Genomic DNA, 120,223 nt, shown 5'->3' on the forward strand with positions numbered 1-120,223 from the left:
TGAAACAATATCTGCGTGCTTACACTGAGAAAGCACTTTATTCTTGGAAATCAATGCTTTGGTTAGCTGAACTGGCCTACAATAACTCGTATCATACTGTCACTGGCGCAAGGCCCTTTTTTAGACTATTTGGCTGTCACTCTGATACTTTGCCAATCACAATTCCACAAGAAAGTTCACTTACACCATTGGTGTCAGAAACAATACCACAACTCCATCAAACCCAGAAACAAATCCAGCAACATCTAGATAAAGCAAAACAAACGTATAAAAAACATTATGACAAAAAATATAGTGAAGGACCACAATATAAGCCAGGAGACAGAGTGTGGCTTTCCACATGCCATATTGGTTTCAAGAAAAAATATATGTTCAATCCCAAATTGTAGGAGGCTGGACTGGCTTGTAGTGAGTACCTAGGGGTACTTGCACCTTGCACCAGGCCCAGTTATCCCTTATTAGTGTATAGGGTGTCTAGCAGCTTAGGCTGATAGATAATGGTAGCTTAGCAGAGCAGCTTAGGCTGAACTAGGAGACGTGTGAAGCTACTACAGTAACCACTTAGTGTCATATGCACAATATCATAAGAAAACACAATACACAGTTATACTAAAAATAAAGGTACTTTATTTTTATGACAATATGCCAAAGTATCTTAGAGTGTACCCTCAGTGAGAGGATAGGAAATATACACAAGATATATATACACAATAGCAAAAATATGCAGTATAGTCTTAGAAAACAGTGCAAACAATGAATAGTTACAATAGGATGCAATGGGGACACATAGGGATAGGGGCAACACAAACCATATACTCCAAAAGTGGAATGTGAACCACGAACCCTCCCCAAGACCCCGAAAAGTGAGTGCAAAGTGCACTAAAGTTCCCCTAAGGATAAAGAAGTCGTGTTAGAGGAATAATGCAGGAAAGACACAAACCAACAATGCAACAACGATGGATTTCCAATCTAGGGTACCTGTGGAACAAGGGGACCAAGTCCAAAAGTCACAAGCAAGTCGGAGATGGGCATATGCCCAGGAAATGCCAGCTGTGGATGCAAAGAAGCTTCTACTGGACAGAAGAAGCTGAGGTTTCTGCAGGAACGAAAAGGGCTAGAGACTTCCCCTTTGGTGGACGGATCCCCCTCGCCGTGGAGAGTCGTGCAGAAGTGTTTTCCCGACGAAAGAACGCCAACAAGCCTTGCTAGCTGCAAATCGTGCGGTTAGTGTTTTTGGACGCTGCTGTGGCCCAGGAGGGACCGGGAGGTCGCAAATTGGACCAGGAGGTAGAGGGGACGTCGAGCAAGACAAGGAGCCCTCTTAGCAGCAGGTAGCACCCGGAGAAGTGCCAGAAACAGGCACTACGAGGATGCGTGAAACGGTGCTCACCCGAAGTCGCACAAAGAAGTCCCACGTCGCCGGAGAACAACTTAGGAGGTCGTGCAATGCAGGTTAGAGTGCCGTGGACCCAGGCTAGACTGTGCACAAAGGATTTCCGCCGGAAGTGCACGGAGGCCGGAGTAGCTGCAAAATGTCGCGGTTCCCAGCAATGCAGTCTAGCGAGGTGAGGCAAGGACTTACCTCCACCAAACTTGGACTGAAGAGTCACTGGACTGTGGGAGTCACTTGGACAGAGTTGCTGGATTCGAGGGACCTCGCTCGTCGTGCTGAGAGGAGACCCAAGGGACCGGTAATGCAGCTTTTTGGTGCCTGCGGTTGCAGGGGGAAGATTCCGTCGACCCACGGGAGATTTCTTCGGAGCTTCTAGTGCAGAGAGGAGGCAGACTACCCCCACAGCATGCACCACCAGGAAAACAGTCGAGAAGGCGGCAGGATCAGCGTTACAGAGTTGCAGTAGTCGTCTTTGCTACTATGTTGCAGGTTTGCAGGCTTCCAGCGCGGTCAGCAGTCGATTCCTTGGCAGAAGGTGAAGAGAGAGATGCAGAGGAACTCGGATGAGCTCTTGCATTCGTTATCTAAAGTTTCCCCAGAGACAGAGACCCTAAATAGCCAGAAAAGAGGGTTTGGCTACCTAGGAGAGAGGATAGGCTACTAACACCTGAAGGAGCCTATCAGAAGGAGTCTCTGACGTCACCTGGTGGCACTGGCCACTCAGAGCAGTCCAGTGTGCCAGCAGCACCTCTGTTTCCAAGATGGCAGAGGTCTGGAGCACACTGGAGGAGCTCTGGACACCTCCCAGGGGAGGTGCAGGTCAGGGGAGTGGTCACTCCTCTTTCCTTTGTCCAGTTTCGCGCCAGAGCAGGGCTAAGGGGTCCCCTGAACCGGTGTAGACTGGCTTATGCAGAATTGGGCACATCTGTGCCCAAGAAAGCATTTCCAGAGGCTGGGGGAGGCTACTCCTCCCCTGCCTTCACACCATTTTCCAAAGGGAGAGGGTGTAACACCCTCTCTCAGAGGAAGTCCTTTGTTCTGCCATCCTGGGCCAGGCCTGGCTGGACCCCAGGAGGGCAGCTGCCTGTCTGAGGGGTTGGCAGCAGCAGCAGCTGCAGTGAAACCCCAGGAAGGGCAGTCTGGCAGTACCAGGGTCTGTGCTACAGACCACTGGGATCATGGGATTGTGCCAACTATGCCAGGATGGCATAGAGGGGGCAATTCCATGATCATAGACATGTTACATGGCCATATTCGGAGTTACCATGGTGAAGCTACATATAGGTAGTGACCTATATGTAGTGCACGCGTTTAATGGTGTCCCCGCACTCACAAAGTCCGGGGAATTGGCCCTGAACAATGTGGGGGCACCTTGGCTAGTGCCAGGGTGCCCTCACACTAAGTAACTTTGCACCTAACCTTTACCAGGTAAAGGTTAGACATATAGGTGACTTATAAGTTACTTAAGTGCAGTGTAAAATGGCTGTGAAATAACGTGGACGTTATTTCACTCAGGCTGCAGTGGCAGGCCTGTGTAAGAATTGTCAGAGCTCCCTATGGGTGGCAAAAGAAATGCTGCAGCCCATAGGGATCTCCTGGAACCCCAATACCCTGGGTACCTCAGTACCATATACTAGGGAATTATAAGGGTGTTCCAGTAAGCCAATGTAAATTGGTAAAATTGGTCACTAGCCTGTTAGTGACAATTTGTAAAGAAATGAGAGAGCATAACCACTGAGGTTCTGGTTAGCAGAGCCTCAGTGAGACAGTTAGGCACCACACAGGGAACACATACATATAGGCCACAAACTTATGAGCACTGGGGTCCTGACTAGCAGGGTCCCAGTGACACATAACAAACATACTGAAAACATAGGGTTTTCACTATGAGCACTGGGGCCCTGGCTAGCAGGATCCCAGTGAGACAGTGAAAACACCCTGACATACACTCACAAACAGGCCAAAAGTGGGGGTAACAAGGCTAGAAAGAGGCTACTTTCTCACACAACCCCCCCCCCCCCAAACGAAGGACAATAAGGCTAACCTTGGCCAGTTGAGACTTTATTGTCTAAGTGGTGATAAGTAGAGAGTAGCTCTGCAATAGACTGGTTACTCCCTTTATCATCCACTATATGGTTACTTCCCTGTGGGGATGTAAACCACCCTGTTTGAAGTTTTTTAGCTAAGCAACAATGTGAAGATGTATTTTCAGAGTTTCTATCAGTAAGTTTTAGTTTAGAGCAGTAGGAATTATCCACTGAACCTATTTGTAGTGATGGAAATGCCAGACAGGGATGCTGTCTCAGTAAAGCCATAGCTGGGCAAATGCTTTGTCCATATGGCTGGAAGAGAGAACAGGGATGCTGTTTCTCTTGCTTTGGAGCAGGGCAGGGATGCTGTCCTATGAGCTCCACACTAGGGCAGGGATGCTGTCCTAAGTGTTGTGAGGCAGTGCAGGGTTTCTGCACTAAAGTTTCTCTGGGAGGGTTGGAGGGATGCTCCATGTTAACTAAAATGGTCTTTTTGTCACCAATGTTAGTTATCCCACAGAGAGGTACTTCCACCTCAGGGAGTACAGATTTGCCAGCTGATGCTTCCCTTGGAACAGGTGCCACCCCAGGAGAGGTTTCTCCCACCACAGGATTGGTATCCTGAATGGCAGGGTGGTTAGGGGATACTGTGATACCCTTTTTACCTGTTGATGGAGAGGGATCCTGAGTTTTCAGGCCTTCTCTCCTTTGCTTTTTCATTTCAGTAGAAATGAGAGGGAACAATTCCTCAGGGATGCCCAGCATGGCTGCATGGGCATAAAACTCTACATCAGCCCAACCTGAGGCCTCTAGGTCATTACCTAAGAGACAGTCTACAGGTAAGCTAGGTGATACCACCACCTGCTTAGAGCCAGTAACTCCACCCCAACTAAACTGAATTATAGCTAAGGGAAGAAACTTAGTGGAGTTATGGACATCAATAATCTTATACTGTTGTCCAATGATGTGTTGATCAGGGTGCACTAGGTTTTCAGTCACCAAAGTGATACTGGCACCTGTGTCCCTGTAGGCCAAGGCCTCAACACCATTTATTGAAACTGTCTGCCTGTACTTATCCATTGTAAGGGGACAAGCAGCCAGTGTGGCAAGGCCAATGCCACTAGGTGTGACAGAAACTGTCTTGGGACTGACTACCCCAGTTTCTACTATGGACCCATAAGTGAACCCAACTACACACTTAACTTGACTGTTGCCAGCAGTCCCACCACTAGTACCACTACTGCTAGGGGCACTAGAGCTTGATGTATTAGTGGTGGTAGGCTCAGGGGGTTTACCTGGACAGGACTTATCCCCTGGCCTATGGCCTCTGTTTTTACACACAAAGCACCAACGCTTTTTAATGTGTGCAGGTTGAGAAGAAGAGGAAGAATTAGTTTTATCCCCACCCTCTGAAGAGTGTTTAAGATTTGAAGTGGGATCTTTGGTCTTACCCTTATCCCCATGCTTATCTTGAGATTTTTCACCATCTTTCTTCTTGTTGCCATCTTTGTCACCCCCTGTATGAACTTTTCTGTTCACCCTTGTTCTGACCCATTTGTCTGCCTTCTTTCCCAATTCTTGGGGAGAGGTCAGATCAGAGTCCACCAAGTACTGGTGCAACAAATCAGACACACAATTATTAAGAATATGCTCTCTCAGGATCAAGTTATACAGGCTGTCATAATCAGTAACTTTACTGCCATGTAACCACCTCTAAAAGGCCTTCACTGAATGGTCAATGAAATCAACCCAGTCTTGTGAAGACTCCTTTTTGGTCTCTCTGAACTTTATCCTGTATTGTTCAGTGGTTAAGCCATAACCATCCAGGAGTGCATTCTTAAGAACTGTAAAATTATTGGCATCACTTTCTTTCACAGTAAGGAGCCTATCCCTACCTTTTCCACTAAATGATAGCCATAGGATAGCAGCCCACTGCCTTTGAGGGACATCCTGTACAACACAGGCCCTCTCAAGTGCAGCAAACCACTTGTTAATGTCATCCCCCTCCTTATAAGGGGGAACTATCTTATGCAGATTCCTGGAATCATGCTATTTTGCAGGATGACTATGGGGAATACTGCTGCTGCCACCATGGGTTTCTAAACCCAGTTTCTGTCTCTCCTTCTCTACTTCTAAAGTCTGTCTATCCAAATCCAGCTGTTGCTTCTTGAGCTTCAGTCTGGTTTGTTCCACTCTCAATCTATTGAGCTCCCTTTCTAACAATCTGTCATCAGGGTGGGTGGGAGGGTCATGCCTTGAAACAGAAGTATGGTGAGAATGGACAGAAGGAGACCTGTCCCTTACAGAGGGCACCCTAACAGCTTGGCTAACAGAAACATCAGTACCACTGTGGTGTGAATAAATGCTTTTGCTATGATGTGAGACAACACTATTTGTATGGTGTGGCTCTTCATCATTACCAACTATGCTAGACGGTCTAGTAATGGGCAGGCTAGGAAGTTTCTTTCCTGAATCTTTTCCTGGGGGAGTCCCTGGATCAGATTGGGAACCATTAGCTACTTTTTCAACAGATGGGGCACTTCTAGCCTTATCCTGTTCTCTAAGCCTGTTAAGTAACAATTCCAAGGAAGGATTCTTCCCTACACTCAAACCTCTCTCTATGCAGAGACTCCTTGCTCCTTTCCAGCTAAGGTGATCATATGCAAGTTTGGACAGATCAACATTTTGGCCTGTGCCAGACATTTTTAGAGAGAGTTAAAGTGATAGAAAAAGAGAAAAAAGTTTGTCAGAGCTTTTAGAAAGACAGAGAAAAAAACTTTTAAAACTTTTTAGAACTTTTTAGAAAGTTTTAGAAGTACTTTTCAGCACTTAGAAAAGAGTAAAAAGAGGAAATGCAAAACTTTTTGGCTATGTGTATATACACTGAACTTGTTTTGTATATTTTTCTCTTATGAAAAGTACAATGACAAGAGTGGTAAGTAGTCTCAAAGCACTTATCCCACCGCTGCACAACCAATGTAGGAGGCTGGACTGGCTTGTAGTGAGTACCTAGGGGTACTTGCACCTTGCACCAGGCCCAGTTATCCCGTATTAGTGTATAGGGTGTCTAGCAGCTTAGGCTGATAGATAATGGTAGCTTAGCAGAGCAGCTTAGGCTGAACTAGGAGACGTGTGAAGCTACTACAGTACCACTTAGGGGGTCATTACGACTCCCGCCGGACGTGGTGACCGCGCGCCTGGCGGGAGCCGCCAAAATACCGTACCGCGGTCGCAAGACCGCGGCGGGTATTTTGAGTTTTCCCCTGGGCTGGCGGGCGGCTGCCAAAAGGCCGCCCGCCAGCCCAGGGGAAAACGACCTTCCCACGATGAAGCCGGCTCGTAATCGAGCCGGCGGAGTGGGAAGGTGCGACGGGTGCAGTAGCACCCGTCGCGTATTTCACTGTCTGCAATGCAGACAGTGAAATACTGAGCGGGGCCCTCTTACGGGGGCCCCTGCAGTGCCCATGCCATTGGCATGGGCACTGCAGGGGCCCCCAGGGGCCCCGCGACACCCCCTACCGCCATCCTGTTCCTGGCGGGCGAACCGCCAGGAACAGGATGGCGGTAGGGGGTGTCAGAATCCCCTCGGCGGCGCAGCAAGCTGCGCCGCCTTGGAGGATTCAATGGGGCAGCGGGAAACTGGCGGGAGACCACCAGTTTCCCTCTTCTGACCGCGGCCAAAGCGCCGCGGTCAGAATGCCCTGCGGGGCACCGCCAGGCTGTCGGCGGTGCTCCCGCCGACCGCGGGCCTGGCGGTCATAGACCGCCAGGCTCGTAATGATGGCCTTAGTGTCATATGCACAATATCATAAGAAAACACAATACACAGTTATACTAAAAATAAAGGTACTTTATTTTTATGACAATATGCCAAAGTATCTTAGAGTGTACCCTCAGTGAGAGGATAGGAAATATACACAAGATATATATACACAATAGCAAAAATATGCAGGATAGTCTTAGAAAACAGTGCAAACAATGTATAGTTACAATAGGATGCAATGGGGACACATAGGGATAGGGGCAACACAAACCATATACTCCAAAAGTGGAATGTGAACCACGAATGGACCCAAACCTATGTGATCTTGTAGAGGGTCGCTGGGACTATTAGAAAATAGTGAGAGTTAGAAAAATAACCCTCCCCAAGACCCTGAAAAGTGAGTGCAAAGTGCACTAAAGTTCCCCTAAGGATAAAGAAGTCGTGTTAGAGGAATAATGCAGGAAAGACACAAACCAACAATGCAACAACGATGGATTTCCAATCTAGGGTACCTGTGGAACAAGGGGACCAAGTCCAAAAGTCACAAGCAAGTCGGAGATGGGCATATGCCCAGGAAATGCCAGCTGTGGATGCAAAGAAGCTTCTACTGGACAGAAGAAGCTGAGGTTTCTGCAGGAACGAAAAGGGCTAGAGACTTCCCCTTTGGTGGACGGATCCCTCTTGCCGTGGAGAGTCGTGCAGAAGTGTTTTCCCGCCGAAAGAACGCCAACAAGCCTTGCTAGCTGCAAATCATGCGGTTAGCGTTTTTGGACGCTGCTGTGGCCCAGGAGGGACCGGGAGGTCGCAAATTGGACCAGTAGGTAGAGGGGACGTCGAGCAAGACAAGGAGCCCTCTTAGCAGCAGGTAGCACCCGGAGAAGTGCCAGAAACAGGCACTACGAGGATGCGTGAAACAGTGCTCACCCGAAGTCGCACAAAGAAGTCCCACGTCGCCGGAGAACAACTTAGGAGGTCGTGCAATGCAGGTTAGAGTGCCGTGGATCCAGGCTGGACTGTGCACAAAGGATTTCCGCCGGAAGTGCACGGAGGCCGGAGTAGCTGCAAAAGTCGCGGTTCCAAGCAATGCAGTCTAGCGAGGTGAGGCAAGGACTTACCTCCACCAAACTTGGACTGAAGAGTCACTGGACTGTGGGAGTCACTTGGACAGAGTTGCTGGATTCGAGGGACCTCACTCGTTGTGCTGAGAGGAGACCCAAGGGACCGGTAATGCAGCTTTTTGGTGCCTGCGGTTGCAGGGGGAAGATTCCGTCGACCCACGGGAGATTTCTTCGGAGCTTCTAGTGCAGAGAGGAGGCAGACTACCCCCACAGCATGCACCACCAGGAAAACAGTCGAGAAGGCGGCAGGATCAGCGTTACAGAGTTGCAGTAGTCGTCTTTGCTACTATGTTGCAGGTTTGCAGGCTTCCAGCGCGGTCAGCAGTCGATTCCTTGGCAGAAGGTGAAGAGAGAGATGCAGAGGAACTCGGATGAGCTCTTGCATTCGTTATCTAAAGGGTTTGGCTACCTAGGAGAGAGGATAGGCTACTAACACCTGAAGGAGCCTATCAGAAGGAGTCTCTGACGTCACCTGGTGGCACTGGCCACTCAGAGCAGTCCAGTGTGCCAGCAGCACCTCTGTTTCCAAGATGGCAGAGGTCTGGAGCACACTGGAGGAGCTCTGGACACCTCCCAGGGGAGGTGCAGGTCAGGGGAGTGGTCACTCCCCTTTCCTTTGTCCAGTTTCGCGCCAGAGCAGGGCTAAGGGGTCCCCTGAACCGGTGTAGACTGGTTTATGCAGAATTGGGCACATCTGTGCCCAAGAAAGCATTTCCAGAGGCTGGGGAAGGCTACTCCTCCCCTGCCTTCACACCATTTTCCAAAGGGAGAGGGTGTAACACCCTCTCTCAGAGGAAGTCCTTTGTTCTGCCATCCTGGGCCAGGCCTGGCTGGACCCCAGGAGGGCAGCTGCCTGTCTGAGGGGTTGGCAGCAGCAGCAGCTGCAGTGAAACCCCAGGAAGGGCAGTCTGGCAGTATCAGGGTCTGTGCTACAGACCACTGGGATCATGGGATTGTGCCAACTATGCCAGGATGGCATAGAGGGGCAATTCCATGATCATAGACATGTTACATGGCCATATTCGGAGTTACCATGGTGAAGCTACATATAGGTAGTGACCTATATGTAGTGCACGCGTGTAATGGTGTCCCCGCACTCACAAAGTCCGGGGAATTGGCCCTGAACAATGTGGGGGCACCTTGGCTAGTGCCAGGGTGCCCTCACACTAAGTAACTTTGCACCTAACCTTTACCAGGTAAAGGTTAGACATATAGGTGACTTATAAGTTACTTAAGTGCAATGTAAAATGGCTGTGAAATAACGTGGACGTTATTTCACTCAGGCTGCAGTGGCAGGCCTGTGTAAGAATTGTCAGAGCTCCCTATGGGTGGCAAAAGAAATGCTGCAGCCCATAGGGATCTCCTGGAACCCCAATACCCTGGGTACCTCAGTACCATATACTAGGGAATTATAAGGGTGTTCCAGTAAGCCAATGTAAATTGGTAAAATTGGTCACTAGCCTGTTAGTGACAATTTGTAAAGAAATGAGAGAGCATAACCACTGAGGTTCTGGTTAGCAGAGCCTCAGTGAGACAGTTAGGCACCACACAGGGAACACATACATATAGGCCACAAACTTATGAGCACTGGGGTCCTGACTAGCAGGGTCCCAGTGACACATAACAAACATACTGAAAACATAGGGTTTTCACTATGAGCACTGGGCCCTGGCTGGCAGGATCCCAGTGAGACAGTGAAAACACCCTGACATACACTCACAAACAGGCCAAAAGTGGGGGTAACAAGGCTAGAAAGAGGCTACTTTCTCACACAAATATATAGCTCCTGACACAGTCCTTCAGCAGATCAATCCAGTAACCTATAAGCTGCAGTTACCAAAATCACTACATATTCATCCAGTGTTTCATACTTCTCTCCTGAAAAGAGCAGTCCAAAAAAAAACGCTCTCAACCAGCTCCAGTTCTAGTACAGGGAGAATTGGAATACGAAGTAAAACAGGTTCTGGATTCAAAATTTAAAGGTCATAATCTCTGGTATCTAATATCTTGGAAAGGTTACGGTCCAGAGAACAACTCATGGATCTCCGCATCTGACATTCATGCTCCACAACTAGTGCGGCGTTTTCATCGCCTAAACCCTGATAAGCCAGGCCCCAGAGCGTGTTCGGGAGGGGGGAGTAATGTCAACATCAGGACAGTGCGCACTCTACGAACAACATAATGCAAAAAGCCAATCCTTATGTAATGTAATAATTCATGCATTGTGTGTTGATGCAATAGGTTAACCTTTTGCATTGCAGAGATTTATCCTGAAATGTCTTTAATACTGCTTGCAATGTATTGCTCATTTTCAAGGCTTTGCTGCAGGACTGCAGGGTGTGGTCCTTATTCTGAGCCCTTCTAGAATCCATTCCTGCAGTCAGACTGGGTGTGTCACGTGGGCGGGGCTTGTGTCTATTTAAGGGACCCAGCCCAGCTCCATGTGCTCACTATTCAGAGGTCCCGGTGCAGAGAAGCAGCATTTTCCTGAGCTCCTGTGCCAAAGGCCTACCTAGACTTTTCCAGGCCCTGCCTTCATTATCTTAGTGATCCTCCAGCAGGGCGGTAAGACGGAGGTCGGGTTAGGCCCCCGACTCCGTTATCAGGCATATTCGAATTTTGAGCCTTTTGAGTTGATCGCGTGCACGATCGTAATTTTGGCATTTAAACTTTGATGTTCGAATCGGCAGCAGTGTGCGCAATTCATTCCTGGCATTTAACTCTTGCAGTTCAGATCGGCAGTGTGCGCGAATGTATCTTGGCATTTAAACCTTGATGGCTGAACCGGCAGCAGTGTGCGCGATTCATTCTTGGCAATTAACCCTTGCAGCTCAGATCGGCAGAGTGCGCAATCGAATCTTGGCACTTAAACCTTGATGGTTGAATCGGGAGCAGTGTGCACGATTCATTCTTGGCAATTAACCCTTGAAGCTCAGATCGGCAGAGTGCGCGATCGTATCTTGGCATTTAAACCTTGATGGTTGAATCAGCAGCAGTGTGCGCGATTCATTCTTGGCAATTAACCCTTGCAGCTCAGATCGGCAGAATGCGCGATCGTATCTTGGCATTTAAACCTTGATGGTCTAATCGGCAACAGTGTGCGCGATTCATTCATGGCATTTAACTCTTGCAGTACAGATCGGCAGAGTGCGCGATCCTTTCATGGCATTTAATCCTTGCAGTACTGATCGGCAGAGTGCATGATCATTTCAGGCTTTTTCACCTAGCTGCACAATCTGGCAATAAGGTGTGCAAAAGTTTCTAGACAATTGACTCTTGAAACCCAAAACCAAAAAGAGTGATATTCCATGTTCAGAGTATTCTTGAAACTCAGATCGAACAGAGTGTTATTCCATGTTCAGAGTATTCTTGAAACCTAGATCAAACGGAGTTTTAATCAATGTTCAGAGTATTATTGAAACCCAGGCTCAACTGAGTGTTATTCAATGTTCATAGTATTCTTGAAACCCATATTCAATAGAGTGTTATTCAATGTTCATAGTATTCTTGAAACCCAGATCCAACAGAGTGTTATTCAATGTTCAGAGCATAAGATGTTATTCTAAAAAACACTCATATGAAAGTTTGCATAATCCTTCTTTATTTTCCAGGTACCCAACGCTAATAAGGTCATGTTATAGAAAAGCTCTTGATCATTCATGTTATCAGTATATAAATATTTGGAACAAAGTTTATGAAAGTCAACGTGAATAATCTTACTATTGTGTTCTTAACTCTTGCTTCCACAGGTCTCCTTCCCTGCTGTTCCCAACCTAAAACCCCATCCTCCGCTTGGCCATTCTTTAACTCTGTGCTGTAATAGCTAGTAGAGTTTGGAGCTGCCAAGAGGTGGACATATTGGGAACAGCTGCAAACCCCGAGGATCCGGTCTCCCTGACAAGGAAGACCATTAATCACCGGAATTATCTTGAGATTTTTATTGTTGCCTGAAAGCTGTTGGTGGCAAGGAACACCCAGCAGGTGCTTTTAAAGCCACAATATACTTGCAAACACGGCACCCTAATCCTAAGTAAGCACCTGCTGCGGTGGTACTGGTTGCATCACCCTACAGCCGGCCCTGCTGCCTTACCTGGCCCTGTCAATTTCTCAGGCCATCTGGTCCTTCCTGGGACCCATGCTATGTGCTCGTCTCTCTGCTGTCTATCCAGCAGTGTTAGGCTCTGTTCCACCGCAGCCTGTGAAGTCCTTTAAAGCCTGTGAGTTGTCACAGTGCTGGCTTTGCATCTACAGGCCATTGGCAGAAAATGAGATTTACAGACAGCCCTTGGCCTTCAGAGTGGGCTGTCACAAATGCCAGGATGGCCGAGTGAGAGACAGGAGACCGGAATGTTGAGGGGGCAGTATGTCAACTTAGGGGATAATAATTAGCACTGGGGAAGGCAAGCTGGAGACAGAGGAGAAAAGGGAGTGAGAGAGAGGCGACGGAAACAGGGGCCCTAACAAACATTGTCACACAGGGTGCCACCAGCGCACTAAAGCCTGCCCTGCTCATATCTCACAGTAACTCAACAATACTGAATTTTAAAAGGGAGGTACTCGGCAACACAATACTGTATTTAAAAAGAAAGGGAGATACTTGGAAATACTTTATCTAATTACCCAAACCTCCTTACCTTCTCAATTCTTGCTGCTGTCTTCAAGGTTCGATCTTCAAGGGACAGGAAGGGTCAGGGTCAGGAGGGACGGGATGCAGACAACAATCAACAAAGGGCCTCTCTCATCTCCCTTTTTTCTCAGAAGCTGCTGATGTTGGCAAGGTGAGGAAGAATCCCTTGTGTGCTGCAGCACATCAAAAGGGCAGAGGGCGAGTGTCCTGGAGGCAGGTCACAGGTCAAGTGCAGGGCCAGTATAGGTAGCGCTTTCGTGCGCTAATGGCCCTGCGAATTACAGAAGAGAAGGGAAATTCTTCTGTCCCCTCGTCCCCCCCACCCTTGTCCCCTGTGTCCCCCCACTCCAAAATCTGGGGGGGACATATCCCCGCGTCCCCCACACTTCCTAAGACCATGTATATATACATATATATATATATATATATATATATATATATATATACACACACACACACATTTAGAAGACAACACAGATAAAATTAGCTTCAGATTTCTTTTTTGCCTACTTAGCAGCCTATTTTGGAGGCACTTGTTGGCTGCAAATTATTAGTGGTGTACAGGTGCAGTGGGTGCCAGAAGGGGCCAACCCTACCTCTGGTTGTCCAGAAAAGTTATTAAGGATTGAACCTGACATCTAGCCCTTGAAATTGGGGATCTTCAAATCTTGGTTGGCTCTTGGAGCACACAATCCCTCTGGAACAGTAGAAGTTCAATTTTTATTGTAGAAATGCATTTTAGTTAACCTCAACTCTCCGTGACCATCTAATATTGACCTAAATTTGACCAAATGTTGAACAATATTAATTGCTCAGTGGTCATTAAAAACAACAATTTGCTGTAAATGTTTCAAAGAGTGCTGATGGTTCTGTGTGCCTGTAAACGTGGGGGAAGGTATGTGACTCTTTCCCTTTTGTAGGCCATGCGATGACTGAGCAGTCTCTACTCTTCTGCTTTCCTATATTCTTTGGTCAAAGTCTGTGCCATAGTATATAATACCAAAAGGCCACTTGTTAATAGACACTGTGCTTAAGAAATTTAACATAATTAAGACTTATCTATAGCCACCACTTGCTATGTTTGCTACCTCAAACTAGAGGTACGGGGGTTGACACCTACCAATGTGGGCACGAAGTACCCCAAAATTGACCTCAATCTGAATGCCCACTTTTGACTGAGTTTGAGACTGTGTTAAACCTCAATTTCATGAGGTAATGTGTCCTAGTATAATTGGAAATACAGGCAATTAAGTAAATGATTGGCCCACTTAATAACTGAGTTCTAGATCAATAGAAAGTGAAAGGGGTTTATTACAAAGTTCAAAAGTAAAACCATACAGAGTCAATGCCACAAAGGCACTCATTGAAAAGGGTAATACAGAGAAATGCTAAATCAGAAATTAGTCTAAGTCCCAAGTGGGCAGCAGAATTGAGAGAGTAATGGACAACATCCCTAGTAGAATGGAAAGTCTTCTGGATCACTCTCAAAGTGCAGGTTTTTTCTACATTTTTTTTGCGCATATGACATTAACAGAACTATAGAATAACTGTGGTGCAAGCAGGCCAACCATTTCCTCAGCAAATCAGAGCAAAGTAAATTTGAACATCAAATTACCTTAACACCCAAACAATGCCCGCCTACTTGAATAATTAATTATTCATTCCTCTCTATGCTAACGTCTTCTGAAGATGCTAGAACAAACTAGTTATATGAACAACACCATATTGTATGAATGAATAGGCCATAGTGATCTAGTGGAAAGACCTTGAAGAAATAGTTACAGTTTCATAACTAAACTGGGGAAGGTCATCAAAGTCAACAAGATTAGCAGCAATGAAAATATATAAATGACAATAATCTCCGTGACTACATGCTACAGAAACAACAGAAAGTGAGACATGCAAGGGAGATATGAGCGACACGGATGACTTCCATTCTGGACAAGATGAAGTTTGTGTCTAAATTGAGTCCGAATTCACAATGATTAAAACACACACTTTGACAAATAATAGAGAATTTGTTTCAAAGGCAGTCCTATAGAAGTGTGAATGTGTAATCGAGTGTGAACATACATTCTGCACATTGTTAATGATGCACAAAAATATATAAACACACAAAAAAAACTAACACCAACGATGCATTGATTTGTTAATAAATAGCCCAGGACTGGGAGAAAGCTCCCATGTGACTTGCAACCGTCTGTTAACTCTCCTGGGGAGGTGATGTAACTTAGCAGCTACAGTTATTATTTTTGACAATTGTTTCAAATGCACTGCTACCCAATAAAGGGCATTGTGGCACTGCTCACAGACACAAATACTATCAAAGCCTGAGAATTAAGAAAGTTGAAAAAAAACTGGATATTCTTGTCTTCCTGAAAATGGTTAGGCACTCAAATCAAATCAAAATCAGCTTTATTTGATTTTTTTGTTAAAACCATAAAAGCACAGAATAAAAGACTGTAATAACTAGTTAAGAAAGAAAGAAAAAAAAGAAAAAAACACCAAATCATTTGCAGCTAGAATATAAGCTAACTCTCGCTCTCCTAAAACTTTATAATCTTTCTATGCCTTAAAATAGCCCATAAAAACTAAGACATAACATTGCAGATATAAATAGTTGGCAAAGATTGTAAAAGCACATATGCTGGGCGACATAGTACCAAATCCATGGATCTCAACAATGGTAGCAGGCACTCAATGGATCTCAATTCAAGAGGAAGGGAATTCCACCACTTTGCAGCAAAATAAGAGAAATATTGTCCTCCCATCCTGCATCTCTTAACCCCTTTGCTGCTAGGCCTTTTCCTCCCCAATGCTGAGCCCTTTGTTTGTTATTTAGGGTAGTTTGCACTTTGGGCTCCATAACTTTTTTCCACATAAGGTATCCACGCCAAATTTCTGGCCTTTTTTCCAACATCCAGGGATTCAAAAGATACCCAAGATTTGTAGATTCCCCTGATGGGGACGGAAAAAATAGGCACAATATAGCAAAGACATGAGAAAAAAAACAAATAGGGAAAAAGTGATCCAAAAAAGTGTCAGTTTTTCCCTGAAAAATGGCATCCACAAACGGTTTACTGTACTAAAGTCACCATCTTCCCAGCTTTCAGAAACATGCTGAGCTTGATCAAAAAAACTAAGGTCCTCATTACAAGTTTGGCGGGTGGCAGAGGCTGCCTGCCAAACTCATACCGCCAACTGACCGCCAGTGTGACCAGAACATCCTCAGCCCTATTACGAGTTCACTGCAGGGCCAGCGGGCGGAAACAGCGTCACCCATCGCGCCGTAATTCAGGCAGTGGAAAGCGCGACGGAGCTGTCCATGGGGGCCCCTGCACTGCCCATGCCAAGTGCATGGGCAGTGCAAGGGCCCCCACGGGGCCCCCAAAATCCCCTTTCTGCCAGCCGTTGCATGGCAGGGCAACCCCCATGGTGATCCCCAGGGCGGCGCTGCAAGCAGCACTGCCCTGCGGATTGAGACCGTCAGGCTATCGGCAACCTGGCGGTGTCGGTGGTCCGACCGTGGTAGCTCCGCCACAGTCGTAATGTGGAGGCCTGATCGCTGCTTTGGCTGCGGTCCGACCTCCACCACAGCCCTGGCTCATGACAGCCAGGGTCGTAATGAGGCCCTAATTTTCTACTACATTTATGGCACTTTTCTAAGAGGTAGCCTATTTTCCTTATCTTTTGTGCTTTCAACCTACTTTCAGTTTGTGGTGGAAATCAGTGTGAAACCTATAGATGATCTAGAAAAGTTAAAGATTTCCAAAAAGTCGACAAAATTCCAAATTCAGCAAGGGGTCATATATAGATCCCTCAAGGTTTTCCCAAGGAAAATAACTGTTGAAATAAAGAAACATAAAAAATTAGTAGGAAACAGGGGCATTTGTGATAACATTTTCAACTGTAACTTTTTGATTTACAAAAGCAATATATACGTTACATCCACTAGACCTCTCTAGTTGCAGGGATATATAGGTTTTTTAAACCCAAGGTACCCAGGGCCAACAACTGAACTGCACCATACAATGCCTTTTCATTGAGTACAGAGTATAGACCACTTCATACAGCGAAATAAGCAAATTTAAAAATGGGTAGCAAGGAACCTTATGCGATTCTGAAATGGGCATAAGAGATAGAGTTTAGGACTACTATTTCGACATTTCTGGATTTGTTGGTACCCGTACTAGCTTATGGTGTGGAGGGTATTTTTCAAAATATCATCTTTCTTAAGCAATGACTAAAATGGTAACTCCCTTGTATGGGTAGACCTAGTGCCCGCAACAAAAAATGACCCAGAACGCCACATGGACGCAACACATTTTACCACTGAACACGGACCTTTTTTCCGAATGTGGGTAGCTCTAGATTTTGGACACAAGCTCAGCCAGCACATAGGGAAACCCAGCCAAGTTGCACATTTTTAAAAACTAGACACCTAGAGGTATCCAGAGTGGGCTGACTTGTGTGCTTGTCACCACATTTTTTATGCAAGCCTCAAACCTTGACTAAAGGAGCACATTTTCCTCACATTTCCGTGATGGCAAGTTCTGGAATCTGTGGGGAGCCACAGACTTCCTTCCGCCCAGCATTCCCCCAAGTCTTCAGATAAAAATGGTACCTCACTGGGTAGAACTAATGCCCGTGAGAGGAAACGGCCCAAAACGCAACATGGACGCAGCACATTTTTACTCTGAAAACGGACCCTTTTTTTCCAATGTGGGTAGCTCTACGTTTTGGATCCTGGCTCGGCTGGCACCTAGGGAAACCCAGCCAACCTGTACATTTTTTAAAACTAGACACCTAGGGTTAATCAGGGTGGGCTGACTTGCATGGTTTTCATCACGTTTTATTACCCAGAATCTGTTTCAAACCTTAAAATTTGACTAAAAATACACATTTTCCTCATATTTCTGTGATGAAAAGTTCTGGAATCTGCAGGGAACCACAAACATCCTACCACCCAGAATTCCCCCTGGTCTCCAGATAAAAATGGTACCTCACTTGTGTGGGTAGACCTACTGTCCACAACAGGAAACGGCCCAAAAAGCAACATGGACACATCACATTTTTGCTTTGAAAACGGACCCTTTTTTCCACCAAGAATCCCTTGCAAACCTCAAACTTTAACTAAAAAAAACACATTTTCCTCACATTTCTGTGATGGAAAGTTCTGGAAGTTTTGGGGAGCCACAAACTTCCTTCCACCCAGCATTTTCTCAAGTCTCCCTATAAAAATGGTACCTCACTTGTGTGGGTAGACCTAGTGCCCGCGACAGCTATCGTCCCAAAACACAACATGGACCCAGCACATTTATCTTCTGAAAACTGACCCTTTTTTTCCAATGTGAGTAGCTCTAGATTTTGGACCCTAGCTCAGCCGGCACCTACAGAAACCTAGCCAACCTGTACATTTGTGAAAACTTGACACCTAGGGGTATACAGGGTGGGCTGACTTGCATGGTTTTCATCACGTTTTATTACCCAGAATCTGTTTCAAACCTTACAATTTGACTAAAAATACACATTTTCCTCACATTTCTGTGATGAAAAGTTCTGGAATCTGCAGGGAACCACAAACATCCTACCACCCAGAATTCCCCCAGGTCTCCAGATAAAAATGGTACCTCACTTGTGTGGGTAGACCTACTGTCCACAACAGGAAACGGCCCAAAAAGCAACATGGACACATCAAATTTTTGCTTTGAAAACTGACCCTTTGTTTTCAATCTGATGATTAGCTCTAGATTTTGGACACTAGCTCAGCTCGATCCTAGGGAAACCTAGGCAACTTGTACATGTTTTAAAACTAGATACATAGGGGTATCCATGGGCAGCTAACCTGCATGGCTTCCACTATGTTTTTTATCCCAGAATCCCTTGCAAACCTCAACTTTGACAAAAAATGCATTTTCCTCAAATTTCTGTGATGAAAGTTCTGGAATCTGCAGGGAGCCACAAACTTCCATCCACCCAGCATTCCTCTAAGTCTCCCAGTAAAAATGGTTCCTCACCTGTGTGGGTAGACCTACTGCCTGCAACAGGAAACAACCCAAAACGCAACATTAACACAGACCATTTTTCCACTGAAAACTGACCCTCTTTTTCCAATGTGGAGAGCCCTGGAAATTGGACCCTAGCTCAGCCGGCACCAAGGGAAACCCAGCCAAGCTGATCATTTTTGCAAACTAATTACCTAGGAGTATCCAGGGTGGGTGTTTTGCTTCACTACAGACCAAGAGGAAATACACAACTACTGAAAGAAATTTATTAAATACAACACTCTTAGTCTGAGAATTGCATTTATTAAAACACTCTGCAAGGTCCACAGAAAAAGAAGGTTGAAAGTGTACAACCAAAAGTGCACATTCAGAAATAATCACTGCAATGAAATCATAATAATCTTGACAACATGCGCTAAGGATATTCTACTTCAATCTATAAACAGCAATTATATATATATATATATATATATATATATATATATATATACATATATATATATATATATATATTCATGAACAATGCAAAGCTGAAAGTAAGTAAAAAATTCATCACCATAAATTTCTCTTCATCTCTTTGCCAGCAACAACAGGTCACCCCTCAAGGGAAAACAGAAGGCACCAGCGTCCCAGTTCTGCTCGAGTTCAATCCGCTCTGATCAATTAGGTTTCAGTCTCTTATATACCTTGAACAAGCCAGAGAGGAGAATTTTAGAAAACCCCTCCCGTTGTGTGACTTGTTGTTCAAAATGATGGCTACATCAGGTCAGTTTAGAAAGAAACAGGCTGGAACTGGCCAAGATCCCAAGGCGCTCTCTCAAAACTAAGCGATTCCCTGCCGTCCCCTAAACATCATCCTAGTACATCCTTATCTCTCTGACTCCCCTATATAATGTCCTAGCCCGTGATGAGAAAGAGCATGCAGAGTGAAAACATGAGCGAAAAACACATTGCATAATATGTGCTCGGAACACTACCTGCATGGTGTCGAAAGCTACGTTAAGGACAAAATGGAGTCTGTAATCAAAATGGAGCTGGTGGTCACCAATGTGATGGTGTGCAGTTAGGCTAAGTACAAAGTGGAGTCAGTGGTCAAGATGGAGCAGTACAGATATCATTACACTCCACCCTTTGACCAAGGACTTGCATAACATACAGGTCTAAAATCAACTTTTTGGGGTTTAAACATTGCAAGCAAATTGGGTATGCATTGTACACAAAAACATAATGAAATGACAAGAGCAACCACCACAAACATTCTACCCAAATGTTTGTGCAGTTGTCCAAAATCAGGTAACCTCTGAAAAAGCCAGTCCCACCACCCTTGATCCACATCCTGTTTTACTCCTTTCACTAATTCATGTAAGGTGTCAATATGGGACTGGATAGATTTGGTGTGGTCTGAGAGATTGAAGCAACACATGACTTTAAACTCCGAGCACCTGTGATCATGCTTTAATAAAAGATAGTCAATAGCAGCCCTATTCTGCAAAGCAGCTTTTCTAGTACCACATAAGTCTAGCGAAAATTCAGACAAAGCAACAGAAGTGTGATTAATATTTTTAACTATTAGGCATGACAACTTATTGATCATTCGAGAATTATCAACAGCTAAACCAGGCAGGCCTACAATAGAAAGACTCAAGCTAATATATTCTGATTGGGATAACAATCGAATGTCCGAATCGCAGTCCTCACTTAATTGAACTGAGTCCCTAGAATAACGATTATGTACAGAGTTAAATGGAAACATCATAAGTCCTAATCATGTAAAGGTACACAGTCCACCTGTTATGTTAGCAGGAATCTAGAAGTAGGTAATGTTCCCACAAGAGAACAACCAACCAACTGGCAATTTAACGTGTTTGATGTGACTGGCAGCAGTCACCAGGTGATGACAAGCCATGTGATTGGTCACATTTTCGCAATGTTGATCCGTCCCGTAGGAGTAAAGTGTTCAGTGTTCCCAAGGTATTTCTTGAGAAGACAATATTTTTCCTTCTCGATGCAGTTGAATAAATTTTCCAACATCACGAGGATTACACAACATCCAATCGGAGTGAGATTGTCCCACTTCTTATCATTTTCTTCTTGACAGGCCGTACAATACTCGTATGGATTAAAATGGGTTTTCACGTCATGTTATTGAACATCTACATCCTGGTTAGTGGTAGTGAAAATTTGTAACAAGACACTTGCTGGCGTAGGTATGGCAATTAAACAGGTTGATAGGAAATCCACAGTATTCTGCATAGTTCCCATGCAGAAGTCTGATCTGTTGAGCACAATTTGGGCTAAGTGGATCCAAATATTCTCAGTCAAGTGCAGCAGTGGCGTCGCTCGACGTGGTCGATCAATCAGGTTGGAGTTGGGGGTGTTGGGTCCCTCCCGACCCCACACGCACATGCCCAAAAGGAGACCACACATCACACTCAGAGCATAGACACCGTGGAGTATGATCTGTAAATGAAACAAGTATGATCATTCTCACAAATAACATTTGTCAGCTTGGATGTGCTCCCATTTTTCCTTTTTTTGGTTTCATAATCAACAAAACATTATCAGGGCCCTTGGCTATGATTTCTGCAGGTTCTGGAAAGCGATTTGGGGATTCCACCCACACTTTGGCACCAGGGTTTTTGTCAGTTGAACCAAAACCTCCCTCCCCACATACTGTAAAAAGTGCTGGGGCAGATCCTTTCTCAATTATTCCTCCATACACTGGGATAATCACCATTTGGGCAATCCTATGTCCAGAATGTATTATCAAATCAGTATCTCCACTATTCAAAAGAATAGTTTGAATTTCTCCTTGGTAGTCTGCATCAATCACTCCCCCCAAGACCTGAATACCTTTGAGGGATAACCCAGACCTGGGAGCAATCAATCCAAAATGTATCTGTATTCCAGCACCTGTCTCAAAGAGTGCCATGTCTCTTACTTTCAATCTGTACGCTTTTAAAGCATGTAGGTCAAGACCTGAAGATTCTGATGTGGCTCTGTAAGGAGCTAAAGCTCCAGGTTTTATTTCCCAGTACATGATGGTGTTGGTGGCCGCATGTGGTTGTATTTGTAAAGCTGGCGTTAGCATTCGCATCGGGGGGTTTCAGCATTTGTTAACGGTCTGTTATTCAGAATCTGGAGGGCTTCATTTAAATGCTCTCTCCAGTTTTTCAGAGTCCCATCAGATATTTTCCCCAACTGAGCTTTCAACAAGCCTCCCATTCTCTTAAGTCCTGAAGCTTCTGGATAGTAAGGGATGTAAAATATCCACTCAATATTGTGCTGCGAACAGTAGTCTTGCACCAGTTTCCCTTTAAAGTGTGACACATTGTCACTCTGGACCTGGAGTGGTACGCCATAATATAACATTAACAAGTCCAGAGTTCTGATGGTGCTATGCTGAGTGGCATGTTTACAAGGGACAGCAATCACGTAACCAGAGTAAGTGTCCACTACTGTGCAGGCTTATTGACACCCGTGACTAATCAGTAGTGGCCCAATGTAATCAATTTGCCATATCTGTTCTGGTAACTTTCCTCTCCCCAATTGACCTTTGACAGTTTGCGGGACAGATCTCTGTTGTGTGTGCTGACAAATAGGACATTGCAAAAACACAGTTTTTATCAAATCTAGGGCAATGTGCATCCCCTCTAATCTCTTCCCACCTGTAAGTTGCTTTTTCTCCGGTGTCCACAGTTTTGGTGCACCCATTTAGCCATCCCCACCTAGTCAGAATCATGTGGTGCCATCTCTGCCTCTGAGACTTTGGCTTTGTTGTCTTCAAGGGAATTAAACCAGCGTTCTATTGAATCAATGGGACAGTGAGCATTTACATGATGCACAGTAACGCTACTTTGCTCCAGCATTTCCCAAATTTCTTGCCATAACTCTTTGCCCCACACCTCCTTCAAATGTATAAACCAGTTATGAGCATGCCATGTGGGAACCCAGGTGGCTAACCCATTGGCAGTGGACAAAGAATCAGTGTAAATATGGCAAGTTCCAGGCAGCGCTTGTTTCAGCGCCTCATACACAGCATATATAGCTGCATATAGGCTACTTTTCCCTTCTCTGGTGGTATTTAAAAACTTTTTGGTGACTGGATTATATGACACTGCTTTTCAATGTGTTTAGCTCCCACATATTTGGCTGAACCAAAGGTGAACCATACACGCTTCCTATCCTCAAGGAACAAGGATTCAAATGGGGTACCCCATCTCACTGGTGACTCTTCTACCTGTGGTACCTCCTGCACCCTCTCCTCATCCTGCACTGGTGCTTGTGACACCTGTTCTTGTAGAGCAGTGGTGCCTGTATGTCCCACTCAAGCTCTATCTTGAATGTACCAGTTCCAATGCATGATACTAGCTTCTTATGCGGTGTGTTTTGGGTGAACTCATCACCCACTGCATTATCGGAATATCAGGTCTTAGAATCACATTATGACCTAGAATTATTTGCTCAGGATCCACTAGAGACCAATAACATGCCAGTAGCTATTTTTTAAAGGGTGTGTATCACTCCCCAGCCTCAGGTAATTTTTTAGTCCAGAACCCCATGGGCCCCCTTGTTCTTCCCTGCTGTTGCCACATGCTCCAATTTGCATATTGCCCCTAAATGGTTACATGCAACTCAATGTCTCCATCCTGTACTGGCCACAAATCTAGAGCTTGTTGAATTGCCTCCTTTGCCAAATCAAATGTACAGTGCTGCTCTTCACCTCGTTCAAACTAATGTTTCTTTCTGGTCACTTTGTAAAAAGGGGCCAAGATCTGACTCAAATGAGAGATATGCTGTCTCCAAAAACCAAACAATGCTATGAATCGCAGTGTCTCTTGCTTAGTGCGGGGAGTGGCAAACTCTAAGATCTTTTATTTCACTTGCTGCAACACCTCTCTGTGTCCCTGATTCCACTGAATCCCTAGAAACTTCACATTTTGAGAGGGTCCTTGTGTCTTGTTTGAATTAATCATCCACCCTTTACTCTGCAAGAGTTCCACAAGCCGTTCCAACCAAGTCTGCACCTGTTCTTCTGCCTCTCCCTGAATCATCACATCATCAATGTAATGGGTCAATTGCACGCCTGGGATGATAGATACTTCATCCAGATGTTCTGCCACTGGCCGGTGACAGATGGTGGGGCTATGTATGTACCCCATTGGCAAAGATAGCATCCCGAATTGTCTGCCGTTCCAAGAGAAGCTTAATTGATCTTGACACTCTGGGGCCGATGGAATAGAAAATAGCGCTTTGGCTATGTTAATAGTTGCATACCATGTCCCTTTATGTTTCTGTATTTGTTCAATCAAAGTGATGGTGTCCGGGACCGCGGCTGTCAAAGGGGGCATATGTTTATTTAGCTCACGGTAATCGACCGTCATTCTATACCACCCATCAGAATCCCTTGCAAACCTTAAACTTTGACTAAACAACCACTTTGTCCTCACATTTCTGTGATGGAAAGTTCTGCAATCTGTGGGGAGCCACAAACTTCTTTCCACCCGGTACTCCCCGAACTCTCCCGCTAAAAATGTTACCTCTCTTGTGTGGATGGGCCTAGTGCCTACAACAGAACAAATCAAACCAAGGTCAATGAGGGCCCCTTTGTGAGGATTCCCATTGAAATAAGTTTGATCTGTTCCTGTCGCGGGCACTAGACCCATCCACACAAGTGGGGAAGAATTTTTATTGGGACAAGTGGGGAAACGCTGTGTGGTAGGAATTTTGGGGTTTCCTTCCGATTCTGGAACAATATGGCACAAAAATGCAAGGAAAATATGTGATTTTAGTCACATTCTGAGGTTTGCAGTGCATTGTTAGTAAGAAATCCTGTTGGGAACTATGAGAGGCACACCACCCTGTACTCCCCTGGGTGTTCAGTTTAGGAAAATATCTAGGATTGAAAAATTTGCCCTAGAGACAATGTACACCCTGGCAGAGAAAGACAGAAAAGACAAATATTACTTCACAACCATCTATTCCCCAACTACATGCACATACCTGTTGGATTTGGCATGAGGGTGAGTAAAAGGTTCAAAATGTACATTTTATTAACAGGAGATTTCACAAAAATAAAATAAATTGTTAATATTAGAAAGGGCAAAAAACTGAACCAATGGCTCACAGTTCAGGGGTTGTAAACCTGTGATAAGGCACCAACCGCTTTACAGGCCATCCACACACCTTCCATACGTGACACACAGAAGACCAGTGACACCGCCAGCCTCAGTCCCAGTAATTTACAATACTCACATCAACAGACAGCAGCATTCAGGGGCCCATCAGTTTCATACACCCACATGACTGACACAGCAATCACACAGGCTGGTGGCTGTCGGAGTGTGTGGGCTGGCATTCGGATAGCAGTGTGTGTGGTGACCAGCAACAAGTCACTACTCACACACCACCAGCTAAACGCCAAACTATGCACACCACTAACCAAGTGCCAGCCCACGCACACCGCTAGCCAAGCGCTAGTCCACGCACATCGCCAGCCAAGCACCACTCCATGCACACTGCCAGCCAAGACCAAGTTCAGGCACACCAATAGCCAAATGCCATTCCACGCACACTGTCTGCCAAGTGCCAGTTCATGCACACCGCCAGCCAAGCACCAGTTCACGTACAACGATAGTCAAGCATCAGTCCACTCACACTGCCAGCCAAGCACCAGTTCACACAAAGCACCAGCCAAATGCCAGTCCACACACACCACCATCACATTTTTTTTAACAAAAAAGAAAACATAAACCAATTGGAAGAAGATGCAAAACTATAACTACAAACACAGCAGCTCTAACTAAATACATCACACTAATGCCAACTGTGAAATCATTTTTACGCTCACGGTTGTTCAGAATAATTCCTTTACGTGTGGTACAATTTAAAACATGCGGTCAGACATAACCCAGGGTTAGAAAGACACTCAGGGCAGTATATATGACTTTCCTTCCACCTGCTTCTTTGGACACAGACTCTACATCTCATCTACATATCAATACACCAGTTATTGTAGAAACAACAGTGATCTTTTGATTGTGTTTTGTTTTGTGGTGTTTTTTCACTTGGGGTGCACTTTTTTCACTATTATGTCTTTGTTACTACCATTGTTTTTTATTTTATGATAGTGATTTACAAAAATAAAAGTATTTTTTGGATTATATGGCATAATTTAGTACTGGTTACACTTTATATCATTGACATATTCTTGGCAGATTGTTACCTGTCCAGATATAAGCAATGTTTACTGATTAACTCAGTAGAAGGATGTCCTGCTTGATTACATCCTGTCTACAAGTGAGTTTCAAATGAGTGTATGCTTCTTCAGTTTTAAAAAGCCAGGTTCACAAGAACATTGGGTCGCTCTTGTGCTTTATTAGTTTAACTGAGCATGTAATATACTCTGCACACCCTTCTTCTTGCCCTCGGTGCGCTTAGCTACACACAGATTTTCTGCACATGCTGTGGGGCTGCCTAAGTCTGGACAGGTCTAGGGTGACAGTACTTGAGGCCCTGAACAGGACCACAGGTTGGTCCATATCCAGGGAGATTGGAAATTAAGTAGGACATTTGTTAGATTGGGAAATCATACTGGCCAAACACAGAATTGCCATTAGGTGGTTATCCCCTGCAGCCCCTACCTCTAAGAAATGGATGTGGGATATGGCTTATTGAGCAAAGGCTGAGAAATGCCACATGCGCAAGACATGCAGGGACAATAAATTAGCAGATGATTTGCAGGCAAGGGCAGCGATGCTACCAGAACCGCTGGACCACCTGTATGCTAGACCTCACTGAAATGGTCAGCACAACTGGACAAAGGAAGATATTGTACAAATTGCATATCTGAGTGACACATGAATAGAACAACATCACAATTAAATACTAGAATATGATGCAATATCTGCTGATAAGTGTTTTTAACCAAGAAAGAGAAAGTGTATTTGTAGGAGGGGGAATGCTATCAGCTTGTACGATCTAGCACCTCATCATGTGCAGATACAAAAGTATGTCAATATTGTTTTGTGTATTATACAAATGCTAATAAAAACCTATATACAAAAAAATAAAATAAATGGTGACTTTTATTAAAAAGTCATCTAACAAGTTTCCACACAATTTTCTAATATAGGGGGTCATTACAACATTGGCGGTAAAAGGCGCTTACTGCCGTTTAGAAGACCGCCAACACACCGCCGCGACCGCGGAATCCCGCCACAGCTATTATGACCCACATCTCGGAATCTGCCGAAATTCAGACACCCACACAAGTCCACCACAACAAAGGTCAGTGTTAAACTGGCGAAAACAAAACCTCCACCTCCTCGCCAACAGAAACACGCCCATGCTATTACGACCCACGAATCCACGCGGCGGTCTTTCAGCCGCGGTATTCCATTGTCGGTACACACCGCCGCGCTCAAAATACACACACATCTCCAAAACACCGCCACATTGGACAATTCGAAATACACACACCTGATACACATACAAACAACACTCCCACACACCCAACACAATATAAAACACACACCCACATCACCCACAAACCCCTACGACCAAAAAATAGAGACAAAGGCCAGAGAGAGAGCACAGACTAGACAACCCCACCACACAGAGGCACTCAACACCATCACCCACACAACATCCACGCACAAAACACCACACACCACTACACATCACCACACTCATCAACACATACACCACCCCACACATCACCTACACCACCCCATGTCACGCCAAAGACACCCCCAGTTTTCCGAGGAGGAGCTCAGGGTCATGGTGGAGGAAATCCTACGGGTAGAGCCACAGCTATTTGGCTCACAGGTGCAGTACACATCCATAGCCAGGAAGATGGAGCTATGGCGCAGAATCGTGGACAGGGTCAACGCTGTGAGACAGCATCCAAGAAATCGGGAGGACATCAGGAAGAGGTGGAACGACCTACGGGGAAAGGTGCGTTCAGCGGTCTCCAGGCACAACATCGCGGTTCAGCTCCTCCCCCACAACTAACAACATGGGAGGAGCAAGTCTTGACCATCATGCATCCAGAGGGCCTCGGAGGAGTCGGTGGAGGAATGGACACTGGTAAGTCAATTCTTAACTATCATATCCCCCACCCTACCTGCATGCTATCACACACCCCCACCCTCACACCCTCCCCTATCACTCCAACTCCTCACTAATGTACTAATAACACAAACCACACATCCCAACACCAAGCCCTCAATGACACAACTAAGCATGGTCACCCCTCACCAAAGCATGCTCACTGCACATACCCATAACACCCCCCCCAACCATCATCACACAAGCCCCCCCACAGGAATGATTGCACTGGTGTACACAGTGAGCCACCCATTGCACACCATGACACACACACATGCAATAATCATGCACTTATGCCACTGCAGGATCACGAAGGACCGTCACCACACCGGAGGGTCCAGACAACTCAACTCCCCCCACAGAAGAGGCCCACAGTGACGATAGCAGCTCTGCCCTACTGGATCCTGATGACCAGCCCGGACCATCGTGGGCCTCGGGACAGTCGGTTCCCCTTGCACAGGCACAGCCCAACACTGACTTTCCACCCTCTGGTAACACCAGCACAGCACCCACCCAGCGGGCCCATACCTCCCTACCCAGGACACGTCAATCAGCGGTGTGTCCACCACTACAGGGAACCCAAGATAACCCACCACCCCAACAACAACAGGGACCTGGGGGCTGTGGTAGTGGGCACACGGTCCAGGGGACGGAGGCACAGGAACACAAGGGAACTGGGAGGGATGCTGTGCGACAGGGGGCGGACAGGCCAAGGGAACCCACTCTCCACGAGGCCCTATCCTCCATCATGGGAGCATACCACCACTCCCAGGAGACGATGGCGACGGTCCTGGCCGAGTTTCAGGACACCCAGCGCCTGCAGGAGGAGCAGTATTTGGGGTTCAGGGAGGAGCTCAGGACCATCAGCTCCGCCCTGGGCACCATCGTAGGGGTGCTGAAGGACATACAGCAGACCTTGAGGGACACCGTGGCACTCCAAGGGGCCCCTGACACTAGCATGGACAATGAACTGACCACCACCTCCGCCGGCGCTAGTGGACAGGACGCCCCGCCACAGGACCACCACACCAGCACCCCACCCCCTGCAGACGGACAACCACCACGCAAGCGGTCCCTGAGATCCAGGAACAGGACAGAGCAAGATGGAAAGACCCCCACCAGGAAATGAGACCACCTGATTGTCCTCCCACTGTCCCACTTTGTTACCCTGTCCATACTTTAACTGCCCCAGCTCCACTTCCTTTGCCCATATGGCCAGTGTACCTGTGTGACCAATGGACTGGACTCTGCCATGGACATTCCTCCACCGTCCCCCATCACCATAGTGCAACCCCCCTCCATTTTTTAGCACTTCAATAAACATCCTTGAACCACAAAAAAATCTGGAGTCAGTCTGTGATTTGGTAAAATGTATTATCAATGACAGTGTCAAAATGCATTTCTAGTTGTAAAGCCAACATACCTATGTCACACATCACAAGTCCTTGAAGGATGCAAGCAGATAACACACGTTGGTAACCACACCTGTGAAACCGTAATGGAAAGGTACAACTCAGTTACCATATAATGCTATGAAATTACACACAGGATAGAGGAAGACGTGTGACAGTGAATGTAATGGTAAAAATGAAAATGTTCTCACCTGTGTGTCACTGGAAATATTGCTGTATGACTGACTCCCTGTTTGCGTTGTCTTCTTCCTCAGCTTCCTCCTCATCACTGTCCACAGGCTCCACAGGCTCCACAGCTGCCACAACACCGTCATCTGGACCATCCTCCTGCAGAAAAGGCACCTGTCGTCGCAAAGCAAGATTGTGAAGCATCGAGCAGGCGATGATGATCTGGCACACCTTCTTCGGTGAGTAGAATAGGGAACCACCTGTCATATGGAGGCACCTGAACCTGGCCTTCAGGAGGCCGAAAGTGCATTTGATCACCCTCCTAGTCCGCCCATGGGCCTCATTGTAGCGTTCCTCTGCCCTGGTCCTGGGTTTCCTCACTGGGGTCAATAGCCAGGACAGGTTGGGGTAACCAGAGTCCCCTAAATAGCCACACACGGTGCCTCTGGAGTTGACCCATCATATAAGGGACGCTGCTATTGCGCAGGATGTAGGCGTCATGCACTGAGCCAGGGAACATAGCATTTACCTGGGAGATGTACTGGTCTGCCAAACATACCATCTGTACATTCATGGAATGATAACTCTTCCGGTTCCTGTACACCTGTTCACTCCTGTGGGGGGGGACCAGAGCTACATGGGTCCCATCAATAGCATCTATGATGTTGGGGATATGTCCAAGGGCATAGAAGTCACCTTTCACTGTAGCCAAATCCTCCACCTCAGGGAAAATGATGTATCTCCTTACGTGTTTCAGCAGGGCAGCCAGCACTCTGGACAACACGTTGGAAAACATAGGCTGGGACATCCCTGATGCCATGGCCACTGTTGTCTGAAAAGACCCACTTGCAAGGAAATGGAGCACTGACAGCACCTGAACGTCAGGGGGGATTCCAGTGGGATGACGGATTGGTGACATCAGGTCTGGCTCCAACTGGGTACATAGTTCCTGGATAGTGGCACGGTCAAACCTGTAGGTGATGATTAAATGTCGCTCCTCCATTGTCAACAGGTCCACCAGTGGTCGGTACACCGGAGGATTCCGCCATCTTCTCAATTGTCCCAGCTGACGGTGCCTAGGAAGGACAACAGTGACCACAGAGTCAACAAATTTCCAGGTATGTACCCACAGATACACAGAACACGACACCAAAAAACAAAACCATTCCTGTATGTGTGTTGAGTGTAGGCCTAGCTATGTGTGATGCAGAAGTAAATGAAGCCATGTGGGCCCCTGAATTGGCGGCTGCCTGACCTCTAAACTGGGACAATGGTATTGTGAGGTAACTGCGCTGGCGTTGTACACCGTCGCGGTAGGCGGTGGTAGACCGCGGCGTAATGCAGCATTGGTTAACATTGGACCCTATGGGTCCCAGGAGGCAATGAACAAGTGCGCCGGCGTTGATGATACGCACCGCCGCGGCGCGTCACCGCCATTTTCTATCTATTCAATCACTCGATACCTGACCTTTGACAGGAGAGGACCTACACTGCAAGTGCTGCTGTGACCTCGGTCTGAAAGCGACGATGGCTGCTGCGTCTGGGGAAAGGGCCCCTGCCTTCACCGCTCAGGAGTTGGAGAAACTAGTAGACGGGGTCCTCCCCCAGTACACGCTACTCTACGGTCCTCCAGACCAACAGGTAAGTACACAGGGAGCACGTTGTATGGGCTAGGCCTGGGTGGAGAGGGCTGGTTGTAAGAGGGAAGGGGGCAGAGTTAAGGGAACATGAATGCATGTGAATGCATGTGCCACATGGCAAGGGTAGGGAGGGGGGACACTTACATCGACGGTGCAGTTGGTAATGACTTCTCTTCTTCCCTTGTGCATGTCATGTAGGTCAGCGCCCACCAGAAGAAGGACATTTGGCGTGCCATCGCCAAGGAAGTCCGGACCCTGGGGGCCCACCAGAGACGGGGCACCCACTGCCGGAAAAGATGGGAGGACATTCGCCGCTGTAGCAAGAAACGGTGGAGGCTCAGCTGGGGATGGCCTCCCAACGTGGGAGGGGTGCCCGTCGCACCATGACCCCCCTGATGTTCCGGATCCTGGCGGTGGCCTACAATGAGTTGGATGGGCGCTTGAGGGCATCACAGCAGACACAAGGGGGTGAGTACACTATCATTCTGGGGACTTTGCGCGCAGTTGTGGGGTCTAGGTGTGGGAGGAGGGCTGTGGGTTTCCCTAGGCCATGGCGTCTTCTATAGGCTAGGCTCCTCCGTAATGCATGCCATGTGGCACTCCACCCCACCGCTGTAGAGTGCCAAGTACAGGGATACATGCCCCTGTGGCATCCATGTGTGAGGATGTCCACCATAGCCATGTAGTCCAGATCCCAGGAATTGCATCTGTAGAGGCCAGGAGCACTGCGTAGTGCAGGGGGCTGCTGTGTCTGTATTGTCCACCAACGGTAGCGGTATGCCATGCACTCAACCTGTCTTTCTTCTGTCGTCCCCCCCCCCTTTTTGTGCTCTCCCTGTTCTTTTGTGCATCAGCATCATCAGGCGGAGGTAAAGTGGCACCAGAGCACGAGGGAGCTGCATCCCACATTGCCATGCAGGGCCACACCACGGACTCAGAATGCACCAGTGGGACGGAGGGCGAGGGGAGCTTCACGTCGGGCACCGGATCACCAACCAGCGACACGGACTCGTCCGCCGATGGGAGCTCCGTTGTGGTGGCGGCACCATCTGTGCCCCCCACTTCTGCAGGTACAGCCGCCGCCTCCCCTACCAGCACCGCCCTCCCAGCAGCCCCTCAGCGTTCGCCCCGTGCCCGCTCACCCAGGAGGGTGGGCATCACCTTTGCCCCAGGCACCTCAGGCCCTGCCCCAGTCACCCCTGCTGCCCTCAGTGAGGAGGCCATTGACCTCCTCAGGTCACTCACTGTTGGGCAGTCTACCATTGTGAATGCCATCCAGGGTGTAGAAAGGGAGTTGCAACACGGTAATGCATTCCTGGAGGGCATTCATTCTGGTCAGGCTGCCCTTCAGCGAACCCTGCAATCTCTGGCCTCAGCACTGATGGCAGCCATTGTCCCTGTGTCTAGCCTCCCCCCTCCAACTTCCTCCACCCAGACCCAATCCCCTGTACCCCAGCCCATCCCAAGCACACCATCAGACCAGCATGCACACACCTCAACACACAAAAGTAGCTCAGGCAAACATAGGCACCACACATCCCACAGGCACTCACACAAGCATCACACACATACAGACACAGCAACATCCACTGCCTCCACTGTTTCCCCCTCCTCATCGTCTCCCTCCCCCTCCCAGTGTCGTCTACACCCTCACCTGCATGCACTACATCTACAGGCACTAGGACTCGCACCAGAACACCCAGCACCACACCCCGCTCACCTGCACTCACCACCCCCACTCCCATTTACATGTCCCCTGTGTCCTCTACCAGTGTGTCTGTGACACCCCCTCCCAAAATACACAAACGCGGGCACCCACACACCCAACATCCATCCACCTCACGACAGCCTCCAGTACCTGCACCTGCACCCAAAACACCTAAAGTGACACCTCCTACAACCACCTCCTCTTCCTCCACTCCCAGACCCCCTCCAGCTACCCATCCCAGTGTTCGTCAGAAACTGTCCCTCTGCAAAGTTGACCTTTTTGCCCCCACCCCTCCAATTCATCAGTCCCGTCGTAGCGCCTCAGCCAAAAAGCCTCCAGTACCAGTGGTGCGTGTTCAAGGTGTGTGGAGTGCACCAGCCACCAGGGCAGGCAGTGTGACACGGAGCCAAGGCACTGCCAGTCCACCCCCTGTAAAGGCTCTGAAGTTGGAAAGTGGCCGACGGGACCGGCTGAAGACTCCTGGAGGCAAAACAACTCACAGGGGTCCCAGGGGGATTGCAGAGTCAGCTGTGACTCCTCCAAAGGTGGGGAAGGGCCAGAAGAAGTCTGCACAGCCTGGTGTGAGCATCACGGCGGAGAAGGGCGGCATCCTTCCCGGCGGCCGGGACGCCACCGCCAGCACCGTCATCACTGGTCAGGAGACCACCGCCATAGGCATTGCCCAGGAGGGCACAAGTATTGTCACTGGTCATGAGACCACCGCCAGAGTCATTGCCCAGGAGGGCACAAGTATCGTCACTTGTCATGAGACCACAGCCAGAGTCATTGCCCAGGAGGGCCCAAGTATCGTCACTGGTCATGAGACCACCGCCAGAGTCATTGCCCAGGAGGGCCCAAGTATTGTCACTGGTCATGAGACCACCGCCAGAGTCATTGCCCAGGAGGGCCCAAGTATCGTCACTGGTCATGAGACCACCGCCATAGGCATTGCCCAGGAGGGCCCAAGTATCGTCACTGGTCTTGAGACCACCGCCAGAGTCATTGCCCAGGAGGGCCCAAGTATCGTCACTGGTCATGAGACCACTGCCATAGGCATTGCCCAGGAGGGCCCCGGCAACCACAGCCCCGCTGGGCAATGAGGGACCGTCGTGCCACACACCAATGCCCAGTCCAGAGACCGCCATGGCAAGGCACCGCTGAACAGGGCATGTACCGCTGAACAGGGCAAGCACCGCTGAACAGTCCAGAGACCACCATGGCAAAGCTCCGCTGAACAGGGCATGCACCGCTGAACAGGGCAAGCACCGCTGAACAGTCCAGAGACCGCCATGGCAAAGCACCGCTGAACAGTCCAGAGACCGCCATGGCAAAGCACCGCTGAACAGGGCAAGCACCGCTGAACAGTCCAGAGACTGCCATGGCAAAGCACCGCTGAACAGTCCAGAGACCGTCATGGCAAAGCACCGCTGAACAGGGCATGCACCGCTGAACAGGGCAAGCACCACTGAACAGTCCAGAGACCACCATGGCAAAGCACCGCTGAACAGTCCAGAGACCGCCATGGCAAAGCACCGCTGAACAGTCCAGAGACCGCCATGGCAAAGCACCGCTGAACAGGGCAAGCACCGCTGAACAGTCCACAGACCGCCATGGCAAAGCACCGCTGAACAGTCCACAGACCGTCATGGCAAAGCACCGCTGAACAGGGCATGCACCGCTGAACAGGGCAAGCACCGCTGAACAGTCCAGAGACCACCATGGCAAAGCACCGCTGAACAGTCTAAAGACCGCCATGGCAAAGCACCGCTGAACAGTCCAGAGACCGCCATGGCATAGCATCGCTGAACAGGGCATGCACCGCGGAAGAAGGAAAAGACCGCCACATCAAGCATCGTTATCCCATGTGCAGCTGGGACTGTGACGGGACAGGAACTGTCACGGGGAGACTAATCCAGTCTGGGCACCATTCCCCCTCCAGAACCAGTGGAGAGATCCATCCACTACCTCTGTCCTTCACAGGATGAAACACTCTGGGCACCAGTCCCCCTCCAGAACCAGTGGAGACATACATCCACTACCTCAGTCCTTCACAGGATGAAGCACTCTGGGCACCAGTCCCCCTCCAGAACCAGTGGAGACATGCATCCACTACCTCAGGCCTTCACAGGATGAAGCACTCTGGGCACCAGTCCCCCTCCAGACCCAGTGGAGGCTGTTATGTACTTGTGAGACTGTGGCTTTGCACTCCCCAGGATGGAACAGTGGGCAAACCACCCACTGTAGAGACTTGTGAGACTGTGGCTTTGCACTCCCCAGGATGGAACAGTGGGCAAACCACCCACTGTAGAGACTTGTGAGACTGTGGCTTTGCGCTCCCCAGGATACATCAATGGTCATGGAGCCCCATCGGGGATGTGGCGTGGTGCTGTAATCCGGCTGAGGTGCCCCCCCCTTCCCTTCCCCCTGAGGTGCCTGTTGTTTTTCTCTCTGACGCCCCAGCAGTGTTCTCTCCGTTTGTGGACAGGTATCTTGTGTGGGCCTCGCCCATGCATTTTTGGCCTAGTGGTGCACGGACATTGAGCTGTGCATATCTGCACTACTTCTCGTACTGTATATACCTTTGTATGAGTTTATATATATCTGTATATAATTGACACATGTATATTGATACATTACAATGTTTGAACTGATTTTGTTTTGTCTTTGCATTCTTCCGGGGGGGTTGGGGGTTGTTACTGTGATGTTTGTAAATACATTGGTGTGTGTGTTGTAATATGCAAGGGTGGGGGTGGGGGTGGGGGTGTTGCGTGTGTGTCCCCCTGACTTTTGCCTCCCTCTTCCCTATGTCGTAGATGCAGTACTCACCGTTGTCTTCGCCGCCGCCGGCGCTGGTGTTCGTAGATGAGTAGGAAGAGAAGGGCAGGTAGGATTTGTAATTCCGGCTCCATGGTGTCCTCCTTCCTCGTGGGATGTGTTAAGGTGAGCGTTTTTCCCATTGCAAAAGTAGTTTCCGCTGTGTTTTTATCCACGGTGAATCCGCCCTGGAAAAGGTGGCGGATTGGCGGGTTGTGATACTATGGGCGGTACATTGTCTTCCGCCTGTCTGTTGACGGTGACCGCCGCGCTGCTTGTCTGTACCGCAGTGGCGGTCGGAGTGTTAAAGTGGCTGTCTTTGTTGGCGGTTTCCCCCACGGTCATAATTCCCTATTTTTGTCCGCCGGCCTGTTTGCGGTATTACCCCACCTTTAACACCGTCCACCAGGGTTGTAATGACCACCTAACTCTGAAAAAGGACACACAACAAGGGGGGTCAATAGAACAGTCCCTACCAGTGTACACCCTGAAATTATAGCAATATCCAGTACTACTCTTAGACAGCATATACAGCTTAATTCCATAACATGCCCTCTTGCTAGGAATGTACTGGCTAAAAACCAAATGGCCCATGAACGGGACCAAAGACTTCTCCGCAGCAATTTTTTTACCTCGAACATAGATCTATGAAAACTGATTTACAAATAGATCAAGGGCAGGCTAACTCTTTAAAAGACTATCACAATCAGGGTAATCTTGTGGCAATGCTGAAACATTATCACCAATATCATAGCAGTATCTGAAGCAGAAGCAAATAGTGATCATGATTCATGGTTGCAGGAAATATAGCCTTTGCCATCAAGGACTAGTAGACCAATATGAAGACAGCGACAGCTTGCTTTTCAAGCCAATCAAAAATATTAAACCCAAGAACTTCTTCAACTCATCCAGATTTGTGGGAGTCCATCGGCTAACTCAAGAGTGGAGCTTAAGTCTGGCACTGTTGTCCCTCAAATACTATTCATCATACAAATTAGCGTGGTCAACAATCTAATCCAAAAATACATTGTCCATAAACAACTGAAAAGAAGGTATAAGCAAAAAGTTTTCAGTATTCTCTCTACACCCTGCAACACCAGTAAAGGCAGGTAACTGAGGCTGCACCATGTTTGGGGCAACCCAGAGTTCAGTACTTCCAATGAGAAGCCTTTTAGCCTCAGTCTGCAATTGAGATGCCTCTTGCTGCACTATCAGCACACCAGTGTCCTTCTCTAAAAGAGGCACTTCCTCTTCACTGAGAGTGGCTTCATCATCAGAAGACTCCTCTCAGAAAGAAAATTCACTGCCAGAATCTTGGACTTCCTCCTCTGCCACAGATGCAGAGTCAGTCTCAGAACCATAGTCAGAGGAAGATTTGAAAAGCATACCAACAACATGCTGAGTGGTAATCCTGTGCCTAGCCATAATCCTTATGAACAAAAGTAACTTGACAAATAAGCTGTCCTCAGCATGGAAGGGGTTAACCATCTGTAAAACCAGCAGATCAGAACTTGCTGATATAAGGGGTGCATTTAAGCTAGTAATAGGAAGACTTACTCAAAGAGAGAGGACCAGAATTATTGAGAGCACAAAAAGTCAGAGCCAGAGCCAGAGCTTAAACAGGACACATTTTCTAGTTGGAATCCAATACAGGGTTTTTTAAAGAAAGGAGCCACTGACTGGTGAGGAGTTAGTCTGAGCATCTGAGCCTCTCCATTCTGAACAATCTAAAGGCACTTATTAAGAAAATCAGCTATCCAAATAAGGTTTCCATTGTGAGATCAATTTAGACTGCTTAATTTATTCTAGCCAAGTCTGGAAGAGAAAAAAAAATTCCTACGGTCTTAAGAATGGAAAAGCAGGTAGAAGCTGTCAGACTTACCAAGGAGAAGGAAAGTTTATGATAAAAAATAATCCCGATGTTCTTCACCTGAGTGAAAGGTAACAGGGTTGAGCCAAGCTCAGAGGTCATCAAATACCAGACCAGACAGAAGTTTGGCCTCCAAAAAGAAAAAAATTGGTTTTGTCCCTGTTTTGCTCTAGCACACATTCACCCATCAATCACTGATATGCAAGAGCTAAAACGCTCCTGGATAGAGGCAATGCAATCAAAAAATGACACTACAATTTGCATGTCATCAGGATACGACACTGCCTTGAAACTGAATGACCAGATAGGCACTGCTAAAGGGGAAACATATAGATATAACAAGATAGGGGTTACCACTGAGCACTGGGATACTTCATGTGTTAAACTTTTCTCAGGGAAGTATGGAGGCTTCATGATTGAGTACAATTGGTAAGGAAAGCTTTCAATCAATACAAAGCCGGACTGCAGAAACCAATATCTGTCAGCTGGTTAATTAAGCACATTGCAGAGAGATCAAACATGATCTGGGCGGCAGAGCCTCTCTGATCTAAGATGGTAGGAAGATCATCCTCAACAGCAAGTGTCGCTGATTCTGTGCTATGTAAAGAACTGAAATCTGACTGAGAGGTGTCCAGCAAAGAGTGAGTTTCCAAAAATAAAGACAATTAGACATAAACACACTTTTACAGGGTCTTAGCAGGAAGAGGCAACAAAGAAATGGATCATTAGCTGCTCAAGGCATTTAGGTCAGAGCCTGATTTATTAAGCCAATGGAAACGTCTAGAATGTTTTGATCTGGATTGAACCCCAGCAGAGGAGGGAGAGAGTTTACAAAAATCACAATGTATTGTGCAATGAGTTCTGATCCTAATGCAAGAGTATGAGGCAGACAAATCCCAAGTGATGGCACAGATTTAATAGTAGACAGAGAAGAAGAGATTGCCTGAGGTGTATTAGTGAGATAAATGTGAAGGGGAAAGACCAGTCTCCATACTGGAAAAAGTGGTGTATTAACAGAATCCAGAGAGGGCTGTGTATTAAAATTAGATTTGGTAAATTTGAAAAAAAGAAACAGTATTGCAAAGTACCTGAGAAGCCTTAGAGAGCATATTACATGACTCCGGCATAAGCATATGTTTAACAATCGAGAAGATTTCCCTAGATACATTTTTAGCCTGTTCAGTTTTAGAAATGAAGCATGAAGTACAAGACTGATAAATTTGTTTGTGGTAGCCTTTTAAAACTTTTATAAAGATACCTTTTTCTTCCAGTCTATAGTTTTTTCCACAATCTTTCAAGAATTTTGCACTTTTCCTAAGCTGCCATAGCTGTTCATAAATCCAAGGAGTAGAAAGAGATTTCCTGTTCCATCTAAAGCTCCTAATAGGAGCAATTTGATCTAAGACAGAAGAAATCAAATTATTATAAGATTCTGCAGCTAACATTATTTGAGAAAGATCTTTGTGTGATGATACTGCAGAGGGTAAGCTAGACTGAGAACTGAGAAAATAACCCTAAATCACCCTAGACCAGCCCGGCCAGTATTCAAAGTCTGTGAGGTTACTGAAGTTTGAGAGTACAGAGAAATATTATATGAAAAAGGAATAGCAGAATGGTCTGAAAACGAAAGAGGAATAGGAATACTGCTATTGATATTTGTAAGAACATGATCAAGGTGGGGGGGAATCATTTATGAAAGACCTAGAACTTTAAATGAGCCAATTAATGCAAAGAATTATGATCAGCTGTAGCCTCAAAAGGAAAATTGAGATCCCTTAGAACTGTGAAGTTATTGTATTTCAAGACCAAGGGTGAAAGAAATCATGAAGCCCATAACAGAAATATGTCCTGGAACCTGACAGGCTGTAGATTGAATCGCCACACCTGGAAGAGATTGCATTGAATATAGTGCAAAAAGCAGCAAAATAGTTGCTAACTGTGGAACCAGGTTCAAATCTGTGAACTGAGCTCAACCTCTTTTCATTCTCAGCAAATCACTTACTTTCCCTGTAGCCAAAACCTCACAAAGCCACCTCAGAAAATCAATCGCTTCACCCCAATATTCCATGGAACATACCAACAGGTAAGTCTGGAAGGGGGATAAGGGAAAGGTGGGAAGAGGGAAAGAACAAGGGCTAGATAGGAGTAAGGTAATACAGAGAGAACTGAGATATAACATATCTCCCTCCCAATGTGAAGAAAGAAATAGATTCAAGCATAACAAACAATCAAACGTTGATGCCACAAGTGAAAGATCCAGCTGACCTATGAAAATGTCTTGATGCCATCTCAAAGGTTTGAGGTTGGTTGGTACTGTCCACTTCTTCACTCTGCTGTCCTCCTCAGCACCACAGAGAGCTGCTGTGGCATTCTCAGCTTTTCCTTCACCCCCTAAGACACACTTGATTATTCTGTCTCCACCTCAAGCTTGGCCATTTATCAAGGTAACAACATCACGTCCAACACACTGACCTTCTAGGGTTTAGGGAGAACACTAGAATCCCCCTTCTCTGCTCTGAGATTCTTAACTAGGCCCCAATCACCTGGTTTCACAAAGGGTGGGGCATCCTTATGTGAGCTATCTACCTCTGTTTATAATTCAATTGATAGTTCTTGATTTTATGGCATGACACAGAGGCTAAAATCATCCATCTTTGTTTGACAGCATTCTTTATGAGGATTTGTCAATGAACGCTTATACTGTTTTGGGTTATGGTCTAACACTGTTGTGGTTGTGTGCCTGATCTTGTTCTCATTGTACCTACAGATTTTCGCCTAAATACTAGGGTGGTCATTATGAACATGGCGGGGAACACCGCACCGCCGGCGGTGGCAGTAACTACCGCCAACAGGCTGCCGGTTTGGCCCGCCAAATAGTGAAGCGAATGAGAAACAAGTAGCGGGCCATCCATACACTGCTATTTTTGTATTCCCGACGACGACGGAGGAGACCGTCCTCAGGCCGGCAGAAAGGCCCTACCGGTACACCAAATAATGAAACACCACACCGCCATCAGTTCCGGGGAGGGAACCACGGCCAGGCAAAGTGTGGTGGAAACGACCCATATAAAGGGAAACACTTTTCGGGGGCACACAGAACACGCAGACACAGGCCTGGAGCGAGAGTTGGAAATAATCCCAGTGCTCCTCCTTGCCACATTCCTCCAGGACCGTGATCGACGGTGAAGACGACGACGGTAAGTACCGCAGCCTAGTCACATGCGAAGAAAGGGCACAGTTACATACCCACCCCACAATGCACTCCCAACCCCTCTCACCATCCCAAGCCACACATACTATAAAAAGATGTACTTACCAGATACAAGCCAACAAATACCTGCACCAATGCACACACCTGTGCACACCACACCCCCACAGTGAAACGCTGCACAACGTCTCTATATTGTGCCAGCAGCACTGCTGGGCACTCAAATTTAATTGTAACAAAGAACATGAATGTCCAAATAAGGAAATTGGCCAGTCCATTGCAAAGTCCTGGAAGGGCAAATTTAGCCCACACTTGACCCCTATGATGGTAAAGGAAACTCCACTGGGAAGGGGCATTAATGGGGCAGCCGGGCACCTCAGGGAACAGGGGCAGCGGGTTGCAGGGGTGGTGAGTCAGGTCTTGAAGGGGGGGGTTGGTTTTATGTTCAGGAGGTGGAGAGGGTATGGGCTTGCCTTTGGAAGGAGAGGGAGTGGGCCTGGACCGGGAGGTGGCAGAGGGACCTGGGGCAACACGAGGCTTCTTCCTCCCTGGGAATGAGAAGGGCGGACTGGGGCAGACTTCGATGAGGAAGGAGTGGACTGGGCTAGGGCATGGGAACGTTTAGGGACAAGATGGGGTGGGCCAGTGGGTTCAAACAGGTCAACACGGGAGAGGAAAAACATCTTAGGTGCAGTTGGAGGGGATTTGGAGCCAGGTGTGGGAGTGGAAGTTGATGGAGTGGTCGTACGAGGTGTAGGTGTGCTAGACGTGGATGCAGGTGCCTGTTTAGTCTGCTTATGTATGGTGGATGTGTGTGAATGTTTGAGTGTTTTGGGAGGAAGGGGGTGGACACAGTAGGAGAAGAAGGCTACCAGTGTAGAAGGATGTTGTGTGGCTGTCTGCAGGTCTGGTGAGTGTGCTGCAAGTGTATGTGAATGTAGTTGTGGTGAGTGCAGGTGTGGTGTCTGGGGTGCATGACTGGATGTCAGCTTGTGTGGTGACTGCAAGAATGGGGCAGCATCAGTGACTGAGGGTGCAGTGCATGTGGGTGTGCATGGTGAGGTGACAGACATGAAGGAGGGGGAGGCTGACACAGTGGGGGAGGTGGATGTTGTTGGGTGTGTGCCTGCCTGTGGTGGGAAGTGTGGTGCTTGTGTTTCTCAGTGTGCTTCTTGTGTGTTGATCTGTGTGCATGGCTTCTCTGTATGTGTCTTGGGATGGCTGGAGGGAGTGGGTTGCTGGAAGGGGTAGAGGTGGTAGGAGGCGGTACGGAAAGACCAGGGACACTGGCTGCCTGAAAAGATCTCTGTAGGCCAGACATGGCACTGTGAACGCCTTCTAGGTATGCATTGCATTGCTGCATCTGGGATGCTAGCCCCTGGATGGCATTCACGATGGTTGTCTGCCCTACAGAGATGGTTCTCAGGAGGTCAAAAGCCTCCTCCGTGAGGCTGCAGGGCTGACTGGGGCAGGGGTTGAGGTGCCTGGGGCGAAGGAGACGCCCACCCTCCTGGGTGAGCGGGCACGGGCAATTCGGTGGGGAGCAACTGGGAAGGCGGTGATGGTATAGGGTGGCAAAAGATGACAAAGAATGGGTGGGCCCAAGAGGGTCCGCCACCACCAGGGAGCTGCAATCGGAGGAGATATCAGAGGCACTACCTCCAGTGGTAGTTGCCTCCCCGTGGTACTCCCCTGGCCCTCCAACCCACTGGTCCCCTTGTCGTCGGTCGACTCTGCCTCCTTGGAAGGCAGAGGGCTGCTGCATCCCTACTCGCTGGTGCCTCAGCTCCTTCGCCAGATGATGCTAATGTACACAAGGACAAAAGAGCACAGGGAAGGGGAAACAAAACAAGACAGAAGTATATTAATTCCTGGATATATGTACATTTTGGGACACATACACTCCCACCCAGCTCAGGCACAAACCCTCAGCAGACACAAAACATGTTATGAGTGTGCCCCTGACTAGTAGGCATGACCCCAGAATACACAACATTCCCATCCTGAACCACTACTCTGATACACTTTGTGAAGTGAACCCATGAGAGACTATGCCAAGCCAACACATCTACCAGTTCATGAGGCTACAGTTAATACAATATTACAAAAAGGGGACCCCCTCACAGGCCTACAGAACCTGCCAAAACTAGCAATGACACTATCCCATGGACGTGGAGGGGGGCAGAACTGCAGGGACACAACTGTCTATGTGCCTGCCACTACAATGCATGCAACCCTTAGCATCTAACTACTCTCATCATAGTGGCATCTCAACTGTGTTGGTACTCAACCCCTTGTGGCTGCTGTGCTGTCTTCAATTGCCCATCCAAATCCGGATAGGCCACCGGCAGAATGTGGGCCATTAGGGAGGTCAGGGTCTGACGGGAACCCCTCCCTCCTTGGGAGGCCTTCCTCAGCTGGGCCTCTCCGGTCTTCCTGGCCCAGTGCCTCAGGTCCTGCCACCGCTTCCTTCAGTGGGTGCTCTGCCGGTTGTAGACCCCCAGGGCCCACACTTCCTTGGTGATGGCTTGCCACAGTCCCCTCTTCTGATGGGCGCTGACCAGCATGGGATACACAGAGTAAAGAAAGAGACGTCAGTGTGGGTGCACCATACACAAATGCCATGCCCGTTCATACTGACATGGCCCATGGAGACTTGCAAATGAACAAATAACAAGCAGAAACTGCCAGATACACTACGGGTGAGCATTCACACAGCTAACAAAAACGCATACAGGCATCTGCCACAATCATACACGTCTAAGGAGGACAGATAGCAACTCACCTGCTCCTCTGGTCGCCCATACAACTTGGCATAGAGGGGTTGGACCCCGTTCACCAGCCTCTCAAGCTCCTCCACAGAGAAGGCCGGGGCCCGTTCCTCTGTGACATGCGCCATCTCAGGGACCAGAGTCAGGACACAGCAGCACACGCAGTGGAGTTTTTCCCGTCACGCAATGCAGGAGTCAAGTGTCAAGTGTCTGTCAAAATGGCGGTAAATACCGTGGCGGTGTGCACCGTCATGATTGGCCCAGGTTCCCCATTGACAACCATGTAATCCAGTGATCAGGTGCACGGTGGTGAACATAGCCTACTACCGTGATGACTAACACCAGCGGAATTAAGTCACTTCCACACTACAATACCTGGATGGCAGGAGGCTGCCATTTGGCTTCCTCCACATCTCCATAGCCTGGCTGGGGGCCTCCTACATGGCTCCATTCTCTCTCCCCTTCGTCAATTTCTGACATGAGTACTGGTTCCCCACATGTACTCATGGTTGGAAGTGTGTCTACACTGTGATGCCATTATGACTGAGAAACCTCACCACACAATAGCTTGACGGACTACCTCATTCTTTGTGTGTGTGTGTTACCTATGTGTCGCATTGTAGAAATTTATAGTGACACCATGTGTTGCAAGTGTATGTCCAAGCTTAAAATGTGTTCCTTCATCACCCATAGGTACAGACCTGTGTGGCGAGGGAGAGCCCCATTTGTTTACAGACCCCTAGTAGATCTGGCCACCATGGAGGAACATCACATCATCATTGCTTACCGACTTAATCGAGCTACAATCCTTGACCTCTGTGCAGTAATGAATCCTGTTCTGAAGCCGGGCGATCGGAATCAGCATGCCATGTCTACAATAGTGCAGGTGCTATCTGTACTCCATTTTTTGGCCACAGGCTCATTTCAAGTGACAGTGGGCATGGCTGCAGGGGTATCTCAGCCAATGTTCAGCCACATCCTGTACACTTTTCTGGATGCATTCGTTCAACACTTACAAAGTTATGTCCAGTTTCCCCAAAGGGCTGATATCACCACCATCAAATCAGGATTCTATGCCTTTGCTATTATCCCCCATGTGATAGGTGCCATTGATGGAACCCACATAGCCCTCATACCCCCAAGAGTGAAGGAACAGGTGTATTGGAATCGTTAGAACTATCACTCCATAAATGTCCAATTGGTGTGTACTGCTGATCAGTACATTTCACATGTCAATGCAAGGTTCCCAGGATCAGCCCATGATTCATTTGTCCTGAGAAACAGCAGTATGTCACACATGATGGGACAACTACAGGGGGGAAGAGCTTGGCTCATAGGTGAGTGTGTATGACACTGGATCAATTACATACCTGACAGCCAGGCTGTATACAGGTAAAATGTGTGTGTTTAAACCCTCTTTTGCCCACTTTTGCAGGGGATTCTGGGTACCCCAACATGCAATGGCTCCTGACACCTGTGAGGAATCCCAGAACAGATGCAGAGAGGAATTATAATGAGGCCCATGGTCATACTAGGAGGGTGACAGAGCATATCATAGGACTCCTGAAAGCAAGATTTTGTTGCCTCTATCTCTCTGGAGGATCCCTGTGCTATGTCCCTGACAAGGTGTTTAAGATAGTGGTGGCCTGCTGCATGCAGCACAACTTGGCTGTGAGAAAAGCTATCCCACTTCTGGAAGAGGGTGCTCTCCAACCAGCCCTGCAACCTCAAAGGAGGAATGAGAGTGATGGTGAAGAGGGGAAAGATATCAACTCCAGGACCCAGCTAATCCGCCTATACTTCCAGTGTCTCTCAGGTACTGTTCTATGATGCTGATGGCTTCACTGCATTGTTTCAGTCTGACTCATGTAATACGTACTGTGGTGTCCTTACCAGTGAAAATGCAAAATCATGACTGAAGACACAGATGCCAATCCACGCAATGGGATGTACAGTTACTTCAGACACCACAGTGTGTTGGATCCCCTCCTGCAATAACGGTGGCATTATGATGGTAACTGGCTAATGCATTCACACTCACAATTGATCTCTCATATTGATTAAGGACCGATATATTGAGTGCACAGGTGTATTTATTCAAAGTCAAAACATACATGAGTGTTGGGACAGTGAAAGGGAGTGGGCACATGGTGAGCAACATACTCTAGTACATATGATCAGCTGTTGGTTGCACAGGGGTATCGTCCATGGGGCCATTGGAAGATGGTGAGATGGCAGTGGCATGTCAACGAGGTAGCTCAGTGGCACACAAGGGAGACAGTTCAAGGTAGAGTCACTGCCTGGTGCTGGGCTTGGTCATGGCTGGTGTTTCAGTGGGATGTCTGGGTCTGAGGGCATGTTTGCGAAGGTGCAGCTGGGATGCATGGGTAGGGTACTGGAGTCCTGTGAGCCCTCTGGCAGTGCCACTGGTCCAGTGGATGCTGCAGATGTAGATGGCAGGGCAGTATCCTGGCTAGTGGTAGGGGCCTGCAGGTGGGTGAAGGACTCACGCTGGCTGTGGTACTGGTGCTTCAGCATCCCTGCAATGGAAGCCAAGGTGGCACTGAGCTGTTTCCATTGCTCCATGGCCTCCTGGTGGTGTGCTACCTGCAGCCTCTGAATCTGCTCCAAGGTGGCCCATCCTGTCCTGGGAATGGTGGTATGCTCCAAGGGCCTCAGATATTACCTCCTGGACTGCTGCATCCATCCTTTGGCCACACCCTGGGCCACTGATGCCCTCCCACTGGCCCTAGCCTCCTGTGCCTGTGTCCCCTGCACAGGTCTGGCAGTCCCACTTGCAGTTGGCCCTTCATCATCCTGCCTGTTGGTGTGTGGAGACTCTGGCCTCTGTACATGTGGGCAGCAAGTCCGTGGCCTAGTGACACTGGTGTGGGGTTGTTTGGCCAGGGCTGATGGTGGTGGCTGAGTGGTAGTAGTGTCAATGGTGTCCTGGGTGGTGCTTCTGGGGGGTGACTGTCCAGGGGTGTGGGATGGGTCAGGGATTCCTCTGTGTCCAGACATCCCTCTGCACTCTCCTGAGTGGGGCCTCAGTCTTCAGGTGGAGGACTGGCACTCCTTAACGTCTCCGTCTGGGTGGCATGGGTGGTGGTGCCTGTGTGTGAGAGAATAGAGATGTGGGTGTCCTGAACTTTTTTGTCACTTGAAGCACTGGTCAGCACTAATTGATGGTGGAATTCCATGTAGTGGCCTGCAAGGTCCCTTCGTGTACATTTAGATGCATTTATTGAGAGGGGTGGTGGTGCATTGTGGGTGCTGTAGTGCCGCTGGGATTCCTTGCAGGGGTTGGTGACTGTGCACAGGGGGCTGGATGGTGATTTGTTTGGGGGATTATGGGCATGCAGGTGACTTGGATGTGAGTGTGTGGGTGTTGTAGACTGGGTAGGGGATGGGGTCCTGATGGTAGTGAGAGGGATGGGGTGATCCATGCATTTTAGGTGAGGTGACTGTTAAGGTATTGTAGTTGACTTACCTGAGTCCAGTCCTCCAGTGAGGCCCTCCGGGTGCAGGATAGCCAGGACCTTCTTGTCCCAGTCAGTGTATTCGGGAGGAAGAGGTGGGGGACCACCACCAGTCTGTACGGCGATGTTGTGTCTGGATGCCATGGAACGAACCTTCCCGCGCAGGTTGTTCCATCTCTTCCTGATGTCCTCCCTTGTGTGTGGATGGTTTCCCACTGCTTTGACGTTGTTGACAATCGTCTGCCATAGCTCCATCTTCCTGGCCACGGGTGTCTGCTGCACCTGTGCCCCAAATAGGTGTGGCTCGACGCTGAGTATTTCATCCACCATGATCCTTAGCTCCCTGTCTGTGAAGCGGGGGTGCTCAGGGTGTGACATGGTGTGTGTTGTGGGTGGTGTGTTGTAGGTGTATTGGTGAGGGTGCTGTTGTGTGGTTGGGTGTGTGGCTTGTGATGGTGGTTGTACTATGTATATGTTTTGGTGGTATATTAATGTGTGACTTGTGTGATGGTTATTTCAGTGTATGCGTGTTGTGTTGTCAATAGCGTTGGTGCTGTTGGCATTGCAAAGGATTGTGGGGTGTGTATGTGTGTGTTTTATAGTGTTGTAGATGTGTGTCAGTTGTGTGGTTTTCGAACTTGCCAATGTGGGCATTTGTTGTTGGCGGGTTACATTGCTGGCCGTGGCGGTCCGTACCGCCAATGGTCGTTCGACATTCACTGTCCACCGAGCTGATTTGTGCATCATTATTTGGTTGGCGGGGGATTTGTCTGCATGGCAGGGTGGGGTGTACTGCCTTTCCGCCGTCGTTGGCCCTGGCGGTGGGTCTGAGGTTGCAAGATGTTTGGAGATTTGTCTTTTTGGCATCATTATACGGCGGTGTGCAGTTCACCGTCACTGGCAGTCTTTTGTTCACCGTCAGCACAGCGGTCAACGGTGATTGCTGCCAAGTCCATAATGAGGGCCTAGGTCTCCTCTGCCTTTCTTAATGCCTGCGGGCTCTTTCATTGACTTCTACTTTCCCTTGCTGGCATTTTGCCCCCTCACTTCGTTTGCGTTTTGATCTTTGACTTCCCTTTACTTTATTACTTCTTTCATTTCCTTTGAAATGATTTCTGCTATCTGTTTCTATGCGACCTCCTAGTGTTCAGTCGCTTCACTTTGAGTAATGCCCCGGGAAACCGGCGCATCTTGGGGCCCTCAAGGTGTCCCTCGTGAGAAGGACGCATTGGCGAGCAACTGCATGCCTTCCCTCACCGCCCTCTTTCATTTCTAATGGTGCGGCGTGGTGCTCGAAGGAGTACGACTGCATTTTTACTGACACAGGGGCATGTTGCAGACCCACGCCGCTTACCTTAGCTGTAGTTTTCCTCCTGTTTCTCTAGCGCGGCGCTGCCTTTCTTCGGCTCCCCGACTGCTTCCTTTTTCCTCCTGTTAGAGGAAAGTACATAGTAAACAATTATAACAGCAGATCTCCCCTTACGCATGTCGGCTGCCATTTTTTAGAGAAAATTTCCTTCAAAACTTTCTCATCCAATTGTACTGTAATGTTTTCAAACACCCTAAGGGATATTGGCAGTTGTAGTTCATTTCGAGTTTTACTGCCTGGAGTTACTTTCTCATCTTTTATGTGGGACTAAACATATTTTCAAATGTATACATTATTTTAACTTATCTCTAAGCCCAATTTATTACCCTTTGTTACTAAACATTCTTTGTTATGATCTTACCTTTGTGCTCTAATTGGCTCTCAGCCATCCTTACTAAGGATATTCCGGAGGATGCCAAAGAGTTATGCCAGTGGGTGCAGATAACCATTTGCCTCCTGGGCAATGTTAATGCTACTTTGTCTAACAAAAGAAGGAAGAGTATTCTCCTTAAAAACGACCCAAAACTGATTGAATTGGCAATAAGGAAGAGGGTCCCTCCTCTCAACCTCTTTGGGGATGATTTCATTAAGGACACAGCAAAGTATGTTGGGTTGTTTATCTCCATTCAAAAGCCTCAAAAAGACATAAAGAAGAACGTTTTTCAATATAAGAGTTTTTGTTAGGGCTGGGAGACTGCAGCCTCGGCCGAGGACAATCCACCTCAAGACCCTATTTGAGACGTGCTAGATTCAACCAGACATCTTCTGGACCATACCAGGGTTTCTACCCCCAAAGACAAACATTTCGTAAGAAGCCCTTCAGAGGGGATAGAAGACAATGAGGATTATCAACAGGTAAGAGTTTCACAAGACCTTTCAGATATCCCTATAAAGGTGGGAGGCAGATTATCCCAGTTTTGTGGAAATTGGGGAGCAATAACGCAAGACCCCTAGGTTTTAGGGACTGTCAGAGGATACAAACTGGAATTTGTAGATACCCCAATTCAGACAAAGACTTCTTGAGAAATTAAATTTTCAGAGAAAGATTTGAAGTTGGTGACTCAAGAGGTGCAGGAGTTGCTAGCAAAAGGGGCCTTTCGGAAAGCCGCAGATAGTAGTCTAGGTTTCATCAGCAATATTCTTGGTCGAAAAGAAGGACAAGGGTATGCGGCCAGTAATAAACCTAAGAGATTTGAATGAGTGTGTGGTGTATCACCGCTTCAAAATGGAGGGAACGTATCTGTTAAGAAATGTGTTAAGGAAAGGGGACTGGCTAAGAAGACTAGACCTCAAGTATGCATACTTGACCATACCCATTAGACCTCCTCACCAAAGATGCCTCCAGTTCAGATGGATGGGAAAAGTGGGGCAATTCCGCAGTCTCCCGTTCGGCCTTTCTTCAGCACCTTGGTGCTTTACCAATGTTCTCCGCCCAGTAGCAGCCTGGCTACAGACAAGAGGAGTGAGACTAATAATCTACCTAGACGACATTCTATTTATGGGCCAGCACAAGGATGTTGTCTTACGACATACACAAATGACTGTAGGCTTACTGGAATATCTGGGCTTTGTGTTAAATAAAAATAAATTGTCTTTGACCCCAAGTTGAGAAACTCAGTTTCTGGGTTTTGTTGTGGACATGATTCAAGTGGAGTTGAGAATACCAAGGGAAAAACTAAAGAGGTTAAGAAAGGAGTTGAGGAGGGTGTTAGGGACGAAGGTTATACCATTAAGTGTTTTGGCAACAATTCTGGGCCTGTTGTCCTCGACGATTCAACTGATATTCCTGGGTCCTTTGTATTACTGGGCCCTTCAGGGACTGAAAACCAAGTCCTTAAGAACCAGCTGGTCATACTCTCAGATCATATCTCTAGATCAGGTATCAATGGAAGAGTTGGAGTGGTGGCTCAAGATTTTGGAGGCGTGGAATGGCAAGGCAATTTTCGGGGATGAACCCAAAATGGTAGTAGAGTCAGATGAAAGTTTGGAAGGATGGTGAGCGAGATGTGGGAATTCATCCACAGGTGGATGCTGGGTAGTTCAAGAGAGGAAAATACACATCAGTTCCTTAGAATTGTTGGCAGGTTAATTTGCAATACGTTGCTTTATCAGTGGAACTATTAAATATTGCATGATGTTCCGTATGGACAATGTGTCTCCTGTGAGTTATGTCAACAAGATGGGTGGACCTCATTTGAAGGGTCTAGCAGATCAGGCAAAATACTTTTGGGGATATTGTTTGAGCAAGGGAATTTCTGTAGCGGTTGAACATATTCCTTGTCTAGGAATTTCAAAGTTTCGAGCAATTGGAGGTTGAACAGGGAGATATTCCTGAGTATTCACGAAAGATGGGGCCCTTTTGATGTAGATCTCTTTGCAGACAGACAGCTCACAAATTTCAAAGTTTTTCAGGAGGAGACCAGACCCAGATGCTTGGGGAATACATGTTTTTCTACAAAACTATAGGGGTCTAGCTCCTTATGATCTCCCTTCATTTGCTATGATACCAAGAGTTTGTCTCCAAATAGGCAAATGCGGGTAAACACCTTTGATAGTAACCCCAATTTGGAGGTCACAGGTGTGGTTCTCAATCTTGATGGAAATGGTAATAGACTTTCCCCTTCTAATACCAACTTTCAGGGAGGTAAACCTAGGACAAGAAGGAGAGTAACATCCTCTAATGGAACAGGGACTTGTGGGCTTGATGGCCTGGAGGATTGCAGGAGACAGTGGGAAATCCCAGGTCTTTTGGCAGAAGCTTTCAGACTTCTGGGTGTCAGAAACCAGGAAGGCTTATAGACTGGCTTGGAAGAAATGGGTTTGTTGATGTGTTTGACAGAATTATGATCCCGTTTCAACTGATATAGCCCATGTGACTAATTGCTTGACTGAGTTGTTTGGATCCAGATTGTCATATAGAAGAGTGAATGTCTATTGATCAGCAATAGCAGCTGGCCATTGCTTAGTAGATGGTGTGTCTGTAGGACAGAATACACTCACCAGAAAGATTATGCATAGTATGCAAGTCATCAGTCCTCCTACTCCAAAATTGTCTTCATTATGTAATGTCGGTGACAACTTCTAAAACATATTTCTTGTAAACCAACGGTTTTGCTTTATCTGGTATCCGTCAGGAGAACTTCAGATGTAAGGGGTTTGGATGTTATAAGCAGAGTTTATCAACAAGAATGTGTTTGTTTCTACACTAGGAGGAGAACGAAAACTTTATCTACATCTATTTTCTACCCTTATTTTGTATTGATTGAGAGATTTTGCATGGTTAAATGTTTGAAAGAGTATGAGAAGAGAACTGAAAGTTTGAGAAACAATGTTGCTCAACTCATTTCTTGCAGATGCCCTCATAAAGTGGTCTCACTTCGGACTTTGGCAAGATGGGTGAAAGAGGTCATGAAAGAAGGAAGTGTGGATGTTAGTAAGTTTGGAGTGCATTCAGTTAGGGGTGCATCAGCTTCTAAAGCTTTTGTCCTAGGTGGCAGCCTGCAAGATATCTTAAGAGCTGCAGATTGCTCAAATGAGAACATGTTAAAAGCTTGCTATTTTAGACCTGTTGTGAATATTATTGATAATGTTTTAACAGCACTTTAAACTTGCATTATATGAGCCTCCATGTCATGCCATAAATTGTAGATTTTCCACAGCCTGGTAGACAGAAAATCTGGATTTTATTAAAGACACGGAGGCTAAGATTATCCCACCACTTTTAACCCACCCTAATGAAGTATGAATTTTCTTTCAGACTTAGAAGGCTCCTGAAATTGTATTCTGGATTGGCGGGGATGGTGTGTTTGGAACAATTGACTCTGGATTCCTAATTCTTTGTTTCAGATTTTATCTTGTTCACAGCATTTGAAGAAGGAAGATGGCTGTGTGTTGTTGAACTTTATTGAAATGTTCACAATGTTCTAAGTTCTCTATATTGTTGTTGCTGTGAGCGGGCAAAAAGGGAGATTGCATAATATTAGCCCTGTGTCTTTAACAAAATCTAGATTTTCTGCCCACTAGGCTGTAGAAAATCTAATTGACTGGGCCCCTCTCCCATTAACCAGATTGGAGCTAGTTTACTATTTGTTTCCTTACCCCAAAGGGGAACAAAAAGGTGGGATCCCTATGATACTGTGAGGGATTGCTCTTTAGAACCACAGTAATTCTTGAAAGCCTTTCTCACAGCATGGCCACTCACATATGCTCTATGTATACTCTACTTGATCTGCATGAGTTCAGAAGTGAATTGTATCTTGTTATCTGTAATAAGGACCATAGAGAAGCCTTCACTACATAATCTCTCTCCTAGGAAAACAATTAATCATTAGTAGCGGTGTTACACACATATTTAGCATTGATCCATTGAGAGTGATACTCAATAAGTACAAGGATGTTCTTCATTGGAAAACCTCATTAGTCAGAAGTCCAAGTGCTAGTTGAGCCCATGGTTCTTTGGGAGCCTCTACAGGTGATTGGAGAACATTTCTGCTTGGGTTTGTAACTTGAAGCACAGCTGTAGCACAACTTCCTTTGTTCTCCATCTGGGAATCAAGACTGGGCCAACATAACTCGACCTGATTTTACTTTTGACCGGCTCCTGCCTAGATGCCCTTCAGGAGCTAGGCTGATTATTCTCTTCCTGAGTCATGAAGGGCTAACCAACATATTCCCGCTGTAAATCTTTCCAGAATTTACACTTAGCTCATTCCTGATGTTCCAGTATCCAGTATCCAGTTATGTCCCTAGAAGACCTTTACATCTTATAGGCCACTCTGACACAAACGTAGATGAAAGTTCCTTAACTTCCTCATCCTCATTCATGCACTCCTCCAATTCCCCTTCATTCAAACCTGGCAGTTCAACTGCCAATATGGGTTTTTCAGTCACATCCTCATCTTCCAAGCCTTGTTCAAGAGGAATGCAAGACAAACAATCTGACACATTGTTTTCCTTTCCTGGTAACTACTCTAGGCCTGATTTAGAGTTTGACAGGCAGGTTACTCTAAAACAAGTGTGGCAGATATGTTTTTCGCCTTACTCCAAGTGCCCTGGGATATAATGCACTTGTAAAAAGGCAGACAGGATATCTACTGCATCATAGGCACTGGAGTGTGTTACAGTACCATCAAAATAACCATGCTGGAGTTCAGACGATGAATGAGCAATAAGGATGCCTTTAAGTTTTGATTTTATCTTTTACATTTGCTGTGAGTTCAAAGACAGAAGCCAAATATCAAGCTATGTCTTCTAATTGCTGCTTATTTTTGTAATGTGACGACTGGAGTTTACTTTTCTTTCTCTGACTGCAAAGTGAAGAGATTTTGTAAATTGAGCTGTGCTACAATCATGCAAGTAAACAGGGAGTGTGAATGAAAATGCTGTAGGATGTCATATTTTGTCTAACACACAAAATTTTAATTCCTGTAAATGAACAATGCACATATTTCAAAATATACAAGCAGTTAGGAAAGCATAAAGAAAGCACATTTTTATGTAATTCTGAAGTGTGATAAAACAAGGATTTTAGACAGTTTACTTGGTAATGCACAAATGATAGGCATTCACTGAAACATGATTACCACACATCATCCTTTGCGTACTCCATAGTTTTATCACTAAAACTATATATCTGTGTAAATTTCAAAGACAAATGTGTTGTCTATGATTAACTGTTTGCTACCACACTGTGCTTCAGTCAGGGTCAACCCTAGGCATGGGCAGTGTGGGCAGCTGCCTAGGGCCCTGCGGCCTTCTCACTACCACGGGCCCCCCAACACCAGTCCATCACCTTTTTAAAAAGGTGTCATTGTGCGAGTTCCAGAGGCAGCACCCTCCCTCGGGTCTTGCAGCCATGAAGCAGCATGCGAGGCCCACGGCAGGCTCCTCCTCTCCTGGGCCCTGCAGCCATGGATTCAAAGGGCAAAATGACCCCCACAATCCTTTCAGTTGCAGCAGACTGGACTGGGTTTTGTTTGATGCCGCCATTTTCAGCTGAACATATTTACATATATTTTCTATTGGCTTTCCTTTGCTGGCACCTCTTTCTCTTTGCGTAATCGCTGCATCTGCATGATACCAGTGATTAGAGGGGTGCTTGAAATGGCCTGAGGTGTGAAGTGAGTCCTGCCTCTGCGTGAATGAAAAGCAGGGCATCCTGCAGGGCTCACAAAAAACGAAAAACATTTGCAATGCAATAGGTCTTGCATTAGAGAGAGTTAGAGCTGCTGGCGTTGTAAATGATAATGACAACTTCACATTTGGAACCTTATAAATATTTAGCTATGCAGCATAATAAACCTTTATCAGAAATAAACTGTGTTTGTGCATTCCTTCATAAACTTGGTATTAGACTGTAATGGCCTGAACAGCCCCTACAGAGCGCCACAGTAACAATAGCATTTGGAAGAAACATGGTCATGTAACCATATATTCAGCCCCTAAAGGGCATAAGCACATAAAAAAGACTGATAAAGAACATTGCAGTGTAACCATATTATCAGCCCCTTGAAGGCATAGTGTATTACTCATTATCGGGCCTAGCAGGCCTTTTAAATATCATTTAACTGTGGAGTCAGTGGCACAAGGGTGCAGTGCTGCAAGTCGTTACTAAATGTCCCTGTAGAGTCAACAGCATAAGGTGCAGTACCACTGGTTGTGAGTAGATGTCCCTGTAGAGTCAACAGCAAAATGTGCAGTACCATTGGCCATGGCTAGATGTCCCTGTGGAGCCAAAAGCACTCAGAGTACAGTGTCACAGAACGCTGCCCGAACTTCTTCTAACATTATAAGCTCAGAATGTCCCCCAAACCAGGAAAAGGCTGAAGAAGTAACAGGTGCTCAGTGAAATGGCTGGACTATTTAGCCATGCCGCACATTAAACCTTTATCAGAAATAAACTGTGTTTGTGCATTCCTTCATACACTTGGGATTAGACTGTAATGGTCATTTGGAAGAAACATGGTCAAGTATCCATATAGTCAGCTCGTAGCGGGCATAATCACATGAAAAAAGAATGACAAAGAACATTGCAGTGTAATCATATAATCAGCTCCCTGAGAACATAGGGCCAGATTTAACAACATTTTGCGAGTCGCAAATGGCCCGAATCGCAATTTGCGACCCCGCAAAATCGGAAATGGGATGCAAAAACCCCATTTCCGAATCGCAAATTGCGACGCAAGCCATTACGACTCGCAAAAATTGCGACCCCATTTTGCGACCCGCAAATAGGAAGTCGCAATTTGTGAGTCGCAAACCATATGAAATAGCCACTCGCAAATTTGGACTAGTCGCAAAAAGCCCATTTTGCACTTCCAATTTACCACTAACTCAGAGCAGGTGGTAACCAGAACCAAAGTATAAAAGGAGACCCAGAAGGCACCTGGGTCACTCAAGATGGCGGAGATATATGTGATAGCAAGGAGGAGGAGAGCCCACGCCGCACAGCAGAAGAGGAGGAGGAGCCAGAGACAGGAGAAGATATACAGAACCAGACAGATACTTTTCCAACAAACTGAGGAGGAGATATATGATAAATACCGACTCAGCAGTGCAGCAATATTAGAATTAATATATCTACTCAATCTGCAGCTTCAACGCCAGACTGTGCGCGGCAGCGCCATCCCCACACATGTGCAAGTGCTATGCTCACTGCACCTCTTGGCCTCGGGTAGCTATCAGGGGGTCATTGCTGTGGCAGGTGGGGTATCTCAAAGTGCACTCTCACGGTTCTTCAGAGCATTCCGAGATGCCATACTTACACACATGTCCAGATACATATACCTACCCAGGAATGAGGCAGAAATCAACAGCACAAAGTTGGAATTCTACAGGATTGCCAACTTCCCGCATGTAATAGGGTGTGTAGACGGGACACATATACAAATATGCCCTCCTGCAAATCTGGAATATCTGTTCCGCAACCGGAAGTGTACCCACTCACTGAACATCCAGGTGGTATGTGACGCCCATTATGTTATAACTGACATGGTAGCCAAATTTCCAGGGAGTACACATGACTCCTACATTTTCAGGCACAGTGGGATACACCAACGCCTAGAACGTGGGGAGTTTGGAGATGGATATCTCCTAGGTATAGCTGAATACACCTTGCAGACATACACACAGGTCAATGTGGAACCCATCTATGCCCAGCTAACATTGTTCATTTTGTGCCATACAGATGACAGTGCATATGCACTACGACCATGGATACTTACCCCGTACTTAACACCCAGCAATGAGACAGAGAGGCGATACAACAGTGCACATAGGAGGACTCAAAATATTATAGAGAGGACCTTTGGACTGTTGAAGGCAAGATTCAGATGCCTCCACAGAAGTGGAGGTGCCCTCCAGTATGCCCCAATAACAGCATTCAAGATCGTTGGCGCATGCGCTATACTGCACAACATTGCCACCAGACGTGGTCTACATCTCACCCAAGAAGACCCAGATTCGGAGGATGACGAGCAAGAGCTACCACATCGCCATCATGGGGATAGAAGCATTGCAAATCAAGGCAGACAGAGACGGGACCACATTGCAAACCAATACTTTGGAAGGTACGTGGTAACTGTCACCACACACACGAATGTCACACACAAAGAGCCCAGGTGTGAAGTGGAACAAACAAGAACTTTAATGATGTGAACCAATAAACTATTGAAATGAACTATTGATCAGGGGCTGTAAAAGTCCACCTGCTATGAGGACACATTAACCTCATGTGCCTCCATTGTTTGTCAGTGCGTAGCTCACATCCTACGCCTGGGACGCCCAGCATGGCTGGTGCCGGGAGCGTCTGCAGTTCCCTGCCGTGCACTTCCACTACGCAACACCCTGGTGTCTGTGGCAGATGCACTACTTATAGTAGAGCCCACCTCACTGTTTTGCGGCCCCTAGCCACCTGTCGTGCCTCCATCATGTCCCCAGCGTGGCTTATGCATCCCAGCCCGCGAGCCACATCGCTGGCAAAGTGGCCCATGTCCACCTGTAGGCTGACTGTGCGGTGTGACAGCCATGTCGTATTTACAGCCAGGCGGACGATGGAGGCAGCCATGCGGTCTAGTCGGTGGATTAGTTGCCGGTCACGGCACCTTGCACCCTCTCTATCCGTGACAAGTTCAGCCACTAGTTGTCTGATGGAGAGCGCAAGGTCACCTACATTACTGTTCAGGTGTTGTAGCTCTGTGTGGACCTGTGCCAGCCCTGTTGTCTGATTCCTTTCCATTCGCCGAAATCAGTCTCATTTGCCTTGTCTGCAGGCGCTGACCTTCGATGAGTGCAGCCTCGGCGGCGGACATGGAGGCGTCCCCTACATCTCCCTGTGACACTGTAGGGACAAGGACACGTCACCTGCGACGCAGTGGTGGATCGGTGTCCTGTTGGCTGGCACTGTGGCTGGGACCGGGTGCTGGCTCTATCTCCACTATGGCCACTGGTGCATCTGGAGGGGACTGTGGTTGGGTGGTGCAGGTCCCTGTGGTGGCTGCTCCTGGGTCCTGTGCTGCCTGGTGGCTGACCTCTGACCCCTGGACGGTGTGGCTGGAGGTGGTGTCTTGTGGGAGACCTGTGGGACATAGGGAACACACTGTCAGTATCTACCATTTGTTGTATGCTTCCTAATAAACTGTTGCCTATCAGCTGCCTACTTGACTACATTGCCTATAATGCACAATTCTGGTGGTTGCTACTCTGAAATGGAGCTATTTTGGTTGTGCATGCTGCTGTGTACTAGGTGGGTGGGGGTATGGCAGATATGGGTGTACATGCATGTTTCATTGTACTCACTGGTTGATGGTCCTGGCGCTGACGTGTCCAGCTCTCCTATTCCAGACACTGCCTCTGGCTCCAGGGTCTCTTCCACTCTTTCCTCCAAGGGTGTGGGTGGTGGTACGGTAGATGGGCCTCCTCCCGTGCCCTTCACCTTTTTTTAAGTTCATCAATGCTCCTGTGGCTCACCCCCATTGAATTCACCTTGTCTTGGATTTCAGTCCAAATCCTCCTTTTCTCCAGCTCTGGCACACTGAGGGCTGCTCTTCCAAAGAGTTGATCATGGTGCTGGCAGCATTCATCCGTCAGCACCTCCAGTTCTTTTTCTGAAAATGTGATCTTCCTCTTTCTGTCTGATTCCTCCATTGTTGCTGCTGTTCCTCCTGTTGGCTGTTCAGCAATTGGAAATGGGTGTGGTCCTCCCTCCTCCCAGGTGTATTTGTAAACTTCCTGGCTGTGATGTCATCAGCAAGAGCCAGGAAGTGTTTTCCAGACTGTTCTGCTGCACATGCATGCAATTTGCGGCACAGTCGCAATTTGCGACACCCACTCGCAATTTACGTGTTTGTTTTTAGCGAGGTCGCAAAAAGCGACCTCGCAAACAGCGGACTCGCAATCTGCGGTGCGACTTCATTTGCGAGTCGCAAAATGAAGTCGCTTTTTCTTGTTGGATACCATTTTGCGAGTCGGAAATTGCGAGTCGCACCGACTCGCAATTTTTTAGCTACCTACATCTGGCCCATAGTGTTTTACACATTTTCAGAAGGTGCAGTACCACTGGCCATGGGTAAATGTCCCTGTAGAGTCAACAGCAGAAGATGCAGTGCCACTGGCTGTGGCTAGATGCCCCTGTAGCGTCAACAGCAGAAGGTATAGTGTCACAAAACACTGCCAGAACTTCTTCTGATGTCAGAATGTCCCCCAAGGTTGGAGAAGTACCAGGTCAACAGTAAAGTGGCTGAAATATTTAGCTATGCTGTACATTAACCCTTTATCAGAAATAAACTGTGTTTGTGCATGCATTTAACCTTGCTCAGAAAAAAACTCTGTTTCTGCATTAGCAGAAGGTGCAATACCGCTGGTGGTGGCTACATGTCCCTGTGGAGCCTACTGAATTAGTAGTGCCTTGGGGCAATTATCACCCTTCAGCCCTTGGAGAGCATAGTGCATTACACATTTGCAGGCTGAGGAAGGCTTTCGGTATAAACTGTAAAAACAAAAGGTCCAGCAATAATAAGGGCACATCTTTCTGAATGTTTGGGTGGTGGTCCAATTGCCCCAGGACCACCACAGGCTGAGTTATGGGCAAAAATGTGTTGTAAAAGGAATGCCTGCAAAGCATCATGGGGTGAGTTTCCCCGAGTGCAGTGAATATTGTAGTATCGGCTATCCTGCTGTGCTGGGAGAGCTGCTGTTGAGGATTCATTCCTGGGTCAATTTCATGCTATATAAAACCACACAAAAAATTTACAAAACACACGCACAACACAGCTACTTGTAATTACTGATTATGTAAAGTAAGGACCAAGTGAAGGCAGAAACTAAGGTGTGCGTGAACACGAGTGCTTCATGACAAACACAAGAGGCAGGAACAACAAACCAACAACAAGTCAAGCAACAGAAAAACATTCCAGGTGTAATTTAACTGTACTTGGCCAGTGCTCCTCAGCCAAGTACAGGATATGACGTATCGGCTGCCGAACCAGTTAGGAGCCAGCAAAACAAGAGCAAAACTGCCTTCAACCTATGGTAAGTGGTAGGCAGTAGCAGGCAACATGTCTTGTAGACAGCGCATGCACGCTGTCTAGGCTCAACTTAAAAAAACAAATTACCTTGCATCACAGTGGGCACTGCTCACTTCCAATTAAAGGGAGAAGGGCAGAAAATGGAAGGAGAGGTTATTTCATTTTATTTTATTCCAATTCTATTTTATTGTTTTTTCTTCAGACAAGCATGTGCATCCAAAACTAACATAAACAGGGTTAAACATAAATAGTAACTCCATTTGAATATAAGCGAGCAGTGTAGGGAAGGAGGGGGTAACCCCACATCCACCCTCCAGGATACATCCAAGTCAAATAACCAGTCAAGCCACACACCACTCCTTGTTTCACACATCTGATGAGTTTACGCTAATCAGCAGCATCATGTTTGTTCACATCTGATATCCCTACTTCCTGTGTTTCCATGTGCACCTAAGGAGGACTGGTGTCCTCTTTTGCTTCTCATATAAGTATTGAGGGAGAAACTAATTGAAAGGGGTAAGACAAAAGAAGGTAAGAGGTGGGCAGTACAGCAGAGAAGCAAGAGCTGAACATAAGGGGCAAAACAGCAAGAAAGAGCAAGACACTAGAGGAAACGGAGATGGAGAAGGAGTGATGTGTACAAAATGGCAGATTAAGTGAGAGAAGGGACGATTTTGGTGAGGTCAAAGGAATAGCACGCAAAACAGAGGAATATAACAGGGACATGTAAGAGGCCTGGGAAGAGATAGATATAAAGTAACACAAGAGCAGCAGTGTAACGCAAGATGATGTGCCGCCCCCTCTGCAGAAGGTGATGATGGGCTCCTAAGTCTCCACATCTCACAGCTTTTCATTAGTCATTAGGCGCCCCTGAAGTTTTGAGGGCCCATCTGCACTGCAGGGGCCTGTATTACACCCTGGTCCAAGAGGTGAAGCAAGGTAAAAGGATGGAGGAGATGAGTGGTGAGTAGTTGCTCATGTAGGGGAGAGGTGGAAGCTAGAGTGGCAGAACCAGCGAATGGAGGGGAGAGGTGAAAGATAGGTGAAAAATGAAGAGTAAAGCATGGACAGGAGAGGTGGACATGGAGGGCCAGAACCAGTGAACAAAGTTGAGGCTGAAGAGAAAGTTGAAAGGTAAAAGGCAGTGCTTGTATAGGAGAGGTAGATATAAAAGGAGCAGAACCATCAGGAGAACTTAAGTGTCATGAAGAGGGAATGGTGAAAGTTGAATGTGAGAGGGCAGGACAACCAAGAGCAGGTAAGAGGCTGGGGAAAGAGGCAGAGAAGAGATAGATTTTAGAGAGGTAGAAACAGCGAGAAATGTTTAGAGGCTTGGGAGAGAAGAGAGGTGAAGTGTTCAGCAGGTAGGGGAGAGTTGGGTGTAATAGGGGCAGAATCAATGAGAAAGTTAAGAGACAGTAGGAGAGATAAGGTCAAGTATAGAGCATGAAAGAGAGACGTGGATGTAAGAGAGAAAGAAACAGTGAGACGAGGTAAGAGACAGGGGCAACAAGGAGAAGTAGATCAAATGGGGACAGACCAGCAAAAAAATGTTAGGAGGCTGAAGGAAGAAATGAGAGGTGAAGGGCAGTACACGGATGGGAGAGGTAGATGTAAGAGAGGCAGAAAAAACAATAAACCTTACACAGAAAAGAGAGCGAGAATGGTGAAAGGTAGATGTAGAAGGGCAGAATCAATGAGAAAAGTAAGAGGCAGGGGAGAGATGAGGTGAAGTGTACAGCATGGAGGAGAGGTGGATCTAAGAGGGACATAACCAGAAAGAGAAGCAATGAAGCTGGGGATAGTGGAGAGATAAATGTAAGAGGAGCAGGGTCCACAAAATAAGGTTTGAGGTAGAGGTGTGAAAAGGAGTAGAGTATGAAGGGGGAGCTATGGTGTAAGAGGGGCACAATCTGTGAGAAAAGATTAAAGTGTTTAGGAGGATGAAAATGGAGAGAAGATGTAATTGGGGCAGAACCAGTGAACATGAGGTATGAGGCTGGTGGAGAGATGAGCAGTAAAGGTAGTGAATGGATAAGAGACATGGCTATGAGAGAGGCAGGACCAGCAAGAGAATATCAGCAGAGTGGCAAGAGAGAGAAGTGGATGGAAGAGAGAAGAACCACCAAAAGATAGTTAGAGGCTGGGGGAAGCAGGAGAGAGCACGGAAAGGTGGATGTTAGATGTGCAGAACCAGCAAGAGAAAGTTTGGGGTTTGGTAAGAGATGAGAGATGAAGAACAGATCATGGAGGTAAAGTTTGATGTAAGAAGGACAGAATTAGCAAGAGTAGAGAGGGAAGGAGAAGGGGAGAGGTATTTATAATAGAGGCAAAGCAGCAAGGGAAGATAAAATGAAAGGGGAGAAGGAAAAGGCATAGCTGGATTTGGGATGGCGTAACCAGCAGAGAAGATAAAGGTTGGGTTGAGAGGTGAAGAACAGGACAGGGAAGGGATATGTGGATGTAAGAGGGTCAGAGCCATCAAAAGAATGTGAGAGGCTGGGTGGAAAGATGAAAGGTAAAGAGTAGAGCAAGGAGGGATGAAGAGAAAGATAGATGTAAGAGTGGCTTGGGGACTGTGGGAAGATGAAACATTAACAGGAGTGCATGTAGAATGAGGTGGATGTAAGAGGGGTTGAACCAGCAAGAGAAGCTAATAGGCTGAGCAAGATATGTGGTGACAAGAAGTATAGAGGAGAGGTGGATGTAAAGTGTGAAGGATCAGCAAGAAAAAGTAAGAGGCTGGAAGAGAGGTAAAATGTATTTTGACTAGCATTTGCGGCTCAGTACATTGAGCCTTCTGACAAAGTTTGCAATTCCCTGTCTCTTTTTCCATATAGAAAATGTGGCTTAGTTTTGCAATGTGTGTCATCCTCCACAAAAGTTTGTGAACTTGAACCATCCTTGACACATCTGCGGAATTACAGCCTGCTCTCAGTGTACTCCTGCTCCTCTCAACCTTTCTATTAGATCTAGTTGAAAATTGGGACTCTTTCCTACCCAATTCTTGAAAGACATCTAGAAATCATTAGCTCCCGCCCTGACCTCCAACTGCAATATCGCTCTTGCCTCATCACCAATTCCAACCAATGTAAAAAAAAAATAAAAAAAAATCTCTGTTTGTTCCTCTGCTGAAAAATCCTTCAGTAGGCTCAGGACGTCTCAGCATCTTCTGACATCTCTTTGCTGATTTTTTCTCAAAAATCCCTGAAAAATAAGTCAAGTGCCAATCCTCCTTCATAGAAATTAATTTGCTTACAGATCGGTTGCCACTTGGCTTCTGAACTCTCCATGAGTTGGAATTAGCATTTCTTGCTGTGTCAGACGATTTGTGCCTGATTCTTCATCAGGAAGGTAGAGGAGCCTTGATATTCCTAAATTATGGTGTCACATGTGTCAGTTTTCCATCTGGTGCTTATGAATCAACTAGAACAACCCATAATTTAAGGTATCCCCTCTGGCATGGCTTACCGTTATCGTATCTGAGAGGTCTCAAGCAATGCATCCCTTCCCATGCAATTTCGGTGATATACTAAACCTATGAATTGTGGAATCCCTTGAGCCTCTGCTGTTCAGTCTTCATCTTACCCAGTTAGCTTTCTACATACAATGCTTTGGTTTCTTTCTGATGTTCTATGCAGATTGATACCCAAATCACCATTTCATTCAATAGCAATCTTGTCTCTACCGAAGAAAATCATTCGGACTTGAATGTAATCAGTTGGTTTCTGGGTAAAGATACATTCATTAAAACCTTATAGTGAAACATCAGGAGTTTGCATCTTATGGTACCATATACAGTTCTCTTTGGTGGCCTGTGGTGCTGGGCTAATCAACCACCTTGGTTGAGTCAGCAAATCTTGGATTCATTTTCCAACATCTACTCTCCTTCTCTGGGCAAACAGTGCCACCTACCTACTTCTACTACATCCATATGCAACACTGAATCCTGTATTTTCATCCCCTGTCCCTGCCGCAGGAGTGTTGTACAGTCAATTATCTTCTCACAACCAGATTATGAAAATGTTCCCTGTCTTGGACCTCCCACCTTCTGTATTTGGTACCTTTAAGATCATTATGAACAGTGATAGGGTTCGCATCTGAGGCTGCCCCAGGTGCTATATCATTTCTGTTCACCTTTTTGCTTTTTGTTGCTTCCCGTTACCAAACCATCTATCCATTTGCCATTTTGCAGGGCATAAAAATGTCCTCTCTTTCTTCAGCACCATATTATTGCTTACGTTCATTCCAGAATACTATGTTCTGTAATAGCCATGCTCCTGTGACATCCTAAAATTAAGAGGGAACATATTGGAGGTAGATCTGTAGGAGGCTGGCCTTGTTTGTAGTGTGTACCAAAGGTACTTACACCTTATACCAGGCCCAGTTATCCCTTATTAGTGAAATGCAGTCAGTGTCTAGCAGCTAGGCTGTCTAGAGGTAGCTTGTAGCAGAGCAGCTAAGGCTGAACTAGGAGATATGCAAAGCTCTTGCAATACCACTGTAGTCACACAGTACTCACACACATGAAAGAAAATACTTAGTGCAACAAAAATAAAGGTACTTTATTTTGCTGACACAAATGCCAAAAATACCTTAGAGACTATACTCCCTTAGGAGGTGAGTAATCTACACACTATATACACTAGTATCCAAAAACTGGTAAGTACACACTCAGAAAACTGTGCAAATAGTGAAAATCAAAATAGGGTGCAATGGGCCTAGAGGCAACACAAACCATATACTAAAATAGTGGAATGCGAAAGTTGGTTACCCACCTAGGCAAGTGTAGTGTATAGAGGGGCGCTGGAGTGTAACTATGGAATAGAACCCACCCCAGTGCCCAGGAAAATAGGAGTAAATCACAGTAAGTTTCCTGAAACACACAAGAAGTCATGATAGAAGATTATGCAAGAACCAGAAGAGACTACAAGACACCAACAATGGATTCCTGGACCTGAAGACCTGTGGAAGAAGGGAACCAAGTCCAAGAAGCACTGAAGAGTCCAGGGAGAACATGAACCCCTGCTAACCCGGATGAAGGTGCAAAAGAAGAACTAACGGTGAAAAGATAAAGGCCCTCATTTTGACATTGGCGGTAAATCCCACCTACCGCCATGCCGACTGCCGCCAACATAACGCAGCCGCCGCGGACACCCGCCAACCATATTATGACACACACATACTAATCCGTCACAATACAGCCACATACACAAGTCCGCCAGCCCAAAGGTCAGCGATAAACTGGCGGTATCAAAACCCACACCGTTACACCAACAGAACAACGCCCACAACATTATGACCCACTAATCACCGCGGCGGACATTCATTGGCGGTAAACCATTGGCGATACACACTTCTGCGCTCAAAATACACATGCTCAAACAAAACAACACCACATTGGACAATTCAAACAACACACACCTGACACACATACACACACCAACACACCCACACCACTATAAAACACACACCCACATTACCCACCACCCTTTATGATTACAATTAATTGCCAGCAGAGAGAGACAGCAAGAGCACTCACACAACCAGAGCCACATACCACCATCACCTATACACCAACCATGCACTTCAAATCACACACCCCAACACATCTCCCCACACACCCTCACCCACACCACTCACACTGCACCCTTGGCACCACAACAACACCCCAGATTCTCTGAGGAGGAGCTGAGGGTCATGGTGGAGGAAATCCTCCAGGTAGAGCCTCAGCCATTTGGATCACAGGTGCAGCAGATCTCCATTGCTAGGAAGATGGATCTATGGCGGAGGATCGTGGACAGGGTCAACGCCGTGGGACAGCACCCCAGAACAAGGGATGACATCAGGAAGAGGTGGAACGACCTACGGGGGAAGGTATGTTCCACTGCAGCAAGACATCAGCTTGCAGTACAGAGGACTGGTGGTGGACCCCCACCTCCTCCCCCACAACTAAAAACATAGGAGGAGCAAGTCTTGGCAATCATGCATCCTCAGGGCCTGCCAGGAGTAGGAGGAGGACTGGACTCTGGTAAGTCAACTCTATACTGCTATCACCTCCCCTACCTGCATGCCATCACATACCCCCACCCTCACTCCCATCACTCCACCACTTCCCACACACCCCACAATCACAACCCACTCATCAGCTGCCAGGGCAATAACAACCATAGAGGCCAACCCACCCATGCACAATAGGTCACACGCAAAAACAATAACACTGCATTTACATCCCCACAGGTAACCCAGCCAATGTCACCAGCGAAGAGGTGCCAGCAACATCCAGTCCCCCCAAAAGAGGCCCACATTGATGACAGCAGCTCTGGTCACCTGGATCTGGATGACCAACCTGGCCCATCAGGGATCTCCGGACAGTCGGTTACCAAGGCACACTCTCACACCACCACAGAGCCTCCCCCCTCAGGAAACACCACCACTGCACCCACCCAGCGGGCCAATACCTCTGTCCCCAGGACACATCAATCAGCAGTGTGTCCACCACTGCAGGGACCCCAGGCCACCTCACAAACACAGGAAGATCAGGGACCTGGGGTCCTGCACACGGTTCAGGGGACAGAGGCACAGGACAACAGTGAAGCTGGGAGGACTGCTGTGCGACAGGGAGAGGACAGGCCCAGGGAACCGACTCTCCAGGAGGCACTCACCGCAATCCTAGGAGCCTACTAACATTCCTAGGATACGCTGAGCCAGATACTGGACAAGTTGCAGGAGAACATGTGGCTGCAGGAGGGACCGTACCTGGGGATCAGGGAGGACTTGAAGAACATCAACACCACCCTGGTCTCCAATGCAGGGGTGCTGGCAGACATGGCCAACACTATGAGGGAGGCAGTGGCACACCACCAGGGCCCCTGACACTAGCCAAACCGCCGAATAGCCCTCCACCTCCGCTGCCGCTAGTGGACAGGAGGCCCTGCCACTGGACCAACAGGCCACCAGCACCCCTCCCCCTGCAGAAGGAGAACCACCTCGCAAACGTTCCCTGCAATTCAGGGGGAAGCCAGAAACTATTGCCAAGACCCCCACCAGGAAATAAGACTCTCCTGATTGTCACCCTTGTGTCCCACTCTGTCACCATGTCCACCTTGAACTGCCATTGCTCCCCTTCCTATGCCCCCTTGGACAATGCACCTGTGATACAAATAGACTGGACTCTAACCTGGACTTTCCTCCATCATGATCCCAGCCCATTGCAATTGCCCCTCTACCTCTTCTTTGAAAAAATACAAGTATGGATTATGCCAAATGATTCAAGTATGTATTTGTTAAACAAGGTTTAAACATTGCAATTCAACTGTACAGTAATGTTTACATTGGAAAGACCTGTAGTTGGCTGCACTGAACACACCAGGAGCAATAGTGGGGAACCAACATCTGCAAAAAGAGATGCCAAAGGGTACAGTGAGTGGGCATAGAAGTAGGAATACACAGCCTTCCAGTGACAATGTCACACATCAAACGGTCAATTATATGTTCTTCAACACTGTTTTACCTGTGTGTCATTGGAAGTATTGACAAATAATTGCACTTCTGTTGTCCTCATCCTCATCCTCTGCCTCCTCATCTTCACTGTCCACAGGATCTACTGCTGCCACACGGCCATCTCCAGCCTCCTCCTTCTGCAGAAAAGGCACCTGGCGACGCAAGGCAAGGTTGTGCAACATACAGCATGCCACGATGATCTGGCAGACCTTCTTGGGTGAGTAGCACAGGGATCTACCGGTTAGATGGAGGCAACGAAACCTGGCCTTTAGAAGGCCAAATGTCCTCTCTATAATTCTTCTTGCTCACCCATGTGCCTCATTGTAACATTCCTCTGCCCTTGCCCTGAGATTCTGCACAGGGGTCAGTAGCCATGAGAGGATGGGGTAACCAGAGTCACCTGCAAATATCGAGGGACAACTGTTAGCCACACACTAACCCTTAGGGCCCACACCATACCCATACACTAACATATACTGGGTGGGAACCAGGGCTCACCTATTAGCCACACCCTGTGCCTTTGGAGTTGGGCCATCACATTTGGGATGCTGCTATTCCTCAGGTTTAAGGCATCATGCACAGACCCAGGATACTTTGCATTGACGTGGGAGATGTACTGGTCTGCCAGGCACACCATCTGCACATTCATGGAGTGAAAGCTCTTTCGAATTCTGAAGACCTATTCATTTTGCCGGGGTCAGCAATATTGAGAACATTGGCTGAGATATTCCTGCTGCCAATCCCACTGTCACTTTGAAGGAGCCAGTTGCCAGGAAATGGAGGACGGATAGCACTTGCACAAGAGGGGGGATCTCGGTGGGGTGACGTATAGCAGAGATTAGGTCAGGCTCCAATTGGGCACACAGCTCTGTGATTGTGGCCCTGTCAAGTCTCTAGGTAAGGATAATGTGCCTGTTCTCCATTGTTGCCAAGTCCACCAGGGGTCTGTATACGGAGGGATGTCTCCATCTCCTATTTATCTGCAGCAATTGCAATCTATGGGGCAAAATAGTGAGCAGCTGGTCATTATCTCTACATTCCAACCACTACAGTTCAATGCATGTTGTGATTGTAACAGTATTTTGTTGGAGATGACCAAATGGTGCATTTGTGTACTGTGACGCAGTTAGGATCCATGGCCTGCACCACCCCTGAAATGGAGTCAGCCTGTCCTGTATGGAGGGACAGGTGGAAACGAGGTAATTCCGCTGACGTTGGGCGCCGTTGCGGGAGGTGGTCGAGAACCGCTGTGCAACTCCAAATTGGTTAACATTGGGCCCTATTGGGTACAGTGGCCAATGGTGATGTACACCTGCGTTGACGGTACGCACCGCCGCAGACGTGACCGCCATTTTCTATCTGTGCACTCACTAACTACCTGACCATCAACAGGAGAGGACCTACACTGCATGTGCTGCTGTGACCTGTGTCTGGAACCGACCATGGCTCGTGTGACTGGGGAAAGGGCCCCTGCCTTCACCTCGGCGGAGTTAGAGAGACTTGTAAATGGGGTCCTACCCCAGTACCGACTGCTGTATGGGCCTCCAGACCAACAGGTGAGTACACTGTGAGTACGATGCATGGGCGTGAATGCATGGAGTGCTGTGTGTGAAGGCCTCGTGTAGGGGGGGGTTGGTGGATGGGCCCTGTGCAGCGTGCAGCATGTATGGTGGGCCATGTCTGTGCTAATGGGGATGGGAAGGGGCATAGTGGGCCATGAGTGTAACAGGAAAGATGGTCGGACTAATACCTTTCCCTGTGTCTATTTCCCTGCAGGTCAGCGCCCATCAATATGGCATATGGTATATGGCGTGCCATCGCCAAGGACGTGCGGACCCTGGGGGTCTACGGCAGGCGGAGCGCCCACTGTCGGAAACGGTGGGAGGACCTGAGACGCTGGGCAGGGAAGATGGCGGAGGCCCAGCTGAGGATGGCCTCCCAACGAGGAAGGGGTGCCCTTTGAACGCTGACCCCCCTGATGGCCTGCATACTGGCGGTGGCCTGTCCGGAGCTAGATGGGCGCTTGGGGGCATCACAGCAGCCACAAGGGTGTCAGTACAGTGTCCATCATTACAACTTATGCCAGGTGGGGTGGTATCCGGGTGGGGGGTGTGGGCCCTGTAGGTGCCCCTAGCCCAGGCCTGACATTGCAGGATAGGTCCCATGTTGGGAAGGGTTCTGATGTGAAAGTATTCCTACCAAGCAAGTGGGCATCCACTTCTGGGCAGGCGTCTGTGGGTCTCAGGTATGCTGCAATTTGCGTTAGGTGTCCCTATCCATTTGCTGGTGACTAGCATTGTGACTGGTAGTGCATTGCCTAGTGCGTAGGGCTGTTCCCTGTGTGTGAGTGTGTTGTGTACGCCAATGGTGGTGTTGTTGGAGCCATTGACCAAGTGTATAATTTGTCTCTTCCTTCACCCTTTTTGTTTTGTCACCCTATCCTTATGTGCATTAGCATTATCCGGCGGAGGAGCAGGGGCACAGTCGATGGAGGGAGCTGCATCCCACAGGACCCAGGACGCCGAATCCACCGACAGTGAGGGCACCAGTGGGACGGAGGGAGAGGGGAGCACCATGGCGGAGACTGGAGGGGACAGTTGTGACACGGATACCTCCTCCGATGGAAGCTTCCTGGTGGTGGCGGACACCTCTGTGCCCAACCCAGGTACAGCCGCCACCCCTGTACCAGCACCGCCCTCGCAGCAGCCCCTCAGCGAGTTTCCCGTGCCTGCTCACCCAGGAGGGTGAGCATATCCTTCGCCCCAGGCACCTCAGGCCCTGCCCCGGTTAGCCATGCTGCCCTGATTGAGGAGGCTATTGAGCTCCTGCGATCCATCTCTGTTGGGCAGACAACCATTGTGAATGCCATCCAGGGGCTGGCAGCCCAAATGCAACAGACAAATGCATTCCTGGAGGGCATTCACACTGGCTTGGCAGCCCAACATTGATCAATCCAGGCTCTGGCCTCCTCTCTGATGGCAGCCATTTTCCCTGTTTCCAGCCTCCCCCCTCCAACTTCCTCTTCCCAATCCCATTCTCCTCAACCCCAACCTATCCCAAGCACACAGTCAGACGAGCATGCACCCAGGACAACACACAAGAGTGGACATGGCAAACACAAGCACCACACTTCATCCCACAGGCACTCACACAAACATCATCCAGAAGCAGACATTCCAACATCCACTACCTCCACTGTGGCCCCCTCCTCCTCCTCGTCCACCCCCCTCCCAGTTGTAGCTCCACTCACACCTGCATGCACTACATCCTCATCCACTACCACCATCACCAGTACACCTATCAGTACACACCCCTCACTGACAGTCACCGCCCTCACATCCATGCACACGTCCCCTGTGTCCTCTTCCACTGTGTCTGTGCCCCCTCCTCCCAAAGTACACAAACACAAGCACTCAGACACCCAACAGCCATCCACCTCACAACAGCATACAGCCCATGCATCTGCACCCAAACACAGCAGACTGCCACCTCCTACAACCACTCCCTCTTCCTGCACTCCCAAACCATCTCCCTCTTCCCGCCCTAATGTCCCTAAGAAGCTTTTCCTCGCCAACATTGACCTCTTCCATCCCCCACCCTCTCCCCCTCCCCCCGTCCCTCATGTCAGGCCAGGGTGGTCAAAACCCAGGCAAGCACCTCAGCCACCCACTCCAGGTGGGAACGGATCCCAGCCACCAGCCAGCCAGACAGACAGGGTGCCAGCCCCAGGTGCGTCAATGAAGGGCAAGGAGGCAGCCCCAACTGCAGGAAGGAAGGGCAAGGGGCCTGCAACAGCAGGCAGTAGAGACAAGGGGCCTGGTGCTGGGACTCGGTTGGAGCCCCCACCACCAACCATGGTGGTGCAGCCGTCCGGGGCTGCAGGGGAAGGGCTAGAGCCTCCCCCTCCCACTGCCACCAGCACCGCCACCAGCAGCAGCAGCCCCAGTGGGCAGCCGTCAGAGGCTGCAGGGGAAGGGATGGAGCCTCCCCACACCACTGGCAGCACCGCCACCAGCACCACTGCCAGCAGCAGCAGCCCCAGTCGGCAGCCATCCGAGGCTGCAGGGGAAGGGCTGGAGCCTCTGCCCACCACTGCCAGCACCACCACCAGCAGCAGCACTGCCACCACTGAGCAGCCGTCACGGCAAGCGGACAGTGTGTAGTCCTGCGTCCATGGGCTGTTGTGTGTCCTGGCCCTTGCAAATCCTGTGGGTCTAACACACAGGTGAGAAACTGTGTCCTTGCACTCCCCAAGATCTGTATCACTGGGCCCAATGCCCCCTCCAGAACCAGTGGAGAAGCCATCCACTCACCCTATCCTCCCCAGGATGAAGATAACAGGGCATGTTGTTCCCTCCAGAGCATGTGGGCAAGTCACCCACTTGAGAGACTGTGGCCTTGCACTCACCAGAAGCAAGTAATGGGCATGTTGTCCCCTCCAGAGCATGTGGGCAATTCACCCACTTGAGAGACTGTGGCCTAGCACTCCCCAGGACCAAGCACAGGGCATGTTGCCCCCTCCAGAGCATGTGAGCAAGTCACCCACTTGAGAGACTTTGGCCTTGCACTCCCCAGGACAGAGTAATGGGCATGTTGTCCCCTCCAGGACCAGTGGCGTTGTACCATCTTCCGGCTGAGGTGCCCCCCGTTCCCCGTCCCCCTGAGGTGCCTGGCTATTTTCGACCTGAAGCCCCTGCAGTGTTCTCTCCCTGTTGTTGCAGGAGTAAGGTGGGGCCGTGGACTATGTGATGTGGCCCTGTGGCCCACAGACATTGAGGACTGGGCAGTGTCCCTACATTTGTAAATATGTATATACTTTTTTATTTGGATGCACGTATTTATACTATGTTATCTTATTACACCCACTTTAATCAATTCCTTTTGTCCTTGCATTATTCCTGAGGGGTACGGGGTGAATATGTAATGTTAGTGCATCTGCTTGGGTGTATGGTGTTGGGGGTGGGGGTGTTGCATTTGTGTGTCACTCTCTTTTTCCTCCCCCCTCCCCTGGGTGCTAGGCGGCAGTACTCACTGTGGGCGTCTTCGTCGGCATTGGTGTTCGTAGTAGAGCAAAAGGTAGAAGAGCATGGGGAACACATGCAATTCAGGCTTCATGGCAACGTGGTTCTTCCCTGAGTCTCCACAGGTGAGTCCTTCGACTTCTGAGATCTGTTTCCACCAGGCTTTTGATGTCGTTGGTACCGCCCCGGAAAAGGTGGCGGATTGGTGTCTCATAATACAGTGGGCGGAACATTGTCTTCCGCCTGGCTGTAGGCGGTTACCGCTGTGGTGCCTGTTGATTTCACCCTGGCGGTCGATGTGTTAAAGTGGCTGTCTGTATGAGCAGTTTCTGCAGTGGTCATAATTTCATATTTCTTACCGCCGGCCTGTTGGCAGTATTACCGCCACTTTATCACCGACTCTAGGGTTGTAACGAGGGCCAAGGTCAGTTATGCACCCAAAAAGACAGTTCCTGGTTGGTGCAGATGATGTCCCACGCTGGATGGATGATTGCAGTCTGGTTTGCATTGTGGGATTCTGCCAACAAGCCTTGGCACACGCAAAGCTTGCGGCTGGAGGAAAATGGCGCTGCTACGGATCAGGAGGGACCTGGTGGCCTCTACCCAGGAGGGGGAGGCAGAGGGGTCTCTCAGCAACTCAAAGAGCCTTCAGAAGACCAGACAGCGCGCACAGGAGTCCAACAGCACGGGGACAAAGAAGGTGCAAATAAAGGCCCACACAGCATGACACAAAGGGTCCTGCGCCGCCGGAGAACCACTCAGGAAGCTGTGCATCGCAAGATGGATTGCTGAGTGCCTAAGCTGTGCTGTCCACGAAGAACTGGAAGGTCGCACACAAGCCATGGCAACTGCAAGTCACGCGGTGTACGGGGTACTGTCTTGCGTGGGAGGCAAGCCTCCACCAAAGTTGGACAGCTGGACCTTGGGACTGTCAGGGTCACTTTAGTCCACCACCCGGGTTGCTGGATCCACGCTCGTCATCTGGAGTGGGGAACCCTGCCACCAGTTGTCGCTGCAGAGATGTGCCTGATGAAGCAGGGAAGCCACTCCGTCACTCAACTGGAGATTCCTTAATTCTTCTGGTGCAGGCTGAAGACAGGCAGTCCTCGGAGGATGTATGACCTGGAAACTGTTGCAGTTGCTGGCAGGAGCTGAAGTTACAATGTTGCAGAAGTCGTCTTGGCTTCTTTGTTGCAGTTTGTAGAGTTCCTGGAGGGTTCAGATGCGGTTCCGTTGGTAGAAGATGAAGTAAAGGATGCAGAGGATTCCTGCTGGAGTATTGCAATCCGAATCTGAAGAAACACCCAGAGGAGAGACCCTTAATAGCCCTGAAAGGAGGATTGCTAACCTAACCAGGTAAGCACCTATCAGGGGAGGGCTCTGACGTCACCTGCTGGCACTGGCCACTCAGATGCTCCCAGAGTGCCCCACCACCTTGGAATCCAAGATGGCAAAACCCAGGGACACTCTGGAGGAGCTCTGGGCACCACCCCTGGGGTGGTGATGGACAGGGAAGAGTGGCCACTCCCCTTTGCTTTGTCCAGTTTTGCACCATAGCAGGGACTGGGGGGTCCCTGAACTGGTGTAGACTGGATTATGGAAGAAGGGCACCATCTGTGCCCTTCAAAGCATTTCCAGAGGCTCTGGGAGGCTACCCCCCCCCCATGCCTGTAGCACCTATTTCTAAAGGGAGAGGGTGTAACACCCTCTCCTAAAGAAATCCTTTGTTCTGCCTTCCTGGGCTTGAGCTGCTCAAGCAACAGATGGGAAGAAACCTGTCTGTGAGCTGGCAGCAACTGGGGCTGCCTGGAAAACCTCAGAAGGCTGGTATGCCAGTACTGGGGGTCAACGGTGGAGCCCCCAGAGTGCATGGGATTGTGCAACCAATACTGGAATTAGTGTTGGGGTACAATTCCCAGTTGTTAGACACCTTACATGGCCATGTTCGGGTTACCATTGTGAAGCTGGACATAGGTATTGATCTTTGTTCAGTGCACATGTAAAATGGCATCCCCACACTCAAAAGGGCCAGGGAAATGGTCCTGGACGATGTAGGGGCAACTCTGCTAGTGCAGGGGTACCCTCACACACAGGTACTTTGCACCCAGCCTGCAGGGTTGGAAGACATGGCATATAGGTGACTTACAAGTGACCTGGTGCAGTGAAAATGGCAGTGAACGGGTGCATACACCATTTCACGCAGGCTGCAATGGCAGTCCTGCAGAAGCCTTTGCATGGGCTCCCTATGAGTGGCAAAAGTAATGCTGTAGCCCATAGGGATCCCCTGTAACCCCAATGCCCTGGGTACCTGAGAACCCTATACTAGGGACTTATAAGGGGTGGCCAGTATGACAATTTGGAGTGAAATACTGGGTTACCAGTATGTAGTGATCAATTTGGAAATGGAGAGAGCATAAGCACTGGGGTCCTGGTTAGGAGGACTCCAGTGACACAGTCAAGTATACATTCAAAAACAGTGAAACATACTGACAAGCAGGCCAAAATCCATAAGCACTGGGGTCCTGGCTAGCAGGATCCCAGTGACACAGTCAAAACACACCGATATCAGGCAGAAATAGGGGGGGTAACATGCCAAAAAGAGGGTACTTTCCTACAATATCTTTCTCCTTTCTAGCTGCACAGGACAGGAAATCTCTCTGTCATGTATTTTAATCTTCTGGAAAAAAAAAAAACTGGCCTTTCCCTACATTAGTCCACTATGCACCTTTGCTTTTGGAAATCCCTTAGCGCCAGGATTTCCTATTGGTGTGGTATTTTCATTCATCTCTTTCAATAGGACAATAACTAAAGAAATGTACATAAACTGCACCATTTGGTGTAATTTAACAAAACACCCAGGGAAAGAGGAAGGTGAAGAAACCCAAATATCTTGTAAGAGTAGTGTGAAGGCCTATTAGGTGTCTGCCCAGGTGTGTTTTACAGTGCATCATTTGTCACTAGCTGTCCAAGAAACTAGAGCCATATTTGCTACGCACTAGTTATACTGTCCTAAAGTGTATTAAAGTACAACATTTACAATGCTACTCCACAGGGTCCATCTGGTTATGCTCATAAAGAGAGCAGGATCAATGTCAAATGCAGAATGACAATGGGAGGCCGGGGCAAACACCAAACGATGCGTGCCTCTTCCCACAACAAATTATCCTAAACCTCAAGAAGTGACGGTTAGGCCTGGAGAAATTGCTGCTTTTCAGCAGCACAGATTGAATTGGCCTTGCTTGGGATGTTAGGAGATGGGGCAGGGTACAGGAGAAGGGGGTTGTGTACGGGAGTTGAGTGAGGGTGCCATTCCATAGAGTACATTAATGCACATAGAGTGATCAGCCAATTCTTGAACCTATGTGTGTAGGTGACCAGTAGGTTTAGTGAGGTAAATTTTGTATTGGTGATTGAAAAGACCAAAATTATTTATTAGGTAGCCTGGGACATGGCTGGAATACATTGTGGGTGATAGAAATTGTCTTTTAAGGGTCTTGCTTTAAATGATCTCTTTATCCAGGATCCAGAGGATTTACCCGAGGATGGGTGCAGTTACCTCTTAGGCTAAATATGAGTGGAACGACATAGGTCTGATCAGGACCCTTCACAATTTGGCAAGTGTCTTCTCAGATATTAAGGACATGTGACTTAAAATCTTTAAAACTGCAAATCTCTGGGATTATGGGAGCTTTATTTTGAAAGTCAAACTCCACCTCCCCTAACCTATTCCACATTTCTAGCTTTCATTTCCTTGTACAGGGAAACTGCACGGAGTCTGCTATAGTAAATCCCTCGTGTTTTGTTGCTTTAATTTACTACTTGTCTGTTTAGTGACTGGTTCCCAGTATAGCTTTCGGTCGTTTTTTCCCTAGATACAAATCGTTGTCCCATTTTAGCCATCTCATCTTTGTATCTTTTCATTGATTCATCTCCTAAAAATAGAGTTTGAGTGTACTTGCTCTGCTTAGGCATTCAATTTGTGGGAGTGCTCCAGCTTTTGTGCTCCTGCCTGCCAATATTTTAGCCACCTCACCTGTGTATGTCATTTGTGCCATCTAATCCTCTTATTTTCTGCAATTGGTGCTTTCTGTTGTTTGCTGGAGCACCTGGAGGTCCTTCACCTGAACATGCATATCTCCCTTTGTGTTGATGCCCGTGACTGCTAAAATCAAATGCTTAAACCTTGAACTTCACTGGCATATCAGGAATTCAACACTCACTGTATAGCTCTGGGAGAATCTGTCTTAAAACTGTAATCATGCACTAGTCTGGAAACATCGATTTTGGAAAGACATGAGCCTAGCGTTTCAACCCAGTATGGTGTATTGCATGTCACATAATAGAGCTTTAAAATATTTGTACTTATTTTATTGAGGTTATTCTTTGTAATTGTAGCCATCTCAGTGATATCCTTACTGGATAAAACGCTTCTTTCAAAGCGGCGTCAACCATACCGGAAAATGAATGGTCAATTGACACATCATATGATGTCACTTCCTGTGACACTACATCTTATGGAAATTAGAGGGGCCTCGCATGTTCCTGTTCTTCCTGGGGGGCCACAAATCCTAGCACCTGCCCTGGCTGGAGCCTGTCAGAGGCAGACATCTGCATGCAAGGCCTTCATGCAGACAAGCCTGTGCGCTCCCCTAAAGGTTGGCGCCCTGAGCCTGGGCCCAGCTAGCCCAAGCCAACAGCGGGCCCCAAGACCCACTTTAATATGCCACCACCGTCACCGTACTGTGCCCTTTTGCATTCCGTCTGCATTTTATTGTATTTCTACCGGCTCCTGAGCAGTCGGGTTCTGTTGGGTTGAAAAGTCATCATTCTGTAATCTCCTTTTGACTGGTATTTACATAGGAAACGGGATGGGGCTGTTTAGGGTACTGCTGGCGTGTCCCTAGCAGGAGGTGTGTCTTTGGCGGTGACAGGAACAGTACCTGTGGCCGTGGGCGGGCGCTCAGCGGGCTGTGGGTGGGCCCCTGGGTATCAGTAGGCCCTGGCTCTGGGCGGGTCCAAGCTGTGGGCGTCTCCCTTGCCCTGCGGTCGCTGCTCCCTAGTTGTGGGTGGGCTCGAGCTGCGGTTGTAGGAGTATTCATTCCCCTCCCACTCAAAGACAGACCTTCCCCCTTGTACCTCCTCCCCGATGGGCAGTTTACGCCTCCCCGGCCTCTCCATCTCCCTCTTTCTGCCCTCACGCTCCACCATGGCTCGCCTCCTGCCTCCCGCCGCTCGGGGGATTCTTGTGTTGCTGCTCCTGTGTTCGCAGCAGACCCGAGCACAGAGCGAGGAGGAAACTCCGACTGAACTCCTCATCCAGACCCTGGTGAGTGAAAGTCTCCCGCCCCTGTAAACAGAAAGACCCTTCGCAACGCGTGGAGCGCCCCAGCTGCCCCTTCGGTTCACAGCAGTGGCCCTGTCACTGCCCTAGATGCGCCGTTGTGCTGCTGCCCCATCTACAGATGTAGCACTTACCAACCTACAGTTGCAAAACGTCACCCCTCCCGCTGACTACCAGCTGTTGCCCTGCACGTGTTCCTCCGCTATAGCAGTGCCGCATGCAACATCCACGCCACTGTACGTTCTCACCCAAGCCTGCAGCATTGTCACCCATTTACACCTTTAACACTTACCACCATAAGGAACTGTAGAACTTACCACTAATAAACTTGTGGCATCCACCCTCCCGCCACCCGACAACCTACAGCTGTGGCAGTGCACCCCCCTTGCCAGCTGTTGCCCTGTATGGCTGGGATCCGTAGCTGTAAAACTACAAGCCCCCCGAACTACACCTGTAGCACTGCCCCCCCCCCCATATTCACCTGTAGCACTGCCCAATGACCTACACTTGCAGCCACTACCACCCGTTCCCCGAGTGTGCGCTGCTAGCCATACACACGTGTGGTTCTACCCCTCTGCTCGCCCGCAGCACTGCCCCCTTCGCACATATGGTACAGGCCACCATAAACATGCGTGGCATTGCCCCCAATGGACCCTTGAGTTTGTGCCCCCCATACACACCTCGAGCAATGACTACCGATGTACACATTTACCACTGACCTAATGTGTAGTACGACCCAGCAACTCCCGTGGCACGGAACACCGTACACAGCTGTGACACCATCACTCTCTGCACACACGCAGTACTGACATACTGACTCACAACTGTAGTACTGAGGCCATAAACTATAGCTGTACCCCTGCTCCCTCCACTCCCGCAGCATAGCAACGTGTACCAGAACCTCGTCCATACCAGTGGCAATCACTTCCCATCACATCTTCAGCACTGTCCTCATTTACACTGGTAGCACTGCAGATCTTACACACCTGTGACTCTGCCCACCGTGGTCTCCTGTGGCATTGGCAACACTTTGTGGCACTGTAACATCCATACCCTTGACACTTCTCCCAACCCACGCTTGTACATTGCTTCCTCTACCCATTTTCCCCATGCCCCACATCCCAACCATGCGCACTTCAACCTGTCCTTGTGACCTGATGCACACAGGTAATACCCTCACTACGCCTGTTCCAGTGTCGGTGCCCTCCACCTATATCACTGCTCCCCTCTAATGGCTCACTCTCCTTTCCAGGTGAAGCCAGACTCCTGCTCTGAGGCCTCGACCTGGGGGGACACGGTGCACATCCATTATACGGTGAGTTGTGATGTATGAAATGGCACCTGACTGGCTTCTCTGCCAAGGAGAAGCTCTCTGGTGATTTAAGGCGGAGAGACTGCTCCAAGTCCAGCAAGGGGTCATAGTTTTGTCTTGTGTGTTGAAGAGCTTGTGTGCAGAAACCCACGGCCCTGTAAGCTTTGGGTTGGGCAGCCCAGCCTCTGTGAGCTATGGGGTGGTGGGATGTGAGCTTAACTGTCGTGTTTCCTTCTTACCGAGAGTGAGTAACACCAGCAAAAGCTCCCCTCCTGATATGTGCACTTTTGAGGTAGGACTGCCACTCTGGACTTGGCGGTTGGTGGAGGCCTATGAAGGCACCAGTGTTTGCATCTCGGAAGTAGCAGCATGGATAACTGAAATAACAATGTGCTACATTCGGCAGTGTATTTGGGATATCACAGAGGTACAGGCCAGCTATATCTTATAATTACTACAGAATTATGGGGATCTATTTAACACCATCTAGTTTTTAAAAATATAAAAATGTGGTACACACATTTACATTTTAAAAAATGTGGCGGCCCATCGCCAATCAAAAGGTATACTGGATGGATCACAGAATTAATTTACCAGCCTCTTCAGTAGAAAGTGTGGGACATACAAGAGCCAGTGGTCGTTAAACACTACCATTGCCCTTGTTCATATAGTGTGGTTCTCATCAAAAAGCTTTGTAATTAGCTTTGGTTTTGTGTAGATCTCAGACAGCTCAGTTTAATTACACAATCCGATACATATCTCAAACTTTACATCAACACAGACGCACACACTGCTGTTTTTAAGGGCTCCCAACAACCATGAAGACTACAGATGAAGTTCTACCACAGAGAATAAGGCAGACACCCTCAGGTTGGCCAGTAACAGATCCCCTCATCAGAAGAACTCAAAGACTAAGGAGCCTGAGCCCTAACCTTACAACTATTTGAACTGTAATCCTTAACTATAATCTAGCCATTAGCCTAACCTAAAGACCAACTTTAGCCCAAACCCTACAGAGGTGCTGGATGTAGGGGTAGAGGGTGCTGCTGACCGTGGTGGACTTCAGAAGGTGATTAAGAAATAAAGATGCCTTTAAATTGTATCTTATTATAGAGGTCAAATATCAGGCTTTGTCTTCTGACAAACTTTATCTTATTCTTTTATCATGGAGATTGATGTTTACTTTTCTATCTCTGAATATAAACTGAGAGGAATTTGTAATGAGAACTATGGGACAGTCTTGCCGAGTCTGCAAGGAACGGCTGTAGGATAACAAAACTTCAACTGTAAAAATATTTCAAAATATATGAGCAGTTAGAAAACACAAATTAAGCACTTTCTTTTGTAATTCTGAAGTTTGTTGAAAACAAATGTTTTACTAGGATCCAAACAAACAAAGACACTTTGCTTGGTGATTCCCAAATGATAAACATTCACTGAATCACGATTTCCACACAATATCATTTATGTGCTGTGTAGTGTTATCAATAAAACCCCACGTCTGCACAAATTTAGTGACCATTTCAGTGCAAAATGTGCTCGCTGTATATGACAGCCTGCTACCATATTATGTTTAATTAATATATTTGCAACAGTGTGTGCTGGAATGCAACACCATATCCGTGCCACACCCTTACCACTCTCCAGCTGAGTGTGGCTCATTTGCTAAGCGTTTCATTGACTTAACACTGATGGCAGCGCCCCCATTCGGAAAATTGTTCCAGCACCACTAACTAATGTAACCTGTACCTGAAACGTAACCATACTCTTAGCCTCACCAGATTCCTAAACCTGACCCTAAATCTAACCATCACTCTTCAACTTTTACTTATTTATAACTCTCACCATAACCCTAAACCTAAGCATACCCCTATAGTTGAGTTTTTCTTTAGCACCCTTTAACACTTCCTCGTAACTGCTCTCCTCCCCAAAACTGCTAGATACTGCTGGTGCAGATACATGCAAAGAAGTAGGCAATACATGGGATATGAACTAAAGATCTCCCTATAGTCCCTGTCATCCCTTAACAAAGTGGAGGAAGTGGTGAATCAGGCAATGGAGCAGGGCGGGAGTATTGCAGGTGGGATAACTGTACGTCTCTACGGATGTTTGAGGAATTGAGAGGAGGATAGACTCCCTCCAAACAGTTTTTAATGCACACAGCAATTGGAAAGGCCATAACCGAAACATGCGAGCATGCATGCTCTGAGCATGAGACTGACCAAACACTACTAATTCTATAAACATGGGGTGGGGGGAGGTGCACAGTCACAAACTTATACAAGACTCTCACAGCTAGTTGGGAGTAAGGTCTGGGTGACGGGCTCACAGACGGAGAACGGGTGGTCTCTCTTAGATACGTCCGAAAGGTCTCCAGCAATGCTGTCTCAAATTTCTTACATTTAATTACATTGAACATAATTGACCCTAGCCAAACTACATGTCATAGTCCTTCAGTAGAAGACAAGTGGCTTGGTGCATAATGGAGAGTGCGACCTTCTATAAAATGATATGGTCCTGCTCCGAACTATAGCCATTTCAGGGAACGTTGGCGGAGTCATTGATGCAATGGGAAGGCAAATGGGTTACACAAACACTGAGTGCATGTCTATTAGGACTCATACTTCAACCTAAGGTGGGCAAAGACTCCTCTCAATTTATTCATCTAGCACTAGCAATGGCTAGGAGAGCCATCACAACACATAGGAAATCATGCTATAGCCCCATAATCAACAAATGGCAATGTGATCTTAGCTCGTGGGCAGAGGCTGAGGATACTGTGAGGAGAGGCTTAAAATGCAAGAATAGGCAGTCAACAACGGTGTCATGATGGAACTCCATACTCCAGAAAGTAACCCAGAAGTTCACTGATAATCTGTTAGGGCCTTTGAACACTAATAGAGACTAACTTATAGTGAAGAATCAAATGTTTGATAGTAATACAGGGTATAAGTCAGTGGTTCCCAACCTGTGGTCTGGGGACCCCTGGGGGTCCGAGAAGCCTCCTCAGGGGGCCCACAACTGCTTAGAAAATGTGATGATATTAACATATTAGGTCCCCAGCTTTCAGTAATGACTCAGTGGGGGTCCCTGGATTCCAATAATGATTCAGCAGGGGTCCCCGGGTTCCAGTAATGATAAAGTGGGGTTCCACAGAAGCCAAAAGGTTGGGAACCCCTGGTCTAAGTTATTTTGCAGTCTGGCACAGGGTCTGCACTCACACCACCTGGGTCCGCCAGGAGCGCAGGTTGAAATAAGAAATATGTCTGATTTAATACGTTGAATGCAAGGTGGCTTATTCCAATTAGTTCTTTAATTGTTGAAAACCTTTTGTTAGAAGAGAAAAACAATAAAAAGATATAATTGAAAAACTAGAACCTAGCTGGAAGGGAGGAAAATACTACAGTAGAAAGAGCCTGTAACGGTGGGTTGTTTTACGTTTTTTTCGGGAGGTAAGGTGGTTTGGAATTGTTCTTAAAGTTTCTTGGAAACGGTTCCATAGTCTGGGGCTATGCCGTAAAAATTGACTTTTTATAGTGTAACTTGTCATATTGGAAGACATGGGCGAGTTTTAGCTCCGGTTTTGGGGGTGTCCAGCCACAAACCTTCATTGGTCCATGTTCAAAGGTATCAGTGTAATTCCTTCAGAATTCAAGTTACGCTGAAGTTGGTGAAAGGTGATTGGTTAAAACTTTGCACAAGATTGTTATGCACTGGTCACAAGGTCATATATCACAGAAGCTGGATCAGAGATCTTTGAGAAGACTACCAGGCCCAAAATAGCAAGAATTTGTTGGTACTGTTTTTGAGCTTGTCCCGTCATTGTACAAGGCAAAGGCATCACACAGAGTGAGTGGTGCGGAGGTCATTTGGAGCATGCTCATCTTGTTAACAGTTCTGAAATCCATAGACTTTGGGCTTGCCTTTTATCAGCAAGGGTACTTTTGTCAACTCCTGAAACCGCTCAGAGAGTTTTCAATACTCCAGAAACCGGCATCAGCACAAAAGCTCACAAAGCTTCCCCGGTTTACAAGTTGGGATTCAGCAATAACTGCATGGCGCTCTCACATATGAGCTATAGCAGGCAAGGTGACAGTTGCAGGTGAGAAGGAATCTCATTGCAAGGTGATGTGTCCTTGCAGAGCCAAACCGCATGTACCCTATAACCCGGAAATAAACTCAATGAAGATGAGCATTTGAACATTGTTGCATGCCTCAAGACTCATTGTTGGAAATCAAGCACAGATGAGCTGAAACAATATTACGGTCAACTTGATTCCACAAACCCTCTCCATCAAGACCGCCATTTGCTAAGCACAAGTCAAGACATTGCTCAGGTTCCAGCCGTTAGGGTGCACCACCAACTTGGGCACACCCAGTGCAGGGGTCATCATACCCTTCAGGCACTCCCAAGTCTATAAGGGGATCTATATAGCACAGACCTAACTACAAACCAAGAAAGCCCGGCACAAGATTGTGGGATATGAAGAAGGATTTGTGGCAATGCCTGTTCAGTTGCTGTCCACTGTCTGGTTAGCTAGTCACACACCTAATAAATTTAGTGGAATTTCTACACCTGACTGTTTCTGAATGCTGTGGCTCTTAGCACTTGGCCATCAAGAAAGGGGAGGTTGTGCACGTAGCCGGCCCCTCTCGGCTGGGCCGTGCACATCCTGTACCTTAAGGGCTGCTTCTCTGATCCTTTCCAGTGAACCTTGCCTCGTTGAGCATTATTAACAGAACTGTACCGGGAGAACTTTGTATCCCTACGTGGGTCAGTGATCAGTTATGCATTTCTACCAGTAGAAACATGCTGAAGTGTATCTGACCCACCCATGCCCTGGTTTTCCAAACACTTAAAATACCCATGCCTGGGGAGAAATGTCGGGTTGTTTATAACTGGTAAACTGTTAAGTGAAATTTCATGGAGACAAAGAGTTGTCACCAAGATGCCTGGTTGCATCCAAGCATCCCTCCCCTCTTGGGCTTTTAGAAACTTGCGGAAGAAGTTGGTACTGTCACTAAAATGTTTGTTTACTGACTCACAACTAACCCTGCCCCACGCCTCATAAAGTGATTGTCAAAACGCAGATCTTGGTATGTTTTCTGATCTTTCCGTTTTTGTTGTTACACATTTTTTGTGCAGTGCGACCTTCATTTCCTCCTTAGCCATTTGGCGATTTATGTTCTCTTGGGCAGACACATGTCTGTGATTGTGGAATTACCCAAAGGAGAGTCTCCGGTGCTTGGCGCCCTGTGAGCAACCTATGGGAATGAAATTACGAGGCCCCTTTCCTTTTTCACGAGTTGATGGTGTGCCAATGGGTTAAGGATCACCAAGGAATCTAATTGCAGTGTGACAATTTATGATGGTGACTTTTTGTTTATGATCTGTGCATGATGAAATAGATGATTTAAACTTTTCCACTGTTCACCTGCACACTTCAAATGTTTTGTAGTCACACACTTTACTGTCACAGCGTGTTGGATTTGAATATGAATGACTCTGCACTGACCTGCCTTCTCTTCCTGCGTGCATTTCCCGTTACCTGTAATTCATGGTCATATCTTTGTGGGCTTTGATTCCTCTGCTCCAAAGTTTTCTTGGAGCCCATAGTCACAAGCCTAGGTAATTGGATGGCTTGACCCTTCCTCTGAGACTTCTCTCCTCCCAGATCGTCGATCCCAAGCCACTAACTAAAGGGTGAAGGGTTAAGGGTGACTTCCTGTGGCATCCTCCCGGTTAGGAACAGAGAGAGCCTAGGTCCAGAACCCTGCTTCTTGACCTTATCCTCCCATAAGCCTATTGTCTCCTAAAATGTATCTAACCTTCTAATTAATTCCATAGTATTACCCAAGTACCAACACTATTACTTCTGGGAGCTTCAGATGACCGCTATGTTGGTTCCAACATGTCACTTCTGGGTGGGCTCAAGCATTTAGCTTTGCTGCCTACAGCCACTTTATTCCAGTGTATTGTTCCTCTGGCGCTCTTAGGTGGACCCCGTAGTTACCCTGACTGTCAGTAACAAGCGCATTTATGGAGGCTGTGCCTCTCTCACTCCTCGGTTGACTCTATAGAGCATTTACCTTGGTGGCCTTAACCAGTGGATCCCTGTGAGTTGCTCTACTGTCCCTGCTGATGGACTACATAGTGCATATACCCTGACAACAATGCATGCCTCTGGGTTGTTCCTGTGTCGCTCTTGAGGGAGCTCTGTATAGCTTTAACCCTAGCAAGCAAACAATGAAATCTACCTGGCACTCTTAACTGTATGTGATCTAGGGCGAATTGTGACTTATAGAATCTAGATATGAGGCACTAGTTTCCTCAGTTTGTGAGTTGCTGCATTTGTCCCTCTTCTTCCTGTGCGAGTTGTCTGGGTTTCATTGTGGGCCTATACACCTGTTCGTGACCCTGGGACACTTGCTGCCTGTAACCATCGAGTTTCTGTAGGATGCTCCTCTTTCACTCCCGGGTAGACTCTAAAGATCATTTATCGTGGTGGCCTGTATGCAGTGTCTTCACTTGAGTTGCTCCTGGTTGAATTCTAGAGCATTTACTGGGCTGACTGTATCCATTGCATTCTGTGACACCCCTGGGTGGACTTTCCTTATAACCAGTCGTTTTCTTGATTTGCTTCTCTCCTGCTTAATCTTGTTGCAGCGTTTTACCCTGGCTGCCCGTCACTAATGTTTTCTTGTATGGATTGCTTCCCTGCCACCCCTTAACGGACTCCATAGAACACCTATAGTGACTGCCTTTAACAAGGGCACTCCAACAGGTTGCTGCTCTGGCCCTTAGGCCCTCAAGAAAAGGTTCCCTTTACCTTTCATGGATGGCAGACAAGGCCATATTCACATCTTTTTCTGTCTACTTAAATTAACTTTTGGTCTAAGGATAAGCACAATTGCAGCAATATGAGGAGTATATTCCAGTACTTTTGCATGACACTAAAACACTTCCCACTCAGACCACACTCGCAGCCTGCCAACCAAACACAACAGTAAATGAATGTAACACTCAAATGTTCTAACCTTCACTTCTCTTCCTTCATTGTAAGGTTAGGTTCGGCAACTACTGTTTGATCAAGAGCACACCACTCCTCGTCGTGCACAGCGCAAAAACACCCACATAGCCGCAGAGCAATTCAGAACTTTCAGCCAATCACTCTCCTGTGTTCTAGTGTTGCTGCACTACAGCGTGGGATATTGGGTGCTGTGTAAATGTAAATACAAAACAGGCAGTGAGGGTCTGCAAGGTGAGGGCTTTCCTAGCAAACTATGTTGTGCTGTAACAGTTAAATATGCTTACTACCACTGTGTGGCGTGCTGAATGCTTGCCCACACAGGTTGCATGCTACACCGAGTAGGGTGTGTGGTTGGAAGGGTGTTGTCTTTGTTTTGATCCCTGTGAGGGGCTAATCTTGCAGCCATCTATCCTCTCTCTGTGTGGCTATTGGGTTTTGGTCTGCAGTGGAGGTTTAGGCACTTTGGCCATATATCACTCCACCTAACCCATGTCAGCTAGGGGAGTTTTACCAGAGGCCTTAAGAAAGCTTAACACAGTGCTTAGCACTTTTTTGTTTCAGTCAGTCGAACGACCCCACAAACTGGTATGTTTTTAGCTGATTTTCCTGATGGTATCGCGGGCTATGCAGTTAGTGACTAAGACAATTGTAAATCCCAGGTTTACTTGTGCAGGTGCAAAGGGACATAAAGCATGGCCTGGTATTTACTATCCAGCGCAAAAAGGTGCCGTTTGGCCAGCCAAAAACTGTTTTGCATGGCTATGCATCAAATGGGCGTTACTGAGGCAGATCAGTGAAAATAACTATAGGTTTTGGGGAAAAAAACGACCTACCAAGACAGACGGATAGGGCTTTGTGCCAAAAATGCCTACCGGAAGCAGGTGTAAACAAGAGAAAAAGTGCTAATTACACTAAAACGTTGAATTCTCTGTTTACTGCAATGTACAACAGACATCGAGTGTGTGGAATGTTCAGAGTTGTCTAGGCACAAGATTTAGTAATACAAAAGTGTATGCTTCTAGTATGACACATCTGCTAGGAGGTGCACACTTACCTCTGCAACGTGTAGTGGTGCCGTGTCATGAAAGGCAGCCTGCTTGTGCTTCAATTCAGGGATGACTGTACCAGCAGACCAAACTTAGCAAATATGGCTGCGTCCCCCCTTGCACAATGCTGTACAGCAAACTTGGTTTCTGTGCTGTATGAAAAATTAGTAAATCTGGGCCTTAGCTGCTACTGGAAAGGTTTTCATACCCATGCCCTATTTAAGCTGAGGTGGTGTGTGGTGTCACAGTTGAGGCACTTCTGCTGCACCTAAAGTTGTAACTAGCATGCAAACAATCCCCTTGTCCAAGACGTAGTTCACTGAATTACGTGGCTGGAAGTCGAGACCCTTGGAAGTGAGACAGCTCAGGCAAGGAGAGACAGCATGTCTCTGTGTTTTGTGAGCTTGTGTTTAGGGCCACATGGCTGTTTCAGGTTTGGGCGCAAGAGTCACTGACTCCTGCCCCCAAATATAAAAACTAAAACAAGCATTGGCGAAGCCAGTAGGTTTCGCCTTTGTGTTTTCTTTTTATCTAACTGGATTACAAAATAGTAGAAAAATTGTATCATAATGGTTGTTTTAAATTTGATAAACTGTTAATAGTTGTTTATGTTGTGATGTATGTTGACTTAATAAACAAAAAACAAAGATGAAACCTACTGGCATGACAGCATGCAGCTAAAAAAAAAAGAAGACGGCAGCGAAGAAAAAAGGCAGAGAAGACGGCATGCAGCAAAGAAGAAAGAAGACGGCAGCGAAGAAAGAAGACAGAGAAGACAGCTTGTGGCGAAGAAGAAAGAAGATGGCAGTGAAGAAAGAAGATGGCAGGCAGAAAGAGAAAAGCAGTACCTTCAGCATCGTAGCCAGAGGAAGGACACTAGCCAGTGTCCAATGGCACATGAACGGAAGGAGTACTTGGTTCTGAGGCAACACGACGGCATGAACAGCAAAGAAGACAGCAAGAAGTGAAGCAGACAACGTGCTGGACAATCAGAAGGACGTAAATTAGAGCGATTTTGGACCAAGCCAGTGGTAAATTCAAGTCAGGGGCGGTTTCTAAGCCCATTTTAAAGATTTTGGAAGCACAGCGCACATGCGAAACCTAAAAACGTGGCTTCCACACAGCATGCCAGCAGACCTGATTCAGGTGGGAGACTCCCAACGTTTTAAGCCAAATTTATTTTAGCTGTCTCGGACCTGAAATTACCTATTTTTCAATGTCAGTGGTGAAATATATTCCCCCGATTTTTTCCCCCCCAAAATCTCCCACTTTAAAATGTTGGCATGTAAGTACTTTCCTTTGGGAGGTGAGCTTGTCTCAGTATTCTGTGTCAGAGGTATGTGAACTGAAGAGGCGAAGCTATGAGTGAGAGGGGATACTTTGAGCGGGAGGGGTGTATGTAAACCTAAGTAGATACTTGAGGGGAGTCGTGGAAGTGCGGGTTCTGTGAACGTGGGTAACGCTAGGTAGAGCATGCTGATCAGCCGAAGAGGCTCCCCACTGCGGTTTCTGAGCGCCAGATCAGGGGCGTAGGAGACACTAAATTTCTGGGGGGGACAGGGACAACCTTGAGGTGGGCCCCCTGCACAAAGTTTGCACCCAGAAGGGTTGCCATGGTGGGGGGAGATGGGGAAGACGGTCGCTTCCAGTCGAGTCCTGTGTGGCCTGCAATTCCCTGTCTTCTGGGCCCTTTGCTGCCTGTTAGGCAGCAACAGTCTCTGTGATGCTGTTCGCCTGTGTGAAGTCCTAAGAGGCCTGTACTGCCTGCTGGGCGCAGTGCTTCCTGTCGATTCCTGTGCTGCCTGCCAGGCACTGTGCTGCCTGTTGGGAGCTTTCTTACTAGTCAGGCTGTATAAGTCTCTGGGTCTCCGCCTGCCTATGAAGGCCAGTAAGGCCTATGATTGCTGCTAGGTCCTTGTCTGGCTGTCAAGTGGCAGTCTCTGTGCTGCCGCGTTCCTGTGAACTGCTGTGCTGTCTGATAGGGCCGTCCTTAGTGCTGGTGGCGCCCTTTGCGACATTGTTTGTTGATGCCCCCCAGTGACCACCTCTGCCACGGATTCCCTCACTACTATCCATCACCACTCTCTCTCAGATGCATTTCATTCGTTTTATAGCACCACTCATACCGGGAAATATCCCTTACATCCCTTAGCATTGACCATGCTGCCATTACCACAAATATGGGTCTAGCACACATGCCTTTACCACACATATCTTTACCACACATATGCGTGGTTACAGCATAGATAGCGGTCTAGCTGTCCGGGTGGAACAGGAAGAAGCAGAGGAGAGAGGGGTAAGTAGGGCTGTGGCTGGGTTTAGAGTGGGAGGTTGGGGTCATTTTTAGGGCAGGGTAGGGTCGGGGTAGTTTTTAGGACAGGGTGGGGTAGGTTTTAGGGGTCAGGAGGAGTGCATGGAGTTCAAGTAGTTTTAGGACAGTGTGGGGTAGGTTTTAGGGTACAGGGTGGGGGTCATGTAGTATTTCGAACAGAGCGGGGTAGGTTTTAGGGTTCAGGGTGGGGGCAGGGGCATCAAGGTAGTTTTTAGAGCAGTTCAGGGTAGGTTTTAGGGTTCAAAGTGGGGGTCGGGGTAGTTTTTAGGACAGGGCAGGGTTACTTTTAGGGCTCAGGGCAGGGGCAGTTTTAAGTGCTTGGATGGGTGGAGTATGGTATCAGGTGTAAGGGGGCAGGGTAGGGAGAATTTACCACGCATATTCCTTTACCAAACATGCTTTTACAATGAAATTCGTTGTAAAGGCATGCGTAGTAAAGACACGGTCATTGTTGAGACCGCGATGTTAAGGCATGCACGATATACGCATGTGTTGTTCTATCATTCATCCCTCATACCAGTCTAGGGTGTCAAAGCACTTTACATCACACAGACATTACGCAGAGACAATCATCATATATGTGTAAATCAGTGTATATGAAATGTTACATAAGACAGAGGACTACAAGGTGTAGGTGTCACAGGTCATCCATACTGGTAGCAGGTATAGTTTCAGAGTGCTTTATCTGGAGAAGCGCAAACTCAGAATTTAAAACATAACACCATGGTTGGGGGCTCTCTTTAATAATAAGAACTGCACTCAAATCAACTTGTTTTGCAACATTAAGTTAATCAAAAAGTGGGGGGAAATCATGACGCTCTAATCTATACCTTGATGTTTGCATGCAACTCTTTGATGAGTTCATTGCTCACTGTTCTATATTCAGTTTTCATTTATAAATTGCAGGGGACAAAAAAGGAGCTCTCTGATGTAGGAAGCTGGCCTTGTGTGTGGTGAGTACCTATGGTATTATCACCTTATACCAGGTCCAGGTATCACCTTATTAGTGAAGTGTAGGCAGTGTCTAGAAGCCAGGCTCTCTAGAGTTAGCTGTGGATGAGCAGCCAAGACTTATCTAGGACACATGCAAAGATCATGCAATACCACTGTAGTCACACAGCACTTACACACATGAAAGAAACACGTGTTACGAAAATAAAGGTTCCTTATTACAGTAACACAAACACTAAAACACTAGATAGGCAATACTCCAATAGGATGTAAGTAACACACTATTATATGTACAGCAGCAATCACAAATTGGCATAAAAAGCAATAGAAAACAGTGAAAAGCAATAGGCAATACTGAAGGCCTAGAGGGGACCAGACCATATACTAAGAAAGTGAAATGCGAAAGCCGGGTCCCCACCCAAGGAAGTGGAATTGGTAGAGGGGAGCTGGAGGAACTAGGAAACCCCAAAGGTAAGTACCAGTGTGCCCCCCAGCGACCAGGAGAAAAGAGGTAAGTTACAGTTTTTTCCCTGACCCACCAAAAGGACTTCAGAGAAGGATATTGCAAAACGCAGACAAGACTGCAAGAAACTAGAGGTGGATCCTGGAAAAGTAAGACCTGGAAAAGAAGGGCACCAAGTCCAGTTTACGTAGGATGGTCCGGTCGTGGCAGGAGCCACAACCCACCCATCTGTGGATGCAGGAGTTGGTCGATGGGGAGACGAAGATGGTCAGCAATGCAGCACTGGAGCAGATGAAGAGTTCCTAGTTGATGCAGTCAACGTCCCACGCCAGATGAAGAATTGCAGTCAGTCTGTGGTGTGGAAAACCCACCAACAAGCCTTGGCAAAAGCAAATGTTGCAGTAGGAGAAAAGTGGAGCTACCGGGGACCAGCAAGGTCCATGGGGACTCAACCCATGGAGGGGAGTCTCAGGTGACCATCAGCAAGGCAGAGAGTCTGGAGCAGGAGAGGCAGCCCCCACAGAAGACCTACAGGCAAGGAGCCCAGGAGCTGTAGAGAGGCCCATAGCACACCTGAAGAGAGGTCCCACTTCACAGGCGAAGCACATTGAGGGCTGTGCTTCACAGAGAAGAGTGCCGGGGGTAGCTGCAAGAGATGCAGTGCATGGGGGTACTGTCCTGCATGGGAAGGCAAGGACCTACCTACTCCAAAGTTGGGCAGCTGGTAGAGAGGACCAAGGAGACCACTCCAGACTACCACCCCTGATGCAGGATCCACGCAGCTCAGGAGGAGAGGAGATCCACGCAGCCGGTTGTTGTTGCAGTTGGTGCCTGTGGATGCAGATAAGTGACTCCTTCACTTCAAGGAATTTTCCTTCTTTCTTCTCATGCAGACTGAAGACTTGCTGCTCTCAGAGGAAGCACAGCTGGGCAAATGTTGCAGTTGCTGGAAGGAGTTGGAGAAACAATGTTGCGTGGCAAAGTCGTCGCTGGAGCTGCAGATTGTAGGTTCCTGTGAAGTCCAGTTGCGGTTCCAGTGGCCAGAAGTCAAAGTAAACGTTGCAGAGGAGTCCTGCTGGAATCTTGCACGTCAAATCTGAGGACCCACCCAAGAGGGAACCCCAAAATAGCCCAGAAAGGGGGATTGGTCACCTAGCCGGGTGACCACCTAGGAGGGGGCTGTGATGTTACCTCCCTGACCTGGCCACTCAGATTCTCACAGAGGCCTCTGCCAACCTTAGATTCAAGATGGAAGAATCAAGTGGCCACCTGGAGGAGCTCTGGGCACCACCCCTGGGGTGGTGATGGACAGGGGAGTGGTTACGCCATTTCCATTGTCCAGTTTCACGCCAGAGTAGGGGCTGAGGTCCCTGAACTGGTACAGACTGGTTTATGCAAGGAGGGCACCAAATGTGCCCTTCAGAGCATACTAGTAGCTTGGCGAGGCTACCCCTCCCAAGCCTTGTAATGGAGAGGGTGTTGCCTCCCTCTTCCAAAGGAAATCCTTTGTTCTGCCTTCCTGGGCATGAGCTGCTCAAGCAGCAGAAGGAGGGCAGAAATCTGTCTGAGGGGTGGCAGCAGCGTGAGATGTTCGGAAGACCCCATAAAGCTGGTAGGAGCAATGCTGGGGATCCTCTAAGGAGCCCCCAAAGTGCATGGAATCATACAATCAATACTGACAATAGTATTGGGGTATGATTCTGACATGTTTGTTACCAAACATGCCCAGGTTCGGAGTTACCATTATGTAGCTGGACATAGGTAGTGACCTATGTCCAGTACAAGCGTAAAATGGCGTCCCCGCACTCACGAGGTCCAGGAAAATGGAGCTGGAGTTCGTGGGGGCACCTCTGCTCCTGCAGAGGTGCCCTCATACACAGGTACTTGCACCCTACCCTCTGGGCTAGGAGGGCCTACCATAGGGGTGACTTACAGTGACCTGGTGCAGTGGCCTGAAGTGAAAGGGTGCAAGCACCTTTTCACGCAGGCTGCAATGGCAGGCCTGCAGACACAGTTTACATGGGCTCCTATGGGTGGCATAATACATAATAAATGCTGCAGCCCATGGGAACCCCTGATCCCCCCCAATGCCCTGGGTACCATATACTAGGGACTTATAAGGGGCACCAGTATGCCAAGTGGGGTGTGTGTGTGGTCCAAGCAACCACATTTAATGGGAGAGAGCACTGGGGTCCTGGTTAGCAGGATCCCAGTGAACACAGTCAAAACATACTGACAACAGGCAAAAAGTGGGGTAACCATGCCAAAAAGAGGGTACTTTTCTGCATCTGACAAAAGCAGAAACCCACTGACCTATTCACATTATATACACTTTGTGATCTGCATGTAGACGGCCTTTGTAGCAGGCATAGTAACCCTGTACGTTATGATGAGTCAAAACTTCCACTAGACAAAACTTCAGTCTCTCTCCAGAATGACCATTAATCACCGGAATTATCTTAAGATTTTTATTGTTGCCTGAAAACTGTTGGTGGCAAGGAACATCCAGCAGGTGCTTTTAAAGTCACAATATACTTGCAAACATAGCACCCCCATCCTAAGTCAGCACCCAGTGCGGCAGCACCGGTTGCATCGCCCTAGCTGCCTTACCTTGCCCTGTCCATCTCTTAGGCCATCTGGTTCTTCCTGGGACCCATGCTGTGTGCTGGTCTCTCCGCTGTCTATCCAGCAGTGTCAGGCTCTGTTCCACCATAGCCTGTGAAGTCCTGTAAAGCCTGTGAGCTGCCACAGTGCTGGCTTCGCATCCACAGGCCATTGGCAGGAAATGAGATTTACAGACAGCCCTTGCCCTTCAGAGCGGGCTTTCACAAATACCAGGAAGGCTGAGGGAGAGACAGGTGACAGAAATGTTGGGGGGGGCAGGATGTCAACTTAGGGGACAATAATTAGCACTGGGGCAGGCAAGCTGGAGACAGAGGAGAGAAGAGAGTGAGAGAGAGGCAACAGAAAGGGGGGCCCTAACAAACACTGGCGCACAGGGTGCCACTAGCGCGCTAAAGCCTGCCCTGCTCATATCTAACAGTAACTCAACAATACTGTTTTTAGAAAGGGAGATACTCTGCAACACAGCACTGTATTTAAAAAGAAAGGGAGTTACTTAGCAATAGTTTATTTAATTACCCAAACCTCCTTACCTTCTCAAATCTTGCTGCTGTCTTCAGGGTTCGACCTTCAAGGGACAGGAAGGGTCGGGCTCAGGAGGGACTGGATGCACACAGCAATCAACAAAGGGCCTCTCCTCTCCCTTTGTTCTCAGAAGTGCATACTGCAGGCAGCTGTGGGCAAGGTGAGAAAGAATCCCTTGTGTGCTGCAGCACAACAAAAGGGCAGAGGGCGAGTGTCCTGGAGCCAGGTCACAGGTCAAGTGCAGGGCCATATAGGTAGCGCTTTCATGCGCTAATGGCCCTGCGAATTACAGGAGAAGGGAAAATTCTTCTGTCCCCTCGTCCCCCCCACCCTTGTCCCCCGTGTCCCCCCCACTCCAAAATCTGGGGGGGACATATCCCCCGCGTCCCCCACACTTCCTACGCCCATGCGCCAGATTGAGAGGTTTTGAGACTAGGGATTTCTTCGAACCGTAGGGGGTTTGTGAGTGGACATTCCTGGTGTTTCCATAATCTCGAGCGAAGGGGTCCTGCGATTTAGACACTCATTCTATGGATGACCTCGGTATGTTTGTTTTTTACCGGACGGTGCACAAAGGACAAGGGGAACCAATGAGATGGGGATGCTTTGAAGCGCCAGCTCAGGGTTAAAACTACTGTTTAGGAGTAACACGTCAGCACTAAACAGGAGAAGGGAGAGACACACATTGGGAAAGAGATGGGGAGGGACAGACTAATCCCATCAAATTAGATGGTGAGGAAGTTGTGGGAGAGAGCGAGGCAATACTTGCCTTCCGTTTTTTTAAAGTTTGGCAATACGTGTCGGAAATTCGTGCCAGGGAAGTTGTTTGCATTGTAGCGTACAATAGTGGGCGGGAAAGGGAGGGAAGTAGGCGGTGAAGGGGAGGTAGGGGCGGTGAAGAGGCGTGGAGCCGGGCGGAAGAGGAAAAGAGTCTAGGGCGGGAAGAGGCGGAGAGAGGGCGTGGAAGAGGCAGAACGAGGGCGGAAGAGGAGGGGAGGAGGGGTGGAGAACTTGATGTTAGATAAAGAAGATGGGGGTCAGACAGCTGGTGCGGAGTCTATCTGGAGAAGCTGGCGGGCCTTAAAGCAGCTCCTCCGTCAATAGGTAACCAGCGAGAACTAAACATCTGGCGCCGCACATAGCCTGACATTATGATAAGGTTTGTTAAACACACTACAGAGTACTTTGTACAAGTGTTGCTAAAGTAAACATGCAAGGTACACTAACTGTTACACTACTATCCCCACTGTTGGTCGTTTCAGTCGCCAGGATGTGTCTTTTAAAGTCCATGTTTTATTATCTGTCTGACCTGCATTGACAGGTGTTGCCGCTCTCCGCTGTTTCTGGTAGGTCTCCTAGGTGGATTCGGCTTTTTGTGAGTATTAATTTAGCAGTTCTATATAGCACATACCCAGTGCTTTATACCGAAAGATAGAAGTGCAGGTACTCACTATTTAGAGAACCTGGTTGCTCCTGAGACGAGCCAGTACTCTTCCAATAAACATATTGCCATTTGCAGCGGTGTTGAGAAGTGCGTGTACTCTCCCATTACATACATTGCAGCAGTTCTTAGAAGTGCATATACTCCCCCTTTCAAATTAAAGAACTGCAGGTTCTAAATACCAGGCATTACCTGCCCTTTAAAGCACTGTGCATAGTAGGGCCAGGTGCCGCAGAGCTCTTTACATAGAAATCGAAACTGGCGAAAGGAACGTACAGAGCATCGAATCAGACACAATAAGAGTAAGGAATAAGTGAAGTGAGTACTCATCAAGTCACTGGGGTAAAACAAAACTCGCATGCAAAGTTGCCTAAAAAGTACTTCTGATTATAACTGAAATATGTACAGCATCGTCCAATGTACAGAGCCACCAGTGTAATGCTTGTGGCAGGAGCAAAACTATTAAAATCATAGACATGCAGCTTCAAACTTTAACGTGGTCATACAAGCTATTCTGGAAACGTAAGAATGTACAGTCTGTCAAGCATAGGGCGGGTCAGCCTGGACGAGCTCGCTTTAGTATCAGCTTCTGGGCTCCAGACCACCTCGGCCATGAAATTAGGGGATTCGTTTACCTTGGGCTGAATAGGGGGCCATTAAAGTTTTGGGACCCCCTGTGCTCCTGGGGCCCCTGCTACTTATCTTTGAGGAAAATTATACCAGAAATGATTCAGAAACAAAGTCAGAGGGTTAGAGAGGAGGGAAGGAGGGTGCCCATAAAAAAAGGCTTTAGTTAATTTTAAGGTCTTGTTTAGGCAAGACTTTCTGTTCTAAAATTATGTATATGGTTATAAGGGATTTTCAGCCAGCCCTCTTCATCCATTGGCCTGTTAGCGTGTCATTCACTTGTTTCATCAATCCACTATGGCATACATAGGGCAGTGGGGTCAGCTCACTTCAGTATTAAATAACTTCACAGTGAGTGACGGCACTCAGCTCTTTCACAAAAAGCACATCGTCACACAAACTAGTTCTCTTTAGTGCCAGGGACAGCTATGGCAGTACGTGCCCTTTGAGACCAAAATGTTTTTTCTTTTCCAAGTATTTTTAAATACTTTTGTGATCCATGCAGCCTCACAACAATAACGGTTTACAAAAAAAAAATCTGAGGGAAAAACAGACAAGCATAGATAAAGTTAAAAGGCTGGCAGAGCCAACCCTAGACCTGTTGGCCTTGTCACTCCTTGTTGACGGTGAGAGTAGTACAGATAGCGGGAGGCTTTGAGTTCCACATGTGAGGTGCACAGCTGGAGAATGTCGGATTCATTTTGCATTTTTCGTTGACAGCAGGGGTCTCAGGGAGAAGTGTGCCAGAACTATGCGGAAGACGAGATTCTCCTGACCTCTTCAGTTTCTTACCCAAGCAAGGCCGTGTGAATGGTTAGAATGGGCACATTTATGGACTGTACAAGCCAGTTTGTAGGTGCATCAGCCGCCTATAAGCAAGTGTTAGTACATTATCATAGAACAGGCATGTCCAGTGAATCCCCAAGAAAGCTAGATCCATGCCAGTTTTCAGGATATCGGTATAAGATAAACTTACATGTGGTTAATTCAAATGAACATCAGTTATGAAACCATTGGTGATCCTGCGACATGGATCCAGTCATCATGCATCTACGATGGACACCGCTCACATAATAATAACTTGTTTTTTTATTTAGTACTTAATACCAAACTTTTGTCATTTCAAAGTGCTGTAAATAGCACTTGTTCGCAACACCCAATTTAATGGTACTCGGTTTTCCTACCTCGGAAGGATGAAAGTCTGCCTTGCCTGGATTCAAACTCTTGATCTGCTGCAGGAGTTCACTATATTGATATTACAAATTGGTTGTAGTGGTTTATATTGGCACCTCTAGAACCTTGTATGTGAGCGTGTTTACTATAATTTACAGTACAACAAAGATGATTATTTGGGATTGGTGCTCCAAAGATATCGAGCACCCTACTACCAGGGCTTCATAATACACTGCAACCACACAGGTCTTGTGTGTATATTAATCAAAACAAAAGATACCACATGTTGGAAATGGCCCGTTCTGCAGGGGTATCCCCAAACGTTTTGCCTTTCTCCTCGTATTTTTCTGAACTTTTTTTTGTTGGTTTTAGGACTCTGGGCACTTTACCACTGCTAATCAGTGTTACAGTGCATGTGGTGTGTGTTCTACAACTTGGTATAGTTGGCTTACACCTATTTGGCTTATTTGATGGACCTGTAAGTCCCTTGTAAAGTGGTATAGCATATACCCAGGGCCTGTAAATTGAAAGCTACTAGTGGGCCTGCAGTGCAGATTGTGCCACACACAGAAGGAGCCTTTCAAACCTCTCTCAGGCCTGCCACTGCAGGGCCTACATGCTCAGTTTTCAACCACATTGACTTGGCAAGTCAAACTAATTGCCAAGGTCTAAACTCCCTTTTTGCTACACCTAAGTCACCACTAAGGTAGGTCCTAGATAGAGAGAACTGTGTATGTAAAAGCTAGGACATATGTCTTTATGTACTACATGCCCTAGTAGTAACAGTCTATTTAGTTTCTCACTACTGTGAGTGCTACTCCTGTCATAGAATTGCATTGGAAATGCCCTGACATATGTCTAATCAGTATCAATCAATCATGGATTTGTAGAGCGCGGCTAATCACCGATAGGGTCTCAAGGCGCTGAATGTGGGCATGCTGCTCAGTCTAAAATCCAGCTCTTGAGGTTCTTCCTGAACTGCTTCAGTGATGCGGGCTGCCTGAACTTGAGAGAGAGTGCGTTCCATGTCCGGGCTGCTAGGTAAGAGAAGGATCTTCCTCCAGTTGTACTTTTCAGGATCTTGAGGACGGCTGCAAGGGCGAGATGGGAGGAACAGAGACGTCTGTTGGGTACGTAGAAGGTGAGGCGGTGGTTGAGGTATGCCAGTCCTATGTTGTGCAGTACCTTGAAGCTATGGATCAGGCGTTAGTATGCGATGCGCTTGTTGACTGGGAGCCAGTGGAGGTCTCTGAGGTGGGAGGAGATGCAGCTATGTCGAGGATGTCCAGGATGAGTCTGGCTGCTGCATGCTGGACTCTTTGTAGTCTAGATTGAAGCTTCTTGGTGATGCTGGCATAGAGTGTGTTGCCGTAGTCCAGTTTGCTAGTGATGAGTGCGTGGGTGACTGTCTTCCTCGTGTTGGTGGGATCTATTTGAAAATCTTCCACAGGAGTCGGAAGGTGGGGAAGCGTGATGAAGAGACAGCGTTAACTTGGCAGGTCATTGATAGAGAGTAGTCCAGGATGATGTCCAGGTTGCGTGCATGGTAAGTGGGGGTGTTACCCAGGGCAGTGGGCCACCAGGAGTCATTCCAGGTAGAAGGGGTGGAGCAGATCACGAGGATCACTGTCTTGTCCGAGTTGAGTATGAGGCAGCTGGCCTCCATCCAGGTGGCGACTGCTCTCATCCCGTTGTGGAAATTCCTCTTGGCTTGGGCAGAGTACCCGGACAGAGAGAGGATCATTTGGGTGTCATCGGCGTAGGAGACTATGTTTAGCTCGTGTTTAGTGATTTTGGCAAGTAGGGCCAGGTAGACATTGACAAGCGTTGGGCTGAATGAGGATCCTTAGGGCACTCTGCAGAAAGTGTCTTTAGGTTCTGACATGAACAGCGGTAGTCTGACTCTCTGTGTTCTTCCGGTGAGGAAGGACCTGATCCAGTACAGGGCTTTGTCTCGGATGCCAGCATCAACGCAGTCTGTCGCAGAGGGTGGAGTGGGAGACAGTGTCAAATGCAGCAGAGAGGTAGAGGCGGATGAGTGTAGCTGTGACTCTGCGGTCCAGTATGATGCATATGTCGTTGGTGACTGCTAAGAGTGCGTTTCGGTGCTGTGGTTGCTTCTGAATCCCGGCTGGGATGGTTCTATGATATGGTGTGTCTTGAGAAATTCGGTGAGGTGCTGGTTGACGGCTGTCTCCATAACCGTGGCTGGGAAAGGGAGCAGAGAGTTGGGTCTGTAGTTCTTCAGCTCCCTAGGGTCAGCTGTGGGTTTCTTGAGTAGCAGGCTGATTTCAGTGTGTTTCCAGTCTGAGGGGAATGTGCCGGTCTCGAAGGATAAGTTGATGGTTCAGCAGATCTCCGGTGCAATAGTGGTGCTGGCCAGGTTGAGGATGTGATGAGGGCATGGTTCCGAGGGTGCTCCCGAGTGGATTTAGTTCATCAGTCTTTGAGTGTACTCTGTGGTGATGGGGTCCAGGAGTTCAGCATCTGGTGAGGTGCTAGGTCCGTGGCGGTAAGCAGTTCTGACAGGCTTTGGTTATTCTATTATAAATATATATTCTGATCTATAAGGAGTAGCGTGGGCATGGTTAGTATGTTTGGAATTGTAGTAAGAAATCCTGCTTACTTGTGTAGGTGGATTTTGTATTACTATTTTAGAAATACCACTTTTAGAAGTGGACATTTCTCTGTGTTTATATCTCTAGTGCTTTTGCAGCCTGACTCCAAGCCACATCTGGGGCAGATGACAGCTCCACTTGTTGCATACTTTCCAGACAGCCATAACACAGGAGGGGCTGAGTGTTACAGAAGAAGCATCTGCATACTGATAGTCTCCCTGGGCTGCAGAGAGGGAGGGTTGTTCACACACTTTGCATACGAATAGACTGGGTCCTGCCCTCACACAATGGACTGATTACCCCCTATTGATGTCTGGAGAGAGGGCTGGGTTGAAAGGGTGTTGTGTTTTTAATGACTCTTTTGAAGTTACCCCTGAACAAAGCCATTTCTGAGTATAAGTAGAGGAGCTGTACCCCCTTGATTTGGAGAGCACTTTTGGAACTGGGACCAAACCTCTGCCAGAGGGACTGCTGGACTGCACAAAGGACTAATCTGGACTGCTCTTCTTTTGTTGCCCTGCTGCCTGCTGGGTGGCCCCAATAACTTATCAAAATTGCTTTTCTTCATGTTGCCCTGCTGCTAGCCTGTTTCCTGACTCTGGACTCCCAAGGTACTATGGCCATACAAGGCGGAACTGCCACCTGAACATTGTATTGTGTGCAGCCCTGCCTTTTTGATCCTCAATGCCCCCCAGGAGTTCTCCCAAGGGCCAGCGTGAGCTTACTGCTGTACCTTTGCTGCCCCTGCCAAAAATATATACAGTGCTTGGGAAGCACTATCCATTTGGGTTTATACCTGGAGAGCGCTGTGAGAAGGAGGGGGCACTCGGCGCCCTGAACCGCGCATGCTGGGATTCCGAATGGCTACACAACCTAGTCGCATCCCCCTCGGAGTGCTGTGCTCTTTTTTTTTTCCCTGCGCCGATGCCCAGAGATCCATGCTGTTCTTCCCCAAGAGCAGGAGGAGTACAACAGTGCAGAGGGAGGCGAGGACGAAGCGTGCACTACGTAGTGCCCGTGGGGCAGAAGCAGGCACTCACTCCTAGAGTGAGGCTACGCTCTTTACCTCCGTGAGGAGCTGACACCACTGGGCCCAGGACCGACGAGGACATGCGGCTGGCCTTGAAATGCTAGAGGCTGCGCCGCACTTACCCCGACCCAGGAATGGCTGGAGTTCGGCAGCTGCACCACGTGGACATAGGCTGCTGCCTCAAATGATTTCCCAGTAGGGAACTTGCGCACCATGACGGATGAGGGTGTCCGGTGTGGCAATCGTGGGCAGCCCTGCCTGGAGGCTGGGGTGACCTGGCCTTCTGACTCAGTGGACCGGGAGGGCCCCGGACACGCTGCAACGTTACCTGGTGCATTTCTGTCAGACTGACCTGTCCAGCAGCCACCACCATCTTTGTGATAGGAGCGCAGGAGCTCCTGGGCTGTTTGTGGTGGAATCTTTTATTTACTGGATAACTTATAAAGGAAGCGCAGACACGCTGTAACCCTTCTGAAGGGGCTGTTTTTGGGAGTGATTTTGGGATGCGCTGCCTGGGGAAGATTTGCCTTTATCGTATATCTTCTAAAAGGAGCGCACAGGCGTTAAGGTCTTCCTGTAGATGGCATTGTTGGTGGATGATCTACAGTTTACAGCGGTCTGCCTTTTCCTCCATGTTTTAGGACCTGGGGGGTCATTCTTACTTTGGCGGGCGGCGGAGGCCGCCCGCCAAAGTAACCCCGTCAGAACACTGCACCGCGGTAGAAAGACCTCTGCGGTGATTCTGAGATTTGCCCTGGGCTGGCGGGCGGCCGCCCGCCAGCCCAGGGCAAATCAACCTTCCCACGAGGACGCCGGCTCAGAATTGAGCCGGCGTAGTGGGAAGGTGCGACGGGTGCAGTGGGTTTCCCGCCATGAACAGGATGGCGCAGGGGGTGTCTGAATCCCCATGGTGGCGGAGCGCGCTCCGCCGCCATGGAGGATTCAGAAGGGCAGCGGTAAACCGGCGGGAGACCGCCGGTTTACCCTTTCTGACCGCGGCTGAACCGCCGCGGTCAGAATGCCCTTCGGAGCACCGCCAGCCTGTCGGCGGTGCTCCCGTGGCCGGTGACCCTGGCGGTCACCGGCCGCCAGGGTCAGAATGAGGCCCCTGATGTCTGATTACATGTCTTGGCCACCTTGTTGGGGATCTCTCAGGATCTGCCTAGGGTACACAGTGAGGGTAATGTTTTACATGACCAATGCAACATGAATATCCTTCTCTTTCTGCATTCACTATGATGTTGTGACACAGTGCCGTTTGTGAAGGGATGGAGTGTTACTTATTTGGCAAAGTGTTATTGGTTTATGCCTTTTTGGTCTACAGTTTATGTTTATGCAATACAGGTTATTTTTATATAACTTGTTGTGTAGTTTTCTTTGTGATGTATTTATTGTGTCACAGGGTTGTGTGTGTTGGGCAATCCATTCCACTCTCGGTAAAACGCATTTTATTGGCAACTTGGTCATGAATGGGACTGGTTTACTTTTACTGACTATTTTTCTGACAAAGTGTACCATTCTGTATATAAGAAGCTACCAATGTACACCTTCTTTGTTACATGGGTTTTAAATGGGCTTCTAACCTAATGGGTCATATCAACTTATGGTGACTCTTCCCTCTTTTCTCTTGCGGAGGTGATAGAGCGCGGCGTCATACCACCTGATTGGGCCACTGTACCTAGCTTCTAGTTTAAAGATAGGCCACTTCATCATGAAACCCCTCTTCATAGTATCAAGACTCGCCATACCGTACGTAACGATGTCTCTTCTTTAAGTTTGAAGATATAGCTTCCTACAGATAATATAAACCTCCCTACGATCTACAGCAAGACAGCACAATTCGCCTTCCAGTTGTTATATAGGGTGGGTTGCTATACTCCTCCACATCTTTTATTGATCATTCATCTCTTTTTCGATAGTCCAACTTATTATATTGAGATTATGATTTTACTTATATTTTAACTATAAAGCCATTCTTGGGTCTTGTACTATCTGATGCAGATTCATGTCCTTAGCAGTGGAACCCTGTATGAGAAGGGCCTGCCGTCCGAAGGATTACTTGTAAGTTTCATTGGACAATATAATAATATTTTTTGACCACACAATGTGAACTGACCTCATGGTACTTTGTCATTATTTGATTATTTCAGACGGTGTATATACGTTCACGTCAATAAATCTGACGGACATCACAGCCTTGGGGGCCTTTGACTTGAATTACCTTAGATACATCATACTTAAATCTTTGGAACCTATACAGCAATGACATATCTTAAGTGGAGTACAGGTCAGTTTACACTAATTGTACTTACCGCACCCTAACCGCATGATGGATTTTTCACAAATGGGTGGCATATTTTAGATTATGCACGAGGAACAGGCTAGGGCACGTACTTCTCATGTCAATTTTTTCTCCCTTTCCGCACAGTCGTCTCATTTTTTCAGATTACCTAATGTGTCCAAGTTGAATATTCCTTGGTGAATTGATTCTATTTTTCTTTGTCTCATAGGGAAAACGTAGTTATAGGAGCTTCTACATCTTTAATTTCACTACAGCAATTTTTTTCTTTGGCACAGGTTTTGATATTCTTTTACCATGACTTATATGTGTTCACGTGTAGTGTTGGCTGTTGTCCAAGTTAGAATTTATGGAAGATTACAGTGTCCTACGTTTCAGAATAAACGGCATAATTGAAACACCCAACACAAATCTTTACTTTATAGACTTTCTTACTCCTTGTGAACTTTGAATTGATTGCTGTGGGATCTTTTGTGTTGATAAGTTCACTATATCAGCCCTGCTGCAATCTAACTCTGTGAGTTAAATATGCGCTAGATGTTCCTTTTTATTGTATATATTCAGTTCTGTAATATGGCAAGTTACATTATAATTCATTTTTTTAGTTGTGTGAAATATTATGATTTGTTATGGAGTATGTTATGGTTTGTTGTAAGTTGTTGTGATACATTTTCTGCCTCCCCCTAAGGAAGTGGGACCTGGAAGGGACGTCTCCTATAGCCAAGGCCTAATCTAAAATTCTGGATAAGATTGATCCATTGTGGGAAACAGTAGCTGTTGAAAGTCACCAAGCCCCTCTATTTCGTGAGCTGGGCTGAGCCTAGGACTTTTAAGAGAAAACAACTCTACGCCGTAGAGTTTGCTAGTTAAATCTACACAATGGAGAACTAGACTTTATTATTAAAAGCAAAAAGTAAGTGAGAGTTTAATAATCTGCTTGTACCTGTTGAATTGAGGTACATTAAGGGACCAGGAAAGGCTTGATTAAAATGTAGGGATGAAAATAAGTGGCAAACGTTTTGTCAGTAATTTTATTACGTGAAGAAAACTGAAGTCTACGAGAAGAGCCAAAATGGAATGGTCTTCTCCTTGGAAGCTCCCAAAGACGCCCTCATGCTGAAGAGTGCCACCAAGACCTGATGCAACCTGCCATGCAATAACATCCCGCTTTGGAAACCCCAAGACGCGCCCCTTCCCTTCGTAAATATTTTGCTTGATGGTGGATTTCCTATTTTCAAGGACCATACTTGATCCTACAAATATCAACCACCAGGGCAGTCACATTACATTGTCACATACAAAGAAAAGACCACAACACCCTGAATATGCCATCAAACACCAACCTGCAGCGAAAAAATTGGGTTAGCATGGACAGCACCCCATGCAATCGACAACAGTGCAAGCCTGTACTAGTGATATTCTGAAGGCTATGGAAATGGCAAGAACTTTACATATTCAACAGGTAGTATGCTTGGTGCAGGTAGGTAGCCTGTGGCGAACTTCCACATTGGCACCATGATGGCAGTACCAGAATCGAGCATGGGTAGTTGGAGTGACAGAGCATGACTTAATATGGAGTTTTTCCAAAACTTGGCCCAAAATCTAATTTTAATTAAAGAAAAAATGTGCATCTTTGTCTGTCTTCTAAGGTAAAATAATGCATCATCTTGCCTGGGAAAAGCCCGCCAGATCAGGCGTGTTGCCTCGGGCAGTTTAACTAGGAGTCTCTGCCATTTTTGTCCAATAAATTATATAATTTCTCCCTAAATTGTAGAGGAGAGGGACTTCTGAGTTTGTGCCCAGGCAAATGGTTGGTCGCCTTGTGGGGTATCGAAAGCCTGTACTACAGACAATGACATTTATACAGCGAGATGGATAGCACTTGCAGATCCAGCCAGTAGATAGTTTGGCTACATTGGCTGCACAACTTGAAACACTATGCACCACCAAGGACCTTCAACAAGAATGTTTTTTTTAATCACTCATCATGCTGTGCTTGTTTGCTTAATATTACTTCTACCCATGATTATTCTGTTTTTGTGTCCCTGCACCTCTTGTTATTGACTCACACCGGTTGCTTAACTTGCTTCTTGCTGATTGAGTTTTAGTTTTGTTTATGATATTATTTGGAAACATGTAGGTTCGCTTTATTGGACACTGTACGAATTTAGCTTTTGAAGCACAACTGTGTATGAAACTTCTTTTTATAATTTCTGTGGCTGAGATACAGACTTGGGACAGGGAAATCTAAGGTGAAATCCTAGCTTCCTTGTTTGAGCAAATTGTGGGATCCTACGCAAACCACTTTACCTCCCTGTGCTTCATTTTCCTGCCTTAAAAGCCAATTATCGAAGAACCTAGAGTAAATCATTCCAGCTTGTGTTTAAATAGTTTGATAGATCATTCCCTTGCCATAAATATAAGCTGTAGACTATGAACAAGAAAAAAGCCTTTTCTCTTATTCACCGTATCTGGTGCTTGTACCAGCGCACATCAGGCTCACACCTTCACTCCCCTATTTCAAGAAAGAAATGAAAACTTGCATCTTCAAGGAACACATCATCCGCAGACACCACACCAGAAAGCTAGGTTTGTATTACATAAATTCCAACATAAAAAGTTAAAGAAAAGTCTGCATGAGAGTGACTGATAAATTGAATACATTCACCCCGTAGACTCCATTTGTGTGTGAACACCTGGGAATGGGGAAACCTTGGTTTGAGAAAGGCCACTTGATAAATGTATGGTTTAAAGTGACACTATATGAGTGGAGGACCTCTTTCCTATTGCACCCTCACTCAATGAGCCATAAAGACTTGACATGTTTTCTCGCTTGCAGGGTAAGCTAGAAGATGGACGGGTCATCGACAGCTCGCTCTCCCGGGACCCTCTTGTTGTGGAGCTTGGCAAGAAGCAGGTAATCCCAGGTAGGTGTGGTGAGGGGGGCAAAGAGAATGAATGCGAAAATCCAGGTGAGTTGGTGCAGGAATCGCTCAGGCACGTGTCCTGAAAGCAAGAACGTTTAGCTTGCTGGAGATCCACTGCACACTAGATTAAAAAATAATAGTATGTTCTTGATCCTTCATGCAAAGCTTCAAACCTTTATCAAACACACATCAAATGTTTATCACACTTACAATCAAAAACAGGGGGAGTCCATCTCCCCCAGAACAGAGACTTGGGCACAGGACCATCTCTGTTCACATTGGTGGTGAGGAGGTGCAAGGAAGAGAAAGATAACCTGTGCCTCTTCAAAGCCACGGTACTCTGAGGCAATGCGCGCTTTCCACAGTTTTTAATTGCTGATGCTTAGGAGTTTACAGGAGTTGTCTTGTGTGCTCTCCTGAAATGTGTTGGACACCCTGATTCTCTTTTCAGTCATCACAGGAAAGTAAACAAAGGGGTTTGTGTTGTGTAGTCCTTACTAGGGGCACAGCAGAGCTCTCTTTTTATCTGTAACTAGCTGGCACTCCTTGTTTCCAACAGGCCTCAGTTTCTTCACTGACAATGGCAGTCTTCACACAAAGCATCCTAATAGTGTAGACACTGCTGGGCGTCAGGGTCACTTTCTTTAAATTTAGCCTTTTGATAAGGTCCTGGTCCCGTCCTTCAAGCCTGCAGTGATGGGTGACTCTTAATAGCTGTCATCTCATACACTGTGACATACTAACATCTCAGAAGCATCTTTACTTAAGATGAGGGACACAGATCACTGAGGAAGACCCACCATAGGAGTCTTCCTCAAGTAGGGTTTACTAATCACTAGGCAGGAAGAAGACACATGGGCACTTGTTACTGTGGACGACACCCATCTATGTGCTATGATGTTACCAGCTTAGTCCCTAGGTCTGCAGTGACTGGGCCCACTCAGTGCAGCAGAACACTCCAGACTCCATGACTGCCCCCATATCTAGTACTCACCTATGCACAGCAAAAGTCTTCATGCAGGAGACCGCATGATTTATGAACAAGCACTGATTCTGCTCTGCTTTCTTTCTCTCTTCCAGGTATGGAGCAGAGCCTGCTGGACGTCTGTGTTGGGTGAGTAACTGACATATAACCATGACCCACAAGTAGTAGACGTATTCGCCTAACTATGGCATAATGGCCCTGCTACAAGAGAAATGTTGATTATCTTGGGGTCAGTAACAGGAGTTATTGTTCTGATTGGAATTATGTTATGCAGGAACAACAAGAGTCCGCTCAGCTTCAGTCAGAGTTATCACCTCCTCCAAATAGGCAAAGTCTCCTAGCAAAATACACAAAAGAGAACACTTTATCTCTGATTCCTGCATGTTATTTCCTGAAACCTCATAGTACCCGTTATTCTGCCACTGCCCTCCAATCCGGAAACACTAGGATCTCCAGTGACAGTAATTTGTTAAAGAGGGGCAAAGGAGGGAGTAACAATTGCTGTTACACCAGTCACCCATAATAAGGGCTACAATGTTTGTATCTCTGCAAACCTGTCACAATGCCCTTTAATCCCTTGTGTTCGTAAGAGACAGTATCCTGTGCCTCCTCAAACTTGTAACAAAGCTTTTCTCCACATTCTTGTACATTCTCCTGTTACTCCTCATGCAGGTAGCTATGCTGTACATCTACTGAGAGTTTTAACTATGCTCTTGTAGCCCATCGTGTTTGTAACAGTCAGTGTCCTGTAGCTTCCTATGTTTGTAACAATGCTTTTGATCTGATCAGATGAGTAACAAAGTCTTGTGTTTCCTCTTGATTGAGACAGTGCCCTACAACTCCCCACGCCCGTAAGAATAATTTATTTTCAAGACCTCAACTCATGTTGTTCCCTCCTGCTAGTAAAAGGACCTTTACGTTTCCACATCCATAACGCAGCCCTCTATGTTGCATGTCACCAGAGCCCTGTATTTCTACAAACGTGTGCCTCGTATTTCTACAGCTGTGCATTTAAAAAAAATCAACCAGTTACCTATCTGTATTAATGGTTTTGCAGCTTAAAAGTCTTCAAGAATCACATTCTGCTTATTATTCCACCATCCAATGTTTGGGTCTGAAAGAGTTTCTAAACTGTAAATGTATTGGCAGTACCTGTCTGCTGAGGAAATTGGTTTGAATGTGTTCTTGTCTTTATACCTATCTGGTTATTAAGACGATGCCTCTGGCATCTTGACCTAGAGCTAAATTTCTTGACCAACTTGAGATATGGTCCGAAATCGCCCCCCTTGCTTGTTCAGATAGAACAATGATGTATTGTCTGTTAGTATCTGAATCACTTTGCCCTTGAATCTGACTTTAGAAAGCCTTTGATGCCCATAACACAGTTTTCAACTCCAAGTAATGTCATTTTGCAAGCACCCTGCTCTGACCAGTGAACTCTCCCTTTCGAGTGTGAAGGCGTACTCCCCAATCTACTTGTTATGCAACTTTTGTAATGAAGGCATTTGTGATTTTTGTATTTTATAGTTTTCCCGTCAACATATTTTTATTGTTCCACCGTTGTGAGTCCTTTCATACATTTCCTGTTATAATCACTAGATCTTTCCAGTTCCCCTTCAATTGATACCACAGACTGTTCAACCATTCTTGATTTAGTCTCATGTGAAATCTTGCCTTTGGAATCAAATGGATTCATGTTGCCATTAGTCCCAGAAAATCTCATCACAGTTTTTACTGTCAGAGACTGTGATGTCTGCTACAGCCCTACAATGCCAATACTCTTCTCTGTGGGTAATGGCAATATCAACTCTAGTTTGAGAGATATTCCAGAAAATTCTTTGCAGAGTTGGGGGTGATTTCTTCATCTTAACTGTAAAATCCAGTTGGTAAAGTAAGTTTACAGTGATTTTCAAAGAGTGTCGATATTATCGGAGAGAACTCACCATAGCCATTTGTCCATGTATGTTTACACATGAATTCCCTCCCTCCAGAGGTGTGCTGCCTCTACCACTGGTGTTTTTGGTAAGAATCCTGGTGCAGGCATTATTCCAAAAAATAAAGTATTACAGTGGCAATGAGAACTCTTTATTGCAAACCTGGATACTTCTGATGAGCGGGGTGCTTTGGTATTTAAAAGTGAGCATCGGTCAAGTCTGTGGTGGTCAAATAATTGTGGTAAGACCTTCTTTAGAGTTGTCATTCGATAGAGGTGTTATTTTAAATTTCTGTATCTTGATAAACTTGTTTACAAATCTTAGATCGAGTATTGGTCACAATGTCAAATTCTTTTTAGCAACAACAATATCCAGAGATCAACCTGTATTTCTGTCTTTAAGTAGTACTTGTTCTGTTGCATCGTTTAAACACAGCTCTAGAGCTTCCTGTTCAAATATATCCAATTATTTTTGTTTATATAACTGTTTTTTGGAGAAATTATTGGTAGCTTTATTTAGAAGCTATATGCAGTATCTGAATCTTATGACGTTCAATATCCATTTGTCTGTGCTGGGCCGCCACATTGGTAGGTAGTCCTTGATTCTGTTGCCTGCTGGTTAAGGGTAGCATTAAAGAGTCAGTTGTTTGAAGACGTACCTCCGGTATTGGTGGGTCTTCTTTCCTTGCCTTTGAGGAGAAAAGGATGTTTGCCCTGGTTCTGACGCCATTGGCTCTGACCTTGGAATGTTGGTGGAGTAGACTAGTTCTGAGGCATTTTACTGTAGGAGAATCTACCCTGTTCTTTTATGTATGAATTTCCTCTGCAAAAATAGCCCCTTATTTGTAAAGTACCCCATTCCACTGCAGTTTATTAGCTTTTTCATTTGTACAGACTTTGATCTCCTGTGCACCAAAGAAATGCTCTCTTGTAACTGTTGTACCAGTCATATTTGCCTGAACCTCCCTCCTGAAGCCTAATATACGCAACCAGGAATGTCTACATAATAATCGTTGTGTTGCCTGCCTGCTGGATCTGCAATGTGTAATGCAGACTTTAAGAACAGATTTGTTGTGATTCTACCCTCTTTCCCTCACTCTATTTAAGTAATTCTTCCAGCAGATGTTGGAATATGACCTCCATCCCTTTCCGCTGTTCACATGCATATCTGTTGAGCAAGGCATTTGAGTTTGCTTGGCGCCATTATATGGCTGCCACTGTCTCCACATTCCCGCCTGCTATGGTGGTGGGACCTGTGAGAATGAAGCTTGTGTTCTTTTCCCTGCTGTCCTGACAATGAGACAAATCAAGAGTCCACACATGCCTTGATATATTGTGGATTTTGAGGACATAGCTTATATTTCTTCTCTATTGAGGCAGTTAGTGCTCCAGAAGTGGCTGTGTTTTGGAAAACCTCCCAACCTTGATATAAAACTCCCAGGCTTATGGGTAGATGTTGGCTCTTTGTATAGACTGGGCATAGTGTTGCCACTAGGAAGCATGATTCTTCCTGCTTGACTTCCATCTGCACATCAAAAGCATCTGCTGATCTTTTGGCTATACTATGCTACATTCAGCTTTCTCCTCTGGTGAATTTTCCTCAGTATTCTTCCTTATTTATTCCTTTTATTCTTGAATAGTATACATCAGATTTTCCTTCTCCCCCTCAGAGGGTTTGGGGATACTCGTCTTTTAAGTGCTGAGTTTGTGTAGCATACTGTTGATCCTCATCTTCCTCTATCCGAGGTCGTCTCATCATTTCTCTACAATCTAATCTTTGTGAATCCTATCGCATTCTTTTTATGTATAATAGTTTGGGTGTCATACAATACGTAAATACTTCTTCAAAAGATGTTTTTCTCTTTTTAAAGAAACGTTTCTGTCTTGATGTTGAGTTTTTTTGTCCTTTTTATTTAACTTTTTTTATTAACGTTTCAAATGACTAACAGCAGTTGACATATTGCTAAAGTAACATTGCTCAAAGTACGGATCCCAACACTACTACTTAAAACATCTGAGGATACTGGCTCTAATTAAGTAACCCCCAGTGTGACAATCAATTTAACCTTATCAGATAAGTCATTATAATCAGCAAGGCAACTGGTAAAAGTAACAGTTTTATACAGTACTTTCCCTGTGACACCTGTGGAAATAACCATCATAACACTGGACGACTCCGTATCCAATAACATTAACCATATAACATACTGTGAATAACATGTCTACCACAAGTCCTCCCAATTTCCCACCCAGTTTCCCCCACCACAGTTTCCAATCACTTGCCAAGTTAAACTATACAGTATAATCTAATATGCAGCATTGGGAACTGTTTAGAGTCCTTTCCCATCTCTAATGCCCATTGTAGGTAGCTGGGTTCTGGTTTCAGAGCCCCCCCCCCCCCCCCCCCCCCCCCCACACACACACACACTTTGCCTGGATTTGATGCAGCTTTGACGGAAGTGAACTGGGTTCCTGCAAACCAGGTCCCCAGTGCCAGTGTTCCTTCCCCAAAACAAGACACCTGGTCACTTGATCCCCAAAGTGGCCAGGCCCTTCAGCATCTCTGGAAGTCCGTAGTAAATGGTGCCTCCGATACCTAGGGCCGGGGTACTAAAGAGGATCCCCCCAAGAGCTGCAGCACAGCTTGTGCTACACTAAGAAACCCAGCACCAAACTCATACAGACTGCTACTGTAGGCTGCGTAACAAGGTGCTCCAAAACCTGAATACAGAGCATGGCACACACCTTATGTTGTTTGTCCTTTCAGAACAGTTTCTTTGACGTTGGTGAATTCATATGTCCTGTTTATGTTTAGAGGTAGAGGACCTCTTTCTTCCCCTTCCAGCTTGATTAATCACAAAAGTAGAATTGAAGCGTATTTGCTGGTCCTTACAGTTGGAAGCAACCGTTTGTGAGGGGATTTTTTGATATCCCTTCGATTGGCATTCTTTTAGACATCAAATATATTTCTTTATGTAAGCATGATTTAAATGTAACTATTTATTCAACTTTTAGCTGATTTATATGACCTTTCTGAAGACTTGAAGGGTTCTTTTTGTCACTGCAGGGAAAAGCGTCTAGTGACGATCCCACCACATCTGGCCTACGGCAAGAGAGGATTTCCACCGGCTATTCCAGGTAATAATATCAGACATGCGCTACATGTGCTCTAGCGGTTCCTCTTAATCCAAAGCCCTCACACCATCACGCTCACAGACTCCAGACCATTTAGTCACAGGCTCTGGAAATCAAATCAGTAGGCTCCGAACCATTGAAACCTGAGCCTTAAAGTCACCAGCCAGAGACTCAGAACCACCACATCTAAAGAGTCTGAACCGCCACGTACAGAGTTTAGACCTAGGGCTCAACACTTAACACAAGTTGTCAATCTATTCTCACAGGATTTCTACTTTGCGGGTGCCACAATTTTTTAAAGTATTGGAATTAACAAAGGCTCCCACGAGTACACCATGAAAGCTGTGACTTGCAAGCACAGATAGCTATGTGATTCGGTTTGCACCCTGCAAATCACTCCACCTTTAACCTGTTAACTCAGACGTGGTGAAGCACATTGAAACCCCAGCCTCACCAGAGCCTCAACACAGCTACTTTCTCCCACCCACCCCACATCAGCCAAACGCTCAGTGCCCAGACTCCTGACCAGATTTGCAATCCACAAGTAACTGAATCAGCCACCAAGCTTTCCAACACCTCAGGCTCTTTACTACTCACTTAGAAACAACCATCTTCATCCCCATCAAATCCTTAGCTAAGTCTCGGACACTTCCGCTTTTCAGTGCCCAACCCCCTACCTTCAAACCACATTTGTTCTCGGTATTCTTGGTGCTCCTCCCCATGAGAGACCCTCATCTGTTGCTGTTTGCACCTTACAGATAGTCAGTCCTCGTTCACTAGTCCCCTTTTCCACTATTTCTTTCAAGTGCGTGTGTCCCTTCAATGATTGCCCCTCATGTCAGAGTCACTACTCTCCTTCAGTAAGTTACCCAGCTTTCTTATCCAAGTCCAACCAGTGGAAAACATGAAGCAGGTACTGACAAACACCTGCACTAGGATATGTGCATCCCCAGTACTACAGATCCATGACTGCATATCATTGGCTTGATCTATACAATGACTTCACCTTCATTACTCTACCTACATTTTTCGACTCAACACCACTTCGCCCTGTACAGTTAGTTCAACTACATTACTTCTGCTTACTGTTCCGTCAGTTCCAGTACCTCACAGATGCCATTACTTTGACTGTTACTTCAGCATAATTCATTACTTCTGCATCATAGGATCATTATTGATAGTCAGAAATATTATCCCAGACTATATGTGGGACCTTGGAACACTTTTAAGTGTACATATAAACCATAAACCATATGTAGGAAGCTAGCCCTTTATGTGGTATGTGAATACTGTGTAAAGGGTTCAGGGGTTCCCCAGTGAGTGCATAGGGCTTGCTATGCAATCCCAAAGTGCTCTATTTAGGGGTAGGGTGATCGAGCAGCCTTAGGCTTAAAACAGAGCACAGAGAAGAGCAAGACATCTACAAATACACACAATAGCCAATAAATGAGACACACAACTGAAGAAGGAGATCCACACCAATTTATAAAAATAGCAAATATATTCATCTATGTTTAGGCATCAGAGAAAAATCGTTCAGGTAAGCACGTTTAAAAAAAAAAATTCTTTTCACTTTAAAATGTGAAGACAGGGCGATTTCTTAGTTTTGCTATGTTATTCTGTAGGAGGAAAAACAAGTTCTGCAAACAGGTAGAGTACAGCAACTTACAAGACCAGTCTCCTGAAGTTAAGGTGAATAGTGAGCAACGTACAAAGCAGCACCCACAGTACACCCTTAGTGGCACGGGAGCAGCTGGGTGCAGAGTGCAAAACACCATTGGGTGCCCAATGCGTTCTTATGGAGATCTGTCACTGTTTAGAGAGGCTGGAGGTTCTGGCCAGGAGGCAAGTTGAGCTAAACCAACAGCCAGGTACAGAAAGGCACCTTTTGTCCTCTTCTGCACGGCTCCGGGGCAGTGGGTGCAGAGGTGTCCTTAGGTGTCTGTTTTTTCTGACCGAAATGGTTGCGCTAGAGGGGTGGCTGCATGCAGAGGCTGCAGGCTTCTTCGGGGAGTCCAGGAGGGGTGAAACCAAGACAGACTCATACTCTGGAGGGCTGGGGGACCTTTTTGGCACTGGTGGTCCACTTCAACTCAGGTTGGAGACGGCAGGTGCAGTGGTGACTTTAGATGTCAGGTTTTGGTGGTTACAAAAGCTTCAGAGTCCCTTCTTTTGGAGTTTGCTGGAGAACAGGTCCACTGTTCATTGGAGGTCTTGAGTCTATATTGATGGCAGGCAGTCCTCCTGGGTTTATGGCGTTACAGCTGCAGGACGAGTCGCCTTTGATGCAGATTTTCGATGCTTGATGCAGATATACCGGCAGGGTTGGTACCATGTCAGCTGCTTCTCTTCGCTTCTGCTGTTGCAGCACTTCAGTGTCCTTGGTCTTCTTAGGTCATCAGAATCTGCTTCACTGGTGCCAGGGGCTCCCCTAAATACTAATTGTGGTGGTGTAGAGGGTGTGTAGGTAGTAACCAATCGGCTGCTGACCCTTGAAGTCATTACGCCCTCTAAATGACCACTTCCTATCGGAAGTGGACGTAACCCTGCCCCAGAATTCCTAGGTGTGTCATTGCAAAGATGGAAACCTCAGTGTCAACCTCGCAGTAACCCACATCAGGCGTGGCACTAGCCTGGAGGTGGCACGCCTACCTGACTAGCTAATTTTCCATCGGTCCAGGTGCCAAGTGGGCTTGTACAGGGGGGTTGCTTCCTCTCCTTTGAGGGTAACCAGATTCGCATTTCAAAGGCAGCAGCCGTTTGTGGCTTGCTGCCTTAGAAAGACTAATCAGCAGGTCATCCTGTTGGAGGGGGTGTTACACCCTCTTCCTGGACAGACTTTTGTGCTGGGCCTCCTGAGAGCAGAAGGCTCTCCACCCTAGAGGGCCAGAACCGTGTCTCGGGTGGCAGGCTGGCAGAAACAAGTCAGCAAGCACACCAGAGGCTGATAGGGTTTAAGGGAGCACCTCTGAGGCCCCCTCTGGGTGCATGTATTGGTAAATCCAACACTGGCATCAGTGTGGGTTCAACAATATGAGATGTTTGATTCCAAACATCTTTCTCTTTGGTGAAACCATCATGTAGCTGGGGAACTTGTATTGACTAGTGTCTAGCACATGAATTTAAAATGGCTCCCCTGGCTACTTATGTCTGAGGATTGGCAAAGCCATAGTAGGGGCATATCTGCTCTTGCACATATGCCCTCGCATGCAACATAATGCACCCTGCCTTAGCGCTGTAAGGCCTGCTGTAGAAGTGACTTACAGATATTGCATGCAGTGTTAGGGGACATAGCACACAGGCCGTTTGCCATGTTGTGTTTTCACTTTTGTCTTCTCCAAGACACACAGCCTGCAATGGCAGCCTGTCATGTGCTTGGTATGGGGTCTCTTAGGCTGCAGCCCTTAAGGACCCTCTTTAGCACCTCAGGCCCTAGGTACCAGGAGTACCATTTTCTAGGGACTTAGAGAGTGTGCTAAAGGATTTCCCAGTTTGGACAGTATTGGGGGAACATCACTGGCACTGAGGACCTGATTGGTAGGGACTTTGTGCACTTCAGTCAAAGTTGCATCAAATACCAGGAAAAAAGTGGAAGGGTACTGCAACAAAACCCAGTTCCTTACAGAGGTGAACAAGAGTGTATGTAGTCTGTGGAGGTAGACACTGTTATTTTATGCAGTAGGCTGCTATTTAATATTATTGTATTGAGCATCCCAAGCCTGACTTTTCGGCCTTTTCAGGCATGTGCATCTATGAGAGATTTGGTGCTGGTGAAGTACGTTTTCCCTCAGCTTTTTAACTTTTTCCTAGACCATTACTTTGAAATGGACCATAATTGTGACTCCTTTACTTCAATGCTCCCAATTGCTTTAGCTTCATTTACCTACATTAAGAGTGGCGTAACAAAGGTCCCCATGGTGCGTGCGGGGACCTCAATGTTCAGGGGGGTCCTTCAGCGCATCATCCTGGCCTGAGAGCTCCTGAGCGAGTCCGTAGGGCGGCCCATTTATGTTTGCAGGGGCCCCCCTCTAGTTTTGTTACGCTGCTGTTACATTACTTTAACATCATTACTTCAACGTATACCATTACTTTGACCCTATTATTTCAGCCTACACGGTCAGCTCAACTCTCAACCTGTACCAGTACTTTGATTTACAAATCTGGATGTCATGTTAAGAGACCAGTAAGGAAGTAGTTTACTAATTAATTTTAAAAAGCAATACCTTTGAAGAACTGGGCCGTCACTTATCAATTTAAAGGAAGTTCACATGTTAATTTGATAAAAAAAGATTTAGAGTTAGGCCTTAGCTTCTAACTTATTTTAAATTAAATAACACAAAACTTAAATTTATTTTGCTAAAATATTTACAGGACTGATCATTTAAGAGTAATTCTATTTAATCAAATTTTAGTCAAATACTTTTCAAACAAACAAGACTGACATAAAACCCAACAATTATATGATGTTAGGGTTAGAGTTGGTACCCCTTTCCTCTTTCATTTAAGCTGAACTTAATCAAATTAAAGTGAACAGAAATAATTTAATTGTAAAATAATTGCTCAAGCAAGAGTTGTGGCTTTCAGAACTATTCAATTTAGAGGTAGCGTTATGATGAAGGATTTGTGCAGGTTTAAATCTCTGCAAGGCCAGCTCAGCTTTCCATCTTTCTGCAATCGTTAAATTGAGCACCATTAAACTGGATGATAGGAACACCTTTTTTATCTTGGAGAAAGTGGCAGACGCGTTGGCATATAACTCCGAATGAAAAAACAAATAAATATTTACTTTAGTAAGAGTAACAGGTTTAGTTGCATAATGCCAGGGAAAGGCTTAAGGTAAGCTTTGATACAGAGTAGTGTAAGGGGGCAGAATAGTGGGGCTGAAGGAAGGTTCTCACTATGATGATATGTGTAGGGAGTCCTGAGGATCTTGTGTGACATTTGGAGTGATGGCAGTGGAAGCAGTTTTGTACTCCGCTAGCACAATCCCTCTGATATCAGTCCTTCCAGAAGGTTGTACTTAAAGAGCAAAGGTTTCAGTCAGAGAATTAACAAACACGTAGAGGTTCTAAAAATACATTTATCCTATTTAAAACCCCACAGAAAGTACGAAACAGCAAAAACTGTGCAGAAATGGTTCCAAAATAAAATCACCAAATAGAACGATAAGCCAGAGAACTACCTCTTTCGGTATCAGACAAGGTGAATGCGCCAGCACAACCCAAACGTATTTGCAATATCTCCAGCTGGTGTAACGTGAGACAGTATGCACTGAAAACCCTTTCACCTCATAGAGGGCAGGATTTAGAGTCAGTCGTCCTGCCCTCCCATCCAAAGTTCACACAGCCACCTCTGTGGGAGTTGACAAGTCACAGATCCATTGTGTCTAACTCGTGAAGAGAGAAAGTATAGAAGCGTGGGTCGGGCTCAGGGTGTTCATGCTTACCTTTCTTAACCGAGCCTCCCCAACCAGAGTGGTCATTGTGATAGGGGATCGCCCACCTCCTGCGAGCAAGACAGGGAGCTCTTGCTGTCATTCACAACGTTTCCTCATTGGAAGGATGATAGAGAAGGAGGTCTATGATAATATAATGGCAGCCAGGATCGAGGGCAAAGGACGAATAGAAGGCAAATATGGAGAATTGTCTAGCACTTGAAATAAGGTAGGATAGTCTACAGCTTTGCCCGGTAAGCCTTCGTCCATAAGCTAAGGTAGACAACTGTGGGCACCTAAATGAGGATATGCATCAGTTTAGCCCATCTAATCTCAAAAACACCCTGCCACCCACACATATAACTAACAAAACAGTGCTTCTAAAGGAGCAGCTAGCTAACTTGTACCTCGCCAATACAGTCAATAGCACACACGGCACAGATATTGCAGGGTTCCTGCCATTCATAACAACATAAAGCACACCAAATATTCCAGCCCCACCACCACCACTCCTGGTGGCGTCAGTCCAGCTCTTTGCCAGAGTACCGCCTCTAAGCTAGTAAGAGGTACTCACATGCACTCTTCTGTACTCGCTACAGAACTGTAGACCAGTGGTTCCCAACCTGTGGTCCGGGGACCCCTGGGGGTCCGCGAATCCTTCTCAGGGGGTCCGCGAGAGCCTAGAAAATTAAAAAAATATGAACAAATATTGACAAATTAGGTCCCCAGCTTCCAGTAATGACTCAGGCGGGGGTCCCCGGATTCCCATTATGATTCAGTGGGGGTCCCTGGATTCCATTAATGTTAAAGTGGGGGTCCTTAGAAATCAAAAGGTTGGGAACCACTGCTGTAGACCATAGAAGACTGGTGCAAAAAGCCCTCTATCAGAGAGAAACATCTTCGGGTGTAGGAACAAGATTGTACACAGACCACCCATTAACACAGGTCTTATATGCAGACCCCTACCACCCAACTCACTAGCTGTCAGGTGCTGCCCCTTCTTCGTCTGCAGCTATCCCGTCAGTGATTGTCCTACTCTACACATGCACCCCTTTCTTACCTGAATCCCTCATCTCCCTGCAGCTGACGCTGTGCTTCAATTTGAGATTGAAGTTCTGCAACTTCTGAAGCCCACCTACTGGCAGAAGACCATGAACGACGTGCTTCCTCTGATCTGCATAGGTCTGGTGCCCACCCTTCTCTTCCTCATCGGCTTCTACCTGTACTCGAAGGCCAAGGCCCCACATGTCTCCAAGAAGAAGCTCAAGGAGGAGAGGAAGAACAAGCAAAAGAAAAATAAAGATTCCTGACTTCTCACTTAGATTCTGGGTGTCCGAATTCTTAATGAAGTTCTGATTCTGTGTGCTAATCTGTGGCCTTCCTGTCCACCCAATCTGTCTGCATTTCGACACTTCAACTGTCAGTTCACCTTCTTATCCAGCCTCTTCTCTGCCTGTCCAAATTCTAACTCAACGCCTGCCTAGCCACCTTCTTATCTCAGCTGTCTCTCTGAGCTTGGAACTCTGGCTTTATTTCTCCGTCCAAATACTGACATACGCTTGTTCATTTTCAAGGTCTGCTCTTACGAGTTCTGGCTCAGGCTCTACCTCTCTTGTTTCCTATCCATGTACAGTCTGTTAGTTCTGGTTCAAGCTGTTGTCTGTTCTGTTTTAGGATGTGCATTTTGTCATCTAAAGTTTGAACAGGCCTCTTTTTATTGGTCCCATTTCCAAGCACCCCCTTTCAAGATCTGCTCCAGGATGTTTTCTTGAATTTTTTGTAGCACACTGGGGAATATTATGTTTTCCCACATGGCGATTTGGGAAATAAATTATGTTTATATTAATGTCACTTTATGTTTTATTTATTCATTCAGCAATAGTGCAGATAGTTGCTTTCTCCTTCCTGTCGAAGTCTCCAATAAATGTACATCTCAGGAGGCTAATAAGCATTCTGAACTAACAAAGTAAAGCCAATGATGCCAGATCACACCATTTGGGATAAATGCTTTTTGTCTAATCCTGGATTTGAATTTTAAAAATAATTAATCAGGTGTGCTTTTCCAGTTGGCCTAACTCACGGAAATCAAGACTACAACTGCAAGCCTGTACGCACTCATTAAATCAAAGGCCAAGACTGGAAACACGGCGTTATGCTGACATCTTGTAGTATTGCAGTAGTACACTGCTTTGTTCTAAGCAGGGAATGCATGCACTTTTTGGTGGATTCAGATGCTACTGTTTATCAGTCCACTGCATCAGAAGGGTCTGGCAGAGCGTAGAGTGGTTATTAAGAACATGACTGGAAATTGACAGTACCACTGATCTTGTAAATGTCTGACAGACTTCCAGCAACACAGAAATTGGACTGACCCAATCTCTGGTGAGCTTGTCCCAAATGGGAGTTGGTGCCCAGAAACTGAGAAGTGGTGCAGACATTATCATTTCTGATATGAGCTAATATGTC

General features: G+C 47.1%; 1 protein-coding gene and 1 long non-coding RNA gene across 2 annotated transcripts; both read left to right on the forward strand.

Moving 5' to 3' along the window:
• The first annotated feature begins 77,670 nt into the window (after positions 1 to 77,670).
• Positions 77,671 to 119,608, forward strand: FKBP11 (FKBP prolyl isomerase 11). Its single transcript, XM_069230496.1, has 6 exons — positions 77,671 to 77,858; positions 79,126 to 79,188; positions 106,183 to 106,270; positions 107,351 to 107,384; positions 112,256 to 112,326; positions 118,841 to 119,608. Exons 1-6 carry the CDS (start codon positions 77,679 to 77,681, stop codon positions 119,065 to 119,067), a joined length of 663 nt encoding a protein of 220 aa, XP_069086597.1. The 5' UTR covers positions 77,671 to 77,678; the 3' UTR covers positions 119,068 to 119,608.
• LOC138292109 (uncharacterized) lies at positions 95,166 to 103,326 on the forward strand. Its single transcript, XR_011202589.1, has 3 exons — positions 95,166 to 95,314; positions 103,046 to 103,105; positions 103,195 to 103,326. It is a non-coding gene; the product is annotated as an uncharacterized lncRNA (long non-coding RNA).
• Positions 119,609 to 120,223: the final 615 nt, after the last annotated feature.

This window comes from Pleurodeles waltl, chromosome 4_2, assembly GCF_031143425.1.
Source record: "Pleurodeles waltl isolate 20211129_DDA chromosome 4_2, aPleWal1.hap1.20221129, whole genome shotgun sequence".
Taxonomy (NCBI): Eukaryota; Metazoa; Chordata; class Amphibia; order Caudata; family Salamandridae; genus Pleurodeles; species Pleurodeles waltl.

What these genes read in the sequence shown, in the direction of transcription:
- FKBP11 (XM_069230496.1), top strand. Translation starts at nt 77,679, where the DNA reads ATGGGCAGTTTACGCCTCCCCGGCCTCTCCATCTCCCTCTTTCTGCCC. An exon ending in AACTCCTCATCCAGACCCTG is followed by an intron (nt 77,859 to 79,125) that starts GTGAGTGAAAGT and finishes TCTCCTTTCCAG; the next exon opens with GTGAAGCCAGACTCCTGCTC. An exon ending in CTGCTGGACGTCTGTGTTGG is followed by an intron (nt 107,385 to 112,255) that starts GTGAGTAACTGA and finishes TTGTCACTGCAG; the next exon opens with GGAAAAGCGTCTAGTGACGA.